Source organism: Strix aluco, chromosome 5 (assembly GCF_031877795.1).
Source record: "Strix aluco isolate bStrAlu1 chromosome 5, bStrAlu1.hap1, whole genome shotgun sequence".
NCBI lineage: Eukaryota > Metazoa > Chordata > Aves > Strigiformes > Strigidae > Strix > Strix aluco.
The window spans coordinates 60,750,558-60,886,800 of record NC_133935.1 but is presented as its reverse complement, the minus strand read 5'-3'; the positions used below and the strand labels follow the sequence as shown (position 1 = coordinate 60,886,800).

Sequence of the window (136,243 nt, the reverse complement as noted above, 5' to 3'; positions counted from 1 at the left end):
AGGTGATGGACCAAGGAAGGGAGGCAAGGGCTAAGGGAAAACCATGAAGGACAGCTGAAGTTACAAGGCTAAGGGAGGGGAGAAAGGACTACACCTGTAATTCAACATTGCTCTGTGCTCCTCAGGGAGCCTGTACTCAGGGAGGTAAATCACACACCCACAAAGGACTTTGTACCAAGAGGGCTGTATATCTGTACTGCCTTTATTGCAGCTCCCACCTGGGCATCAGGAGTGCTGTATCAGTAACTATTGATAATACAGAGATAAAATAGGATTAGGATTAACAAAGGGAGAGGACAGGCTGGGGATTAGGAAGGCCGGAGAATCAAAGTGTAAGAGTTCTGCACCCCATAATGAAACAACAAATGAAGAGGGCCTTTAAGATAACTGTGTGCCTTACAATAGCTCTGAGACTTCCACAACCTGAATCAGTCTTGCTCTCTGTTGGTGTACATAATTTGTTCACGTTTGCTCTATACCAGGATAGGTTGGGAAGAGAAGTGAGGACCAAGAGAAAGCAACAATGGTGTTAAGAGAAAGCAGATAAAACTGAGGAAAGCAAAGGAGCGGGAGCACTGCTCTCCCCAGCCATTAACTTGTTACAGGAATAGAGCAGCCACCTGATTTTCAAAAGTTCCATGAGAAAACACAAAAAATCCTTTCCTTCACTCTCACAGAGCCTGGTTCTTGCTTATATTTTTAGTTATTCCTTTCTGAAAAAAGAAAGTGTAGTCTTCTAGCTGGATTTATTTACTTTCATTTTAAAGGAGACATTGTTTGGCAATTTTATTTTTCAACAGGAAATGGCAAATGTGCTGATTTGTTTAATGAAGTTGAGATTCACTGGAGGAGTCCAAATTCCTTTTTCTTTTCTCTGTAGAACTGAATGTATTATGAAGATAAAATCTCAACAAAATTAAACCATGCAAGCAGATGTGACTGAAGGGCTGAGAATTTCTGTGCCCGCGTAGAGAAAAATGTGTCAGAGACAGTGGTACTTCCTGCTGCTTAACAGTGGTGTGGGTCCTTAATTTTTGACCTTGTGTCACATATTAGGAGAAATAGTAGAAAGAGGACTTAGGATTTGAAGTAACGTAATTTTATTTTTTATTGTTTGGCCCCCAAATGATGCACAAAATTAGTACTTGAGTACACTTGCTTCTGACTTCAGTAGAAGTCCTGAATGCTTGTGAAAATTAGGACAGTGTCCAAATGTTGATGTGGGAACATAAATTCAGTCATCTACTTTTGAAACAGTTGCCATGTTGTGTATTGATAAAATCACATTAATCTATTAAAAGAGTTTGGCCTTTTTTTTATTCTGCACTGTTTAATGGAAGACAGACACAGATGGTGGTCAGTAGTCAACTGTAGTCAACAGTAGTCAACACGTCAACTTGCAGTCATGTAAACCCTGTCCTGCAGAACTCACCTGTGGCTTTAGACCCCAAGATCTGCTTCCTTGAGAGATCTGTGTTTTCTTATCTCTGCACAGGGATGCAGTGAAACCACCTTAGATGTAAAAGAAACTGAGGCATTTATCTTACCATTCTCCTTTAACAAAAGTAGACCTATATATGACTGTAATAACTGCATTACTCTCAATTTTCTGGTGCTCTAGAAATGAGTAGGTCTCTGTCTGACTACTGGAGAGCAGGATTTCACTCACCTGGATTCTGAAGTTGATGATGATCATGGGCCTTTTGAGGTAAAATAAAATTATAGGGAATCAAGAGAGGAGGTTACAGACAAATGGGCAGTGTGTCTGTGGGAGGGAATGCCAAGTTTTACATGTCTATACATTGTCTCAGGATAGCATTTATCTTGTTTGACTTCAAAAAACCCCATTTTCTTATTTTGAGGCTTCAATTCTACACTTAATTTGGTTATATAATGGTACAGAGGTCTGTTGCAAAGAGAAAAATTAATATCAGAAGCATAACAAAGCGTAACGCAGGAATTATCCATTATATTTCATGGTTATTTTATATTCGGCTGTGATCAGCTTCATATTGATACCCCTTTATTCAATGCTTTACAAGGCAGAATTCCCACCCCCTCCCCCAAGCATTTCCACTATTGATTATCTCTATGAGATTGGGATTTTGATTAGATTAATAATTCTGTCTATTCCTGAGAAGTTTGTAAAAAGGGAAAAAAATATGGCTTTTTTGGTTGCAGTAAATTGGGATATAGGGATAGTTGGTCAAATTCTCCCTCAACTGGCATGAAAGACAACTGGCAAAAGTCTAATGCAAATCCAGAGGAATGCGTCCCACCATAATGCCTCCCCAAGAAGAGATCTTTTGGGTAAGAAGAACATCTCAGAAAAAAAGTAACACAGAGATTAAAGGTCAGATTATACTAGTTTCATTTCTCTGTGTTCAAGAAATACACAGAGGAGTAAAACATCCTTACTCTGAAAAAAAATGCTGCCATTTTCCTCTTTGTGGACCTTCAGCAAGCATTTTGTGTGAACTAATTGGGAATGGAAAGTATTAAAACCAGAACTGTATTTTGGTAGTAATTAATAACTCACTAAAGAATTTCAATATCTAGATGAACTGTTCTGAACCAAAGAAAATGCTTTTGATCCTGGAAAGGGAACAAAGATTTATTCCACATGTGCTTTAACCAGTTTTCTAATTTTTAGAGAATTGCATTTGCCATGTATCTGTGTCTGTTTTAACTCCTGATGCTGCTGTTATAATGATATCCCTGACTGATACAGATCATTAGTCTGACAGAAAGCCTCATCTGCTTTCTTTCCAGATGGTAAACTCAGGCTTTTGCAATCTGTGGAAAGTTAGTTCAAATACTGTGCTCCACTTCCTTCCTCACCAGAAGATTTTGAACTTCTGGTTTTAGTCTCTCATGTCAGATCAGAGTATACAGCAAAAAAAGGAGTCTCATCCCTGTTGTGATGAGTAGGGGGAGGTGATGAAGAGATACAAACAGAAGTGGGATATCCAGATACGTAAGGTAACACCATCAAGTGTAGTGGAGAGGGCTCTCTATTCTTACTATTCTTTTTCAAATTTTTGTGGCCCTCAAGTCAGAAGTCATTTTTAGGGAAAGAGTCGAAGGAGAGCATCAAGGAGCCTTTATAGATACTTCAAGTGCAACACAGGAGAAAACAAACTGTTTTCTTGAAAATTTAGTGGTGGCAGGATGTGAGACTTTGATAGCCTATGAAAGACCTAGAAGGAACGATAATGGGCAGGAGGTGGTGAAACACAGGCAGACCACTGTTTTCGTGTGCTGCTTGCTGACATGATGACATGAAAAGCTGTTTCTAAACCTAGTTGAGCTTATTTGCAGACCCGCTGTAACTGAATCCAGCTTCTTCATGTGATCTTTCACAGTGCTGGATGTTGTTTTCTGGCTGTTCCCTAGTGTAATGTGATGGTTGGACTTGTATGTGTTAATTTGTGTTAGTTTTTAGCTCTTCATTGCTACTTACTTATTTCTGGGTTTGGCCTTGCATTCCTTTTAGTCAGTCTTTTCTTTAAGTCACATCAAGTTGCTGGTGCCATCATTGCTCCCTGTCCTGTGTGCTGGAGCTTCTCCTGTGAGTCAGAGAAGAAAGAGAAGATCTAGGAAAGGAGTGGGAAAATGGGAGGGTGGGGAGGAGAGGGAAGCACATCTCATGTCATGTTTTTTTCTTACAGCATATTGCCCTTCATAGTTTCTGTGTGATACAGCTTGCCTCTCATCATGGGCTATATATCAGGGAAGGATTTTTCAAATGAGCTGTTAATAAACCCTCCATCTAGTCATTAAAGTCTGTTGCAGCCCTCTGAACTTGGCAAAGTTGGGATTTTGTTGTGTGTGCAGTGGAGAACCTGGTGGGGTCATCTGCTGGCCACCAGCCCTGTGAATGACGGAGGCTGGGAGGGATGGTGGCGAGGGTCCACTCCTGCTCATGGTGCAAGGTGGAGGGGACTAAAATGGGCCAGGTCTATGTGAGCCCAAAGGTTTTGGTTTATGTTTTAACATTTACTGGAGTTTCTGTTAGCCAAACAAAACAAAAGGGAAACAAAACAAATAGTGAAGTGGTTTCAGTGGGCATCAGGGGACTGGTTCCCCTGATGTCAGGGGAGGAGCTGATGAAGAAAGCAGAGAGGAATAACAGTCTTGACTAAATCTGAAAATGTGTGCTTGACATCTGTGTATGCTGCACACATCTGTGTGCCCAATGTCAACTGAGACGTGCCTGATACTATTTTGTATGGATTAAAGATTAGTGATACCAGGCTATGGGTGCAAAAAACCCCAGTGAAATATGAGTCCTTGGGGTAGAAAGGAATCTGAAGCAATTGGCATAGAGATTGTAATCTTTCTTTTCCTGCTGCAGGATATACTGCCTTTGTTTCAGGCTCCCTTTTGTAGTTTAAAGCAATCTCTGTTAAGACCTGACAATGAATGTACATTAATGTAGTGTAAAGGGCCAAGTATGATGCTAGATGCAGTGGGAGGACTCTACAGGGTTTTGGGAAAAGGAAGCCACGTCAGTATTCAGTGTTCCTGAAAGGCAACATTTAAAAATAGGGGACATTAAAGCAGCCAAAGAGAAGCATAAAATTGGGTGGCCACAAAATGGGAGAGCAATTCTGTGGAATCATGAGTTCTGTGAGGCCTCCTCATGTGGGTTAGATCCTGGCTCTTCTGGGGAAGAGGGTTTAGAAGCAAGCTCTACATGGTTTGTCAGTGACATCTAAACAAAAAGTTAATGGCTTACATTTTTCTGATAAAAATGATCAGTGTCCATTAGCAAGGAGTGTATTTAGCAGATCCTAAGGAGGTACTGTCCTTTTTTGCTTTCTATTTTTGCTCACTGGTGTGTATACATATACATCTGATAAAAAGCCATGAAAGAGATCCAGAGATTCTTATCTAATGTATTTTAGTGCATATTATAAAGATACCATCTAAAGACAATAGATGTTCCAGTGTAGCTGTTTTGAAATAGGTTAGAAAGCTGAGACTTACTGTCAGTGTAGAATTTTTATTTATTTCAATTAATTCACAGTTAGTAGTTAAATCCTACTAATCAAGTAGATTTATCGTTATAGTATTATTAATTATACAAATGTAAATATGATGTAAGACTTTCTTCATCTAGAAGTCACGTATTCCCTGATGATAAGACTTGGGACCTCAGGCTTATGGAATGTGATAGTTATTTATCAGTCCTTTTCGTTAGCAGTAAGAAATAGCTGAAATGAAGAATGATGCGATTATAGCTCTTTGAACACAGGGATGCACTAGATGGCACTGTTGGTTTTAGTTTTACTGCTGTCTTCCTCTTGTAGGAACTTGTCTTAATTAGCTTCCTTTTGAAAACAAACATGCTTTTTCAACAGAGGGTCAGTGTACATTGTTCTGGGCTGCTGCTTTTATGTTTATAGTCATGTAATCAATATGTTGGAAGGGTAATTAATTTTTAACTTCAAGCCAATTGTAGATCAAATGCCAGTAGAGTTACTGGGTGGAGACAGTTTAATTTCTTTTGAAGCAATGATACTGATTAGCTGTAAAAGGTTTGCACTGAGTTACTAGAGATCCAGAAGGCTTTCTGCTTTGAAATAATGGTGTTAACTTTAAAGTAACATTATTACTGTGATGCAGATTAATGCATTGTGGCATAATTCTGATGAAGTTCCTCTCATGTACTTGCTATATTTTGTCCTGTCAGTTCCTATTTCAAAGCAGTTTTATTTGCTTTGACTATTCCATTCCTATCAAAGGAACGGTACAAAGTCAACATTAAATTGATCAAACTGACTTTCTGCTTTTTATCCCTCTTCTCTCATTATCTGTCTTCAGGGACTCTAGAGGGCCCACAGCTAAGGATGAGATGTGACCCTCTGTACAGCAGCATATAGGATACTGTAAGAAGCTGGGAGATTTTGAAATTGCTCCAACTGATGCTTGTGGGGCACACTGGTGTCCTGGCCTCCCTTGCCTTTCTCCTTCTGTCTAGGGCAGCTCTGGCTGTCTCTCAAGTTCCTTACTTGGAGGTACTTGCAAGCTTAATACTTCCAGTGCTTTCAGTCCATCCCCTTGACGCTTCCTTGTCCTCTGAGCTGACCTTTCTTGATCATATTTTCTTCTGTTCTCCCTCTTTCATCTTCTTCCTTGTCTCTGTTCCTCAACATTCAAACAAATTAGACTCTCAACACTCAGGTCTCCATCCCTGTCTTACAACTTTTAACATCTTCTTCCTGTTACTTTTTTCGCAATCAATAAATGGGCCATTTTCATGGATAGGCTATTGATCACCCTCCAGGTGTCTGGATTCTTTCTGATCTAGCGTCTCTGCTTTCCATTACATTAAAATTTCACTACAGGCTCTGGTTATCCATTCTTGGGCAAGTCTCAGAGCCTTTCTGCTGTCCTCATCTTCCTTGATCTCTTGGCCGACTTTTGATACTTTGATCATTTAATTGGATTTCATGCCAAGTAAAACCCTGAGCACTGGTTTAATCTGAAATTAAACTTTTGTTTAGTCTAACATTAAAAAAATAAGGTCAATTTCAAAACAAAAATTATTTCCCTTTCTCTGAAAAAAGCCAGCATCTTGTATTTTTGGGATTAACCTATTAATTGAATTCAGTCTGGACTGAACAACAATTTCTGTCCTTTTGAGTCATACTTTTGAGTAAATCTTATCAGTTAACAGGACTGTGTTACTGAGCTGTGCTTCAAACATCTCTGATTTCTGCTGGAACCAAGAATAGCCCTCAGTATGGATGGGCGCAGCCATCAGCTATTGAGACTTGTCTGATTTTTAACCTTTTCAGGAAGACAAAACATCATAAGTAGGATAATGATCAGCAGAGGTTAGGGTCCATGCCATTACATTTTCTGTCAGAAATGAATGTTGTGACTAATAAAGGCAAGACTGCAGTTACTGCAGCAGACTGCTCTGTAGACTGTAGTCTACAGTTCTTTGTAAGATATTAGATTAAGATCATGAAATGTATTCTAGTTTTAAGACAAACTAGAGATGGATATTTGCAGCACAGAAGAAGATTGAAAACCCAGTTATCATAATCATGAGAACAGAAAGGAAAAATCCATGCTGTCTTTCTGTCTGTTGGTTCTGCAGGATGCATTTTTCCAGTGATCTTAGTCACAGAGCTTCAGAGTAGTACATTTATCAAAACCGACTGTTTTGGGAGGTGATGGAGTGGCAATGTATACCAATGTATTTACAGTAGAGGGAGCTGATGTTCAATGAGTGCGTGTGTGAGTTTTTACTGCCGTGCCAGTCTTTGTACAGTATGAATCATTACCAGTGTTCATGTAAGCAATGCTGAAGAAATATCTTCTCTCACCAGTTTGAGGGGATACGTCCGCATCCCTCACCCGCCAGCTGCAGTCATGATAGAACTCTGGCAGGCAGGGCAAGTGACCTCAGAGAGCACTTGTTAAAAAGACACACCTCCCGGGGTCCCTGGGTATTTTTCTGTGGGTCAGGTTTGACATGAGGGAGAGACTGGCAATGTTAGTATATGTTAATAATGTTAGTATAACACTACAGATACGGAGCCACGGCACACCTCCTCCCTTACCTACTGAAGTCTGATGTTTCCGTCTTTCCAAATATCATAACTTTCTATTACACTGCAAACAATGTCTCTTTTGTGCTCTTAGCTTTGCTCTGCTCCCTGGGTTTGGCCTGGTTTCTGCTTGACCCATCTCATGAATAAGTGCTCAAGAAATTCTTTGATTTACTGCACTCTTTTTAGAAGCCAGAGATCTCTAGTTCTCTGGCACTGCCTGGTTGGATTATGCAAGTTATTAAAAGTTAATTGATCCAAGTTAGTTAAAATACAGACAAAGTAAGTGTGAAACAACAGAATACATATGCATTTAAAAATATGAAGAGTAATCATTCTTTTAAGGGAATTTCATTGGGTAATGCAGGCTAAGGGATCAAAGGATTGGGATTCCAACTAATTTGAGTTCCTGCTCCTGGCTTTGCCATAGATCTTTGGGTGAAAGCCGTCCTCCTGGTAAGGCAGCTTTCCTGACTGCCATGGTTCAGCTAAGGTAATCACAAAAGAATTAGTTAGGGAAGGGACATTGTCTTGAGACAAATGTAGAATAGATACTTAAAAAAGAGAGGACTCTGAGAATTGCAAACCCATCTAACTTGTGTAACCAGAAAGATCTTCAAGCAAGTTATTAATTTGCCTTGTTAGCACCTAGAACCATAGTTCTTAATCTGCATCTGTTTGTGGACAAAACCTCTAAGCACATAATGTGCTGTAGTACCCTGCTTTTCCAGACAATTTGGATTATATCACTGGTGGCTTTCTTTAGCCATGAGCAACAGAGCTGCTGACCTAATCACTCTATAAAGTAGTATGTTTTGAGAGTACCGAGTTCATCCTTGGCACCACACTTAAGAAATGTGGATAGACTGGGAAGAACCAGCAAGAAGAAAATTAAGATGTTTAGAAAATAAAGGATATGACTAAGGGTTTAAAAAAACCCATTTTAGCTTAGAAAAGATGAGATTAAGATGGGACATCTTTGCTTAAAATTTTTCTATAAATCATGTGACAGTCATTTTTTTGGCTATGTAGCCAGTTCTGGGACAAAAAGAAGGGGTGTGGGTCTCATGCTACAGCAAGGAAGATTTATAAAAGAAATCCAGGAGAGCTTTAACACTATACAGATACAAAAAAATCCTTGTAGCTTGTACAGGTGTTGTGGGTTTTTTTTAAAAGAAAACATTAGACGGCTGTTTGCCAAGGTGACTTAGGTGTGTTCACTCTATCTTAGTGACATGGGATGGACCAAATGATCTCCTGACATTTCTTCCAGCCTTATATTTCTGTGAAAGTGCTTTAAAATTTATTGATGGAAAGCACTCTCTCCAAACTGGGTAGTACTCTCTGTTATACTTAGTGTAGTTACAAAGGAAGACTCTTCTCTCCAAAATTGTTTTTTTGGTCAGCTTTCCTCCTCAGGCCTTGCTGCTAGGCATTATCATAGCAGGCTGAAATGTCACTAGCTGTTTAAACAGGAGTGTTTGATTAGAAGCATCAAGAAAGGAAACATGGAGGCTTTTACGATGACATTTCTATTAGGGAATTTTCCCAGTGTTTCAGTATTTCCTAATTACGAGTATTTTTGGTATTAATTTCCTTAACAATTCCTCCTCAGAGTGATTGATTTTTGAGCTGTATGCTGTGGTCCCTGTTACTGGATATCCCTTCGTGTTGGACAATGTACTGATGTTATCTCAGCTGATCACAGAGGTAGGATGGATTTGGCTCTTTTTCAACAGCCTGTTATCAGTTTTCCCTTGACTTGAAGTATAAATTATTGTAGGCTGAGGAACATCTCTCATATCCTCTAAGTGTAGCTTGGCTCTGTGGGAAGATGTATTATATATGCAATCTGTATCTAAAGAAAACCCACTCCACAACATAAGATAGTTTTCACGTACATGAAAAATACAACACTGGCATTGCAAAACATAGATAAGCCTAAGCAGCAACGCTTCTCGTTCAGATCCTCTATATCTGGCTGACACAGCTTACCTCTGAGTTGTGCTTTACCACTAAATAGAAGTTGCCTTGCAACTGTACAAGTCTGTCACTTTATGCTTAGATATTTGGAACTTGCAATACATTTGGGAAGCGAAAAAACACTGGGAAGCATTTCAGATCTTGAAGGAGTTGAATGCTTCAAACAGATGGCTTCTTTCCAGAGAATGCTTTTCCAGCTTTCAGAAATGCTCCTCATAAAATTTGACCTAGCTGTTAGGGATAGTATATAACTAAGTAAGGGGGGATGGGAAGGAGTGATATTAAACTTCTAGAAAATAATGTTGGGTACCTTGAACAGTACAATCCTTTGATCTCACTGCAGCCTCTAATTTCCTGATTGTGGCTGAATGTATGAACGATGGACAAAGTTTCTGTATTCTCTTTCAGGTGGTAAAGGAAGTTTTTGGGTTGTTTTTAGTTTTCACTGAAATGAGGCCTTGGTAGTCTGAATTCAGGTTGAAAATGCCAGACTGTTGCTCCTGTATGTTATACTTTATGAATGAGTCTGTTTTATAATATCTGCTTGGCAGACTAGTGCATAAGTACAGTATGACAAATATGATCTAAACCAAGCATTTTATTAAGGAAGGACATTTGTTATTGGCTTTCAGTATGTGCTGTTAACCTTCATGGACACCAATTTCCCTGCAATGATGTTACTGTTTTAATACTATTTAAGGTTTTATGCAGTAAAATAAAGGACTACATAAATTTTAATGCAGTCATGGTAAGTACTATATGGATTTTGGAAGGTGGTATGTGGGAAAAGTGCTGTGTTGATAGTAATTTGCTCAGTGCAGCAATAAGGATTTGTTTATGCTGGTCATCACCATCCAGACATTACCTTCCTATTCAGGATTGTATGCAGAAAATAATATTGGGTAGATATTTGCACACAGATCCTCCAGATTGTGATGCTTTTTGGTAGTGTGAAGATACTAGAGATGAGAAAAAGGACGAAGTGTTTGGTAAATCAGTTCTGGTGGATGGAAGAACCCTCAAGTTCTCTAGTTTCTGCCAAATGATCCAAAATCAGTTTCCCTAGACTCCTCCCCAACCAGTTCAGCTTTGAGAAGAAACAAAACCTATTTCAAGATGCCCAGAATGTCTAATAGAAGAGAATTCCCTTTATTTATCCAAATAGGCAGATATATTTTGAAGGCATTCACTCTCCTAGACATATGACATAGACTTAAATGTATTTTAAAATAATTTACTTTGTATTTTTACGATGGTCTTAAGAAAACCCTGCTGCTATAAATTAATATCAAGATACCTAGCAAATATATTTTATCATTGTTGTTGCAGATGTACAAATATTTTTCCAGGATATTTTTGAGTAAACTTAATATTCACAAAAAGAAGTAGAAATAGTCCTGACATAGATGCCCTTTATTTACCTGCATTTCATATTGCAGCCGAGATTTATGCTTGTCAACAAGGTGAGTTTGTTTTTATCACTTCAATGACATGATTTAACATTCATGGGGACTGCATGGGCCTGTCAAACTCTTATCTTCTTCCCATCTGATTCAGAGCTGCTGTTCAAAAGTTCTGCCATAGCTGTAACAATTTGGTGCTCAGAGGTGTATGGAGACACAAGCAATGCTGGAGCTTTTTTACAATTATTGAACTGTTGACCTTTGAAGGAAAAACTTTGAATGCTGTTATGGCTCTTGTGGCCAGGTGGCAGGTGTATTACATAGGCATGGCAACCAATTTAATCTACAAACAAATTTCAGTAGACACATTTCCAGTAACTGAAAACAAATGAAGAAACTATTCAGGTAATTGCATTTCTCTACAAAATGAAAAATTTACATGGTGAGAGTGTTTTTGACTTCTGCAGATGGTTGTCTTTCCTGTAGCAGTAACCTCCTCTAAGGAAGGGCTTTTCTTAAGAAAACCATTAGCATACAATTGGAATTGGATGTGACTCACTCCTTGTTATGTCCCACTTGCTGACTAGGGTGTATGTGTTGTCACATCATCGCACGTGTTTGCCATGAATTCTGCACCATGAGCTCCAACAGGTTGCAGCTCCGCTGTCTTTCTTAAATTGCCTTTATTTTTTTCTGAGCTGCATAAAAGATGGAGGATATACTGCTGTTGTCTGAAGGCCTTTTTTCCTTCCTAATTAAAGCTCAAACTGTATTTTTAGCATTTGTGTTCAGTTTTGTCGCACTTGCAAAGCATGCCAGTGGCCCCAGTGAGCTGCAACCTCATGGCAGCAGAGGTGTCCATGTTTGGTCATGCACCCTAAAGTTTTTGGTAAGAATACTTTTCACATCCTAAAGGAGGATATTCAGCTGTCATTTGTACCAGAGGGCTCAATGTGCACTTGGTAATTAGAACTCTGGCAAGTATTAATACATAGCATTTGTAGAACTGCACAGGGCCTCAGAGGCCCAAACAAGGATGACTTCCCTGTTAAATTGTTGTAACGAACGTGAGATTTTTGGCAGATACTAATGAACCTCCTAACGGCACTAGTCTGTGGCAAAGTACTGACTACTGAAAGAGATAAGTGCATGGGAACCAGATTAAATGAATCCCCCTTCTTTGGTGTTCTACCTTGGATTGTGCAAACAAAATCCTATCAAGCTCAACCTACAATTTCTGGCTATATTCACTTAAATCTCTAACTACAACCGTGCTCCTTTGTTGAAGTTGAGAGCCTTGTAAGGCTGCAGACCCAGGTCAGTCTGCTGCCCTGAGGCTTTCTGTGCTAACTCCAGACTCGAGAAGGAAGGGATGAGGTGACAGCAGGGGAAAAAGAAATCTCAGTGTACCTCTCCTCCTCCCTCTAACTCCAAATCAGCTAACAACTGAAAAACTAAAAGCCCAGCATGGTCTACATTCAGACCCTCCCGTTTAAGCCTGATTTGGCTGGACTGCACCTGAATGCACTTCAACCAGGAGGGTCTCCCTGGGCTGACCCCGGCAGGGATTTACCATCGGCTGAGGGTCTCTCCCTAGGTGTGGTGTGTCCTGAGGAGCCTGCTGGCTCTGGAAAGGAAAGCACCAAAGTTAATAGTAACACCAGCTAGGGAAGCAGTGTTCCTTACAAAGCAAAAACCTTTTCTCTCTGTCCTCCAGGAGGTCATGGAGCAGCTACAAGTGCTTGACCTTAATCAGAAGAGTCTGACAGTATCCTCACTGGAAGTGATTACACCTTGAGTGTTAGCAGGTGGATGGGGATTTCAAAAGGCAAGCTCAGGTTTAATATCAGAGCACACAGTTCCAGGGTGAGAGATTGATCTCCTCTGGGTTGGTGTCAGCAAGTTGCTCTGAATTCTCCCTGCTGTGTGTGAGATCACAATTTCTTGTAAATGTTTTTACTAATCGGTCTGGCAAAATCCTCAGATTTCCTGTGTCTTTCTTCAATGCTCGGAATACTCAGTTCATGACCTATTTGTTAAAAATAATGGAAATCAGAATTTCTCAGGAATAGCTGTTTGGTTTAGTGAGTAAAAAAACCTGTTAGGATTTGTATTTTCTTTATGTGCTATGATGTTTTCCTGTGATATAGTGTTATGGTTGAATTCTAGAAATGAAATTTCTGAATGGGGAGTTTCATGCTTAGCTTTAAAATTATTTTGATGCCCTTTTGTGGTTGCTCACCTGTACTGCTTCTGCTACTGTAACAAAAACTCCTCTTCATTTATTTGCATAAGGCTTGTAGGTCCATTATTTATGATTGAAAATTAGCAATATGCAAAGCCTTAGCAACCCAATGGTACAGTGTATCATTTTCCTGGATTTTAGAAATCTTTAATATTGTTGGATGTGTTAAAAATCTTCCTTAATATAGGTAAGTTATTTAAAATTATTAATAGTGCATTAAAAAAAAGTTTGTGTGAAATCAATAGGAAAACTTCAGTGGGATGAGGATATCCCTCCCTATTTTTTTAATATCTTGGCTTTTGTGTAGTGTTTGTGTATCTGTTAGGCAATGTTTTGACCATGGGCCATGTCTGCTGTTAATATTCATGCAGGGGGAAGGCTGCCAGTTAAGTCAGCTGAAGATCGGCTGCAGTACCTGGTATAAAAAAGTTACTAAGATAAAACTGAGCATGGGAAGCTTGTGATTCTGTTGACCCTTTCAAAGATGCAATATATAGCATCCCTTAGAAATCATGAGAAGTAATCAGAGGAATGTGTTACAAATCTGGTATTTAAATTCAAATCATCATTTGGCTATGTGTTATGCTGGTTTAGATTGAAGACCCTGGTATTAATAGGGGACTGTGGTAAAACCTTGGAGACTTTTTACTGACTCTTCAGGAAAATCGGAAAATGTATTGGAAAATAAGTTAGATGTAAATAATTAGAATAAAAAAAGTCGGTCCTTATAGCGGGATTGAGCTTATGACACAACAGAAGAATGTTTTCATCCTTAGCTGCTATTTTCAATGCCTTTTTTCCCCAAAATACACTTTGAGTTGAAACTGAGCATATGTTTTGTTAAGAAGTAAATGTGTCTGGAGAAAATGTGTTTTGATGTTGGCTTGCTTGATATTTTGAAATTACAAGAACATATAAATGCTGGTTCTAGTGAGCTGAGACTTTGTGCCTTAAAACGTTTCTGAGTGAGTGAAGTATAAGATGTCCCCCTGAGGTAAGCTGCTGGAGAAACGAGCTTGCAGTGTCACCTGGCTTGAGTGGCACAGGACAGTGGATGTTGCAGTGTTCGTGGGGTACCACAGAAGTGAACTTGTGAATTCAGTGGGAGGCATGAAATGTAACTGGGAGGAAATGTGTGGGAGAAGAGTAAGGCTGCTTCCTGTTTCCCCAGAAGAACAAAGACCCCTGGGGACTGCAATACCTTCTTTCTTCATGTGACACAGATACAGAATCACAGAATCATCTAGGTTGGAAAAGACCTTGAAGATCATCTCCAGTCCAACCATAAAGCACCTTGCAGAGATGAGATGTGTGATGGATGACTATGAGGGACATAGGTTCAGCTGCTTGAAGTTTCTTGTGGATCACAACTGATGAGGGAGCTTGGATGCTAAACACAAGTGCTGGCACCCTTGTTGGGCCAAGCAGGTACTCTTTACAATGATGCCTCAACTCTGAGCTTCACATGTCACCCCCAGCTCTAAATGCATGAAGAGTTTTAAGGCCTTGCATGGGTTCAGCCCATGGGAAGAGACTTCCTATTCAAACAGACTATGCCGTACTTGTTCACAACAAATATTCTGCAACTTTCTCTGATCTGTTAATGGGTAGGAGGCTGATGAACTGTGTGTTTGATTTATTGGTACACTCTCCATATTTTTACATTTCTGAGTTGTTTCCTCTCTCTCACACAGTTCCACAGGTTGCTCTTCCCATGTTAGTCAGAAAAAGCACAGACTTTTACCAGTTTAACAGTTAAATGTTAGCAGAAGTTACAGCACTTGGAGTGTAAAGTATTACAATAATTTTAATAACATGTTTATTAGGTCATAACAACAACTATAAACATAAGTACCATTCAGCTCTTTGCAGATATATGAACTTACTAACACCAAATCTTTACCAGAATCACGTATTCTTACAGGTGTCCCAGACACAACATTAACTTTATTAAGCAAAAGTTCATAAATAGTAAAAATGTCCTCTGTTTCACATTGCAGCGTTCCTCAAGCATGTATGTACAAGTTTGAAGTATCTTCTCCAAATCTATGTGTCATAAACTTCCTTAGCTGTTTTAATAACCATAGAGATGATTTTTTTTTTTGCCTGCAGCAAAGCCTTTTGTCCTTGAGCAATCTACAATTAGTATTGCTCTCAACAGACATGAAAGTTTGTTTCTGAAATGAAAGTGGTGATGAAACACAATGCAATATTATCTTCTCATGGTTTGCCTACACACTCTGCCCTCATTATAAATCTTTCAGTTATAACACTGTCTTCCAAGAACAATATATCTCCCTTATATCAGTTCTTTATCTGTACTACCTTGTTGAAGATCTTAAAATGGTTGGCTTGCAGCAACAGAGATATTATACTTAGGGTGGAGTGTGTTTACAGTCAGTTCTCTTCCTTTTTAATATTTACACAGCATTTTTTTAAGGTTGCTACAATTTATGAATCATGTACGCTGACATACATCTTCTGAAATGTTCACAGTGCAGTTATTTTGTGGCCTAACCAAACTTTGTAAATGTCATTAAAAATAAACTTTTTTTTAAATATAAAAATAGAATACTTTATGTGTTTACACCAACAAACCCAGTTCTATCCTATACTAAACAAGCTATACAGTAGTATGCACAGAATTCCACAGGAACAGAAATTACATGTGATGTTTGCCCTAAAGCTATAGTACTCTTCCCTAATGAATGAGTTTTATCTTCTATCTCTTTTCAAAATTGTTTCTCTGGTCATAATTTAGAAATAAAAGTAGGTATTATAATTCACTGGGTTGTGTGATCCAAGAAGAGGCTGGGGGGACCTAAAGCTGTGTCTTCTTTTGATCGGTCTTCTCAGCTCTTCAGGGCTGACATGAAGAAGTTACCAACATTCCTGCTATGACAGTGCCTTTTTAGGTTGGGGCTGGCTGCAACGCCTCTGCTCTTTACTCACCTTTGGCAGCAGCTCCACCCAAGGGTAGGTGGCAGAGCTTCAGCTACTTGCTGTGTGTGACTCACCAGGCAGCGGCTCCATAAGGTTGCCAGCCTGCCTGTCTCCTCTTCCTCTCTAGAATAATGCTGCCCATATTACTACATCCCAGAGATTAGCCTGGCATTGAATATGAATGCCTTCAACTTTTTATTCTCAGAGAGTGGTTAATTCTTTATTGAAAGAATGGAGGCTTTGCACTTTTCAGCGAGAGATCTGCTGATATAGTCTGTTTGACTCAAAGAAGTGGTTGAATGTTGGAGTAAAGTTGACACTAGGAATGCTTTAAACTAAATGATTTTCCCTTCGTTTTATGTACCGTCTGACTACACCAGAGGACTGGCAAGGCTGACATACTTATTTTACTGCACACCGTTTTTTGATGTTGATTTCTGTTAAGACATTTACCATGAGGCTGGCTCTCTTGGCTGCCTATGTTCTAAGAAAGCTTGTTGATGTAGTGCAAAAATCCAAAGTTTGGACTGTGTGGGAGGAAAATACATTTTAAACTCTTGTAACTCTCATTGTCTTAGCCTTTTGTGTGAAAACCATTTCTGTACTGATCATTATCCTAAGGTACATGCAACAGTAATAGTCCTTACAGCCATGCTGATTGGTATTCTACTTTCTTCTTCATGGCATTAATGATGAATCTTTGTTCTTGGGTCTGAGCACACATTAATGAGACCTAGTGGGAACTAGCTCTGGATGGTAGCACACAACTTTTCCATTTGGTAAATTGATGCAGTTGTCCAAATACTTGAAAATTACTGTGATGGTTTATAGAATCCCATAGACTTAAACAGTATGATATCATGTCCTTGTACTAGTGCAACTTGGGCAACAACATAAACATGTGCAACAGTGTTCTCACAAAGACCGGGCAGTAAAAACTAGTGGACAAAATGTTTTGTTTTTTGTTCGTACAACTAAGAATGGATTTTCCTCTATCTCAGACATACCCGTCATGTGTCAACATCCATGTCTGTGTTGTCTTGTGATGATAGAAGAGAAGGATAGGGAGCAATGCACTTCACGTTGACATAAGTAGCATTGACATGAACATAGTGTTCCCCAATAAAAGTGGAGAAGATTGTTGATATTTTTGAAACAAGTTCAGAAAATGCTGGACGCATCTCAGGTTTTGGATGCCAGCACTTCAGCATGACTTCATACCTGTCATTCAAGTAAAAGAAGTGTTCAATTATGAAATCATGTAAAAAGGAAAAAAACCCCTCTTTCCTCCCACAGTCACACTTACTATAATATCAGAATCAGCAGCATTTGCAAAAGGCTTTGCAAACTATTTACTTACAGTGGGTCAGGGCAGTATTCAGGTTGTAGCAGCCTTCTTCCTTGTAACAAGTAAACAGTTATATCAAAAGAATTTACGTCAGGATAAGGTGGTGCCCCTCTTGTCATAAGTTCCCATAACAACACACCAAAGGACCACTAAGAAAACAAAGAAATAAATAATAAGTTATAAGGTTGGAGGGCTTTACATTCCAGTTTTAGAAGATGGTTTGACAGATTTAATCATTCAAATGCATGGATTTTCCCTTTGAAAAGTTATTTTACTGCATTCATCTTTCTTTTAAGTGGGCTAATAAATGCTGTAGGGACTTGAGGAGCCACTTAAATTGGAGCCAGCGAAACTCAGCTAAGTAAATGAAAGAAAATAAAAGCCTATAGGCCTGCTACTTAGCTCGTATAAATTGGCAGACCTATTTTGAGGTTAATGGAGCTCTGCCAATTTACATGAGCTGATGATCTGACTAACCCTGTGTAAATACATACTGAAGAGAATATACGTGGTGAAAATTCTATGCATCACAGGCTAATTTGAATCTGGATTGAAAGGAGAGCTAAAATACAAACTGATCCAGCCAACTAATGACTTCATCTTATAATTTTTTCTTCATAAACGGCCAGGTAATACTTGAGATTGCTGTAGGCAGTCAGTAAGTATTTATAAAGCAAATGAAGTCTTTTTGAGAACCATTACATTTTACAAGTCTCAAAGTTAACCTGTTTTGTCAAGCTTTCCAGAGCCCCTTCTATAGCAGGGTTCAGCTCCAACCTGGCTTCTTGGAATGTCCTTAAATTCCCCTGGAGTGGGATTAAACTCCTAATTCTTTCCTGATCAGTAACAGATAACTAGGTCAACAAATTGTTGCTTTGTGATTGGGACAAATACCCTTTCTGGATGTAGAAACAGTCTCCTATTCTTACGTGAACTAAAGTTAGATTCAAATGTAAGTTTTGGTTTGGAGTTAGTGCATTCATTAAATACTAGAGAGATGTCTCAGGTAATATAAGAGAAATTAATAGGTGCTACAAATATGTTTGTACATTACCACATCTGACTTTGTTGTGAACTTCTGGGTTTGTAAACTTTCTAAAGCCATCCATTTCACTGGGAGTTTAGCTCCTGTTTTATTGTGCACACTGTAGTATTCTTTATCATAGACATCTCTAGCAAGACCAAAATCAGCAACCTTGACAGTGAATTTTTCATCCAACCTAGAGAAATGACAAAAAGTATTATCTGCAACTGAGCACACAAGATTTACAGTGATGGTGCATTATAATGAGTGACTTGCATTTTTGAGACCGTGACTTTGGAAGGCAGTACTTTATCTTGGATCTGTTAACTAATGTAACAGTGAAACAAAAAGTGCAGCAAAGTATATTTGACACCCATTTAACACAGTGAATGAACTCAGGAAATTACTGATATTGGTTTGATAATATAATTGGAATTACAGTTCTTTTAAAACAATTGTATAAAAAAGATTTTTGCTAATAGCCTATACATTCTGATTGAGTGCTGCATCACTCCTTCCACAGCTATTTCTTCTTCTGTATTCTTAGAAACCTCTCATTTTTATTTCCAAGTCAAGGCATCACCTTTCCTACTCACTCTCAATTTTGATAAGGAAGGACCCATCATTATCTCAGTGACTGCCTGTATATAATAATGTAGTCCTGTAACTAAGGATATGTTTGGTGTCTGTACTGGGAAAGAATGGTGGCATAAGGAAAGTTCTGCTGGGGTTACAGCTCAGACATACCAGATCTTCCTAGCTTTACTCCTCCTAAGCTTGGTGTTTGTCCTGATAGGTGGTATCAGTGTCAGAAAACAGATAGAGCATGGGTGTTGGCATGCTTAAGCCTGTGCAGACCTAGCCACAGCAAACACCAGGTTTTGGGCTTCCTTACAGAATGACACAATCAGAATGGGTGAGATTGGCAGGGACCTCTGATGATCATCTAGTTTACCACCACCTCCCCAGCTCAAAGCAGGGTCAGCTACTGCAAGTTGCCCAGGACTGTGACCAGTTGGGTTTTGAATATCTGCAAGGATGGAGACTCCACAACCTCTCTGGTCAACCTGTGCCATTGTTCAGTCATCCTTACAATAAAAGCATTTCTTCCTGTGTTTAAATGTAATTTTCTCTATTTCAGTTTGTGCCCGCTGCCTCTTGGCCTGTCCCTGGGCACCACTAAGAAGAATCTGGCTTCATTTTCTTTACTCCACCATATCAGGTATTTATACACATGGGTAAGATTCCCCTGAGCCTTCTCCAGGCTAAACAATCCCATCTCTCTCAGCCTCTACACATGGCATTTCCATCTTGAATTTATGAGGTTTCTGTCTGGACAACTCTCTGGTCTGTTGAAGTCCATCTGAATGGCACACAACCATCTGCTGTATTTACTAATTTAATAACTAAACCAATACCAATGAAGGAAGTAGGAGGGAACTTTTATGGGTCAGCAGGGGACAGTTTATGACATAGCACCTTCCTGCACCTCTTCCAGGATAGTGGAATAGAGTCAAGAGTCCATGGGGACCATATTTGCATCCTGGCTTCCTTTCTGATGGACACTGCCATTGTGGCAGGGGCTGTGCTTCTGAGTGCTGGATTGCATGTGGCCACTGGGGAGCGTGGGTCTTCAACCCTACATCTTCCTCTCATGCGGCAGCGGCTCTCCAGGCTCTGAAGTGCTGAGCCATATAGAAGTACAAAAGCAGCCATTCAATTGGCAAAATGAGACATCCTGATAGTTGTTCCCTCCTCACCCAAGGAAGAGACAGTAGGCTGGAGGGAATGTCCTGTTACCACTATTTGGATTTTGATTAGATGAACCAGGACTTTTATCCAGCAACCCAATTCCTTTCTTCTTAGGAAACCTGAAAATCATGTTGCTTGTGGCTTTTTTCCTCCCTTAAAAAACAGCAGCTGTAAGAAAATGTTCTTTTTCAGAGGCTGTTCAGCTGAAAAAGTGTGCACCCTTTGAAAAAATAAGAAATCTGATGTCACAGGTGAATAACCTTTTTGCACCCAGAGTTCCAGATCATGATGTCCTAAAAATAAACTCTAACGTTTAATCCTGTACCTCATTAATTCACAACATAGGTGATGAATCAGCATAATAGAATCAGCAACTCCTGTATCAGTCTTTGTGTGAACTGAACTGTCTGGCTACCCAGACAACAGTAAGATTATTTGCATGCTCTGATTTTTTAATGCTAATTTGTGTGCACAGTTGAGCCAAAGTAAGCTCATACTCATGTAATAAAAGATTACTGTCAAGAGGTCTCACTGGTGTTTCTTTGTGTTCCTGTTTTTCTCACAAAGTTGCCCTGTGTTTCTCTCCCTCCTGCTAGGTGCGGCGGCAGAGATGTGCTGCTTCTGAAGAGGTTGGGTGGAAGCACAGCAAGTTGAGACAATAGCAGTTTAACTTCCCTTAGGAGATGCCTTTTAAGCTCTCTAACCAATTATTTTGAGAGGCTACACTTTCACCTCAGCTTTTCTTATTTCCCACACTCAAAAAAAGCTTATGTGTAAGAAGTGAGCCCTTAGCAAGCTGCGTAGCTCATCAGTATGCAAGACAAACATCAGTATAATTACAGAACAATGAAAAAAACACCCTATTCTGACTAAAAAAGCAGAATCCTGGAAACTTTATCTCATCTCACTGTTTTACACAGAAGAGTGTGATAACATGGCTGGATTAGATGTTTGTACTTACATACAGTTTCTTGCTGCCAAGTCTCTATGGACAAACTTTTTGCTTGCAAGGTATTTCATCCCTTTTGCGACCTGAAGGCCAAATCCAATTAAATCTTTTACTGTTGGGTTCTGTAAAATACAAACATTTGTGATACAGTGAATGCAGAAGCCCAAGGAGCAGGCTGTTTTTTGCTGTGACTCTCAGTTTTTGATACATCTATCTTGCCACCAGAATGATCAAGACAGGTTGGTGCTTGTAAAACTGTCATAAGTTTAGGTTAAGTTCTTACCTCCAGTGAGGAAACATGCTTTAAGAAATCAGAAAAGCTGACAGGCTCCAGAAGGGTGAAATCACAGAATCACAGAATCGTCTAGGTTGGAAAAGACCTTGAAGATCATCCAGCCCAACCATCAACCTAACATTGACAGTTCCCAACTACACCATATCCCTCAGCGCTATGTCAACCCGACTCTTAAACACCTCCAGGGACGGGGACTCCACCACCTCCCTGGGCAGCCCATTCCAACGCCTAACAACCCGTTCTGTAAAGAAATGCTTCCTAATATCCAGTCTAAACCTTCCCTGGTGCAACTTGAGCCCATTCCCTCTTGTCCTATCGCTTATTGGTTAAAGAGACTCATCCCCAGCTCTCTGCAACCTCCTTTCAGGTAGTTGTAGAGGGCGATGAGGTCTCCCCTCAGCCTCCTCTTCTCCAGACTAAACAACCCCAGTTCCCTCAGCCACTCCTTGTACGACATGTGCTCCAGACCCTTCACCAGCTTTGTTGCCCTTCTCTGGACACGCTCGAGTAATTCAATGTCCTTTTTGTAGTGAGGGGCCCAAAACTGAACACAGTAATCGAGGTGCGGCCTCACCAGTGCCGAGTACAGGGGTAAGATCACTTCCCTGTCCCTGCTATTTCTGATGCAAGCCAGGATACCATTGGCCTTCTTGGAGTTGCAGCATAAGCAGCATGACCTGGTCTGACACACAAAATTCACATTTGTGAACTCAGAGTAACAGCATGTAACTCAGTAGAAGGTGCTAACTATGAACATGGAGCTCATCAGCTGGAAATGACCAAGAAAGAAGAGAGTCCTATTTGGGGCAAAATAAATGCAAGCTATCATCACTATGATGCCATGGAAAAGGCAAAAGAGACCTTAGCAGTTACCAGAGGAATATTTTCCACAAAAATGGATAACTCTTTCTCCTGGTCTACAAGGTGAGACCTTACTGAAAATGTTAAATATCAAAATAAGTATAAACATACACCTGTAATTCTTTTATCCAACAGCATGACTTGTTATGTAATAGTAAGGTCCCACATTTTTGTGTTGTTGACATTGCTCCATATCATTTTCTTCTGTGGAATAATGCTGTTCAGCTGTGGTCATTATTCTATTTATTTCAGGAAGGACCATGATACTATTAACAAACAAGGGCCCTGGTGCTTGTAGAATGATAGAAACTCAAAAGGGAAGAGGTCTCTACCACAGAAAGCTTAACTCCCCCAACAATTTGTCAAGATGCATTTTTTTTTGAATTGTACTGGCTATTGTTGATTGCCATAAAGGCAGGGTCAAAATCCTACTGGGTCAGAAGTCGCTTTATATTGTCCTCACACTGTGAAATGAGTGAAATACTACAGTATTAAGTGGGCTTACACTACCCGAGGCAAGACATACTTGAGAGGAAGCAGTGAGGCACATTTGAGAAATCTACAGTCTTTCAATGGAAACAGGGAAAATCTCTGATACTAGAGTACTCATAGTTTGTATAACAATTGCTGGTTTTCTTTCTTAAGAAGAAAAAATATTGATAGTAATGGGACTGTAACACTAGCTGGACATGAAAATCCCCTACCTAGGAGTTGGAAGAGCAGATGGTGATGACTGGCACAGCTGTGCTGAAGTCAACAGAGATATGCCAGTTTAAACCAGCAGATGGTTGGGCCCCTTGACTTAGACCTCATAAACACATTTGTTTATAAAGAGGCTTATGAATGGGAAATGAGAAATACTTATTGCTGGTAATTTCTGGGAAACATTCTAGAGCGGAATTTGAGGGGGAAGGGAAGGAGTGGCAGTGCTGTGGTCAGGCTTGGTGCCAGCCTAAGCAAGTGCTAAAGGTTAAGGTGTAGTAACAGCAGCAACTTATAGATGTAATGTAATTATCAGAGCTTATAACCTGTGGTGCTGGAGCAGGGCGTGGCTAGACTTGCATTACTGTTTGGTAGACCTCACCAGGTACTTACATGAGTCTCATTTCTAATGAAGTTTCGAAGATCTCCATGTTTCATGTATGGAAGAACGACTAAGGGGGATCCTTCATTGGGCAAACAGATACCCAGGAGTGACAGAACATTGGGATGACTGAAATCCTTCATGATTATTCCTTCTTTCAGAAACTGAGCTACTTCTTCCAGGTCTGTAATCCCTGAGAAATCCAGTAATAAAGTGAGTTAATTAAAAGAAACCCTAACAAACTACAGTTAATTTCTGTACAGCATGTCATTGCACAACAAAGTGATAATAAGAAGCTACAAACATGCTCCCCACCTCCCACATTACAACTAGGTTACGTGCATTGGTTTTCTTACAATGACCAAATACATTTTGTTGGTGATTTTAATTCCATTTCTCCTTTTCTTATTATGAATTATTTAGAACTGAATAACAACATTTGAGTAAAGCCTTTAATAAATGTTGTTATAGTGTCTTCCTGTTTTTCCAGCAGCTTTGCCCGCTCTTTAGCAATTTAACTTTCAAACACAAATCTTCAGTAGTCAGTAGAAAAAAAATTACACTGCCTTTCCTTCATTTTCCTGTATCCTTTTCTTGGAAATATATGGGTATTTCATTTGGGGTACAAATATATACCAATGCCTTATGGTAATCTGAAGTCATTGGAATTGCTCCAGAGATAAATCTGATCCAGCTGCAACTAAGAATCTTTATTTGTGAAAGTACACTTCACTGTAATTAGTTCACCCTGGTTATCTTTAGAATGATGGTAATGTCTCACTATTAAACACGTAACTCACTATTCAGTGACTTCACAGCACAATGAATTTTCCTGCCATCGTTATCCAGCAATGTCCCATGGTACACACACCCAAAATGTCCTGTGTAAAAAATGAGTAAGATTAGCTTTAATATGGAAAATCAGCTTTCTGGTATTTTCTACTGGGTAGCAATTATGCTTTAAGAAAGTGATCACACTCTGTTACTGTCCAATTCCCCACATTTGTAATGTATACTTCATAACTAACACATAAAACTCCTATTACATAAAACCATCATTACATGAAATGAAAACTCTATTTACAGCATAACTGATATTTCTTGACCTAGATGGAGAGAATAAATAATGAGAAGGCTGGTGCCACAACTGCTTCATGTTCTTGTAATGACTATGCACACAAAAACCATGTCAGCCCACTCCCACCATACTCTCCTGTGAGATATATGTCAAAGGAGGGCAATGGAAGGCAGGAGGCAGCAGTTAGGAGCTGACATGACCACTGGATTGGTGGTTCCCAGTGGTCTGCAAGCCCATGCTAAGTGGTCCACTGGATTGTACAGCCTTGATGCATCTTCAGTGGAAAGCTGCATAAGGAGGGTCACTGTGGGCTTACAGTCTCTGAGGTCTTGCTATTCCATGGAAAATGGTGAGTGTTAAAAGTCATGTGTTGGCCATGAACAGTTTGGGAGTTACTCTACTGATGATGGACCACACCAGTAGGCGGCAGTCTATGGTCTCTGCTATGGCCTAGTTCCATGGGTGAAATGTCACTAGAAGATGATGAGCAAAATTTGCCTTCTTTCTCACAGTCTAAGTAGTGAAATAAACTGTGAGGGGCACAGAAACCCTTCCCGATCCTGTGCTTTCCTGCAAAGCAAATAGGATACTCTACAGAAACCTACTGTGGTGAAACCTACTGTGAGAAGTCAGGTTGACTGGTTTGGGAAACAGAACTTTGAGCTCCAGGCACATGCATTAATTTATCCAAATCAATGTAATGGTGGCCTTCCTTCACAGATGTACTATTTACTGGACACTTCTAAAATATTAATATTTGCAGTTAGGAAGCAAAGTAGTTTTTTATCAAGTGTGAGTTCTGCAGAGAACAAGACTATCTGAATAATTCTACTAGGTTCCAGTCATAAGCACTGTTCAGAGCCCAGCTGGCTTTGCTTTTGGCTCAGGGTAAAATTAATACAAAGTTTGTTTTATAAAAGCAACTAGAATCCCATCAGACCACAGATTGTTTGGAGCCTGGGCACAAATCCTAAAGCTTGGATCGGGTGTGTCTAAAATATTTTTGGGTTTGGCCCATTTCTAGTTATGGAGGAGAAAATTAAAAATGGTTAATTATATTGGTGACATTACAGTTATTTTTCAACATTTAAAAAATGGGAAATTACTTGGACTTTTCTGAAACAAGGAAGAAAAGAAAAAGGCCCACCCTTGCTTTGGGGATGATGAAGTGTAATACATGGAAGGGAAACACACTGACTGATTTGTGGCTATTTTCCTGCAGAAGAGGCATTAGGAATATAATTTATAGCCACATTTTTATCAGTATTCTGATAGTCAACAAGAGACCTCTCATGCATGATCTGTAGAAGTACTGAAAATCCAGTTTCTACTTGGGTTACTAATAGGTAACTCAGTACTACAGAGTTTCATAAAGGCCCCTAACAGAAATGCTGGCTTGGGCTATGAAAGGAGGAAACCTGCTTACAGAGATGTAAAGGAATGAGTGATGGGAGAAATTCAGAAAAATAGGGGACTTGCTATATCAGGTTCAAAAATAAAGTGAAGGGAATCAGGAGCTACGCATTACTGCAGCTGGGATGAGAGAGGAATGAGGGGGAACGGCGAGCCTTTGGCCGGAGGAAACAAAACCAGTGAATTCCTCAGAGCTGGGGGGAACTTGTGGAGGGAATAGGGGTGTGTGCATTTCACCTGGCCCATGGGGACTTTTCCTGAATGCACTAGTGACTGCAGGAGTTTTCTGCATCATGTAGCAAACCTGCCAGCTCTCACGGCTCTCATGCCAGCTCCAAGTTTAAGGTCGCTGGTGCCCCCACATCAGCATTCCCTGCCATTTCGGTGTGTGCCTTAGGCTTGTGCAATATTCTGTGGCAGCCTCACTCCTGCACTGCAGCCTCATGGATCAGAAGCCCTGGCTGAGCTTTTCTGTAGCCTGTAAAAGGGTGAGAGGGAGGCAGCTGAGGGGGAGCCAGCAAGTATCTGAGTTCAAAGGAGCCCCATTAATTGGAAGATTCTTTCCTCCCTCTGGTATCTTGTCCAACTGATCAAATGCACAACCCTTCATCTGACTTCAAAGATGAGCCCCTTGGTTCCCCCCTTTATTTGGTGCATGGGATGCAGTGCTGTAAGAGGTAAAAAGCTTAAAAAACCTCTGCGAAGACACCTTATTCAGAATGGTTTATAATGAATGGGTGTGCAAAACGAATAGCAGTTTGCAAGGTAAAAGTCGCAGTACCCACCTCTTCCTATTACTTCACTGAAGTGCACAATGAGGCTGTCAGCACCAATAACCACATGCTGCACTTCTTTGACCAGGTCAGGATTTAAGGCACTGATGTCAATGTGGACATTAGTCTGGAGAAGTGGGCTGGCTAAATCTGAGTCTCCGCTAGACAGAATTGGGGAGAGGTCAGAGTGAGGATACTGGGCAGGTCTGCACGATCCATTCTGAGACATGCTTGGAAACTGATCTGCAAGATGAACAGAAACTGTTATAATCCTTTCAGACTTCTCCTTCAAAAAATGAAGAGTTTTATTGCACTGGTAAGCAAGGTTTGAGTTTATCAGTTTGCAAGTGGCTTGACTTTGCAGAAGTTTTGGTCACAAAGGCAAAATGAAAATATGCATTGCTAATCTGCCAAAATCCAGGAAAACCGTGTCACTAGAAATTTATGCTTGTCTCATCTCTACTTTTATGAAAGTAAATGGCAAAACTTCCACTTTTCTGAGGGGATGGAATGAAGCCTTGTAACTTCTAGCCAAATATAGGTTATATTATTTCTAGTAATTGGGAGTAACAAGAGTAAAATAGAAAAATGACAGTGATATGACAGGATGAAGTAGTGAACAATTAAAAACATGAAACCTTTTATTATTGTCATGTTCTAATTTGGTAGAAAACTTTACATTTCATGAAGGTTTCCAAACTGCTGGTGACTAGCTATATTTATCCAATGGTAAATATTCAACCAGGGAAATGCCTAGAGGTGATTCATATCCTGTAACTGCTGAAGATAATACAGTTGGTGCTACTCATGAAAATAACATGAGCCAGCTGATTTAAAATAGAAGAAATTAAAATGCTTCAGTCAATCAAGGAGTATTTATTTGAGAAAATAAATGTCTCATGTCATGTCAACAGCATGTTGTTCAGGTATTTTAATTTGATTTTGTTTAAAAGATTTTTTTCTAGTGTTTTATGTAAGAGAATCAAAGAACTAAGTTTAATTTACACCAATTTCAGTCTGGAATGATTCTAGTGGAGTCAATGAGCAGAATTTAGCCCAGGGTCAAAACTTTAAAAAGGAAATAAATTTAACAACAGAAATTATCAGATATTTTATCACAAAGAGTAAAAGATGTTGTACAGACATGCTTTATATATGTATGTATAAAACTTGGGAAATTTTCATATAGTGCTGTTATCAGTCTAGGTGCTGAGAAGAACTCAGTGCTGCTCTATCTAGAAGCAAAAATACAAATCCTTACATTTACAAAACCATGTTTATGTCACCAAGGGCAAATATATATTTAAAAATCACAGTAAAATACTCTAGTCATGGCTGCAAAATATTTTTTACAGCTGCTACATGTAAATGTGCATGTTTTCTAATGTTCCTGTCATTTTATTCTTTGACAATAATTGACATAAACATTCCTACAGGAACATTAAGTGAACGCACCCCCTTCTTGGGTCTGCTTTGCTAGTGCACAGTGGCCTCAGGACCACTGCAGATTTACCTTCCACCATGGATTTTTGCATAGTTTTGTCTCGTGTACCACTTTCCCTTCTAACCAGTGGCACAGGCTTTCCTTTCTTTTTCCTTTGGGAATCTTTCAATCAAGAAACTTCCTGTGCGAGCTGGCGGCAGCAATTAAAGAATCATAAAGGAAGCTGGGAATGGGCCTGGCTCTCAAACAGCTCTGCGACTGGGATTACAAAGGTGGAATAAGGGTTTGAAGTGATTTCTACTGAGTTGTAAACAGCAGCACCTGAAATAGTACAAGACTATGTTTATAGCAAGACTAACAAATATCTGTGATATTTTAAATATCATAATATGGTACTCCTAATAGTTAAAGACTCTTTAATGGTAATCACAGAACATGGTCTCCACAAGTCTTAAAGGACATGTTCAGCCTAACTTATGACAAGCGCAGCTGAGTGCTCTTCTGGAGAATACACACTCTAAAATGGTGTTATAAGGCACAAAAAAATATTCAGCATAGGGTCTTTTTTCCCTCATGCCCACAGGCCTGAAAATGAACAGCATGTTTTCTGACACTGGCATCTCAGCACACATGGACCTGCACTCAGTTTGTCACCGCTTTTACATTCTTTTAGCTTAATTTCTAAACTCAACATCTCTGTGTCATACAATGTGCCATTTTATAGGAGGGGCATGAACAGACAAAAGAATATCCGTTTACAAAACTCCATGTCCCATGTTGGGCAGACTGAACTGTTTTGTAATGACAGTATGAAGTCACTGTGACACATTAAACCTATAGCCACTTGATGCTATCTTTAAAATCACTTTTTTCAAAGTGGCTTTGCGCATGGTGTGATGGACCTCATGATAACACAAAATCGTTATATCCACTAGCTCCTAATAAACTGTGGAGCATGCTTCCAGAGTTTTTACTAATAGTATTCTATATATTCCTCCAACCTGAGGAAAAGTAAAAATCCTTTGCACCTTAATCTTGGGAAGCACCTGAGCTCAGTTCAAATAGCAAGCCTGTGAACACATGAAAGTCCCAAACAATGCAGACACAGACAAACCAGATGAGAAATTGAAATTAAGATTTTGATCAAAATAGCTATCATCTGAAGACATGTGAAAAGATGTATAAAATATAATCTGTACAGATTCATAATAGAGGCCTACCTTCTAGAAAAGTTGATCTGTAATCTACGGATTCGCTTGAAACCATTTCTGTCGTTGGACTGACACTCCTTGCGCTTACCAGCCTGTCCAGGTGAGGAGTGTGCACTCTGCCATCATAACGCACTAGGTCAGTTCCCAGATCTGAAGTGGGAGGAGGAAGAAATATTAGAAAACCCTCATGCTCACTGTGTGCCAACATTCATTTAGGTATTTATTTAAGTTTAGATGTTCTGCTCTGCTGGGAAGAGGGTTGGGTTGTTGCTGAGGCAGACATGCACAGGAGCTGAACTTGAGCTATTTGTGCAGCACAAGATTTGCTGTAATTGTGTTAAAGCCCCACTCTTGGCCACACTGGAAGATCCAAGAGAGCTTTGAAGCCTCTGGGACCAGCTTCGTGATCTGACTGTGATACTGCGTCAGAACAAGACCTGGTTATACACTAGCTCCCCTCCTCCTGCCTTGTGTTGTGCAGCCGTTCCCACTGGAAGGAAACCCAGACATGGGGGCCAAAAGACCACTCTGACCAAGTTCCTGATTTGGGTGACCAGGAGAGCAGGACACTGCAGTGCTCTGTGCCTTGCACAACTTAGGCATAGCCTGGAGAACTACAGGGCAACTGGATGAAGCTGATGTACTTGTGATTCCATGCATGTCATTTACCCGTCCCCTCTTCCAATGCTGATTGGTGAAGAGAAATTACTAAGTTTTCTCAATAGCTCAGAGTTCCTCTGAAACCCTTCTCCTTTTGGCATAGTGTGGCCCTTCACCCAGCTCAGCAAGTGCCAGGGGCCAAAATGTAACTAAACATTGGACTTGATTGCAAAACCTCTGCTGACAGGTTACAACATGGCATTGCACAGCAGTTAAACAAAGCATAAATTGGTGTCAGTTTTTAAAATGCAAGATATAATAATGGGATTGCTTGATGGATTGACTATGATGGACCTTTAATTTGTTTCTTCTTCCTTCTCCAGAGGAAAAACATCAAAAAGATAAAAATTAAAACTGATGTTGAAACAACTCCAGCAATTAGTCCTGTGAAATTCTGATCTTGCCGGATCAGCACTTTTCCAATAACTGTTGACAAAACTTCTTGCTTCCACTGAAAAAAACAAAGAAAAAAATAGTGTGATGATTTCAAAAGACAAGTAAGAAGTAGATTATTAGTACTAAAGTATGAACTGATATGTCCCATATGTATTAAATTTTGATTTTGTGATGCTGTACTGCGATAAAACACTGGGAGTGGAGAAATTGTTATATTGGTGTATGCCAAAAGCAGATCTACATTTTTATGATTTATTACATGCCTTCAAGAGCTCTGGTAGTGACACGATTATGTATGTGCTACACCACACACATGACATACACTCACACAGGCATTCTGGATAACAGAGTCCCACTGCTACCAGATGTTAATTCAGAATGCTAAATTCATACTTTTACTCAAATGGTGCATGGAAATGTATAAGCCTATGGATATATGGGCTGAGATGTACGTTAAAAAAAATAGCCCAAATGTCTTTAATATGTGTCTTTCTGGCATAAATATGCTGTAACATCAAACTCTCTCTCTGTTGACAATGTGCCTGCATTTTAGTTCCCAAGGTCACGTGAGTCTGTCCCTTGCCAGTTTCTAACTTGTCAACAGTTTAAAGAAACAAAACAAAACAAAAAAACCAATCCCAAAAATCAACAACCAAACAAACATGAAGCAGATAACAGGGAAAAACTGTTTTAGGTCACACAGCACTAGCTCAGTCAGTAGGAATGCATTTGGCCATCTTTTCTCTTCCTCCTGTGGAATTCATTCCTCTGGGTACTGTAATGATGGATTTGTCCGTCAAAAGAGCAAATTTTCTTCTTCGCTGGGCAGACTGCAATTTCTGAGGCTCCTTGCCAGTAAACAAGTAGAAACCTTATTTAACCCCTTTATGTTGTGTTCTTTTCTACATATGAAATACATGTTACGTATATCTGTTTCTTAGAGGTTAAGGAAATATCACATAGTAGAACTGACTGAATGTAGTGCCAATCCCAGATGCATATGTAAAAAGACGAACAGGTACAGAATGCAACATGTGCACAAGTATTATATTAAACTAGGCATTTACAGGCCCAGGAAACCAAAAGGAGACCTGCATATAATTTTATAGTTTGCCTGATACATCCAAGACATTTAATTTGTACTTTTCAAAATAAATTAACATTGAAATAAATTAATATTTACTGTATTAATAAAGCAACTTAGTTATTACTATTTACTTAGATTGCAGTAGCACATAGGAATATCATTCATGGCCCAGGACCCTACTGAGATGAATGCCATAAAGACACAGAAAAAATAGATGGTCCCTGCTCCAAAAAGCTTACACAGACTTTGATCCTAATCACACTTACATGACTGGCAAAGTCTCCACTGTTTTCAGTGATTCAGAGTCCATGATCAGCAAATTTCATAGTTTAAAGGTAATCTCATTCCGCTGTGATTTTCCTTTTTTTATATTTAAAAAAACATACAAAGATACTGAAAGATTTATGTCTTACTCTATGAATCAGTAGGTCAAAACTCTCTACAATTTAAATTTGGAGTAGCAGTCTGAATGACTCTAGTGAGACCACCTTTAGAACAATAGTGGAACTCAAACATTTGTCCTAAGTGTCTGCATCTTACAAAAAGAACTCAACTGAAATTATAAAAAGCAGAGAAAAAATTATTCAGAAAGGATCTGATCCTCTTGACTGCAACAAATTTTTTGCTGAAAAAAGGGCTTGTGAGCTCCAAAGTAAACCTACTCCATTATAGCTTCCCATTCTTCCCCATATGTTTCCTCTTGTGTTTGGATTAATAATTGTAATTCTATTTCTGTGCTTAGTTTAGGTCCTACTTGGTGCCTAAGGCTCCAGAAAGTCTCTGAACAAACAGGTAATAACAACAGTGATGATAACATTCCTTTTAAAATAGTCTATATTATTTGAATTTCCATCCCAAACAAACAGGGATAGAGATATCTCTGTAAACACAGGCTTAGGCTTAAATTTAAAGATTATAGGTTCAGTAGTAACATTGGGAATGATAATAAAAATCGCATTAATATCTCATGAGTAGTGTAGCTGCCTCACCTCTATATTTAGCTCGCTGTTGGATTTCAGGAGATCGCTGGGAACTGTACACAGAATTGACTCTGACTGCAGGAGGAGGTTTTCACAGCTTTTATTTCCAACTTTTAGCACCTCTCCTTTAACAGCTTCTGAATCAATATAATTTCCCTTGGAAAAAAGAAATCAATTTCATATTACATAACCATCTCATAAAAGTTCAGGAGAAGTCCTTTTATTACCTTGGAAAATGTTTTTAATGGGAAAACAATTGTGAAAGAAAAGACTAATGCAAATTTACATTGCCCTGTCAATATGAATGTATCAGGTTTTTTCATATAGATGGGAGTTTGACAGACAGGCCAGAGGGGGATGATAAAGTTTGTGAATAAAATCTGCTGTCACTAACACTCATACAGCCCATACAGACTTCTAAAACTGTAAACGTCCGAGTGATAAATCCTGTTGGTCCTGTTTAGATTTTTGCATAATTTGCACCAGAAAGGATGCATTATGTGACCCTCTTGTTTACACAAAACTGGTAGTATATTATCCACAAACTAAAGGCATCTCAAACATTTTGTTTTGCAAGTGGTTATGGTAGCAGGAGTGAAGCTTTCAAAAAGAACTAATTAATTATAATCATAAAATGCACAAATCTGTTAAAATCACATTCCACAGACCAAAAAGGAACAAACCATGGTAAAGATGACAGCATGAAAAATGCACTCTCTACTCAGAAAACCTGCTTTCACATCCCAGACTTGGATGAAATATTATTCCTTCTGGTATTGTGATAGTAGTGTCCAAAGGCCAAGTTAGGATCTTTTGTGCTCAAGAGTGCATCAGTATTTAAGAAGCCACCCTACTCCATGTACAGCCTAGCTTAAGACGAAAGAACAGCCATACTAAGCAGGAGTAAAAGGGGAAAGGGGAGGATGGGGAATAACACTAATACAGGCAATTTATGTGGGCTGGATCTGGGAGTTTTTCACAAGAAGGGAGGAAGGTGGCATGGCTGACACTGCTATGAGGTCTCGTATACTGGAAAGAAAACAAGAATCCTGTTCTGATGGGAAAAAAAAAATCTTACTTCGGTATAGGCTTTGGGTCTGCTGCAGAATCAGACTGAGACCTGGGAAAACGTTAATAAAAATACAGGAGACCCAGTTTAATGTCCTATTTTGACTGGCAAAGACACACCCCAGGTGAGTAATTTTTAATTGCTGGCTAAAATAGCCCATTTTGCACTCTATCTTCCATCTACTTGGATCCATTCTGTTTGGTATTAATTAAGTAAATATTCAATTGGTCAGGGAGCATGTGATTGACTGCTTATTGCTTATTAGTATGAAGACTCGCTACAGATTGTGAGCCATTCATGTTCAAATTTTTCGTTTGAATGATGTACCTCAAAAGACTTTAATTTGAGTCTTCCATCTTCAGAATAAATATTATGCTGGAGAGGGTGGGTGAGAGGCCTCTTTTTCTTCTACACCAAGTCTTAGACTTTTTCTCCACTGAAACTGATGCTTACCCAAAGAAAAAAAATAATCATACTGACATTTCCTAAGGTGGTCCTTAGCTAGTTATAATGAAAATAGTATTTTTTACTTACTATCATTAACATTGCATTGCCATTAATATATTATAATTTCAAATATATTCAATATATCTCAATATGTGAAGAGTTTCAGAACTCTTTCAGCAAAAGTTTTGGTCTTCTAAAGTCCACAAAATTTGCCTATGATTTTAAAAAGAGGAGGAAACTTATCCCTCTGAGAACTGGGAAACAATATTTCCTATTTAAAATGCGTATTACTCCCTTCTTGCTGAGTAATGCCCTTGCATGCAAGCTGTAGAAGCTCATTGCTGGACTGAGTAGCTGTCACAAACCAACTACCAAGACCAACTACCTCAGAACTTTAGGGACAGGAATAATTCAGGTTAAAGTCTAGAAGCAGTAGAAGGACCAAGGCATGAAAATTTTGAGATTGGTGTCAGAAGAATATTTGAGGTTCCTAAGTAGAGTGGGTTGACTTGGGAAGAACGAGGAGTTACTGCAGCTGCAGAGCTTCTACTTCAGCTTGCTCAGAAATACCAGGGTTTCCATACTGTGGTCTCTTGGACCAGCTATTGAGAGAAACATAATTTTCTACGCAATGTGGAAGAAGATTGGAAATAGAGTGACCTATAAATAGAGAAGAAGAGTTCCTTAAGATTGTCTCATAAAGAATGTGTTGTACTGGCTTGGGAATAGAGTAGGCAATTTAGTAAGTCTTGTCCTACTCTGAGTTTTAGTACAGATGTGCCAAAAACCAGGCAAGATCTCAGATGTGATGTGTAACATGAAATGACAATTGTGTTATTTATTTCTCTAGTGGAAGACTTATTTTTATAAATACACTTTAATCACCTGGCGGCTCATTCCTAGGCCTCCTCTGGAAGCACACACAAGAGTCCCTGCACCAGCTTGGTGCACGAGCACAACCCCAGACTAGGCCAGGCCTCTGGGCAGACTAAGGTAAGAAGATGTTTCTTTCCTTATTTATTTGGATTTTTTTTCACAGCTAGGACACACTGGGCTGTCAGCAGGCCAGCTTGCAGGTCTGGGTCAGTGGCTCCTGTGGGAGGTAGCAAGTAGACTGTCCTCTTCAGCAGACTTGGGTCTTCAGTTGTCCCCAACAGTGAAACACCAGAATTTCTCCTGCCCTGAGAGCTTCCTGTGTTGGCAGGGGACAAGGAGCACTTCTGAAGTGGTATCTTCATGGTGTTGAAGCAGTGAAGTGCTTCAAGCCACTCTGTCATGACCGCTCTGACTGGGGCATGGTGGGCACTGAGAGACTTCAGAGAGACACATACCTGGCAGAGGAAGACATGATGTGGGACCTTGAGAGGCTCAGTAGTGTGGAAGACAAAAGGGCTGGCACTGAGGACAAGAAGGGCTGGCATTCATGGCACACAGTGCCTTGACTGTGTTTTAGATAGAAGACTTAATGTTTTCTTGTGTGTAACATTTTCTTACAAGAACATCTTATGGTCATCAGGGGAAACCAAACAGAACCTTTCAACTGGTACCCACTGTCGTTTGATGAAAGCCAAATATGTCACACTAGATTAGTTTGATTGAAAAATTTGTGTTAAAAGCTCCCTCCACCCCTCTGAAACTAATTAAGAAAAAGATAAAAGAACTTTGGTTTGGTAGAACAGACTGTTCACTGAAGCAAGCTGCCATTTAATTTCATGCTGAGCTTGCTTAATTACTGCACAAAATATGACCATGAGGCATGTAAACTTGTGTGTATGTATTTTTGAATGTGGGTACGGGGCGAGGGCAAAGTGTTGCAATATGGCTTGTAATGATCTTTTGGCTCCCGACTATAATTTCTGAAAGTCGCCTCACTGTTCTGATAGGAGCATTCCACTATAACTAATTCTATTTAGAGGAAGATGTTAAATTGGTGCTTGTTCATGCTTTGTTCTAGGAGACCAGCATTCACTAATGTTATTCTCCAGTTGGTTGCCAGGAAATAACCAGGCTTAGATAGACATCTGCCTTGGGTGCCATGACTACAGGTGACATCAATACTACAAAATTGTGACTGTGGTCAGTTGTCAGTGGGACAGTCCTCAGTCAGCCTTTCTCATCTGAATGGCTTCTTCCCAGCAATAAACAGCACCAGAGACTTCTCCTTCAGGGAGAATAAAAGGTTCAAGAGCAAAAGAAAGAGGAGAGTTAAAAAACAACTAATTTTAAACCTTCAGTCTCTGGGAAGATTATGGAGCAAGTCCTCATGGAAGCATTTCCAGGCAGAGGAAAGACAAGAACACGATTGGCAACAGCAAACACAATCTTTCCCAAAGGTGGATTTTGCTTGAGTAGCCTGATTACCTTCTACGTGGAGATGACTGTCTCTATTGATGGAGGGAGAGCACTGGACAATGTTTACCTTGATTTTAGCAAGGTTTGCCACACAATCTCTCCTAGCAATGAAAACAAACCGGGATGATATGGACTAGATGGATGGACTATAAGATGTGTGAAAAACTGACTGGCCATCAGCTCAAATCTTAGAAGTCTAACAAGTGGTATTTGTCAATGGCTGACACTGGGACCAATACTGCTTAAATATTTATTGACAACCTGGACAAAGGGACAGGATGCACTGTCCTTGTGCTTTCAGATGACATCAGATTTAGGAAAATCACTGATCACAAGGTGAAATGAGGCAGCATTGTAGTGATGAAGGCTGAGCATATACTTCAGTAGCAGCAAAACCAGTAGATTGAAGATGATTGCTCTCCTCTGCTCAGCACTTGTAAGGCCACACCTGGACAACTGTGTCAAGTTTTGAACCCCACAGAGAGATACTGACAAACTAGATGGAAGGGAGCTGAAGCACAGGATGCGCAATGCAAAGCTAGTGGAGCCGGGTTTTTTAAAGCTGTAAAATCTCCGTTCTTGGAGATATTCAAAACTCATCTAGACAAGGCTATAGGCAACCTGACCTATTTTTAACTTAGCCCTGTTTTGAGCAAGGGGATTAGACTATGAAGACCTCCAGAGGTTCCTTCCAATCTAAGTTATTCTGTGATTCTTCTCAAATCAGTCTTCTTTCCAATTGGTTGATATGAATGACCTGGAAAATACTGAAAAAAACTGCTGTCACTGCACAGAGGCACTGAGCCATGCAGCAGCTATATATTCCCAGCTCTCCATTGACACGCACACCAGAACTCTTTCTAGCATTTCTCCATAACTGAACGAGAGAATTGCTTTGCACTAAGGAGTGATTGTATGGCCAAGAGTTCCAAGTAGAAAAACAAAGCAAAAAAAAAAAAAAAAAAAATCAGACCAATTATTCTTCAGAATTTGCCCAAAACACTTTGTGGAGACTGATCAATATTCAGAGAGTTTGACTGGAACTGAGCATGGCTGACAGAAGCTCTGAAGTAACTCCCTCTGATTTTCTGCAGCTCAGAAGCTGACCCACTGGACTGTCTTGGAGTCAAAGACCTCAGGGCTTCAAAATTTCATGACTGTCATAGACGAAAAGAGTTTTGGCTTACAGAGCTACACAAAGAGATGATCCCAGCATTAAGACTGATTCTCTTCTGTAAAGCGTTTTTTACAGATTGTATTCTGTATAAATTACACGTACATAATAAATTTTCATAAACATTCATTGTAAATTAGAAATACCTGTATTTATATTGTTTCTATTTGATTAACTCAGAAAAGCACTAGATTTCAAGAAATCAGACTCTCTCAAAATGGGTTTAACTTTCTCTCCAGTACTAGTAGAGAGCAGACTGTGCCTGTGAGGGCCGTGAATTCCTAAGAGATGTTTCTCAGTGCCGTGTAGGCTATTCTCAATGCTCTTTTAAGAGGCACTCAGCATCAACTTTGCATTTTTCATGGATCAGTAAATACTTAAGCTACAGTGGTGACTGATCCTCATGAGCGACTTTGTGCACAGGCCAGTTTCCCTCAGCTCTAGAGAGCCAAAGCCGCTAGACCACTTCTAAAGGCAACTTCACATCTTTCATGAGGAAGAACACAAAACTATGTGACAGTAAGAGTTGGGACTTGCGTACAGGCCACACGCTTCAGGTTCTGGGCTGCTGGCCATGTTTAATCCTGAATTGGTGATGCAGCTCAGTGTAATCAGAAGCTGATGCAGTGTGGTCCTCCCATGAAGATGAGGAAAGCCCCTCTTTCACCCCACCTGATGCCAACAACCACCCTGGTATATATATTTGTTTTCAGCTCTGCATCTTTTAGGTTGTGACAGCTGGGGGCTCAGGTGAATGCAGTACCAAACTCACTGCTCTCTCTGCCCTTGTTTCCTTTGGGCTTCCTTTATCTCATCAAAATATCTGTTTCACACTATGCTGCTGATGTGTGTTTGTGAATAATTGAAAAACTTATCTCAACATTTCTTACCTTAATTTCCAGAATGTTTTGGTTGCCTCTTGAGATGAACACTGGCTTTTCAAAATGCTTAAATACAGGATTATTTACATAATCAAAATCAAAGTACAAAGAGCTGACACCATCAAAAATAAAGAACACTTTGGTTACAAAGGGTGGTTGGAGATTGAAGGCTTTCAGTGAAGGAGTTGTACAGCAAATTATCTCTGAGCTAGAGCGGTGGCTACACGCCTATAAGAAAGAAAGAAAGAGGTAATTACAGTAAGTACGTGCATAGGAAGTTACCGATTAACGTAACTGTTCTTTAACAATACACATATATTGAAAAAATAAACACCAGGGGTCTTGTTCTTCTTTAACCAAAGCAAAATTCTGATCAGTGCTACACAGCGTTTATTTAGAGCTGGGAGAAAAGTATAAAAACTTCATGTCAATGGTGTTTGCACTCTTGTTGAGGAAATGTTCAAGTAAACAAGCTTCCTGGCCTGATTGTTCACAGCACTTTTAAAGTAAATATTTTGCAGATAATTAATGGAAAATGATTTCCAAAGCCAAGGACCATCAGGAGGCTAGCCTGATGTACTGAGAAGCCATAATTCAGCTTACCCAGCCTATGTCAGAGTGACTGCCACATGGATTTTTCTTCCTTTTTCACTACCAAAGTAATAGCAAGGGACCAGAGGAGAGGTAAAAACAGGGCCAATGAATCTGACTGAAATAGAGGAAAACAGAAGTAAAGCACCATTTACCCACAGCGTAGCTAAGTTACCATGTTTCCAGAAGGTCACTATGGACTCTGAGAAAGTGCTTTAAGGCCAAAGCCACCATGGGATTCTGGGCCATGAAAGCTCAGCAAAGTGTATCTTCTTTCTAAAAATGTATGTGTAAGGTCCCAGACATGTGGCATTCGCTGCTTAGGTACATAGGTGTCATGCAAGTCCCTCCTGGGAGCACTGACTGAGGGGCGTGCTTCACACTGTATCTTGGAGCAGCAGGGATGAGATGTTTGCCCCCCACTGCAGTGCAGGAGCTTCCTGACAACAGGCATGAAGTCATGCTTGCCCCTCACTCTGCTGTTATTCCTCGTGAGGACCTGCTCTGGAGGTGCTTCCTGGGGGAAAGCTGCTGGTGCACCCCACACTCCAGAAGACCTGACAGAGCATGCTTTGTGCCATGGGGGTGTGATCCACGGTGAAATGTCTGGCCGGGGTGCTTCCCTCTATCTCATACCGCCTTGATGCAGGACTCGTGAGACAGACAAGACGGACCCAGGTCCTTCCTAAAAGGATTGCTGTGTTGCAAGCAAGGACAGGGGGTTTGCAGGCAGCCTGATCTGAAGCTGAGTTTAGGCAGTTTGCAGGGATAATATGAATCCTTGCAGATGGGATTCATCCAGCCTGCATCCAGACACGTGCGTTGCAGTTAGTTGTCTAAACTGCCTTTATAGTCAACAGAGGGGAACAGGCTTACCTAAAGTGGGATTCATCTGATCCATTTTAGACAATAGCTTTAATTAGATTAATGGTGCTCTAGAAGGGTCAACTTCTTTCTCTTGACTGTGAAGGTTTCTACATGACTAATTTGATTATAATGTCAACAGCACATCTACAAGCATCGATGAGAGGCAATGGTGGGTGCTGGGCAGCACCATGCAAACCGCAGAGTGGCTTGTTTGTGATTGTATAGTATACTCCCTTCTCTGTGCCTCCCTTTCATGCTGCCTACCATGGATATGGTTGAAAGACTGCTGGCACAAACAGAGTTGCTTTAGCTCCACAGAAGTATTTCTCTTCCAACTGTATAAACCTGTAAGTAGCTCCTCGTACAGTGACCTGACAGCAGAGATTACGCTGCTTTTTTTTAAAATATAAATAGAGTGGCTGACATGTGCCCTGGTAATAATGGGGCTTAGCTCCGAGTCATCATAAACCTTACATTTGTTCTACAAGAAATTTCCCTGGAAAACCAACAGTGCTGTTGAATACCTTTGCGCATCTAGAGAAGGCCCAAAACATTTTTTTTTCTGTTTTGTTTTTCAAAATAAATTGGTTCTCATTATAAAATGCTGCCTGAAGGAGCTGTGAAATTAGTTTATATTTGTCTCTGATATACTAAATTAATGTAATGCAATTTTGCTGTTTCAAATCAGTGACATAACTGTTCAAGCTATATCGGTTGTATACTCACATTAGCTTGAAAAGTGGGATTAAATTAGCTATCTACAAATCAACACTTTTTCTTATCACCACAGCAATTCATGTTTCTGTGCACAATATTGTGAAATCTTGAATCTGCCAAGGGAAACATTTTCAAGGCTCTGAAACTGAGCACTAGAGTTTTAGAGCTCTACAAGGGTTACATGTCTGTGAGCTGTGAGTTCGGCACTCAGTTAAATAACTTGGTGCAGCTCTCAGTGATGCTAATGGGACTTGCACCCATGTAACTAACAGCCTATTTAGATTCCTAGCACAAATTCAGAAATATTTGTGCATCCCCAATGACAGTAATCCGTGGGACACCACACAAGGCAGAATTTCGCTCCGTTTGCTTACAGTATTAGACTGTTCTTCCTCCTTTGAATACCTTGTTATACACCATTGACTATATCTCAGGCTTTGTTATGTCACATGGATCTAGAAATTCATTTGAATCAGTATAGTAATATTAAGGTGCATCATTAGAATAATGGATGATCAAGCCATACTTTTCCATGATATATGAATATTTGTAAAGATATCTATCATATTGTGTCAATTCTAAAAAGGGATTGCTAAAATATATATATAATTATAAAACCAAATATGTCCCAGGTAATCATTATATTTTTGATTAATGTAAATTCATGATACTTTTTATCTACTGTAGAGTAGTGATGTCCCTTAAATGAATAGCAGTGGTATTCATAACTTTGTTTGTGGCTATCTATTAGAATCAGATACTTTACTTTATCAGGCTGGTCTCTGAAGAGGAAGCTTTCAGAAAATGATAAAAATCTAATAATACTCTTTGGAGGGGATGCAATGTGACTGATTGGTAAGGTCAAGAAAAATCTTATTTGCAGTGCCCTTATTGGTACATGATTTGACATGACATTTTTACCTTGAAATTGGTTTTAGCAATTGAAGAATATGATGGTTTAGTTTTCAAGAAATATTGGATTGAAGATCTATAAGAAAAAAACCCTAATTCAATCTATTGCCTTCTCAGTTAAGATACTGCCTATCACCCAGCACCTTTAACTTTTATTTAATTAGGCTTTAAAGTACATTCACTTTAAAAGCTAAGCCTACATTCTTCTTGTGACTATAATCTACATCTGAAGACAATAAGGAAGAAAAGATGTAAAAATTATGGAGCATTTCACAAGCATAAGTAAATACTATACCCCAAAGGGAATAATAATCCATTGCACAATGCATATGACTCATCACTTAAAGGTATGTATTCTTGTTTCATTTGTAAAATATGACCCTTGAGGCAATTAATTCAAACCTGACCTACAGAATCTGAACTTCAGTGCCCAATTCAATTTTTTTTCATCTGATAGAACAATGGGAAAAGTATGAGGGAGGATCTCTGAGCGCCAGAGGTCTCCCAGAAGCTGACCCAGGTAAGACGGGCAGTTGGATATGTATTACAGGATCTGTAGCAGTCAGAAGGGAGAAAAGGGCCAATTTGTTCTTTTGTAAGTAAACTTTTGGAGTTCCAGTGAGGAATGAAAGGTGAATAAAGACAGACCAGGAGACTCTCCAGCCATCTTTATCAAAGGATGATTTCTCAATAGAAAGAGACGAGAATTCCGGTCCAACTTGAGGAAAGCCCATTCAGAAAGTTTTTCTGCGTAGGTGAGAAACTGAGCAGCGACACTCAAGCAGACTATCTTGAAGATTTTTCAGAGCACTCATTGGCTTTTTCTGCCATTTCAGGTAGTGCAGTGCCCTAATGGATCGGTAGCATTTTTATTCTGGTTGTCTTCTTGGATGAAGCCATGGGAGATGATACTTCCAGTCTATCAGATCATTGAACCAGAAGGTAGAGTAAAGCCTCTCTTGCTCCTGGGTCTAAGAGCCAGCCCTTCACACAACAAGACCAATACTGAATTCTTCTCTGGTGCTAGCACCACATTCCTGGCACCCCAGTGATTTCACAGCATGGGCTTTTCTCCAGCACCCGCTGCTGCACCCTTTCCTTGGCAGGAGATGTGCATGAAATGCAGATTCGGCACAGAAAGAAAGGCCAGTGGTTCCCCTTTATGAGGGAAACTCTATGCTGGGCTCCTGTGGCAGCTTTATGCCACAGAGTCAACACAGAGAGAAGGTCCAACCCTGAGTGTCTTTGGATAGGTAGTCAGGAACAGCTTCAATGATCATATGCTCACTATCCACAGTTTCCAGGGAATTTCTTCTATCATTTAATAAATCTAAGGTAGACACTTGCAGGTGAATTATAGGCATTTTGATGAGTATTATGAGTATGGATTGTTCACAGACTCATAAACACCGAAGGAAGTTTAGGGTATTTTAAAATTCTCCTGTAATACAGCAGGAAATGGCATCTAACAGGGAGCAATTAAGAAATGCTAATGATCATTCAAGACACTACTTACTGAAGAAATAATTAAAAGTCTGTGGAAAGAGATGATCTTGCATAGCTACAGGGTCAGTTCTTGAAGGCCACGCATTAAAAGGTGATTCTTCCTAATTTTACAACCTTTCATATCTTGGGACACTCATGGTTAGAAGAGATTAAGCAGTGGGAATATATATCCAAATTAGTTAATGGATGGAATATTAAAAATGCTACAGCAAAGGATCCCTGAATGACCCCTTGTTCACTATTGGGGAATCAATGTAAAGTACAGGCTTTCAAAGAGAAAATATTGGCCTCAAGTGCTTCAGGAGCAGAAGAATCATCTAGCACAATTTATAGCAGAGGTTAGAAGACACTTATATTGTAAACAGGCTCCTGATCAAATACCATTCCAAACTGTGCAAAGCTTTTTTACAGGCACAGCACAAAGTGAAAGGAAGGAATGAGCTGCTTCTCTCCTTGTGCACTTCACACAGGAACTGGATGTGTGAGCGGAAGTGAGAGGATTTGAGTATCCTTATCCATTATCTAGAGCTGTTGGGAATTTATGCAGCACTGCCTAAATTAATATTTTTTGTTCCTAATCAGAACAAATGGTCAAAAGAACTCCTGAAATAGAAATGAAAAAGAAACACATTGCAAGTATTGAAACATATGGTTCAATAACTCTAGAACATTTTTTTCACTTGTTGAAATACCAACTTTGAAGGCAAAATATATTATTTTGATAGTGTTAACATAGACTTTAATTATATAAGTTTAATATAAACACAACTAGTGTGAACACAGTGTTGAATAATTTTAAGGAAATTTAAATAAATATGAAATGAAAATGATAAAGTTGAAGCAAGGCATTTTTGCTTTATAGAAGAAAAGGTTTCAGAAATACTGGACTTCAAACATGAAAGCTGAAAAGCTCAAGTTATAGAATCATAGAATGATTTGGGTTGGAAGGGACCTTAAAGGTCATCTAGTTCCAACCACCCTGACATGGGCAGGGACATCTTCCACTAGACCAGGTTGCTCAAAATTCCATCCAACCTGGCCTTGAACACTTCCAGGGAGGGGGCATCCACAGCCTCTCTGGGCAACCTGTTCCAGTGTCTCAACACCCTCACAGTAAAGAATTTCTTCCTTATGTCTAATCTAAATCTACCCTCTTTCAGTTTAAAACCATTACCCCTTTTCCTATCACTACACTGCCACTTAAAAAGTCCCTCCCCATCTTTCCTGTAGGCCCCCTTTAAGTACTGGAAGGCCACTAAGAGGTCTCCCTGGAGCCTTCTCTTCTCTAGGCTGAACAACCCCGACTCTCTCAGCCTGTCCTCATAAGGAAGGTGCTCCAGCCCCCTGATCATCTTTGTGGTCCTCTTCTGGATCCGGTCTAGTAGGTCCATGTCCTTCTTATGCTGGGGGCCCCAGAAACTTAAATGTTTCTTCTATAGGGGGCTAGCACATTGCTCCCCAAAATTTTCAGTCTCAGTGAAACTGCATTTCTTATGGGAATTTGTTCCAGAAAAACTCTTTCACCAGTTGTACCACTCATCTCTTTCACCAGGATGGAAAGAAACAGGCAGAGAAGAGCAAATGCCCCAGGGTGTGTCAGCTGGCTCTGCTCCCTGAGGTTTTGGGATGCAAAGCATCCTCAACAGCTCCTGGTGCTTACAAAAGTGAGGCTCACTTACACTGTGACTCCAGCGGGGCTCTAGGCCACAATTAAGCCTGAAGGAGTGAATTAAGGGTCTGGGGACAGATAGTTAATAGAAGAAGGTGAGACATCTTTTAAATTGGGCACCACCAGTTTTAGGCAAATGGGAGAGGGTCTGGGAGGTGGCAGAAAGAATGAGCAAAGCTCTAGGAAACAATACTTATCTGGAGAATTTGGAGCAGTCTGATTTTTTTTTAACTGGAAAAGAGAAAGGCTGAATCATAATGTAATGCAAATATGTAAAATTAGCAAGAGAAACTGGTATCTGTTGTTTGCGTCCACTGAAGGTTAAACAAGAAGATAGCTAATTAGCAGCTAGAATTCAGGTTAATTATTAGAAAGAAGTCTTTCCAAACCACTAGGTAAGCAGGTAAAGCAGCTCTCTCCAAAGCTTGTTTAAGCAAGGTTGTGAAATTTCTTTCACAAGGAGCTTTAATAACAGCCTAGACAAATATCCGTCAGGCAGTGGCCTAGGTACATTTGCTCCTGCCACAGGAAAGCGGGCCAGGCTAGGTCTTTGTGGTCCTTCCCATCTGTACTTTCTTTTGATGTTTTGGGATGTGTTTCAGTGCTGCCTTTGTTTTTCCCAAGAGCCAGAGTTTCTGAATGCTGACAAAAGCAGCTTCTTGTAGGAGGCTGGTGAGAGAAAACTGAAAAGAAAAAGGGCTTAAATAATGATTTAAAAGAAAAAAGACTCATCTCTCCCAAGCTAAGTAAGCAAAAAGATACCTAACCTCAGCTATAGGACTTCTTGATCATTCTGGTTTGTACTGTTTGTCTGGGTTTGGTCTATTCAGGACCACAACCTGTTTTCTCCTTTATAAATGGAATAGCTGGTCATTGAAGTGCTCCTGATCCCTCCTGGAAACAGTCCTCAGCGCTGTTTATTTTTGTAATTACTGGATGAAAGTTTGTTTTTTTGGCATATCGCTCATGCATAGGGCCCAGAATCTCCAGCACAGGATGGGGCAGGCTGCAGCCATAGGCATCGTCTGCCAGCAATTTCCTCAGTTACACAGTGCTATCTTGTTTTGCCACTTATAAATCTTCCCCTTCTCCCTGAGAACTAATATCCTTCCTTGAGAAATAAGCTCGAGGTAAAGACTAGTGGCAGAACAAATGGCAAACAGAGCTGGTCTGCCACAGAGGCAGGGAAAGTCACTGAGTGCCAGAAGCCTTTAATTTCAATAAGAGCAAAATATATTGCTTGGGCAGCATCAAAGTATAAAACACTCTGGATTATAATCTGTTTGAGGTTATATTCCACCCTTTGTGCATGGAGAATAAATTTGTGTACAGCTGCTTTTACACTGGTACAGATTCTTAGAGATCAGCAGTGGTAGGGGACAGATATCCTTATAGAAAAGGAGGGTCAGACCTGCCTGTTTTCATGTGTTGGCAAATATCATGTTCGCTGCAACGTATAAAAAGAAAAAGAATAAAGGAGATAATTCTGACTGTCTATGTTCATGTCTTTTTTCAATGGCAGGTTAAAAGGCAGGATGGCAGCAAACCACTGCTCAAAGGAAAGGTTGCTCCCCAATATTCAGGGGAGAGAGTACACTCTACAGTGTTCATTGTCTGGCATTGCCAGTCACTTTTGGACAGTGGAATTGGTTCTTTAAAACTTCAGATCCTTTTAAATCTGTTCAAATTCTGAGGAAGTCCCAAATATTTGACAAGCAAGGTATACAGAATCAGGGCCTGAAGAGAAGCAATATTGCATATTCTCACAGGGGAACAGAGAAAGCAAGTGAATGATCTCTACTTCAAAAGAAAGACTGATCAAATCCACACAAAGCAAAGAGTTGATTTGGAGATCTTTTGTACTCACAAAATAATCATGCCCACAAATTTTGAGTTTAGTTGATTTCACGGAATCATTTTGCTTTCCAACTCATGGGTAAAGTGTCTTTTTGATAACATTGAACACCATGTTTCATTGCAGGGGCACTGATTTTCAGATTAAAATCTGAACCCATTAAATTACAAGCCATGATTACATCCAGCTGAAATTCAGGTCCCGACACTCATAATATACAAATTAGGATCATGAAGAATATTATGACCTTGAAGCTATAAAAGACTGCAAATTTGCAGACATACCATTTAAAATGCTTTGAGCAAACCTAGGTCTAATACTTAGAATTCAATACAGGAAATAGTGTATGATCATCATTAGAAATAAGCCGAGAATATGAGCAGTATCGTACCATGTCATAAAGAGTGTAGGTCAATGTAGCTTCAGTTAGACTAAACAGACCTTACAGGATAAGAAAATGTTGGAAGTGCAAGACAAACGTGTAGGCAAAAGCTTACAGGAAACTGTTCCAGTACAACTAACCAATAAATGTCATCTTTGCCTTTTATTTGTCATATCTGAACACATTATTTAGATTTAGACACTGTGCATTATCAACTCAAGTAACAAAAGGTGGCTCAGATCCCTACTGACCCTCTGTTCATGCAGAGGTACTCAAGCGCAAAAGCCCAAACCTCTCCTCAAACTTAGTTGCTAAACTTTGATACGTTAGGAAAGATTTGCCTCAATATGTAATTTGGCAATCAGAAATTCTTTACAATAATACTTACTTTTGATTTTACATATTTACTTTTCCTCTTTCTTTGATGCTTGTTCCATTTTCCTTTTATATCCACAGTCACCATTTGAATATATGTTTCCTACCTACCACAGTAGCACTCGAACTTGCTGTGTAAGCTGACATACCTGTATTGCATTGTTCTGTGTTTAGTCACTGAATTTGCATTCTTAAATTGCAATATAAAATTCTTGTTATCATATACTGTAAAAGTATTATTTCTTTGGAGGAGGTTCCTTGGAAATTATTGTTCTACCCCCAGCTTAATTTCAAAATCATTGAGTTTTGCCTATGCCGTGGAAAAAATTTGTGCAGAAAACACCAAAATGTTGGTGGAAGCCCCGAAGTTTCAAGGCAAATTCAAAGTATTTTGACTGAAAATTCTGTTCTATTCACCACATGAAGATGACAAGATAACAGATTGTCTTCTCAAAGACTGACTCACCACAGAGAAGTTCATTCCCAGTTTAGGTACAGTAATCACCATCTGAGGAAAGCACACCGAGTTCAAGTTGATTCCCTGAGCTGTGATTGTACTTCCACCACTAGGAAAAATTTAAAAAAAAAAAAAAAAAAAAGATGAGTAGGATAATGATACATCTGCTATGATAATCTTAATTACAAGTTATATTCTAGAGTAAATGACAACATAAAACCAGAATTAGGGATATATGGGGTGAATGCAAATACATAGGTCTAAGCACTGAGATTATTTTTCTGGGAAACAAATTTTACACTTGTTATAACAACTAATCAAATACAAGAAAAGAAAAATACTTTAAAAGAGTGGTATGCCACGATATAAAACAAATGCATACATTTTAAAGGAGGGTGTATACTTAGCATTTGCTAACTTATTGCTTTCAGTGGTGCTGAAAAAGGTGTCTTTTTTACTGCTGACATTTTTTTGGCAAATGCAGATGGCTTGGATTAGAGCTACCGAGACCATAAATATGCCACTTAAAAGCACACACATACTACCATACATATAAATTCATAATATTTATGTAGCGCTGGATTTAGGCTATTTTAAAATCCATTTGCTCTCCTGAGTACTGCTGACTTGTCACATTAAATGATTTTCCTCACTAATCAGTATAACGTCCAGATGCAGTATAGGAGACACACTTAGCTGTACAGTAGGTATCTCAGCAGGACATCACAGGTACGCGCAGCAGCAGCTAGGAGTTAAATCACATAAAGAAAAGAGGCACCCTTCCCCCTTCTCCTTCACCTCTGAAAGGAAATGATCTACCCTCTGCAACTACACCATAATAGAAGCAATTGGCATGGCGGATAGAGATAAAAATGCAATTTCTTTTGATAGATTGCTGCGCAGCATAGCCATTCTTCCTTCATTCATTACTTTTCTTTTTTCTGTAAGAAACTTTTACTCACCTAAGAAAAGATTTGGCCGGATGAATGTTTAAAACAACAGGGTCTTCTCTGTATGTGAAATGACTGCTTGCGTTTCGAACAGCTTCGTCGACTTCCACCCTCACATGATATTCCTGGGGAATTCGTTGTGCCGGAGTGTAGCACTCCACAGTGCTCATTGATACACTAGAAAGACAGAAAAAGGCTTGCTTGTCAGCATTATAAAATATGTACTCAGTTTAAAACACAGTCCTCTAGTGAGCCCCAACCGTGCTTGTGAAAAAATGTCATTGATTCCCACACTGGACGATCATATTGCAACAAACAAGCACGGCATGATGTAGAAACAGCAACACACTGCTTAGGCTCAAGATTCATCCTAATTTGGTTGAGTTGCACCGTGCCTGCTGGAAGGTGTTTCCTCAGTGATGGTGACAGTCATGGCAGCCCCTGTACCCTGCAAAGGCAACTTCCAGACTAGAAAATGACAGCACGCTCCAGCTTAAGGAGGATGACTTGTTCTGCTGTAACCAAGGGATAACATCTTTCTCTTTGCTATCCACAGGATTTACCTCGTGTTAAAAACCTCAGGAAAATGTGCTGGTAGGGGATGTACCAGCATGTCAGAGATGTCCTGGGGGCATCTGCTGGCTCCAGGTACTGCTGAGGGGCAGGCAGAGGGCAAGGAGAAGGGAGGAAGGGAGGAGAAGGTGAAAATTCAGGAAGAGCTGGCTGAATTCAGCACAGCAGCAGAGTATCTGGGATATTCACCTTTCCCTTGCTCTCTCATGCTTGGCCCTGGAAGTTCTTCTCCTCCACTGAGCTCAGTGGGTGAGCAGGCAGAGGAGGGGTGAAGGATCCTGAAGGTTGAAGCACATGAAGTGTTGCCACAGGGACCAGGGCACATCAGAGGCAAGGGTAACAACTGATTGGAGAAGCAAATGTAACTTTACCAGGTGGTTTCAGTAACTTGGGCCCAACCACATCCAGGAGCCCTTCAAGTGAGGCCATTCTCAAAGGATGTGAGAGATTGTCTCCAAAGAAGACAAAAGGGCCATTTGCTGCCACTTCTGAAGCTTTCCAGGAAGGTGGGGTTCACCATGTGCTGTAAGCTTTCCAGGAAGGTGGGGTTCACCATGTGCTGTAGGGGTTAGTGATTTGTTCATATGTATCTGGAAGCTTTTACCATCTTTTAAAGGAAAAAATAAACCCTTGATCTAGCTGTCCTCAGAATTGGGGAAAGCTGACAGTTTAGGTAGAGAAATACCTGCCCTGAGAAACTGGCTAAGACCTGTGTAGAAGTGTCCAGATAACTTGGCTGGTGAGAAAGAGTGGTGCTGGGGATGCTTACTGGATAAGCCCCAACTACAGTTCGATACCTAGAGATCCACTGACCAAAGCAGATGTCTGCCTCTGAGCTGTCTGTCATCTCACCACCACAGTAGATGTCTCAAATGAATCAGATAAATCATTCTCAAAAGGTTTATATATTTGTCCATTAGTTGACCAGCTGAGATGACATCATCAATCAATACTACCCTAAACTATTAAGTAGCCACTGAAAAAAAGTGCTGAAGATCTTGGTAGTGATTAAATATCAGACTTGAATACCTAAATTCCTTTCTTGATTTACCTTGGACTTAGCTGATTTAATCAAGAGCATAAAATAAATCATTTAGCAGCAAAGAATAAAATTTAGCTCTCCTGACTTTGAGTCTGACATTAACTAATAGGCTATTGCTTCCCTACGTTCTCTGCAAGTGTGATGCTTCACCACTACAACTTTCAATAATCATTAGGAGAGACTAAAAATTTAGAGAAATTACTGGACATCCTGTTCCTGGAACACAGTAGGCCAGATTCTGCCTTTGGCTGCAGAGGTGACAATTCTGGAGCCACCCTGCTGTACCTGAAAACAGGACGAAGCAGGATTTGCACCATAGTAGAATGGCTACTAAATTCTTAACACTTGTCTGTCCATAGCAGAGAATCTGTGCTTGGTATTTAACATTTATATTCAACTGGGATTGAAGGCACTTCCACAAAGAGCATGTCAAAAATTCTTGACTGAGCTCCTACTGGATCCATTAAAGAGCCACAAGAAATTCTGGCTTAATCCTCAAAGCAATTTTATATATACCAGGAAAAGTCCCAAACTGATGCTGCCTCTGGTTTGGAGGCTGTTCACTCATAGTAGCACAGAAATAACTGCTCCTCTGCACAGGATACACATTCCCACACTGGTCAGCCTTCCATCAAACAAACCAGTAGGAAATAGTCACCTGCACCCACTGGACACTCACTGGGAGCCGCAGCAAGAATAGCAGCTCTTGCCAATACAAGAGAGAGGGCTGAGTGTGTGGGAGTTGGGGTGACAAAAATGATGGGAAATTTTCTAGTCCATTAGAAGCTGCTTTGCTACTTCTCTATGTAACCTTTTAATGAGGTTAATGAAGGCATTACAGAGTAAACAAGTCTTCTAGGGAACCATAGTCCCTTCTAGGAACCCTTCAGACATCCTAAACTCAGTATGGAATCCAGAACTGAATGCTTATTGCAGTATCAATTCTCTAATATGTAATACGAGGAGAGGAGAGCAATGCACATTTGTGGGTTTTTTGACTTCAAGACATTTTAATCAAGCCATTTCAATATTAAATGCATCACTTTTTAGTAAGCGTATTACCTTTTCAAGGTGCATGGTTTCTCACCGATAAAAATCCTTCTGGATTTTCCACTGTTTAGGTATTTTCCAGCTACAGTTAGCAATGTTCCTCCAGATTTGGGGCCATACGTGGGAGAAATACTTGTTATTACAGGATTCTGAGGAGGTGGGGGGTAAAAATAAGAACAGTGGATTGTTAAACTATTTTCAAAATGTGAAGATGAAGAATCTTAAAACATTTATTAGCATTTCCATTAAGTAATGATAAAGGAAACAGGAATACAGAATTACCATAATGGATTGAACTCATGAGGAGTCTCATTCCAGTTAATATTGAAGCTAATTTTAGCAATAAAGTTTTAATCATAGTGCTTACCACATATGAAAATGTATTGAATAGTGTTTTGCCATGTCCAACAGAAACACTACTGGATATATTAAAACTTGCATTTTTTGCAGCAGGAACTGTGCATTCAAGCCTTTGGAAAATAAGGAAAAAGATAGGATTACTTTTTTTTCTGGCTTGATTTTTTGTATTAAAACAGACCACTTCAAACTCATAATAATGGAGGATCCATACTAAACAAAACATCGATCTATGTACATCAGGGACATTTCAGAAATAACAGTTAAAAGAACTGTGGTCATCTTCTTTAATACTAAATACAAACACTGTGGTGTTTATACTTGGCCAGAGAAAATTATTTTAGTATATCAAATACATTTCAGAAAAAAAGAAGCATGCTAGAGAAAACAAATGACTCCCATTCAATGGCTCAGTTGTTTTTTGGAATTTTGCTTTAGTGCCAAATTTTGGCAGACAACAGGATTAGAAAAAAATGCATCACATACACAATTTTGTTGTATAAACTTAAATATTACCAAAAATTAAACTTGAACTTTTGTGGCAGCACGTGTCAATGGATTACATTACATTTACACAGTCTCATATATGAGTTAGACTCCTTACATCATTTTGTTTACATTAAGACTGTTCAGAATAGTAGTTAGGAGAGTGCTCAATACTTCAGGAGGGTGACCTTTTTGCTGCTATATATGTGAATAGGGAAGCTGTGCCATGATTTGCACATTGCTTTGGTAGTAGATAGTCATATGCTTTGAACTAGGAGAGGATATTCATTGAACTTCCTATTTCTTCAAGATAACAAGCAAAATAACCTCTGTCTTAAAAACTTAAGCCATTATCCCACTGTCTCAAATACTTATTTCTGAGGAGGAGGAGGAGAGGTGCAGCTGAGGGTCATAAGCCTCTGGATGACAGAATACCTGCATCTTCTCACATTTCTCTTCAGCAACTTCACAGATCAGGAAGACGGAGGTGACACAACTGAGTCCAGCAGGATCCTGGCCAAAGGAACCTGCCCCCTTTTCAAACCTTTGAATAGTTTCACTCTTGCCAGCTCCCACAGATGTTGAACAGTATTTTGCAGACAAACCAGAAAAAGCTGCTGCAGGAGACATAGGCATTAACCAGATTTACTTCATCTCCATTTTGAGCACTTCTTTCTTGGGGCAGCTTATCAAACCAAGGGATTGTTTCATGTTTGAAATTTCAGAATCGGAGATGACACTTATAGACTGAATGTTTATATCATAAAAAAATCCATACCACATAAAGAACATCTGTATAAAGGGAAATTCATATTTGAGGTTTCTTACTTGTTTTTGTTGCTAGATTTTGCTTCCAGAGCACAAATTTGTCCTCCGATATGGACTACTGTATATTTTAATTCAAGTCTATTATTTTTGCTGAGTCCAAAGTCCCATCCACACAGTGTCAGTTTTGTCCCTCCTTCTAAGGGAGCGCTGCTCGGGAGAATCTGTTAAAAAAATATTGTGTTAGTTACATCAGGTTTTCTTGAACTTCAAATGGAGCTAAAGAATGTGCAAAGGAATAATTTTAGAAAAGCATTTCTTCTGGTAGACTATGTCCTGCCATTCATCTTAATTGTTCTTCACCTTTCATTTGTCACATTATGAGCTTTCTCTGACAGTAGCAATAAATAACAAAACCTATACTAGAAAGCTTTGAAGGATAGTGTTTAGGGGCACTGAACAAGCTGTGCATTGTAATAGCCTTTTAAATCCTGCCGTTCTTGTCTTCCACATCTTATTTCTGGTATGTTAAACATACAATGTCCTTATTTTGTTAGAAGCTGAATGCCGAACACAAAAGAGCCCCAAAATGACCATTTTTTGTCAGCTTGATGAAAGTGAGGTTCAGAATGAAGTAGCTTCAAAGACACCATAATCCGATATTGCGTTGGCTGTGATAAAGTTAACGTGACTTCTGCTATTCTGTCCTTAAATCTTTTACATTTGGTTGCCTCTAATTCTGAGTTAAAAATAAACTACCCCTCAGAAACACAGAGACAATCTACAAAGGAAATGCGCTTTTTTTTTTCTGTATATTGTAAATTGTCCTGTAAAATGTAACAATGGTGGGAAAAATGTAGGAACACTATAGAAGTCTTACAAAACTCAGTAGAAGTACTGGTCAGTACTGCCAGTAAAAAAAAAAGAAAAAGATATTGATTCAGTGTTTATGGGGACTTTTACCAATACTGCATAATTTTGCAAACATACCAGTACCACTGTACAAACAAGAGAGAATGAAAGACTGAATTTATACTTGTGGTCATAGTGCCTAAATGTCTTAGACTTAATGCTTTAGTGATAGTAATTTTTGTCCCTAAAATGCAATACAGCTGTGCCTTTCAAAGGACCCGACTTAATTTTCAAGCTGAAAGGAAAGTGTTTGAGAGATACTTGGCTATTATTTCATCTGGAAATCCAGTAAGACAGCACATTTCTTTTCAACTGTCTTGCAGCTATACTTCAAGACTCACAAATGAACTACTGTAGATAGAAAGGCAGCTGAAAAATACTTCAAAAGAATTATGCCATATATTCTATATGGGGAAATTTACTGCTCCCATTAAAAACCAGACAAAGAGTCTGATCTAAAATGCACTGAAGCCAGCAGGAATCTTTCCTGTTTTAATGAGCTTTGAATCAGCTCTCAATGAGCAAAGAAGAGGGAACCTATGCAGGAACAGTACCTTGCACAAATCCCATAAATAAGGAGTGATGCTCACACAGCCCCAACACAACACTGCAGCTAAGAGCGTGGAGCAGTACTGTACCCTGTGGAGTCTGCGCTATTCCCATGTTTAACTTTCCCTTATTTCTTTGCGTTTTTTCTTCAAAATCTGGATTGACTTCAGATCCTAGTGTTCCACTCTACTTAGTATCTCAGCATAGTACCTATTTTTGGAGTAACAAAACTCTAAGAGAAACTGAAATTGCTCTGTGGGGGTACAGGATGTCTCGATGTTTTGTACAATAATGGACTGACGTGTGGCATTTGAAGAGTCTGAAATCCATAAATTAGCAAAATAAGGGCATTAAAATCAGGCTTCACAGAGCCATACAGAATAAAAACCAAAGGCACTTAACTGGTTTTGATTGATCTTATCTGCCAAAAGAGACTTGTGACAGCAGCCCATGTGCCTTAATTGAGGGAGAGTAAAAGAATTTACTACATTCTGCCAGCAAATTTAGGAGGCAAGACCTCTAAACAGAGAGAAAAAATAAACCAAAACTTAAACTTTTGTATTTAAGATCTGCACAAATTCCCCCAGTGTTTTTATCGGTATCTTTATTTTTCTTCCATTTGTTCTGTATGACAAAACCTCTGAAAGTCAAATGTGGTTTCCCAGACTTGTTCATGGGAGAGTCGACAGGAATGAATAGTAAACCTCCTGGACTTTGAACTGAGATATACATAGGCATATTCTGTGTGCCTACATTGCGCAAGTAGTAACAGAAAGTAAGCAAAACCCAAATCAGTTACAAATGCTATGAAATTCAGGATTCAAAAGTTCTCTATAGCAAGGAAACTCCACTGATAACATGGAGCAAGTCCTGCTGCAAGGCCTGCCATTCTGCTTGTCCCTGATGCTCTCTGGACTTTTTTGGGTTAAGGGAGAGAAAGTTAAGTTTTTCTTTTTTGAAAAATTTAAAGCACTGTGTTTTCCTTTTGTTTATGTTGACAGCCATTATGCTAATATCCGCTCACATACTTTATAAATTGTTGGAAGAAAGTATCTATTTATTAAAGTTTCAACAGCCCATTCATTTTAATTAAGAGGCAAGAACATGTACAGGCCACATGTGAAATTTCCAGCAAAACCTCGATTCTAAACTGGCAGCAGAAAGCCCGATGTTCTTGATACATCTGAGACAAAAGCCAGCTAAAATGACTCACTTTAAAAACAACAAGAAACCATGTCAGGTTTTTAACCACAACAAAGAATCAAAAGGTAGACCAATTTATTTCTTCTTTTACACCATTCACCTTTCAGCGCGACCTAAACGCTGCACACAGACACCTGCAATTTGTTCCAGCAGCAAGTGATCTCCGAGGAGACTCCCTTGAGTCCCCCAACTTTCCTCTAGCACCACTTGTCCTGACAAAACACTCCTCGCTGTTGGCAGAGGTGGTGGATGGGAGTGGGGGTACAGTGCTGAGGTGTGGGGTGGAAGCCGGGCTGTGGTGGGAATGTGTCCCGGTGCCAGCCCCGCTGCGCTGTCTGTAGCAGGGCGGATGCCCAGGCAGAGTTGGAGCTCTGCGCTCCCCACAGGGCTGGGGTGCGGGGCTGCTCCCTGCCACCCACAGCTCCAAGGAAAAGTGCTTAAAGCAGGGCAGAGAGACAAAGGGACAACTCTGGGTTTCTTCTCTGCCATCCCTCCTGAGAGGAAAATCTCGTATTATATCTTCCATTGCGCACCACTCCTCTGCGTAATAACCTGGGAAAACTTTGCTGAAGACTTAGCTAGCTAACGTCCACTGGACCAGACCCTCGGAGAAGCTCTCTGTTCCCCTCAGGTTAAAGCAATCGTATGACATGTCTCAAGCAATCTGTCCCTTGGAAAGCTGCAAAATATTAGGAGGGAGTTTGGACTGAATTTCAGATACTATACAAAGCAGGTCATCCTCTTTTTGTTAGGAACAAAAAAAGCTTGTTTCTCATATTTTATGCATATGGGTTTAAAGACAGATCAGAAGATGATGAATAATCTGTTTTGTATTTTTTTCAGTAATCATGTTAAATGTCATGGTCCAGTAGAGCACAAAATCTGTCTTAACAGCTAGCAATCCAAAGGGATTTAAGTACTCAGCTGCATTTTTTTACCTTACAATCCTTCTAGAAGCAACTTCTACCAATGTGGGCATGCTGTAATTTGAGATTCACTTTAAGATCCATCAGTGCCACAGATCCATATTCATTACAGGGCTAGACTGGGCTTGTGCTGAGCAGGCAGGGCTGAGCCACGTGGGAAAGGGGAGCGCCCAGCCAGCCCCACGTCTGCTCCCACTGCCCCACGTCCGAGGCGTGCTCCCCTGGATGAGTCCTCCCAGCCACTTCATAGGGACTACAGAGGTGGCCTTGGGGACACACCTCTCGGTCTAAGCATCTCTGCATGGGTTCCAGGCGCTTGGTTCTTAAAACTGCTGAGTGCACACTATCATAATTGAAATTAAAGAGGGCTATATGAGCTCAGCACCTCTGAAAATCAGAAACTAAGCAGTTCAGAGCTTTAGAAATCTTTTTGAAGGCATGGCAACATACAGCCACTGCTGGAAAGTTTTGCCAAGAAAAAAAGCATTAAGGGATGCTACTTGTGCTTGAGCTCTAGGAAAGACAAAACAATCTCTGCAGAATAGGTGAGTAGCTTGGGCCGGCAGAGGTATATAAAAATGTATCATCAGGACTAATTCTCAGTGTAACCCCCTGAACTGGTGATTCATAGTCACATACAAACTAAGGCCAGAAAGGACTATTTGATCATCTAATACAGCCTTTTTGAAATAAATGTGTTCTTGTATAAAGGGAAAGTAAACTGTTAACATTCTGCATTAGCAATTTTTTTACACTTCTTTTGCCCAAAGGTAAATGGCAATAGAAGGCATGGCAAACACCTCCCTCCGCAGCCTTTCCATCCATTTTGGGTTTGATTCTTACAATGCTTCTTTGTTTGTTCATTGAATTTTGCCTGTGTTAGTCCTAAATCTTGTATCTGAGAGGTGAACATGGAAAAGAAAAAAACCCCCTGTAAACATGTGTTTCTAGATTTGTTTCTAGATTATTAGCAGTTTTGCCTGTCTACTCTTTAAAAAGTTGTTGTACATGAAATCATCTGCCTGGTTGAAAGAAATGCATTATTTATTTAAAAACCCCTTTTGTCTTCCTTTCTCTCTAAGAGTTTAGCATGTGAAATTTTCATCTCTGTTTATAAGCTGTATGCCCATAGGGGAAAATGTAGTTTAAATGCATTAACAAAAGTAACTGGGTATAAGTCCTACCAGAAAGTTTTATTCTTGTCCTTCCCTCAGTTTTCTAGTCTGTTAACTGCCCTATAAACCTCCACCTTCACAGTTATGTCACACTTCACACAGGATGATTTGGTTACACGTACAGCCAGCCAGTATGAATCCTGCGTTAACCATAGCTAAATTAAAACAGAAACGTGCCAGTGCGTCTCTCTGATTGTCCGTGTGGTTTCGTTCTTGCACACCCTTGACGGGCTCTGGCCGGCTGGCAGCAGCCTCTGGCTGTCCCCTGTCCCAGGGAGGGGTGCAGCTACAGGGTTGTCCCCCTCAGTGGTGAGTGGACCCATGGGAACAAGGAGCCAGGGAGGAACATTAGGAAAAATACATCTCCCCCAGGGTGGTGTTTTGGTTGACAGCTCTGTTGCAGTGCTTAGGTAGGGGAGAGAGGGAGTTTCCCCCACAGGGAAACACCAAACACTGGCCATTGCTCCAATGCTGGAGCCAGCATGGGGATGGATGAGGAGCCGTGGCTGGAGACCTCCTGTGCTGGGTCAGGCTGTGGCAGCTGTGGACTGGAAGTGTTTTTCTCCACCTCCTCCCTTTGAGAGGGGTCTGAGAGGAAGGGTGCTCCTTTTTGTGACTGGCCTTTCCTGTCAGACCCCTGCCAGGCTGGCTCAGTCCCATGCTGTTTCCCCACCACAAGTGCTTTGCAGAGCTGAGGCCCTCCCGAGTCAAGCCGGGATGATCAGACAGATCTGTCCACCACGAGCACCTAGCCCACAGCATTCAGGGAGAGCACGTGCATCCAGCCAGAGGCTTTATGGACACTGAGGCTGAGGGGAAGTGAAGGAGAGTCGATGCTTCATTTATCATAATTGCATAAAAATAAACAGAAAATGTCCGCAGGGTGCAGGGCATGTTCTTCCCTCAGAGATAAATATGAAACATCCACCGTTTTACCTCATAAACCCTAGGCAAGCAGGTCTCCTGGGTCCAGGTGCTGCCGGGGCACTCTGGAGACCTGAGGCACTGCTGGCCGCACCAGCCACACTGCATGAAGGGAGGTGCCAGCAGGCACTGGCTGCAGGACCTGAAGTGATGGCAGCCCGGCCCCTTCAGCGGGATCTTCGTTATCTGGCAAGGGAAAGACATGATGCACAGATCCTTTTAATACATACACGAAGTGGCAAGGAGAGTCGCTATTTATGCAATGCGCTGTGCTGTTATTCAGATTTCAGATGTGCAAGCTGCGGTTCGACTTCTCTTTAGCGCAGTAATTATAGGATCTTATAAGTAATTTAACTGACATGATTTTAAATTCGCTTGGGAGAAACCCTAAAGGCATCTTAATGTTATATACAGTTACTACCAGCATCTGGTGTTTACAGCAAGATAGCATTTTTTGCTGATGGAAAAAGAAAACAGCAGTGTGCTCATCCCAGTTCTGCACTAGTTCTTGGAAAAAACAGTGTATCTCAGTATGTCTTAGTTCATACGTTTGTAAAAATAGGCATGATGGCTATTTCAACTTTGGCAAGGCTGTATTAATATCTGTGACACACTTACAGCATGTGACTGCCCACGTACTTGTTTTTTAACACCTCCCATCAAAAAACCTATACTATAGCTAAAATATGAACTAAAATTTATATTATTTAAACTATCAGGATAGTTATGATAATAGACCCTCTAAATGTATAAGAATTTTTTTTAGTAAAAATATTAAAATTAGTATATAATTACATTACTATATAAGTTCATCATACTTCTTTACCCTTCAGTACTTTCCTTAAACTTATTTGGGACATTTCCTTGAAGATTATTCTTATAAATATCCCATACATTTCTAGCAAATGATTAATAACTATCTTTACCAATGGCTGATGTATTGCTGTAAATTCTCATAGAACTCAAGGGGTCAAATTATTGCTTACGATTATGGTTTAGGATTATCTGTAATATTATCTGCTGATGTCTTAAACCTATTCTACAATGCATATCTACTTAAGACAATAGCATATTTATGACAGCTCTTCATCTTTTATTAATCTTTTGTAGACTACATGCTAAAGTAAGTTTGAAACCTTACTATGAACACTGACTCCCAATTTTAAATACACCCACGTAACTCTTGTGTGCACACTTCTCCTTAAAAAGTTATAATGTTATGACACAAACCAACAAAAGCCAGGAAACTGAGCACCATTCTTTTCTTAAGCTATTGTGTGTTTTTCTGTGCAAGCACTTGAATTAAGGACAGGGTTTTAGCCTTAAAATCTGCATTTCCTGGCTTCTGTTGGTTTATATCACAGCTCTTACATTATTTAAACATTTCTCAATATTAGGCTCAGTTTGTTTAGTAGGGGGAAAAAAAATATCTTGGAGGAAACTTGCCCCTCCAATGTTCCCAAGGGAATGGCAAGGCTGTGAGGATGCAGAGCATAAAGCAGCAGTGTGAATAGTTGCTCTTACTGAAAGTTGCTGCTCTGAAGGCAGGCTTACACAGTGCACAGAAGGATTAGATTATGAACCACTCACCTTTTTTCCAGTCACTACCAGGGTATAGCCATCATCTGCTAATGAATTCTCCACAACAACCTGGGGAGAGATGGGGTGGGAGTCTAGCTGAAAGCTGACATGTGGAGCTGTGGGTTCTGAGCGGGAAACCACTATCTGAGAAAGAAAGAAATTGGGAAAATCAGCAGGCAGTGTGTGACACAAATGCATGCCGCTCAGCAGTCTCACGTTCCTACCACTTCTCTGCTTGCATTAATTACTTTGCATTACATTGCATAATATTTTGCATAATGTTCCATCATGATCTGATTAAAACGCTATAAAATATACTTTATTTAACACAGCAAAATCATGGCTGTTGGAGGATCCTCAAAATACATCGTATTTATTAAAATATGAAGGAGTCATTGAATGTTTTCTAGTCCTTTAATTTCAAGTATTTATAAATCAACCATAAAAAATGAAGATGTGTCATTTAGTCAGTCCTGTACACTTAAGAAAGGAGAATTTTATCTACAAGTCCAGGCCTTCAAAAGTCAAAGATATTTCCATTTATTTTCACTTTGGTCCTTCATTTTGAAAGGTAAACTTTACCCTGTGTCAACAGTATCTGGTCTTGATGTACGTGGGGCCATCAGTGTGCAAAGCAATGTCAGGCACAGGTCGTCACTGTGAGCAGTGCTACAGAACCACAAGCGCACGGAACTTGATTCCCAGAGCTGGCGAGGTGGCTATTGCTGCAGACAAGCTCCTTGCAAGATGTGGCTAGGCACCTTGAGGTCTGGCTCCTGCTGATTTCTGCAGGAGCTGGGTCTCCAGGACAGAGCACTCAAAGCACTTTTTAAATGACAGGGAGACCTGGAGGCTTCTTTGGAAGATGCTCCAAAACAGGAGCCTAATTTAGTTGTCCTGAAGCCCCTTTCAGGAGCAAGAGTTCTTTCTCTCTCTCTCTCTCTTTCTCTTGACTTTAGAAGATCTTAGGTAGATTAGTCACACCAGTATGAAATTCCCCCACTAGTCATGTCTCTGCATCTTAAGTTACCTAAATACTTCTGAGAATTTGGGCCTATTCCTGCAAACACACGCTTAACTTTACTACTGTAACTTTGTTGACTTTAATGGGATGAGTCATGGCTGTTAAGCAGAGGCATAAAGCATCTGCAGATTGGGGTGGATATTCGATAGCGAGATTTTATAGGCTCGGGCCTGCAATCCAGAGGGATGTGCGCCCAAATGCGATAGCATCAGGCAACAAAGGCAGAGGATTGTTTACATGAGGGAAGATCATGTTCATGTTTCAAAAGCTGCATCACGTGTAGTTTACTTAAGGAATTTAGATAATCAACATTTGCTGAGAAGTTGAGATTCAATGGAGTTCATTATTTAAAAAGATTGAAGCCATTCTGGAAATAACTTGTATGTCAAATGTTTAATTTTTCACTATAATGAAGCTTTTCTTCTGACTTTGAAGGCAGCATCAGAACAGCTAGGACATTGACTTACACGATTTCACTGGCTTTTCGCATTGCCAAGGTCTTTCAACAAGATGGCTGACTCCAAAACTAGTCTTAGAGATGCTGTAATTACAGCTGATGTTTTGTTGTAATTCAAGACTTAAATAAAATATATGAGCAGTTAATTCATGGCAATAAGTGCTTCATATCCCAGAGGTATTTACAGTTTGGGGTTACAAGAGGCTTTTTTTTCTTTAAAATGAAACTGGCTTTGTTAAAGACTTTGCTATGGGTTTGTTTCACAGTACAGAAAGTGCAGCTTTTAGAAATCAATAAGGTCTGATCATTTTTGGTGATGCAGAAGTATGGTCTCTGACTCAGAGTATTAGGGCATGAGCTCTGTTTTTATATTCAGGACAATGAAAAATAGAATGGACTGTAAAGCTGCATGAAAAAGCTTGATTAATGTTGGCATTATGGGGAGAGGTAGCACCACAGCTGCAAATACCTTTTTAGTTGATCATTAGCCATGTCTCATCTCGAATACCCACTGCTATAAAATGCTAAGAATTCTTTTCTATCATTAATCCAGGCTTCCTCTTATTGCCAAGCATTCTTTCTGATTGAGCCACAGTGTTAACCCTTTAAGCACATCTGTGTTGCAACCTCAGAGCAACACATGAAAATTTGGATCCCATCTCTACAATCTTGGAAAAATTATCCGGTACTTTAAACACTGACTGACCTTTATTTTACTGAGGCTGATAGTTAAATCACCTGCTCAAAGCCCAAGTGAATAGACTTTGACCTCATGACATACAGGGAGCTCAAATTACAGTTCCTAACTCATTTGGGACTATGGAATAAAAGTTTGGAGTTTGCTTAGAACTAACCTACCAGCCTACAGTGCTGCCGTAACAGATACTAGATGCAAAAATGCTCTTTTTGGGCTATATAACTGTGTGGTTTTTGCATGCAGCAGCCCAGTCCTTGAAATTCTATCTTACCTTTATCCAACATAATCCTGAAGGTAAAGGCAATTTGAAGACAGATTCTACAGCAGGAAGAAGAGGCTACTTAGGACTCCAGTGTCTTTCTCAGAAACCTCTGATTTTTATTGTTTGGGACTGGGCTGGTATGCGTACAGCGTGGCTTTGATCTACTGTGGACACACCACCTTACAGGGGCTACTTCTACCGTGCAAATGGTTCAGTACTACAGAAGGATTTCTCTTTACGAAGACTATAAAGTTCTGGTTTGGTTTGGGGTTTTTTTTGGGGGGAGTGGTGTTGGGGTTTTTTTATATTTTAATAATTAATTTAATAATCAAGCATTTCTCCAGAGCATGAGAAATGAAAGTATATCTATGTGCCTGCACTCAAGCAGTTAGGAGAAAGGGAAGGTCCTTCACAGATAAATGATTGACTAAAAGAGAACAAACAGACGTTAGCAGTAAATGCTCAGTCCTTGCAATAGTGAGAAGTCACCAGAGCTGTTCTGCAAGGTGTCTGTGCTGGGATCCATAGTGTTCAACATATCCACAAATGAGTTGGAAAAGTGGTTGAGCGGTCTGGTGACAAAGTTTTCTGATGATCTGAAGGTATTCAAGGTGATAAGGATGAGGACAGACTATGAAGGATGGCAGAAGGACTTTACAAGACAGCATGTCAAGGCAATAAAATGGCAGGTGAAATACAACAAAGAAGATTAATTTCAAGCAGTATATGATAGATAGTTCCATGAAAACATAATCTCACTGCTCAGCAACAGTCAAAAAAACCAAACAAAAACTTAGGAATTATCAGAAAAAGAGAACAAATCAGAAAACATCCTGATGTCATACAAATCATGGTTTGCCCAAACCTTGAATTTTCTGTGCAGTTCTGACTGCCTCATGACAAAAAGTATGTTAAAATGGGAAAAGGTTAAGAGAAGGGTAACAAAGATGATTGAAAGCCCGTAATGAACAATGACTGAGTAGGGTAGGTGTGGAAACGCTATGAAAAAGGTATACAGAATCATGAGTGGGTACAGACTGACCATTTACTCTCTTCTAATAAAAGCACTAAACACCATCAAAAGACAAAAGTGAGAGTCAGGCTCAAAGCAAACAAAAGAGTAAGACTTCCTAGCAATATGTGATGACCTGTGGGATTCCTTGCTGAAGGATGTGAATGCAAGAGGAATACACGTTCAAAGGGAAACTCCACACGTACATGGAAAGAGCTGAACAGACAAAACCCAATAGCTAGGAAATCCCCAGAATGGCAAATAGTTAGAGGCTTGAAGCAAAAGGTATTATGTATGTTGCCTAGGTCCCTAGGTATCCACTTGTCACCACTGTGGCAGACTGAACTAGATGGACCCTTCGTTTAGACCCATGTGGCTCTTCTGATGTTCCTACAAATAACCCTTTCAAGAATCACATTCATTATTAGTAACTACAATCCCAGAAATCCTTTTCAAAGCAAACACAGTATTTGTGTCCCTCTAAGAGAAAAACAAACAAGTATGTGGTCTTTCAGCATATCTCAAAGTACTTCCATGAAGGTAACAGCCAACAGTTAATTAACGAATGAATATACTAATTAATATATCCTTTATACTGGAAGTCAGTGATCACTTATGTCCATGAACATTAAAATAATTCATTTAAATATTCTTTCATTGCCATCAGCTAGTATTAATATTAAGTAAGAAGACTTGACTCTACGTTTGCTTATGCATAATATGCCAAATTAAGACTGTAATAACTTGAGTGAGTTGAAAAACAGCATGCAACAGTTTCTTTTAAAAATCATTCCGATGCTCAGTTCTGCTAGTCAGCAGGATTGAATTACAAATGTTACTGTCTACATGTTGAAATATCTTCTGCAAAAATGAGAGGCCTTCTAAAAGCAATCCTAAGTATCATATTGTTATTTTTTCCCTAGATGTCTGGCAGGTGTAGGCCATTACCCAGCAGAGACAGGCTCAGGGTTAACTTTATTGTGTAACGCCTCAAATGCCCTGGGATATGCAGCATAGCCTTGCAAAGGGCACATATGTAGCTCTCTAAATGCTGTATATCATTCTAATCCATGGAGAGTATAATGGATCTCCTCTGAAGAGTGTAAGCTTTTCTACTCAAACTGAATATTAAAACACGTGTGCTCTCAAAACAGTTATTTGGCACCAGGTGTTGATTTTAATTTGACTATATGGATTTTGCATTATGCACTATGTGATACTTTTTTCTTGGAGCATCAAGATACCTTCTTTACCACAGAAAGAACTGCTATTATAAAACTGTTAAAAGCTGAGCTATAGATATGAAAATGTTACTTATCAAGAGCATGCCACAGTTTTCTGTTGGGTTAAAAATGATAAAGTGGGAAGGACTGCAACTATTCACATTCCTACAAATGCACATCTGCATAGTTTGCATTTAGCCTTAAATAGGTCAGACTGCCAGCACTGAAAAGCCAGGTGAATTGCTGGACCAGAGGCAGGACAGAAGCGGGCACTGAGGACAACCTTTGCAATGACTCCATGGACATCCTATCCCTCTTTCGTCCTGGCTCTGTAAGGTTTAAGGTTTATGCTCAAGTATTTCTTGACCTCCTCGTACTTGCTTCCAATGTGGCTTGCCACTTGCACTGATGGGTTTTGCTACAACTACCTTTGTCTAGTGGGACAGGAACTAGATCAAATGAAGTTTGATCAATTCAAAGATGGGATTGGCTTCCAGTATACTATGGTATAAACTGGATTTGAATGACCATGCTGAAAGATGCAAAGCTCTGTATTTCTTTGCATCAACTCATTTTGCTGATAGGCACCATAGTTTTGAGCCTCAATTCTTGGAGTGGCGAGGCCTTGCCACTTTGCTGTTTGCAAGAGAAGAGAAATGCTGAAGGCTTGGCTCTCTTCTTGCTGAATTCTGGGACAAATTTTTCCAAGCCTTGACTGCAGTTACAAATAAAAAGCAGATGTGATTATTTTTGTCTATACTAATTTCTGTAGCATGCATTATGTTCCCTGGCATGTAATCTATGAAAGCAGCTGTGACACATGCTAATTTCTCTCTTTCCAGGGAAATGAGATGTGTGCTAAAGTTTGGTGTTGGTGTTGGTGTTTGTTTTTAATCATGAGTATTCCTGTGAAATGAGTGTGACTATCAAGTGTTCTGTCTACTTGGATGTGAAAGCCAACAGGCTCATGCTCAGAGTGTGAAAACTTCCCAAACCATTGATCTATGAGAGCTCCATCCCTATTCCTCATCAGACAGAATCAGGGGCACCAAATTAAATGATAAGGCAGCAGGTTAAGGAAACCCCAAAGAAAGCTCTTCATCATTCAAAGCAGAATGAAATTATGGAAGTCATTGTCTCATACCACGCAGGACAAAACAACAAATAATTTCGAAAAACAATAAGCAAAATTGATGGAAAAGAAGTCCATAAAGGACTACTAAATGCCAGATATGGCTGCAATTTCTAGCTCAGGGAATCTCTGGGCCACTGAGTGACAGAAGGAGGAGGGTACCGGGAGAGGTATCACTGTGTGTTTTTACTTGCCTCATACTTCTACTTTATCTGTCTTAGCCCCTGCCAGAGATAGGAACTCTGCTCCTTGAACCTTTATTCTAATCCCACACATCCTTTCTTAGCTGAAAATCTGGTTAAAAATACTGGGATGTAATGGGTCCCTAGAAGAAGTTTTATTACTATTCTGTATTGTTTCATGTCTAACAAGTGCAGAGAGGCCCTGAAGAGGGTGAATGGCCTGTTGTGTGACATGCTCTACTCCAATGAGGCCTATCTGTGCCATCATGCTTTGGTTCTCGTGCCCTAAGCCATTTTCAGTCCAGAATCTGTTCAGACATGACAGTGCGTGACCATGTTTTGCTAATGCTTGGCTTCTCAGCTAGAGCTGGCTCATGTCCAGCTAGATTGGACAGGACTGCAGCCAGCATGTGGCTGACTGCATCTCAGGGTGTATGTATACCCATGGGAAGACCCTTTCCTTACCTCCAGAAGCAAGAGGATGGCTGTCCTACTGCCCCGTGAAGATGAGAGGGCACATGGGGGAGTTCCTCACTCCACACACAGCCCAGTGCTGCCCCACTGCGCACTGAATTTCAGAAGGATGAGATGGCCCTGCTGCCAAAATTGCATCTAAAGAGAGTGGTTGCTCACAGTAGTTGTAAAACGTACAGTGAAAACTTCTCTATCCCTTTCTTCCTCAAGAAGGTCACCAACACCAGTGTGTTTGCTTGGGCTTTACCTCGGTGAGGCCAGCTTCAAGTGTAGGGAGCACATGCAGTATTCTGCTTCAAAACATAGCGTTATGCCAAAAAACAGCCTCTGCATACATCAAGGGCATTGGTCTCTCGTTCATTGTTAAGGCCAGACCAAATGTAAGCTTTTCCATCTTGTAAAGCTTTCCCATATCCCACTCTTCCCAGAGTTATTGGAAAGATTTCCCCTGCCTGAAGAACTTTGCTCTTTTCTTCACCACTCAAAAGTCACTCCCTGAAATAATATTAAGGTCTGGGCAGAAAAAAAAAAAAAATCACTTTGGAACTGAGCAAAAGTAGAAGATATTTTATCTCAATATATCATGGTTTGGTTTTTTTTGACAAACTATAATTTCCCAAAATACTGGCTGCTAATGAAAGTGTCTTTTCCAGTTGTGAGCCATATTCTCAGTGTAGCTTCTTTGGCTTGAGCAGAGTAAGGATGCTTTACACCAGCTGAAAATCTGATTCCTCAACTATAGCAGTGTGACTGGGTGCTGTTTTCTAATTAAATAACCACTGTGAAATACCTGATTCACTTTGCACCCAACAGCTGTACTTTCAGCCTATGTTCCCAGTCACACTCTGAAAACAAGCACAATAAGAAAGGCCGAAACAGCTGCAACTTCTCAACAGAAAAAAAAAAAAAAAAAGAAGAGGTAAAAAAAAGCTTCTTGTCAGGCTCCAGCTTAGGAAGGAAGTAAAACCATTTTTCTTTTCCGTCTCATGCATGTCAGCTGTCTTAGAAAAATTATTACTGCTCTGTTTTGTAACAGAAACTTCACAATATTTGGTAAAATACAAACCCCAATCTCTTCGTGGCCAAATACAGATTTAACATTTCTGATGCAGCCAAAACATACTTAGTATGTGAATGGGCTTCAATTACTCTCCAGGAGAGCTTTGGAATTCACCTCCTGGCCCCAATTTATCCTCCTTAAAAGAACTCATGAATCTTCTGTATTTGGACCATCCAGATCGATTTTATTTTAGTTTTAGATTTTGGCTGAAAGAAATAAACATCTAGTGAAGGAGGCTGTATTTCCTTTCAGTATTAGTGTTTTCCAGAGCTGTTTAAGTGAATAACTCTATTTAATTGAACTAAAAGCACAAACAGAGAACAACAGGTGACTAGTCCTTGGTTGGATAAAACATACCTGCTTTTGCATTCTGAATATTATTGGCTCCTCAGATGACTTTTTTTAAAATAAGCAAAATACAAGCTATATTTTGAGTTGGGTCATTAGCACAGTTTTGATGGGTAATGCCATAAGCTTCAGTGAAATCACTTGTAAAGATAGGAACTATTCATTGCAATATGTCTCTAAATACAACAAACCCCAGAATCAGGTAGCCATCATCTACAGAAAGAAGAACTTTGCTCTCAGAAACTACATGTTAAACCTCCAGTTGACTTTTGCAGCAACGCTGTGCTATAGTTGTGTGATAAAGAGAGAAAAAGGGATGGACATGGAAATAGAGTCAGAGATGAGGGGGCAGTAGGAATGCAGAAAGTGATGAGTAGAAGAAATGCAAAAAGAGGTGGAAAGATGGCAAGAAAAGGAAAAGAGAAAAGAAAAGAAAAGAAAAGAAAAGAAAAGAAAAGAAAAGAAAAGAAAAGAAAAGAAAAGAAAAGAAAAGAAAAGAAAAGAAAAGAAAAGAAAAGAAAAGAAAAGAAAAGAAAAGAGAAAAGAAAAGAAAAGAAAAGAAAAGAAAAGAAAAGAAAAGAAAAGAAAAGAAAAGAAAAGAAAAGAAAAGAAAAGAAAAGAAAAGAAAAGAAAAGAAAAGAAAAGAAAAGAAAAGAAAAAAAAGAATCAAGTGGTTGGCTGCTGATTAAGTATAAACAAGTATAATGGAAGACTATGAGAAACATTTTCAAACAAATTTCTCTCAGGTTGAGTATCAGTCACTTGCTGCTGCAACTACTGGCTTCCACAGCACAGGCTGTAGTTTCAGTTCAATTTAGGTGACATGATCACTTTATTTTAAACACCTTTCCCCGCCCCCCCCCCCAAAATGCTTCATAACAATTACAGGAAACACTAAATTAATACAGCAAATATGTGAATTAAATGTTCGTTACTTTCACCAAGCTGTTTCATATTTGGGTACTTCAGGGTGTGGTTGCCAAAGACAGAGGTACTGTACTACTACTTCTTTTAATCTCACAGATGACTGCTAGTGCTGAAATTTATGTCACAAACTAAATTGTCTAAATATGGTAAGGTTTGGTATTTCAAAGAGGATACAAGATGAACTGGATTCACTGGAAGGGCTGAGCTGATTTTCTAATTTTAGAAACGTACATATGAATATTTTTTTCTTTTGCTTTTAAATAGTTGGCATGAAAATACGTTCACAAGATATTAATACAATATAACCAGTTTTAAAACAGGTTCCCTGATAGGTAGAATTTTGCAACTGGTTTTCTCTGAAAGCATACCTATCTCTGAAGGGATACAGTCAGCTCTGAATAGCTACAAGTTACAAGGGGATTGCACAGGAAAATTCAGTATTTGCACGTACAAAGAGCTAAAAATTTGAGTGCAAATGCCGGTGCAAAAGTAAGGTGCAAAATAAGTGAAAAACTGAGGATTCTTTGCAATATGCCAGTAGACTTGTGAATGAAACAAAAGAGAACATCATTACATTTCTTTGCTAAAACATGTGGGGAAGTGTTTGGGGATATCTTTTTGATAAATTAAGTCATTGTTAGATTATCCTGATTTTTTTTTAACCTATTTTACTTCAGTAATGGTCATTTAATAGCTCAATTTTTAATGATCTCCATCTCATTGCAGTTAATAGCTATATTTCCATAGAAACACAGCAGATCTGCTTTAGTTGGGCATTTGCTAATGAACATGTTTGAAAGCACTTCCCAGATAACTATTAGTGAAAAAAAAAAAGAAAAAAAAGGTTTAATGTAAGTGAACATTAAATTCTGAAAAAAAGCTGTGTCTACAGACCTAGTATTCGTTCCAAGATCATTTAAAGGCAAAAGAAACACTAACCTTTTTATTTGGAGGTAGTGACATTAAAGGTGGTCAGTATGCTTATTCTCCTGCTGGTTGCACCAAACTCTCAGAGAGAGCTCCTACTTATTACAGCATGAGGCCAATGCTGACTTCCCCTTGTAGCTCAAGCCAATCTAATTCAATGATGAGAACATTTCTGCTAATGGCAATGTGCAGTTTACACAATAGCCTTTCTTTTGATCTATAACTGAACCTGAAATGGGAAATGTATCCTGGAAATATTTTAATTGTTCCTTGAGCTGGGCAAATGTCTGAATGGAGTGTGTGGTGCAGGACTTGAATGAATAATTTAAAGAATGTTACAAATAAAAATAATGCTGCCTTGCACTTTTCACCAAACCTTCCTAAAAGCTTTGTGACAGCCCAGAAGAAATGCTGCAAGACAGTAGTTGTTATTAACTGTAGTTTGTAAATAGGGAAATGGCTTCAGAAAGGTTAAATAAATTGCTCATGTTCACTGTGTGAATCAGTATCTACGTTTAAGAACAGAGTGTAGGTTGGTCCTGTGCTCAGTGTGTAGCTCTTAGCATTTGTCTTTCCTGTGCTGAAGACAGACTGCATCTTAAAGTTACCAAGGTCATCATGGGAAGTTCAGTAAAAATGGCAGGGTTGTCACTGAACATTTTGTTAAATACCTGTCTTTTCGGGGGAAAGAGAAACATGATTTTCGTCAGTTTTTCATTTGTTCTTTGTGGTAAATCATTTCGACCTCCTCCCCTGTAGGAGCACTACGGATTTTGCATTATGGGGCAGGTTCTGCGTCCAGTCTGTGCAGAAGACAGAAGTGGAAGTGTAGTATTACCTTTGTCCAGAAAGGGTGCATATACTGGGGACAATATGTAACTGTACTTACTGCATGTGGTAAGGACAGAGAACAAAGGGAAGGGAGAGAAGAAAGGGAAGGCTTGTTTCTATGAAGCTACATGTGCCCAAGTATTTTCTAATGGAAGGTTATGGGAAATGGGAAAACTTTAAGGACACAGCAAATGACAGCCTTCTCATCAGGTTTCAGTTAATGATGATTGGGGGACAACACTACTAACTTTGGTGACTCTCTGTAGCCTACAGAGCAAGAAGGGCCAAAGACTGCAAATACTTCAGGAAGCCCACCAGAAGACAAATAACACTGGCAGAGTAAAAGGACACAGGTCCTTGGATGCAAGAGGGATCTAGGCTGAGATGCACATCCAGGCTGGACTCTGTGGCAGCTGGAGAAGCCAAGCTCTCCAAGCTGGTCACTGTAAGATGACAGGGCTTGAAATAAGATGGGTGAACAGAGGGAGCCCTTGGTGCTTCAAAATATTTTGTCTTCTGATGTTTGATTTTGATTGCCAAGTTTTTAAAACACTGTTGGCTCTATGGGTTAGATTAATTTTGTTAGTCACCTACAAAGAAGTCGTGTAGTATAATCTACCTGTCTAGATTAGTTATGTACTCAGTGGAGGGAGACAGACTTCTTAGGAGGGTGATTTACCATTTATTATGGAAAACCTGTTTAAGAACCGGAAGAATTGCTGTCCAAAAGAACAGAGTGAGACGGGAATGAGCAAGAGCCTGAAAATCTAAAATGCACTTAGAGAAACTTGTAAGTAGGTGGAGGAGGAGCTAATCTCAATTCTACAGCTGTGAGTCATAGGCTATGGGTACATAAGCAAGTAATTTGGTGCCAGAAGAGTGGATCAGTATATAGAAACAACTAATGCTGGAGCTCCTACTTCTACATTATAAGCTGTCTTGGCATTTTACACTGAACTAGGTTTAATCTGATCCTCTAGACCAAACGACCATATGAAGTGTGTATCTGAAGCTATTTGAAGAATCAGTCACTGTTTTGGACCCTTCTGCCCCAACTGGGGTTAGAGCATATTTGATGTGTATCCAAGACAGAGCTTTCAGTTTAGTTTCCTCTGAAAGAAATCTAGTTTGTATGGACCAAAAATGCTCTGTGAACTGAGCCAGCTGGACTAAGTGGAGATCATGGTAGAATTTGCTCCAAAACCATTGCTCCAAACCACAAAGCCCGTGTAAACACTTAATAGGCCGAATGCTCTATTAGGCTCTTTGTTTATATTCCAGAAGCTGTATTTTACTCAGCAATTTCAATTTTCTAATGCCCTGTTAAACTGGGCATTCAACTGCTCCTCACTTTTCACCATCCTGCTAAACTCCAGTATGTTTTTTTATTGTGAAGTTGTCATAGTAATACTTACCTGCATGAAGCGGCCCTCCGAAGTTCCCAGATTAGCAATGGTAAGGTTCTCTTTGGTGAAGACAGATATTGAAGTTAACAGGACACTGTTGAACTGGCCCATGAACAAGTCAACCCTCTGCAAAGGAGTGGTAACTTCTAAGCGATATTCATCATCTTGTGCTCTGCAGTATGAAGCATTTCTTGAAAAAGCCTGTTTGAAAATGAAGTACAGATGAGTACTGTCTTTATGAGTAGGAATAGATCTTTGTCAGAGTGAAGTCATTTAGCACAAATGCATTTGACCAAAAGTATTTTAAAATGTTTCAAACTTAATTGCTTCATCAGTTATGATGTTCCACGAGGAAGGCAACGACTCTTAATGTTATGGGAATGTTTCTTTTAACTTTATTTTATCCTGTCTGTTGGAAATAAGACATAGGGTCTTTATCTAACCACACGATATGTGTATAAGCACATATATCAACATAACCTTTCTCTTAGTGACTTCTGTATTGCTGCTTCTCCAAGGGTCTCAGAGTTCTTTGAGTGCAGAGCCTGCCTAGTGACAGACCTGCTTCTAAAACAGAGATTCCTAGAAAATGATTCTCTAAAAACACTGTGCTTCTTTTAACCCTTTTTTTTTTTGCATTAAAATAACAATTTCCAGTATTCTTCTCCTTCTATTCTCTTTTCACCACTTTCTTCAGTGATAAGACAGAAAAGGGGAGAAAAAGATGGAGAATGAGAAAAGGGAGATAAGCCAGGATAAATATGTTTCTGATTGTAGATTTAAACGAAACTATGGGGAATTCAGCCTTTTACAATTACTTAGGCTACTGTATTGATCATCTCTGGCTCATGCACTATTTTGTCCAATGTTTATATGTTATGAGTGCACTATAATAGTTGCTGCCTTTGCAGGATTTTTTCTTCCAGTTTGGGAATAGAGATTACATGTTTTTCATTTTCATTGGAAAAATTCTTGAACAATACACTTTACCTTATCTCTCGAGAAGAATATAACCTGCTGTCCTGACAATCCAATAGTAATCTATTAACTGATAATTCCATTACTATTGAAACTACATCATCTGTTTTGGTGAGATTGTACAGATAACAACTGGGAACCCCCTGAAGGATCTCTAACCATTTTAAATTTGGAAGTCATCTAGCATGTTTCCACTGTCACGTACTTTATGAATAAACATGTAGGGAGACTATAAAGGATCTTATGGTGGTTCCATAAGATCCTCTGTTGACATCAACAGAGAGCTTCATTCTTCCTAATTTTTTTATTGGTTTGCTGTTGTTACAAACATGTTTTAAAAAATTCTTTTAAAAAGCTTGAATTAAACTGTTTAAAGACAGTCTTTCCACTAAATTCAATAGATCTGGATCATACCCTTAAAGAACATGTAAGAGTAAAATTTTATTTTCTTGTTTTCTAGATTCAGATGTTTCTCTCTCAAATTACTATGAGAAAGCAAGCAATGAACCAAGAATTTCTTGCTGGCTTAACTCTGGTGAAATCTGGAAAAAAACCCAAGGCACTGAAAATGCTATTAACAAAATGTTCAACCTAATAGCTCAGTCCTTTGATGTTGAATTGTAACATTTCTGAACTGTGTACAGCAACAGCACTGTTGGGTGAAGCTTTCTCTGATCCCTAGGAGTTCCAATCAGCACTGGTGCCAGCTTTTCTCCAGGTGCCCTGTAAATTTAGTGTATCACTTCGGTAAAAACCTGTGTAAGACCAAACAAGAGCAACTGAAATCTCCTGCAGTGCCTTAACGATACAGAAAGAGGGCTTCTAGATTAGATCCGATATAGCAGTGACATAACAGTTTGGTTATCCACATGCTAAAGGGTTTGCTGTACTAGTTTTGGTATTAACTGTTAATGCATGGTGTGTTTTGCTCAGCAGGAACTGAACTAATACTTCGCACTAGGAACACTGAATACACTTTAAATATTTTTTAACCCAGTATGTGACTGGGTTAAATCATCAAGGGACAAATTTAGCTTTTCTTTGTTTTGGCCACCAAACAAGCTAAAAGCTTTATTCTTTTGCACTCATATCCTACCCAGTCTAAAAGTATTTCTGAAACATCTGTGCAAAGATTACTCATACAACGAGTATGAATAGTTCAAGTGCAGAAAGATGTACAGTTTTCATGCTTTTTGAAATAAGGCAGATTTCTGAATTTATCCTCCCCCAACTTGGGATCTCTGCTCTTTGCTGTAACTCCTTTTTTTCCATAAGCAAATGACTTTGGGGAGAAATGTTTCTGTGCTAACCTTAAAAAAGTATCTCCTCCTGTGTAGTCATCTCAACACAATTTGTACATCCCAACACGCCTCATGAAACCCTGTTCAAGCTCTTTTTAACAAGTGGCTAGATTTTCCTGCTTGCCCCAACACCTTTCCTAGCTTCCCTGAAGTCAGTTCAGCCACAAAGTCAGTTCAGCCTTCCTTAGAGATGTCGTCATTTTGGGTATCTGCCCAAGAACCTGCAGATTGTTCCACATATGGCTCTCTTACAAAACCTGGTGCTTCATAGATTAACCATAATGTAAGGTTAGCTGTTTAAGAAATAGGAAGGCTTTGATCTTTGAGTAGAAATGCAGAGATTAAAAGGCTACTTAGAAAACTAAAGGAAGATTGATAACATGGAAAACTTCAGCAAAGAAGCTGCTTTAAATTAACTCTTTGAAGCCTGAATCTCTCCCTCCCTCCCTCCCTCCCTCTCTGTCAATATACATGTAAGTATCCATTTGGCTGTCAATGTGGAAAAATAACTGATGTCAGATGATGCACTCTGGATATTATGCCAAGTTGCAGTGACAAATCACACAACTATTGAAATGGGCAATTAGAGCGGGTAACTGCTTGGGTCCCACTATATTGCTTCTCTTGTGGGAGGAGAGGTGCCAATTGCATGTGTGATTCATAGGGAGGGCTTTGTGAAGCTGGTGTAGGTGTGCCACTGGAATGCAATGAGGTGTGGGCAAGCCCTGCCTTTCAGCCATGTCCAGAAGGGTAGAAGATAATCAATGCTATCTTATTTGTTCACAGGGGAAGTTGTGGTGTTTCAGAATTTACTCTGATTCAGTTCACAGAAGACAAATGTGCGAAAAAAGTCTCTAGACATGTTGAGCTGGGCTATCAGCAGTTGTTGCTGTTTGGCAGTTAACTGATGATTTACATATCATAGTCAGTGGGCATAAAAAGAATATTTCAGACAGAGTTGCACATCAGAAGCCAAAAGTGCAAAGCAGGGAGGAAATCTTAAAGCCACTAATGAAAATCTCAAAAAAATACCCAGTTAGGTCAGCATCAGAACCGATCATAGAGTCTAGTCTTTAGTCTGAATACTAGACTTAGGGGAAAAAAAAAATGTAAATTTTAACCAAAGACTTTTTGTGAGCTTTTCTGTTATTTGCGGCGACTGCAATTTGGAGGAACACTCCTCCAGGCTCGTCCTTCTAGAGCTGGCCAAAACCTGTTCTTAGTTAAGTGCAGTGCTCAATTAGAAAGTGCTATTATGTATAATGTCTCGATGTTATGTTTAATGTCTTGAATAAACTAGAAATTAATGACTTAATCACTGTAGAACATCTCATACTGTATTGTGAGTGATTTGGAGGACATCATTAAAATTAAATTTTAATTTGACAAATTGGAGAAATGGTCTGACAGTAACTAGGTAAAATTTCCTAGTGTCAACTGTAAAATACTACAGATATGAAGAAGAACTCAAGTGAAAATAGGAATAAGCAGCAGTCTTATTTTATGCTGCTTTGTTTATATGACTTTTAACTTGTTGGTTGCCTGGAATCAAATTCCTAAGCATCAACTTTTGTTTTCTGCTATGGATCCCGGGAGTCTCCCTGAAGAGAAGTGGGCACCCATGAGTGCTGACATTTCTCCTTTGAGCATTTCCATGGCATAACATGGAGCAGGGGGAAACGAGCTACTGCTAAATGAGCTGAATCCTGATATCTGCAAATGGAAAAAATCCTTTTTCAAAGAGACTGCTATAGAGTGAATGAATAGATGACTCTACGTAACAAATTGATTCCCAGGACAATTAAAAACAGAGAGGGTGTATGAGTTGCTTATCTCTTCTCTTGTGGAGGTCAGTGAATTAAGATGAATAATTAAACTACAGTTTTCAGGACTGTGTCCTGTTAGAATCAAGCATACAACAGTGAAGAATTTACACATGTACAGCAGACTGAACAGAGAGAGTAACTGTGAGGAACACAGAAGAAACTTATCAGATTTTCCTCTCTAAAGTTTCTTGTGTGTTTTTCACCAACACAGTTTTGCTGTTCTGTAATGCATTTGAATTTTCTGGGTAGTTTGCAGTACTTCAGGTGAAATATAAGAAGTGAAATTCTGGCCCCAATAACTCAGTGAAGCCAGGGTGTTGCCTTAAGAGGATGAGTGATTTGATCATCATGTTGGAGGTCTGTTAGAGGGCTGGAGTTAGAACCTGTATTGTCTGTTTCCCAGTCCCATCTAAATAAAAGTGAGGGACATTATAAATTTGGCCTATCATTGTTATCTTTGAAAGGAATTACCCCGTAAATTTCATAAACCTCATAAATCCTCCCAGCTGTCACACACCAGTCTTTTTAATTCTGGACTCAGTTAGAGATGACTACTAAGATCCTTGTATTTATAGCTCTTTGACAAAATGGGGAGAGGAGAAAAATAACCAGGACAAACTTTCTGGCTTCTGGCACATTTACAGACTCTGTTCACTTCATGCCTTCTTCTGCCAGTTCCCTTGGCAAAGGGACTACCTCCCTCCTCCTTTCCCACGTGGTTTCATGCCATAGCTGGTGAATAAAGTGTAATGGAGAAGAGGAGAACTATATAAATAGCTTTCTACTATGCTATCACAAAGGAATATTTTTTCCTCTGCAATTTGCAAGACAGAAGGTTTGTGAAATGGACAAAATTTTACTACGAGCAATTCTAAAAGGTCACAGTCATATTAATTGTTCTCACTATACACAACCGTCACAGGGTGTCTGAATTCTTTACAGTTATGAGCATATTCAACAATGATACACAGAAAAAATATGGACACATTTATTTTTTGAAAGTAATTGACCAGAAAAGAATCTCTTGTGAACAGACTCCAGTGCTGTACAACAAGCAGAAGAGAAGCCAGCCAGAATTGAGGAACATGAGAAACAGCTTTTGCCAACATGATCAACTGCAAGTCCACAGCGAGACTCCTCACCTGCTGGGTCAGTGTAACTGCAGTGTGAGTTCCCAAAACTTGCTTCTGCATTTTGAAGAGAAGTAACTGTAGGTAACTAAATAGTGTTGGCCATACATCAGTACTAATCATATGTACTGTTCAATAGCAGGCCAAATGAACATGAATACTGTTCCTTATTGGCATCAAGATTACATTACATTCATATTCTCCCATGTCACTTTCTTTATCAAATATTATCAATTAAGAGATTGGGTCTTTTGTATTGAACTATTGCACATATTCGTATTGATAGGGTCAGTAAGTCCTTGGAAAGAGGTATCCCAAAGGGACGAGTCAGCAGGGACTGCACGGAAGCCAGACTAGAGCAGTCTGCAGGGGATACACAGTGTGTACCCCACCTGCTGCTCTCACAGCACAGAAAGACAGCTAATTTCCATATTAATGTGGCGGTGATAGGTACTAGGTATGCTGAATTTCTCTTTCTTCTTCAAGCCCTATTTTGTCAAACAACTAACTTGATCTTCCCAAGAACTCCATGTTCTTGGGAAGTGGAACATAAATCACTCAGAAGTCGTATCACAAGAGAAAAGTATTTGAAAACACAGTATTAAAAATGCTATGTGCTTTGTAAAACAGATTTCCACACAGTAGCACCAGCCACCATTCATTACCAAGCACTTCTTGTATTCCTAAGGAAAGGAAAAATGAGTAATAAATGGAACAGCTCAGTTTTGCTAGTGGACATAAATTTATGTGCTAAACAATTCCCATAGAAGCAGATCCATTGTGCTTCTGATTTCTTCTTGACCAGTGAAAGACAACTCAAGGGTGTAGGTGCTGTGAACTCAGTCTGGCATTCACAGAGAAGTGAACACATCTGGGGCAGGGGACCAGGTTCTCCTGTTTCTAAGAACTGCTGAAGCACTGAAGCTTTATTTCAAAAGGTAAAAGATTTTTCCTCTTTTTGTTTTAAACAAGTAATTGTTTCCCTCTTCTTCCTTCCTCCTCTTCCCAATATTCCTCATGTATTTGAAAGAAATTCAGAATTTTTTTATAAAATACAGGAGAAATATGTTCCCTTTCTGAGAATACACTTTTCAAATCTCAATTGCAAAGTAGGAAACTTGAAGAAAAAGCAAGCAACTGGAAACACTCCTTTAAGATGGAAGCAATCAAGCAATCCTAACTACACAGTGGCCACTACTATGTGTTGCTACTGCCTTGAGATTGTCTGAGTTACACAGGAAACTAACCCTTCAAAATACCACTTGTTGCAAAATAAGGAACAATTTAGAGGGCATTACTGAAGGATTAATTATCTTTAAGCTAAACTTTCAACTTCAAGGACTTGATGAGATCTCACTGAAGTCAATGGAAAGATTACACATTATTTTTATGACCCCTAAAGAAAGAGAAATTTTTTAAAGAACTCCATTGATGTAAAATTTTACATAGTATCATCCCACTATTAATACTTGTTGTTTTGATCTACTTCACTGCTAAAATGAGAGGGGGGAAGTACTGATGTTCCACTTAAGGTAATAGGTAAAAAGACGTTCATGTTAAATGTAATTAGTTAATACAAATTAAGATGACTACATGTTCTATTGTCAAGATCATTCAAAGAGTTATTTGCTTTTGTCATTGAACAGTGCTGCATTAGTTCTCATAATTTGGTTAGTGCATTAGCAGTAAGTAAATCCTATTGATTCTGCAGATAAAATGGACCTAAGTAATCTTTGTATTTTGCTGATTTCCCTTAACATTTAACTCAGTATACAGATTATCAAAGGAGAGGTGTTGACTAATTACACATTTTGAAGAAATAAAATAATGCATCAGAGATGTGTGGATAAATGCAGTTCTGCTGTACATTTGTAGTGTACATCAGGTGCATTTTTCATGTAAGTTATTTACATGGAAGATGTGATGAAATAGAAAAGCTGTGAATTCCAAGTAGACCAGTTAGCCTAAAGTAATGCTGAGCGTGGGGACTCTTATTCCAAGATAACATTACACAACAACTGCATGTCTAGCCAAAACAGTGGTGCAAGAGATGTGTGGGATAGAAAGGAGTCCAGAAAGTAGAAGAAAATCATGCAATTTGCCCTAATTTCCACAGGCTGTGTATAAAAACATCTGCCTTAAGAAAATGAAGCTCTCATTATCACTTCCCCCAGATCATTCCTCCTCTAACATCTCATTGTTTTCACCCACTCCATAGACAGTGCAAGTAATATTTCTTTGTGACATACAATTGCTTTCTGAACCATTTATGCCATGGATCTTCTTTCATAACTTTTTTTTTTTTTTTTAATTTACTGTGGGATTTGACTCTGGTTTTACCTGTATGTTTGGAAATGAGGAGTAATTCCACTATGATGTGAAAGCTGTCTGAGATCAGAAACCCACATGCCACTTAGAAAGTTCAAGTAACACAACACTCTGCTGGATAATAACTACCTACTGTTGCTTTAGTGAGCAATAATGACAGCAATATGTGGTCCTGAGTCAGAACGAGTAAGTAGAGAAACTGCTGAGGTAAGGTTGGTGCTGAGTGAGCTGAAAGGCAGATGTCTGCTTTGTCAGGATTTATGTGTCTCTCCATCATTTGGCAGCAGAACCTGAGGAAAATTCATTGCTTACTTAGATGTCTCAACTACCTACCAAAGCCAGGTGGGATGAACCCAGGACTTAGATCTGAATGCAGTGCACTGCAGAATCAGCTTCTCTTTCTCTGGAACATGGCATTGTTTATAAAGAAATCCAAGCAGATCTTTCAGGAGGGGCTGACACGGTCCCATTGCAGAATAGCCATCAGCAGACCAGACAGGACCTTAATCTGGGGCAGAGGAGCCTTAGAATTTGGTCTTGAACCCAGGAAAAGAGGCTTAGATCCAAATATTACACATCTCTAGTGAGTGTCCTTAATGTTACATACCTGCTAGTCTACATTCTGGACATCTCTCCCTATGGGACTGTAAAGATTTTCAGATTTGCAAGGTTACATAGGATAAGAAAATTATTCTTTGTCCAGTTCTAGTCTTTAGAGTTATTTAAGGGCCTTCAGAAACTCTGAGACATAAAAATCACATGACCAGATATCCATGTTAAAAAAAAAAAATAAAATACTTTCTGCCTGAAATGATTTCTGTGCAATTCCGGGGAAAATGAGCAGAGTGACTCTTCTACACTAATAACCAATAGGGAACCCTGTCTTCAGTGGAAGAATTTGATTAAAAAGTCTGGAAATGGAACATTATTAGTAACTCTGGCAGTGCCCTTTGCAGAAAATGGTATTTTAACGGATACCATTTTTTCACAGAGAAATGCAGCTTTCATCGAGAAGATGATAAAACACCAAGCAGCAGCACTGGGAGGCAAACAGAGACAGGCCCCTAACAGGACATCAGAAGGAAAACTGTAGTTCTTGCAGCACTCGGGGACTAACAGGTCGGCCCTCAAACTCCATAGCTCCTGGGGTTCTGAAGAGTCTGCAAAGATATCTACCACTCAGAGTGGTGTGGTACTTTCCAAAGAAACTCCCTGACCTTTTTCCTTACCTTGCCTTTTTCTTGGGAATTCCTTGTGACGGTGTCCATGTGGCCAGTCCCAGGGACAGAACAGCCCTTACCTCTATAGCTATGTGTCTGCTGAATCTGGCTCAGCCTGAGATAGCCATACCCATACCCATACCTATGCTCATACCATACCCCCTACACACTCACACCTGTATCTCTACGTGTACCCATACCCATGCCTTCCTCATATGCAGCTTAACTGGAGTTCATACTCTTCCTGCAATCCCTTACACCACGCTACTTGTTCTAGTCAGGTCTTGCATGGCCAGGTGGGTAGATGGCCACGTACCTAATGGTGGAGGGGAGCTGGATGGTGAGCACACCCTGCCTTGCAGTCCACCATACAGGGCACAATGGTGACCCTCAAGGTACCACCTGGGTTTTCAGCAGACAGGCAGTGAGCACAGAACAGGAACGTGGATGCAGCCTGTCACCTTACTACTATGGTTTAAGCCTGTTTTAAAGGGTGTCAGTGCACACTGCCCATCAGCCAGTCCCTCTTCATTTATTCTTCTGAGACATCAGAACCCCACAGAGAAGCTTGCAAAAAATCTGTATGTATGGGAGCAGGCTTTGTGCCCAGACAGAGTGCTATATGCCATTTGATTGAGCATTTTCAGAGGAATAAATGACTGAACCAATCCAATGGATTCTGGTGCCTGACTTTTAGGGAAAATATTCAGGCACATTCTACTCACAATATAAAAAACATTTCCTCCATGCTGTGAGATTATCTAAATAAGCCACATCAACCCTTCCTAATCAAAGAGATGTGGTGTTATTTTTAAACCTGCCAAAAAATTTTAAGCCAAATGGTGTGGGATATTACAGTTACAGGGCCTCAAAAGAGTTATTTGTCTCTGTTTATTTTATTAAATATTCCTAGACATACCCTTAGGATGACAGATCAATAACTGCCTTTGCGGTTTCCTGATAGAAGACAGCAATTATTTTCTTCCATTACAATATAAGCATAACCCAATTTTACTCATCTATCATGTTTGTAATGGTAATAAAGAAGCATCACCATGTGTTTATTTTACTGTCACTTTATCTTTTGTTTTGGTGATCTTGGTTTTCATTTCACATTCTTCCAACTGTTTGTGCCTTTCATTTGACAGTTGTGACCAGTTTGTCTTGCCTTAGGACACTTGTTGGGAACACGGTGGCCTGTCTGTGGTTTCTCTTTTCCTGTAAGGTGAATGGAGTACTTGAACTTACCTATAGAAGAAACAAAGCCACAGGACCTTTACAGAGCTGAATTTGGATTTCATTTTTAGAGATGCTTTACCATGAAAGTCAATAGTGATTGAAGTTAGGTATCAAGGGACACTTGGGCTCACAATTGTTTAGCACATAAGAGATGCAGAAAGGCTAAACAAAGCTCATAAGATCATGATCTAACTAATGACAATTGAAATGTACAGTTGAAATTGCAAGGCTAAACTCAACCCATCTTCCCCACCTGAGGAATCACATTTAATCCATGATAGCGGTACACACAACCGGACTATGTTTGCAAATGAAGTAAGTAACTAGCATTTGTCTCCTCATCTGAGTACACCTCTGCTTTGAGGAGTACCACACCAGGGCTAGTAGTGACTAACTGTGACCAAATAAACTCTGCTAAAAGCCTACATCCAGTTTTCTCTTCATTGTGGGTGAGGAGATTCCTGAACAGTGATTCAAAACCCTCCACAGCAGCTACCTCTCAGATATCTTTGTCCTGACTCGGGCAATAAAACCCCTTTACTATGACTCCAAATTTTTCTTCTAATTCAAAGCCAGTTCTGTTTCCTGCTTGCTGTCATTGAAGTGACAGCCAGCTCTTCACTGAAGGAAATTATTAGGAAGTGCTAACTGGTCACAGCTCCACTGAGGTACATCTGATATTAATCAGATGCACCATCAGATTCACTTTTCCTAACCCTGACTTCAGTGAGCCCAGGATTTGGCTTAATATGTGTTTCACTTAAACACAACTGGAAATGTTTTATTTTGATTTTATAAAGTTTTCCATGAGCACTGGAATAAGTGATGCACAGTTGTGTCTGGATTTATACCTTGTGGCTTGTTGACTTTCCTGTCCAACTAAGCTCTGACGGAGACTTTTCCCATGTGTGAGCAATACCTGCTTTGGTCCCTATGAGTCCTTCTGATGTTTATAAAGGGGCTCCTTAAACTTCATCAGTTTCCGTAGCCTGAGCATATATTGGATCTGCCTCTGGATTCACACTTGGATTCACATCTTTAAGATTTCTTATTGTTGAGATTGTCAGGAAAACTAACAGAAAGACAGGCATACAATAGCATGACCACATAAACTTCATTCCTTTAGGAAACAAGGCTAAAAACTAACAAATTTTGTCAACCACATCAAGATCAGTTGAAGTATTTTTTAAAAAAATGCTTAAAATCTGAGAAGACTAAGCTGAGGAAGTGTTTTGGATACTTTATTCTGGATTATTCTGGTTTAATTTTACCTTTAGCAGTCTCAGACTAAACAGTCCTGAGGGACAGCCACTTAAAAAGATGGACTACCCAAAGTCCAACAAAATTATGTACAATTGTCTTGTGGGACTTTTTTTGATAACATGAAATGGCCTTCATCAATCTGACTCTAACTGTAAATTATCAGATAGCGCTCCCTTGCAAACATTGCTAAAGGCTCATTTTTCTTTTTACTGTTGAAGTTAGTGGTATACCATATTTACTGCTGTACTGTTTTCACTGTCCTATGACTTAATCTCAGTGGTCAGTGCCTTTCACTTGCATCAGTGGTCTGCGGTTTCATTCTCTCAACATCAAAGAGAAAGATCATCTTGGCTACATTACAAAAAGCAAGTTTTGAATTTTGCCAAAATAAACTGTGACAAAAGCTCACAGTTTATAAAAGCTTTCTTTTAAGTTGAAGGTGACTGACAAAAGGGGAAAAATGGGTTATGCCCTCATGTACGTTTTTATAATGTACAAAAAAGGGCCTAAGAAGAGTTGAGGGGTTTGGAACTCTTTTTTTAATTATTATTTTACCTTCAGCAAAATCAAGGAAGACCAGATTTCACATTCCTGACACAAGCATGAGAAACAATGTACTTTCCTCCTTCTGCCTGCTCCTTCTCCTCCTTCACCTTCCAACCTTGCAGGTCTATTTCACACACCTGAGAAAAACAGGTGTATAAAGGATGTTTGGCAAATTCTTGACAATCTTTTTGGCCAACTGAAACCTGAAAAAACTCACAGGACTCTTTTTATTGGAGCCTTAATGAGTCCTCTGGAATAAAGCAAAGGAAATGGAATGGTGAAGTTTCAGTCTTGATATTTCCATGTTAAGCAAACAATCAGGACAAAAACTTCTGGCCGCCTTCATGCCATTTAAAGAAACCACAAGAATCATAGTAACATTTTTCCCTTTATCAATTTAATGTAGCAGAAATCAGAGTTCTGATGACATTTCTTGAAAATGGGCAACTGTAATAAACCGTCTGCAGTATAAGACATTCAGTTCTGATATGCAAAGCAGCAGCAGACTCTGGAAAAGCTTTTGAAGCAGGAAAGTAGTTCCCAGCATGTGAAAAGTGGCAAATTATTCTGTCAATATTTTAATGGTATACTTTGCTATGAAAAGATCACCTTATGAAAGGGGTGTATAGGCAAGTACAGAATGAGATAAGTTAAAGGCCACAAGCTTTAAAGACAGTCACTCACAAATAAAATACCCTAGGAATAAGGAAAAAAAATACTTTCAGAGAAGAACAATGTTCATTGTTAAAAATGAACTGAAAAATGAAAAAAAAAAAGAATATAAGACCTGAAATGAAAAATTAGGACAGCAATAACACTGAAGAAAGATAAGAAGTTACTGTGCTGAATGTTTGCTAACTTGCTTTTAGTTCCTGAAAATTGCCTTTCCCCCCAAAAAAAAGGGAATAAAATGCTACATCTGTTGTGGTTGCTGTATCAGCATCCGCTGGCAATGCCTATATCTGTGTTGAACACCTTGAGCCTGTGATAAGCAGTCGTCCCTGGAATGCTGAGGCTGTTGTGATGATGCTCAGACTGGGTCAGACCCCACCTCTGAGCACATTCCTGCTACTAGGGAGAAGCCACAGCAGCTCTGTGACAGATGCTCCTCCCCAGGCCACTCCACCTCACTCCTGGCAGTGACAAGCAGCCCTTCTCTTTCATGTAAGAGGCTCCCACCTCCAACTGGGGCGTGTGCCAGTACCCCATCCTGATGCCCTGTGCTGGGCAGACGTGCTGAGGAGGACTGCGGTGGTATTGGGGTGACAAAGGCCTGCGGTTCCCACCTCACTCCGAGCCATCCCAACAATGGGACATGATAGATCCCATCCATCTCCAAATGCAGGTTGAGCGGTTGCTCCGTCCTGACACAGGCCTTGTCTTGGCTTGTAAGGCTAAGCAGAGCCCTGTCATAATGGCTCTGGCCCTCCCCTCTGGTAAAGGACAGCATGCCTTTTCTTGTATTTGAGAAAAGAAGGATCCCCAGAGTGGACATTTAAGGCCTTGCTACATAAGTGGGTACAATTCAAAGCTCTGATGTTTCATTTTTCAAAATAAATGTTAAAAGTACCTGATTCCCAGATTCTTTATTTCATTTACAGGAGCTGACACCGGCACAGATACTGTACAGAAGGGAAGAAATAAATTCTGTGCTTCCTTCACTCACAGTATTTCAGACGGTTGGAGAGCAGCAACCACCTGAACACACAGTGTACAGAAAGGCAACCCTCTGACCTGAGACTACTGGTATCCTCATTCAGATACACTTTTCATAGACACTTCTTTCATTAGGAAAACTGATTTCAGTGGGACTGTTTCTGTATCAAGCATGAGTAACCATATTACAATCTGACTCTTGACAGCAGTTCCAAACTAGCTCTTTCATTTTTTCTAAGGAGGGCAGTGATTCAGCATTAACATAGTTTAAAATACGAGTGATATTTCCAGGGACTCCTCAGTGCACATGGATACGAATGTTAATGAGTACTTTTTTTAAGTATTAAAAGAAATAACTGCCTAAATGTTCCATTTATCGGCATCACAGTCTCTCAAGAAAAACAATTACTTACAAATTTAAAAAAAAAGGATTTTTTTCCCCCTTGTTCCATTAATACTTTTTTAGCACCATAAGGACCTCAGTGATTTTCATACTCAGTTTCCAGGAACTAATCCTTACAGAGATGAATCATCAGCAATACTAAGTAATCTGAAATGATCAGGGAATTACATTTTGTAACTGAAACTGAGGGGATGACTACCTGTCAATGGAGTAGGCAAAGAGAGAACGAGAGTCCCAAAATGTAACAAATTAATTGTCGCTTACCCTGTTCAAGCAGTATTTGCTCTCTTTGCCGTAAAAGTGCTGGAGACATTTCATGTTCTGCTTGTCAACAATCTTGTTGAAGAACTCGTTGATGGTTCGCACGGAGACAGCGCAAACAGCAGATCTGTTGGTTGGTTCAGAAGAGTCTGGTTTGCTTTGTGCAAAAACACCATAGAGAATATCGTCGTTCAAACCAAGGCCCATTTCATGGGCTAGAGCTGCACCTGGCTTGCTTACGTAGGCAGCTTGCAAAATGTTGAATACCTCCTTTCGGATGGACCTCTTTCTCCGCTTTTCGGTAAAAATACACTCAAGAGGCATTTCCATGTAAGAACGCATCTCTGAGTCTAAAGTGCAGAAGCGGATAATTCTAGTGTGAAAAGCTTGTGAGTAGAGAGATTCTCTCTGAACAGTCAGAAAAAAGACAAAGTGATCATTTTCAAAGGCATGGACATATCTAATGGGATATGAGTCGCGGAACTGAGGGAGGATATCTATATAAGACTGATCTGTGAGAAATTCAAAACCATCCTGTGTTTCTTTTAACCTTCTAACTGATATTGAATGCAGCACATGGGGAGGTTGAAATGTAGATGTCACAGTATTTCCAACAAAGAAATTGACAAACCTGTCCTTTTCGGTCACCAAAACTTTGGTTCCTAAAGTGCTTACAACACAGTCAGGACAATTATCTGCTTCTCCGTCCACCTGGGGTGAATACATGCAGTGCACCTCGCTTTCGATGTCAGCAGGGTTGTCGGGGTGAATGATGTGACGGTGGCAGATGCCTCCAGACACACTACCACAGCTGATGAGCTGATCATCATAATAAGTTTCTAAGAGCAGTGCCATGTTGACATTATCCTTCCATACACTGTTAGATAAATTGGCTTTATCTTTGCAGTCTTCGCATGGTGCACAGTCAGGGTTCTCCAAAATGGGCCCAGTCTTGTACATAGAAATGTTCTGGAGAGTTTGATTTAGTACATAAATCTTGTTGACTGCTCCAATATAAACATGATGTTTATATAAAACTACATTCTGAATTGGTGTTTCTGCAATGAAGTTAGGAAGATCATACTTTACACCCAAATTCATCTCTGATTTTTTAGCTGCTTCTTTGCATTGTCCATGGCTTCTCTGTAGCAAGGCAAACAGGAATACGATAAACCCAGAAGGATATGCAGTAAAAGGCTTCATTGTCAGAGATTTAATCTGTCAAAATATATTTAAAGGAGAGAGTGATTATATTTCATGTTCTAAAACATCAGTTTATCAGTCAACAGAAATTTGTTTCTAGGCTGCATGTATCAGCTGAACTATTTCAGTTTAAGAAGTGTCATAATCTTACTTAGTGTCATTAATAGTCTTGCGCTAGAAACTGCTATGATTACTGTTCTTTGTGGGTACCCATTTCACAGCTTTTAGAACAATTCACAGAAGGATTTTCTTATAATGAATTTTGCAAGATCCCTTGGTGCGTTGTACAGCAGTAAAAGAGAGATGACTATTTCCACATTGGCATTAAACCAGCTGACTGATACAGTTTAGAACAAGGTGGTGCACAGGTAGCTGAAAGCAAATCTGCTCAGGACACTCACAACACAACTGCACACAAAGCAGTTGTTGCACTTCAGTGTGTGGATATAAAATATTTGGCAAGTTCCTCAAGGGGCTGAGCTGGTTCTTAGTGCAGCTGCTCAAAAATGAGAAATAGAAAAGGCGTGAAATAATGTGAAGATTTGAGCTGGAAGTGGGCTTGTCTTTTCCTCTGCTGACTTTTGTTATTCACCAGGGAGGAGACTTTTCCCCACCAGACCGAAGGAAGAAACCCCTCTCTCCCTCCCTCCAGCTCCCCAAATCACTGTCTTTCACAAGGGCATGGTTTGGAAAAAAGAATGGGTTTTTTTTCGGTCAGCTCTACTTCTTGGAATACTCATTTTCCCCAGCGTTGACAAGGTTTTGTAATATATTGTTAGAATATTTTATGCATCATGTGGTGCCTGGCATGTGCAAGCTTTATTTTAGGCCTTGTACCACAGCGGTAAGTCAGTCTGGTGAACCTTTACAAGATACAGGCATATCACTGTATTGTAAACAAAGGGGTATCAAGTGACCTACAGCCATTAACTGATGAAATCAAACAACCTAGCACTTTTCTTTTTGTTTTTTACTTCTCCACACAATTGTTTGATGTGGCTTGAAAAACCAAAGGCAGATGACTAGTGTGATATTTCACCCCCTCAAAAGATCAGTTAAATGAACTGTGGTTATGAGCGTTTCAGTGCAGTGTCCACACTATGCCCTGTCACACCAGACATTTTCTGTTAAATGTCATGACACAGTTAAGCCAAATTTAGCTTCTTCATGGATAAAACAATTATGCATTCTAAGAGCAACATGATCACATACTTTGGGAAAATACTTATAGTTGGCTGTAGTTAAGCAATTTTTGGTAATCAAGAAATGCTTATGACCACTGAAAGCATTTAAAATAGACAACCTTGAAAATTACAAACTAATGATAGGAATCTGTAACGACTTTTTATTTCATTAAGACTTTAAGCAAAATGAAAAGATGACTATAGATCAGAGCTGTTTCAGCCATGTATAAATTTAGAGTTTTCACTAGATTGGTTAAAACAATCCATCAATAATTCTCCTGCATTCCTTGTGACATTTTATTTCAGCGTCCACTGAACTCTTTCTGTGGTTTACCTCATTAATTACACAAAATAACAGGTTTTGAAAATAAAGAATTGTTGTTCCTTCCTGTTATCTGATAAGAATCATGATCGAGAGCTGGGGATAAAAATCAGAAACACAGGCTATTTGCAAGTATTATCTGGTAAGAACAAGTCACACTTCTGGTATTGAGAAATGAAGGTCTTCCTTCAAATCAACAACATTTTCTGATATTAATTAATGATAACAGAATCCTGGAAACAAATCAAACATGGATTTAAGTTTAAAAGAAAAAAGAGCAGGGATATTGCTATAATTAGAAAATAGTCCCAGTACACAGAGCGCTGACTTCTATATTGTATAGGGCAGGAAACAGTTTTCTCATCCTCTGAAACTTCTTGCTATTACAAAATTTTTCGTGCTCTGTGCTGGGATGAAACCAAGAACTTTCAAAGTTTGTGTGAAACACACAGAAGTCCCACACAATGCAAGAACAACCGTGTTCATGTCCTTGTCTCGCCAGCGCTGAGCGGAGGTCCCTGCAATGAGAGGAGTGGGAGCCTGGTCTGACCATCTGCCTCCTTTCAGCCAGCACTTCCACCTGAGAAACTGCTAAAACTGATACATTCCTGCAGATCACTTCTGACGAGTCAACATGTTCTAACAAATATTAGATTAAGCAGAAAATTCCAAAAGTGCTCTACTTCTGACACAACAGGGAGGCCGGTATATTGTTTACTGCAACAAGTTTAAACCCACACAACAGAGGTGGCACTGCTGTGGAGAGAGAAAACAATAAGTAGGACAATAGTTAGGTGAGGATGAGGATGAGGCTGACTGACCACCAACTTAGGAAAAAAGATGCAAGGTTACTTGACAGGTACCTACTTTGTTGTAGTATATTCTGTGCTATGTTCTTGTTTTAACATGGTTCCCAAACAGATTTCCCACCCAGTATGCCCCCAGTCTTCAGTTAACAACCCTCCCCGTTCTTCCAGTGTCCAAAAAAGAGGACAACAGCAACTAGCTGTCCAACAGCAAATACCTGTGTACACTGCAGAGGGATTTAGACATAAATGCTGTCTGACTTACTCTTTCCCTCAAACCACATCTTGGGATGTGAGGCCAGTATCCTCGGATAGGCTACTCTAGCTACACTTTGTGAAAGAGTGTTGGTTTGAATCTGTGCTCTGGAGACAGAAAATGCCTCCTTAGACTCCTTTAGCAAGTGAGATCAGAATCAAAAAGCTTAACAGCAAGAGCAAGGGTGGGATTCAGTGTAATGTGAAGGTTGCTAGGAATAATAGGTACTGTATTTCACCACTACAGGAAGGAAAATATGAGCAATAAATGAAAACCAAATCATCTTTGTCGTCATATTTGAGCTCCATCATTGTGTCTTCCTTTGTATGCTTTTGAGGTGTTTCAAGCATCCTCTCAGACAGATATCTGCTGATTCCCACCTATGGGAAGCTCAAGCTCAGATTTATAGGCAGCTCTAGGGAAGACGGTTCCCCACAACGCATGTCTTCAGCACATCGTGAATCTTTCCTCAAGGTGCCTGAAATCAGAAGGCATGTGCTCTACTGTGAGACATTTATAGCTTAGGGAGGACATAGGAGTTATGTGAAGAGTACAATGTGCAACTCCTTTTTTTAGGTATTTGTCTTTCCACAGTCCTCACATCATATAAACTCTGCTGTTCCTCAGCGAGACTCCTGTGACATTCAGTGCTTCTTTTTATCTGCATTTGACCCAGGGTCTTTCTATATTCCAGTGCTGCAACCTGCAGCACAGAGATGGTTTTTTTGTAACCTCCAGATCAGGTCATTGCAAATACACATCACTTGAATACATCCTGAAGAAGCAGGGAAGCTTTGGAGAGTTAAAAATTCAGTCCTACCTCTCTTCAAAGGTCCAGTAGTCCCAGTTCTCCTTAGCACATACTCAAATGTAATTTCAGTTGAACTTAAGCACTTAGAGAGTTTTGCTGAATTAGAACCAAAATACTTAGGCTATAGATACACTTTTTTGAGTACAGGTCAAAGAACTAGCTGCTGTCTATCACTTCCAGAAGGCAAACAAGTAATCCCTTTGTTTCTCTACTTGGTTTGAATGATGGATGCTGTTCACTCTTTTGTGACCTTTCCGTGACTTGTGTGTCAGTGTGTCTTTCATGTGTCTACAGAAGACTTGTAAGCTTTGGCCTGTTATAGCTATCAGCAAGCAATAGCTGTGGATGGATTATTCCTTTTGTAAGAGATATTTTCAAAGCCTGTGTCATGATGTGCTCATTTTTCCATCCCTCAGCAGACAGTAGTTTGTGTAACTGATGAGAAAATGGATTTTGGTCAACTGTTGCAAGTGGCTAGTAATGATGTGTCATATTAGTATGCTTGGCAACCTCAAAGGCTATGGCTGATGCTTCTCACCACACTTGGTCTTGAGTGTTTGTATACCACTAACGGCTTCCCAATGGCAATCTTTTTCCTACAAGTTTCATTCTCCCTAATTACGGCCTGGGTGATAATTCGTAAATATTGAACATCATGTCTCTCCTTCACACTGTTTGCCACCATACTGACAAGTCAGGCCTGGCCTTATTGTGGAATAATGTTCAAGCTGTCATATGCAAAGAAGCCAGAAAACACAGTCGGGCTTGTTTCCTAGCCCTCATTTCAACAACTTGGGTCCCATTTAACTCTGATCACAAAGCACTCCATGGATCTGCACAAGCTAAGACAACACATTGTCATGAAAGTGTTTTGCGGGTTGTTTGGTGCATCTCATTTTTACTTGCTTTATTTCGGAAAAGGAAATGGCAGGGTCCTGATTATCCCACATAGAGCATGTTTGTAAAAGAACACATCTAGTCCTCAGAAAGGCTGTTCTAGGTTAGGTAACAGCAGAGCCACGTTAATTTATATTTCAAAAACACTATTGTCAGCAAATGGTAGCCTTTTCCCCTCTTTAAGGAATTATTTGATAGTATAGTTTTATATTTTTTCCAGTGGGACAGTACATCTTGTTACTTTGGGCTCTGACAGACTTGTGGTGGCAAATTTATACAGGATAACCCTAGTGATTACGGCTCCTGAGAGTTCAGTTCACCTTGCTATCCTGGGCCAAAAGCCATGCCAACTCAGGACCTGATTCCCTGTGAATCAGAGGCCCTGCCATGGAGACAGCAGCATCATTTAACAGGACAGGGCAAATGAGAGGGGGAGATGATAACAGCTCCATCCATCCAACTTTAATCTGTTGTTGCAAATCTGTCGCAGCACTGGCATCAGCTTCAACAGACTAAGCCCGCAGTGGATGTGTCTTCATCAGACTTTTCAATTAACCGATTGCATCTGTAGACAAGACTGGTAAAACACTTACTGAAGTTAATCTATTTTCTATGATATCCACAGATTAAGAATGTTCTTAAGTCAGAATTGCTAACCTGAATTAGCTACCTTGAGTTAAAATAACAGAACAAGGAAATCTGAGAGTCAGCAACAAACACACAAATGATCCCTGAGCTGAATTCAAATGGCTAATCTGAGTTAAAATCCATGTTCTCTTGTCTTCAGCACTATTTCTACTCTAGTTAGGTTACTCATCCTGACTAGGGTGGGAACATAATTTTCTTGTAGCATGGCATGTACACTAACATGATGCATTTTCCCAGTGCATAGAGTCACAGGAGTTAGTAGCGGTGATTTAGGTCATAAATTAATTCATAACAGAGCTGGGAGGTTTCTATGGTACTCCAAGAGGTGTGCGGGCATGCAGACGGCTGATGGTGAGAACTGGTGCAGAGAGCACAGCCTAGGCAACTGCTGGAAGATCCACCATTAAACTAAATCCTCCAAATATCGAGTGGAGTCATGTTGTCAGAAGGAACTGCTTTCATTAACATGTTCAACTGATCTGTACGCCTTTTCTTACAATATTCAAACACAAAACCAGAATCTAAGTTCTCCCTGTATAAAATATACTCTTTAATATACATGATCCATTACTGGGTCCAATATACCGTGGTAATTCACAGCAGCTAGCAATGGAAGCATTTTCGTTGTCTGCCAGGTTTATTTTTAACAGGCATTAAACCACAAGAACATTAATCTATCTTTTGCAGTGGAGAAAATGCTATTCTTATACTCATTTAGCATTACTTTTTTTGTAGGTGTCCTGCAGTGCAATAAAGAGTAGAGTGTTTTCTTCGAAACTTGCTTCAGATCTTAACATCCTAAAGCCAACTCATGTCTTGGGTCTGTAGCACAACTGGATTTATTTCATAATTTTTTGTTCTGATGGGTTACAGTGGCACTACAGGTTCTTTCGTAACGAACCTCAGCAAACACTGATATATTACAAATGAGTGGAGCAGATCAAGAGCTATACATTGCTCAAAAAGACTAATTTAAAAGGTGGTATACAGCGCTTGTTGGGATTCAGGGAAATTTCTTATGTGAGGAAGTGCTACTCATTCTAAGGGGTGAGGAACCAATTCCACAAAGAACAGGAACTAAAAAAGAAGTTCAAAATATACAAAGAATAATTGAAAAACAGGGAGGAAATACCCACAATAAGGTAGGTCCTTCGTTGTTTGTTCATGCTTATATTTCCAGATGGATTTGGATCTTTAAATACAGCAGGATGGCTTTCCGTATCTGGATGCGTAAGGATGGGAGTTTTTTTTAAAAATTATTATATTGTTTAGCGATGGCAGGAAAACAGAAAGTAAACTTTGAACAACACAACACTATTGATCCACTCCATTCCTCTGAAATGCAAGCCAGCAATTGTGGAGCTTCAGTAAGAAAATACCTGTGATGCTATTGTGACTCTTTACCACTACACTGGTAGTAAAATAAATCCAGTTCTAGCACAGACTTAAGCTTGGTATCTGCAGCAAATAATTCAGCCTGACAACTGACACATGAACATCTTATTCAGTCCAAGTAGAAAAGGAGCTGTGGGATAGAATGACATGTTATGCTTGTTATTGTATTGTAATGTTGGTCTTCTGTTTCAGGTGAGTCAATATGGAGATATTTGGGTTTCACTTCCAATTTTTCACGTGTTTGGACAGACTAATTAATCTCTTAATGTATTTTTACTGCATATGCAAAGCAAAGACCTTTGCTGACTCTACCCAGTTGAGATAAATGCAGATACGTGCCCTGCTTCACCGAGGAAGTCACACAAGCTCAGCTAAAGACGCATGTCCTTTTTGGTGTGATAAAACCACCTTACAGTAGGAAAAAGTGGTTTTCTTGTATTTCTGAGTCGATCCTGTTGATCAACTTTTTGCATGAGTCTGAGCAGTCTGTGGTTGTCTGTACTGAATGGGGACAGTGTAATTTCCTTGGAATGTAGTTCCTCCTTTTGTAAAGAGCCAAGTTGGCAAACCTGGCTGCAAACAGTTTTAGCTCAATTCCCTTAACTACTCTCAGTACTTACTTAGATTTTCTACTTTATGCTTTATGGTTATAACATCTATCTACCCGAATTCTTGTATTGAAATGCAGAGCAGATTTTGGAAGCCTTTTCTGTCTTGTAAAGCTAACAGCCTTCCATACTGTGGTAATTAAAGGAATGGCATGGGTCATAAAATGAAAAAGATTAAAAGGCAGATAGCCATGAGTAACCAAGACAGCATACAGATTTGATCTAAATGTTCTAACAGCAATTATGAATGATCTTGATGCAGGGCACTTCCTGCAGTTTAATTGTCATTTGGTGCTAATGGTTCTTAGGAGTCCCTGAGACAGTAACTATTCATAGCCAAACATTAATCTCTTTAAAAAAAAAAAAGCTCTGTACATCAATGGATGATGATGATAAAGTATATTATGAGAACTGTACCAAAGAATCTATATGCACACCAAATTATCGTGTTTCCTTTTGATGTCATAGTAAATATAATATGTATAATAACAACACCAACTAAAACCCAACAAGTCCCCGAATTTCTCCAAGGTGTGGTACAAATACCTAGCATACCAAGCAAAAGAAATTGTGCTGGCTCTGTTCTTTTCTCTGAAAGAGCTGGCAGGACAGTGTCAGGCAGTGGCTTTTCTGCTCTGCGGGCACTCATAAAACATGCCACTGGGGTGCCATGACTTCACCCTTCTCAGTCAATGTGTCTCCAAGAGCTACAGGGCAAATTAGTGACAAAACCTAGGGTCAAGGATTTCCAATAGGTTGCTGACACCTTGCTTGATACATAGCTTGTCAAGCTGAGATGTCACAGTGAAGCTTTGTGCAGGGTCCCAGTGAAATCAGCACATCTGTAAGAGTGAGCTGGGCACCTAGATTCAAAAAGTTCGCCCAAGGGCTTGAATGAGACCGTCACCTCTGCTTTACTCAGCTGCTGGAGGTGGCTTATCCAGATAAAGGAGAAACTGGGAAAAAGCTCTGCTTGTGGACCTGTGCCAGCACTGCACAGAGGCCTTTAGGTTGCTTCCAAGCCTCCTCCTTGCATACAGGAACTTTTGTAAGGCTGCTGTACCAGTCTGGCCCAGCACAGCCCATTGGGCTGATACTGTGATTTTTTCACATGTATTATATTTAGTGCTGGAAAGAAGACTGCACTCCTTCCATGCCCAAGCTGGCTCCACAAGCAGCATAACCACGATCATGTAATGTTTTGTTTGAGGTAACTAGCCCCACCAAACACAAACTGCCACTATGCAAAACTAACTTGGTGGTCTTTGCCCCAAGTGAAAACGTGGTGCAAACCCTCAGAACAGTTACAAATAAAACTGAATTGGCCATGCTTGTAAATGGGCTAGTGAAAGTAATGAAGTCTATATTTATGCCTTAGCTTAGCAGAACACATCCTTTATCTGATACCAAAGTTAATAACCTGATGGTCTACTCAGCCTCATAGCAGCTTTTTGATAATCAAACAGGAGCAATGTCAAGGATAGCGTTCATTTCCCATCTGTGTTTGGTTAGGAGGTTATGACCTCTTCTTTTTAATGCTGACCTCACTTTTGTCACTGCAAGTTTATGTTATTGCAACGCACTTTAACTGATGCCCTACTTTCACTCAGTTTAGACACTGAGTTAATGATGGCTCATTGGCATGACTGCTGCCTTGCTGTGAACCTGTGATTCATGATCTGCTTCCAAGGACTTTACGGTATTGGTGTTCATAAATCCCGAAATGGCCTGGGACCAGCCTGTCTGACATCCTGGCTCTCACCAGAGGCAACAGTGTCACAGCTGCAATCAGTAGAGTGGCTGATCTGGAGCAGCCTCAGCTCCTGGTTTTTGGCAGATGTCCCTCAGTGAGGGTTCGTCAGCCACAGCTTTTATTCTGAAATATTGTGCTTGACCTTCAGAAGATGCTGAAAAGCTCAATAGTTTGTAGGTGTTCAGGGATGGCTAAACAATCTGAGTTTTTTATGCTAATGGGATCTTTTTTTTTTTTTTTGAACAGATTTTTCAGCTGCTTCATTTATTTTCTTTCAGCCTGTCTCCTCCCCTCATTTTGGGGAAACCTGGGGAGCTTAAACATGCAACCGCTGCTCTCAGAGGCTTTCGTTTATACAGGGCCTGGTATGAGGTTTTGGACTTCTTCAGACCTTGGAGTGTCTCCTTTGGAAATCTGTATCCAGATTCAAGGAGTTTGTGACATAAGCAAAGAGGCTGTTTCCAGACTTCAGAGAGTATTTACCCTTCTCATAGGGGTGACGTGAGGATAAAATAGCTCATTCTTACAAAACACCTCCAAAATATGAAGGGCTTAGTGCCTGTGTTTACAACAGGCACAGCATAGCAAGGCTGAGCTACAGGCTGGTGCCTGCCATAAAGGGGATGATTGAAAACCATGGTCTTCATCACTGCATAACAGGTTAGCCAAAGGTCTAAATCTGGGACTAGGGCTTGGCTCTGCCCCTCTCTGTCACCTGCCCTCCCCTGGGTGCAGGCAGGCCCTGCCTGCACTCTCCTGCTTTTCTGCCGTGAGAGATGCAGCATCCCACCCTGATAGCTGTTCCTCACTCTTCTCCTGTCCCAGTGGGGGAGATGCAGACAGAGGAAGGTGTGGATGTGATCCTCCTAGACAAAGCGGTCCTCATGCTTCAGAGCTGAGCAGGCCGGGAGGAAGAAAGGGGATTGAGTGTGGGACTGGAGGCTGCCTGTCAGCAGCAGGACCTGTCTTTGGTGCCTGGCTCCATCCTGTCTGGGGACTGCAAACACACTTAGCTGGGAGCTGTAACCCAGCCAGGATCCAGGGCCTCTTACTGTTCCATGTGATTTCTTCTCCTGTGGAGCTGAAGCTCAGGTGAGATCCAGGGAATATTCAGCACAAAGTGCAGACACTGGTTAATCTAAGCACCTAAGAGCTTTGTGGCCATAGAGTGTTAGCTTTCTGGATCCCCTTCTTGGACTTATGCCCTGAACTCACTCTAAACCCCATTTTAGATGGCAAAGTAGCCTCTCTGGATCTTACCCATCATTTTAAGCTTGGTCTGCTTATCCAAAAGGAAAATAAAATGGCAGTGGTAAAATAGGAAATGTCAGTTAATGTATGTTTTTAATTTAGGACTTTATATTACAACAATTGCTCCTGAGCATGAGGTTTTGTTAAGTAGTTGAAACCACTAAATTCAATACTTCGAGCACCGAACAAAAGTCACTGTCATTTAACAAAAACGTTTTCTTTTACATCCCTGCTCCTACTTAAAATATTTAAATTATATTGTATTACTTATTAGCACCAGGTATGTCATGTTTAGATAGAAAACTAGACTACTCGTGTGATTAATAATTACTCACTTGAGCAATTTAAATTTGAAGATACAGCTGTTGGGGGTGAATGATGGGACAGATCTAAACTCTTATGCACCTGGGCCTTCACATGAGAGCCTGGTTTTGGATCTAAGATTTGTCAGGATAAGTTACATTCCTTTACTGTGAAGCCACCACCTTTTCCAAGACTTGACTCCACCATCTTTACTCAAACAATATTCTCATTGATTCCTGTGGTAGCTGAGCTGACTAAGGACTAGAAAACAGGGTGCTTAAGACAGCCTGAAAGGCAGAAGATCTGTTGACATGACAGATTCTCAATATTACCTCATTTAAAATGAGCAATAGATGATACAGGGTAAATACTGAGATGCAGAAGGCATAACTTAACAGGGATGATAGGTGCAGAAGAGTAAATCTTTAAAAATCTTATATATTGTTAATGAAGATAATCATTACTCTTTAAAGAAAAACTAAATTACATTGCATTTCCAAGTAACTAGCTAATGGACACGGGCATTATCTTTTCATATGTCTTTGAAATCCCTAAAAACCATGCCTAGTCACGTATTTGACTGATGGGCTTTTACTCCCTATTAATAGCATATGATGGAGGTCTCGGTAAATAACCTACCTTCAGATTTGCCTCTTCCAGAATGGAAAGGGGTACTTTCTTATCCTCTAGCCACCTTTTATTGCTCCTTGCTGCTTCTTGAAAGGCTTTTTGTACTGTGAAAACAATTCACTGGTTGTTACCTTATTTCTGTGCCCTGCAGGGATTTTGGGTGCATAGTCTCCTCTCAGATAATCAGGAAGCCCTCCGGCTGCAGTCAGGGGAACTTTGGAAGCCAAGCGTGCTTATCTGCAGGCAGAGGTTGGCCGAGCTTGTGTTTAGTTTATGAGAGAAGTGTGGTATTATTTGCATAAAAGGAGTTCTTTCAAAGCATGTTATATGAAAACCTCTCAATTTGAAAACAAACAAACAAACAAAAACATGCAGCAATTTTCAGGAAGCAGCAAAGATGTCTCTGAGCTCTGCCCCAGCTCATTTTATCATGGTAGCTTACATCTGAAGAAGAATAAACACATACTTATTTTTGTAAACGTGTTTTCAGAATGAAAGAAAACTCCAGAGAACTGGCAAACAGTCCTTCTAACTGATAATGACCATGAACAGTGTTTTCTCTTTTTAGTCCTGAAGGAAAAATATGGGATTCAGTTCTGCAATTAGAAGGTCATTAATAATTTTTGTTATTTCATGTACTCTGAGTTGACTTTACCTGTCTCCTGTCTGGCTGTCATTTCTTCCAACTTCTATTAGCATGCTCTGCATTCAGAGCTCATCCCCTCATGTAGTCTGCCATAGTTATCCAGGAAAAAAAGATAAATGTTGTTGGTCAGGTGTTTCTGAACATAACCAGGAGAGGGAGGGAATCACCCCTTTCTCGCAAATGGACATGCCTAATTCATCTCTGTTGTATATGTAAGATTAGGATAATAAAGACAGAAATCTAATGGAATTTGATACAAAGAATAGTAACTGAATTCTATGGGATTTAATGGAAGATAAAATGTAATGGGGTTTTAACATCTTGAAGTTCTGACGCATGAATAGAACTAATTTAAATTTCATAGGATGGTTCAAAAACTTATAGCAAGGTTCCCATGCTGGGTGGATTCAGTAGGATTTTCCCGTTGTGTAGATCTGACTGAAGAGACAAGGTGGACACCTGGCAAGCTCTGGAGAATGTCACAGGAGAAGACATCCCCAGACAAGCAGCTATTTAATCCTCTGAAAAGACAAAAGGACACAGTGAAATGTTGCCACCGTGCCATGTTCTCTGTAAGGCCAGTGTTTGTAATATGAAGAAAAACAGACATTTGGGAATTTCAGATTCTGACTACAATATACTTAATAAACACTAAATACTAGGAAATGAGGAAAACAAAGCAAAGCACAGAAGTAAAACCATAGCACAAGTGTGGGTCCTCTACACCTGTTCTCAGCACTTGCATAGTTTTCACTGAAGGTGATGGAATGTACTTGTACCCTTAACTAAAGGCACTGACATCCTGGCTGAGGGAACACCCCCATTTACTATTTGGAAGCACTGCAAACACAAACAAGGATAAAACTCATTATCATGCAGCACTCTGTCCTTGGACACGTACAGAAAGGCAACAGCAAAGTCGATGCCAAAGCTTTCCTTCATCAGAAGGGTTAAACAACAGTTAAGATAAAGTTTTCAATCACCTACTGAGGGCTAAATTGCATCTTCAAACACACACATTTTCCACTGATTTGAATGGATGGTAAACACATTTTTTCAGGGTGAAATTTGGATTGTATTCTCTGATGCAGAAGTGGTTAATCACATAGGGAGCTCCAACGCTGGCTCACTGCTTCACTGGAGTCCAATACTGTTTGCATTTTACCTACTCTTTAAAGCATTATTAATATTGCGATTGTATTTTTTTTTTCCCCACTGTAGCTTTGGGCATTTGTAAAAATGATATCAAATACCGAGTTTTAACAAGAAACATTTTTCTCCAGGAAAAATACTGGCCTCAAATCCAAAGAGTGAAAGCAATAAACCTAAAGCATTTAAGCAAAGGTTTTGCAGGACAGTGATACATAACATTTAAAATTAGTACCTACTTTCTAGAAAATAACTGCAGTAATTTATTTAACATTTTCAATGACATTAGAAAAGAGGAATTAATCAACTTTTGACATGAATTCAACTACCGACACCTTTCATTGTCTTCTGCAAAGCTGCCTCTCTGCTTTATCCTGCTTTCTCAGACCTAACTAACAGAACCTGGTATTTTTGGATGAGAAGACACTTGTCATGAAGACACATGAAAATGGTATAATAATACCCATAACAGATATGAGGATATATAATAACAGATAAAAGCATATATAATTCCCATAACAGAAATCCTAATACAATTTTGACTGTATAACAGTCTTAAAGATAGAAATCCAAGCCTCAGTTACCTCAGCAATATATCTGAAGACAGATGAAGCTTGTGCAGTTAACTGCTTGTGCAGGTATTTCAGTTTTACAGAGCAAAACATGCTCTTTTTTAGTCATGAATTTGGGACAACCCACAGATCTGGGAATTTTCTCAAAGGCTGGGGTTACTTGGAAACCTGCTACCTTTATCCTCATAGGACCATCCATGGTGGAGGTGTGAGCAGGGGGACAAGCAAAACCCAACGTCTTAATAAATATCTCGAATGGTCCTGAAATTTTTGTAATTTAGTTTGAGCCAACCAATCCAAAAAGCAATTCTTATTCATGATAAAGCTAAAGACAAAACAATAAAATAACATGTATGTCTCTAGGCATTCACATGGCACAATACACCTCTAGCAAGCTTGAATCCATACTAGCTAGAAAGTTTCAATATGGAAAAACCAAAGTAAATGAAAGGTGAGATTCAGCATCCAGCTCAAACAAACTAAAAAGTAAACAAAGAAACAGAAAGATTACCTCCTAAAATAAGGGGAAAATAAATAAGTTTGGAATTCTAACTGTAGCTGGTAATTGTTTTCATCTGCTCATTAGACATGCTCAGAAAGGATTCTTGTTTCCACAAAATTTAGACAAAAATAAATAGTTCCTGCAGGAATTATCAATTTGCACAAATATTAATGAGAAAAATTTCACATGGAAAAAGATACCTCAATCTTCTATTAAAGGTGAAGGAGAGGAAATCCATTTTGCAAATACTGTTCAAACACACACAAAGGCAGTGCTAAACTCAGTGTCCATGAAGAGTCAGTGGTAAAACTCTCAGGGACAACCATGAGGCCACAGTCTTGCTCATGGTTTCTACCAGGCAAGTAGCACAACCACAAAAGGAGGTATAAAAGGCAAGTTGCTTAAGACCCGCATGTGTTGTCGGTCCAAGCCACTGTGGTGGGTGATAGAGGGACTGGAATTCAGCTGAGGGCAATGTTCTGCCAGATGTGGGCAGGGGCAGGAGCCGGTACAGCTGGGGCTGGGCACGGACATCCCGCACCAGGGCCATGTGGCTCTCAGCCCTAACAAACACTCGGCGTAATCAGTCCATTAGTCCAGGTTTCTCCCAGTCCCAGACAGTTGTTTAAAACGACCATCATTTGAAGCAAACCAGAAACCTTAATGCTGTATTTAATAAATAACTATAACTTTACTGCCTAAATTCAGGGTGGTCCAGCCTCGTTACTGTTAGAGGCAAAACGCCTTTTTGAGTTTCGTAACACCAACCCTCCCCTGTGAAGGGGGTTCAGCTATGGCACGTAGGGTGCAGAGGCACGCTACAAGCTCACAAACCTAGGCACCCCAGATACCAAGACGCAGGAGTATTACATATGCTTAATTTTTTGGTCACCTGCCCATGTCTACACAGCTGAAAGCCCTTCAGGTACTGCATGCAATCCTCCTGCAGTTGGGCTTTTGCCCGGAGGCCACCTGTTGGGCTACTCTTTGCTCTATAAAGAGAATCAGAAGATTGCACGGGACTCTCTTCAGTCACAACCAAAGCTATGATTCTAGCCATTTTATAGAATAAATCATACATTTGGCAAATTTCATATTTTTGTGCTGAAAGAACATCTGCCTGAAGCCAAAAACTTCCTGTGTGGGAAGTGAACAACTTATATTGTATAAAATTGTCAATAAAAGTTAATTACTGCCTAAATCTAGCTGTCTTTATAACTGTGCCACCTCAATTAACTGAGTCTGCTTGTAGAAGTGTAACTGAGAGGCCCCTATGCTTCATCATCAACTCGAGATCCATGCTATTTTGAAAATAAAAGACCTGTATCCTGTCCAAAAAATAAACTCTGGAGGTGACTTGCCATGATGCCATTTTGGATTACAAAAAAAACCCCTCAGCCAACACACAGGGGAAGGCTTAATTCCAGCAAACACACACATAAACAGGAAATCTCTCTCCAGTCAGAAGGTATTTTTCCTTCGTACAATGGGGTTCAAAGATGTGTCATCATATAGTTTAAAACAATTGCTAAGGAACCTTACCACTTCCAACAGTTTAGGAATAGAGTCAGCTTCCACAGTTGAGAGCCTGTCTGAACTTGCATGGGAAGCTCATGAACACTAACAAATATATGCTGGCTTAGGCCAGCGCAGAGTTTTTAATCAATAAGCATGTCAAGCTGGGGGACAGGGAGGGGAGGGAATCAATTTTCAGAAGGCAAATGGTAACAACTGTATATTTAATCAAATTGCAGCTGCAATCCCTTACTACTCTCAATATTTTTGAAAGAAAGTAGCTCCACGGCAAAGAATGAATTTCAATAAATGTCACATATTTAGTTATATTGCTGATTTTTTAAATTTATCAAGCTAGGTCACTGATCCTTCACAGAAATTATACCCGTACATGTCAAAAAGATTCTGATACAGTTTAGCTGGATAAACGTCAAAATGAAGGAGCTACGGTAGAGGAAAGCAACCTAAACAGAAATTGTTATTTCTCTGTGACTACAGGAAAAAAAGATATGCCAATGTGACCCTTCAAAGAGAGGTTAAAGCTGCCATGTACACAACAAAATGGATAGTTATCAAATACCATGGCGATGGCCACGGTGTGAACACTTGAGCAAAATGAAAATCTTCTGAAAGCATTCGGCAATTTTCCTTTTGCATGCATTTACAAAACCAAATTTATCATGAATTCAAATGAGATCCCTTCTGATGCCTTCCATACAAAAGGACAATTTCATGTTCTTTTTCTTGGGACAAGCAGAAGAGGCTATCATAGAGCTGTAGGATACACAAAAAAAGCACTTTGTTTAAGTATTTTGAGCTTATTAAAGTCCTAAGCATTACAGAAACTCTTCTGTTATTGACACCTGCTTGAAAAATGAAATGCTCTGAGGCATTCGCCTCCCTGGAGGCTGGCGTGCTGAGGAGAGAGGTGGAGGAGAGGGGTTTCAGGGCATCCACTACCTCCCTGTTTGCACTTCATGCACCCTGCGTCTGGGTTATGCACACAGCATCTCCTTAAAATGAGTGTTATAAACCCCTCAAATTCCTTATCTCCACTTCCATTTTTCATTCTGGTATTTGGTGTACTCAATTGCAAGTAATTCAAGGAAGGTCTATCTCAGCCAGGGGGACTCAGTCACCATCCAGCCACATCAAGTGACTGAAAAAGATCACAACACAACTAAAAAGTCTCAGAACAGATAAAAAAAATGGCAATCTACTTGGGAACACTGTTTCATTCAAAGGAGTTACACCCTAGACCAATTTGGTCTGATAACTTTACCTCTCCTTTATTTTTCTAATGTTTAAAACTGGAGGAAAAAAATACTTTATCTTCTTGTACAACATCATAGTTTTCCTGAAGGCAAATAGCTTGGCAATTTGCTAGATTTGTTAATGCTAGAGGAAACAAGTTAGCACACATACCATGTGTTTGAATGCCTTTGGAAATTAGATTGAAACACTGATTTGATTTCCTAAAAGGTATCTTAAACAAGGCAAGGTTAGAGATTTGGAGAGTAATGAGAATTTGTGTGACTTCAAACAGCTCTACATAAAACAGACCTGATATTCTGGGGGGAAAAAGGTCACCTAATTATTCGTTTCCTGAAGGCCCTGTCTATAGTACATTTCCCCTGGGTAAGGAAACTGATTTAAAAATGGCTTCTGCTAACGTGCTTGCCTCAGTCACTGTGTATGAGATTCAGATTTGTTAAAACCATTGCCAAGAAAAACACAACATTTTTACAAGGAGAGAACAACAGAAACCTTCCTGGCTTGGCTGTGGCAAAGAGGTGCCATCCGCGGAGTCCTCTGCGGAGCCATGGTCCTGCCTCCTCAGTGATGGCATGCTGCTCAGGACCACGTGGCATGACCGTCGGTGGTGAGTTCCATGGGTTTAATTACCAGCTACAACCTCTGCGTGGGAGGCAAAAATCACAGGCTGTGGCCACAGCGGACAAGATGCACAGGTTGATGGCTTGGCTGAGGGTAACAGCCTAATGAAACATAAAATTGTGCCACTGGCTCAAAGGCCAGCCAGCAAGGCAGCAATAGGGAGGTGGGAAGCCTGGACACAAGGGTTTCACAGGAACCAGCCACGAAGGCGTGGTTGCCACCCAAAATCTTAGGAAGGTTTGTTTGAACTATCACATACTGCAACACATTCCTTCTCTTTTGCACCACAGAGATGCTGTAACTCCCTTCTGGGTTTCATGTTCCTGTAGTTTCAGAGAACACTATTCAGCTACTCTATCGCCTTCTTGTTCAAGAAATGATGTGTGTTTCAGGTGTGCTGAGAGAGCCCAAGCAGGATTTCCCTTACACTAGATATTCCACAGACACACACAGAGATGCAGAACCTCTCCTTGCTTCCTGCCTGAAGTGAATAAAGTCTAGACACATCACCACCGCAAAGCAATCGTGGTAGAAAGCAGATCATCCAGAGGTCTGGGACTCCCACTGCTGCAGCTCTGGCTCTCTGGCTACCCCAGTGCAGCGTGTTGCCGGCATCAGGTTCCCTTTGTGGCTGTGAAGGCCAGGCTGCTGCTCTTGCACTGCAGCCAGCTGTGCCAGTTACTCTCTGGAGTCCTGGAAGCCGGACTTGGAAGGCAGCAGGCTTTGAATTTCTCCTCTGAGTTGAAAAATACAGAGCAGTCACTTGCAGATCATAGAAGAATGAGAGTAGGTGGGTTGGCCCCTTCAATTGCATTGGACCAGCAGGAGGAGGTTACAGGGTCATCAGCTAAGGTACCAGAAAACTCTAAGTGCAGGAGAATCAGGATGGGAAAGGCAGTCCTGGGAGGACAACGTTTGCCACTCAGTTTTGCATTCATGAGCTGTTCAATTGAACCTCTGCTGAGTTTTGGCTTTCTGGCTGGCTTGCCCTGACTCAGTATGCTCCCGTCCATCTATAGACTGCACTGTTATCTCCCCTGAGCAAATGACACCTCCACGAACCACTCTTCAGCCACAACATGTGCAATATAGTTTACCAGTAAAGAACTGCTATGCAGTGGTTATCCTCTGAAGAATTAAAAAAAAAGGAAGAAAAAGCCCTGTAACATAATAAAGACAATTCATTCCCTCCCCCCCCCCAAAAGCAAAGCTGCTGACTCTCTTTTCTGCAAATAGAGATGAATGTTTTACAAAATATTCATTTTTCCAAATGATTCAGTTTGTGTTAGAAGACAGTCAGAAAAAGAATCGTACAGTGCTGCAGAAGGATTAGAGCACACAAAGAACAAGCGATACAGTCATTCTCTAACTTACTTTGTTTTCAACATGCAGCTCCTGCCAAAGGCTAGCTTTTGCTCTTGCAGTGTATGATCTGTAAACATTTAACCAGCTCTTAGAGAAACATGTGAGACACTTTATCTTGCCTGATTATAAATCCAAACCTCTCAGATCTCAAAAAAAAAAAAAAAAAAGAGACACCATCCTCTTTTTGCTGGTGGACAATGCAAAAAGCACCTGTAGGATGAAAGCAAATGAACCACCACACATGGCATAGGTTCTTTGGGAAAAGCATGCATTGCAGCTTGAATAACCTCCTACAGGTTACAAACGCACAGTTTGTTAAACATCACTGTTACTCGATTATTAGTCCCTATTTTAAGATGTATGTGCGAAACTTCCAATTTCTAAGGAGTACACCTAGTATTTATAAAGCCAAAGACCACCTTATTTAATGCTGACATGGAAACAGTGGTAGAAGGACATTATATGGTGCGAATTATTTACCATTTGAAGCAAATCCTGCATTTTAAAAATGGAAGAACAAAAAAAAAAAAAAAAAAAGCCCAAACCGCGATATGAGGGCAAGGAACACTGTGAACGCCGCACAACCCTCAAGTACAAATTCCCAACTTGGGGAATCGCCCGGGCTCACCCCAAGACCTCAGCCTCACGGAAGGCGGCCGGGCTGGCCACCACAAACCCACACCTCGGAGCCACCGTTTCCGAGTTGGAACTTCCCCGCGGGGTTTGCGGACAGCCCCGCCGCACCCGGGCGCTGCCGCCGGCGCCGCTGCGCGCTCCTGCCGCGCCCGCGGAGCGGGGAGGGGAGGGGCGGGGGGGGGCGGGCAGCGCGCTCGGCCCCCGCGGCCGCCGCAAGCCGCCCACCGCGGAGCGCAGCCCGGGGAGCGCTGCCCGCCCTGCCCTGCCCTGCCCGCGGCAGCGACTTCGCGGGCGTCCCCCAGCCCGGGCGCCCTGCGGAGCCCGGCCGGGCTAGGGCGAGCCGGTGCCGGCGGCCCCGCTCCGCGGCTCGGCTGTCCCCGCGGCGCCCGCCCGGCGCGGAGGCTGCCTGCCCCGGAGAGGGCAGCGGCGGCCCCGGACGCCGCGTTCCCGCGAAGTTCCCGGGCGGGGCACGGCGCAGCGCCCGGGCCGCTCCCCGTCCTTCCCCCGCTCCCGGCTCATTCCGCTCCCCGCGTCCCCCGGCTCGCCCCGCTCTTCCCCGCGGTCCTTACCGGAGCGGAGCGGGCTGCGCGCCGGCACGGCCGCCGGAGGGGCGAGCGCTGCACCCCGGCGGGCTGGCTCCCGCGGTCCTCGCCCCGGCCCGGGCGGGGCGGGGCGGAGCGGGGCGCAGCCCAGCGCACCTCCGCGGCCCCGCGCCGCTCTGCCCGCTCCCTGTCGCCCCGCCGCCCCGCGGGAGCGCCGGCCCCGGCCCCGGCCCCGCGCTGCCGTCCCTACCTGGGGGCGGCGGGGGCTGCGCGCCCCGGCGGGCAGGGGCCTCCCGCCCGGCACCTGGGCTGCGGGGCGGCTCTGCGCGCCCTCCCCTCCGGCGCCTCCGCCGCGCTGGTGGCGGCTCCCAGCGGTAAATCAGCCGGTCCCCGCGGCTCCCTCCGCCCCTCCGCCGCGGTCCTGACCTGCCTGTGACTCACCACATCGCAGGAGCCCGGGTGCGCGGCGGGGGGAAGGAGGGAGGGGGCGCCTCCTTCCCTCCCTCCTTCCCTCCCTCTCCCCTCCCTCCGTCCCTCCTTCCCCCCCCATCCCTCCCGGCCAGGCTCCCCAAGCCTGGGGGCAGGAGGGATGGCTGCCGCTCCCCAGACGGGCGAAGCCTCGAGGGGACCGGCCGCGGCCGCCCTTGGTGGCCCCCATCCGGCACCCGACCGTTTTCGGGCCGAGCGGGTACCGGCGGCGCAGGCACAGCCTCCCTCTGCGCTCTCGGCCGCTGGGCGCTGCCAGGTGTCCGCGCCTGAGTGATGCTAAAGCCTTACCCTGAGAGGGCAGGACTTGGGCACCTCCAGGCTCGTCCCCGGACCCCCTCAGGCTCTGTAGTAGCGAACAAATTCAGCCCATATTGCCCCTGTCACAGTGTCAGTGCTGGCTGTGCTCTGAACGTCTGTCCACGTGTAATTCAGAGTAAATAACCTTAATTCATACAGACCACCAAATAGCTATCTCCCCCCATATGTGCTTCCTACAGGGAACTAAACGGCACGGGTTAGGGTCTCTCCCTCACCAGGTTTGCAAAGCAGGCAGTGTCTTCCTCTTTCAGAGGTTCTGAAAAACCAAGCAATGCCATGTACACTTGTGGAGCTGCTGAGAGACTGCAAGTCTCAACGCCAGGGCCTGCACCAGAAGACCCATCTTTTTTGTGGTAATGAGTTTCAGCAGCTACTGATTTAAACCAGATTTTAAGTGAAAGGCTCCGATTTTCAATAGAAGTTATTGGAGACATCTATTTTCTCTTTGCATGCTTCCTTTTTTGGCCCCAACTCTGCTCCCCTTAATCATACCATTTAAACCGATGAATGTTTTGCATGAGTAAAGAACGAGGAACTGCAAGAAACGTTGCCCGGTTTCATGATTAACTATGGGAGAAATGTCAGATCTTACATCAAAACATTCTGAAAGGAAAATTAAATAAAGTATTGTATGTATTTGGTTTAGGCCTGGGATGTCACCGTGATGTGTATGTAGACAAAGCTGGACATCAGAACAAAACGCTTTTTAAAAGCAGTTAGCCAGCCTTCCACTGATCTGCATCAGCAGCACTTTCACAATTTGTTTATCTGTCTCCTCTTTCCTATGGGCTTTTTGGCACTGGTGATAAAGACATCTAACCTAGCTATAAACCAATTCTCTGCAAAAACAAATGTGTGATCGAGGCAGCATGTAACCTTTTATGTATTTACCTTGTGAAATTCTTACTCTGCAGTATCTTTTACTGACAATAGATAGCCTGTTTCAACAAGAAAAGTGTAGGAAGAATACAGGTAAGATTATACGTACTGCCTCTCATTTCATGCACATTAGCGACTCACTAAAAACTACACCAAATGAAAATAAAACCAGTCCCTTCTGCTCCCTGGAAGATAAAATTGTTAAAAACTAACCAGCGATACAGATGTTCTGACTGATCCTATCTCATTTCTTTGAAGTCCCTGGAAATCTGTCCATTTACTTCAATGACCTTTAGTTCAATTAATACTCAGCAGTAGTTAGAAGAGGAAGACTGAGAAGCAGCACTCACAGTGTCAGCACCTAGAGGGAAAAGCGTGGTTACAGTTGGATCATGCTACTCACTGGGCTTCAGTTAGTGATCAGTTAATCAGTGTGCATCCATACAGTTACACCAAATTTGAAAGAATCTTCCTTATTAGTTTCAAAATAAAGTGATAAAGAAAAAGATTTCAGCCCAGTGTTCATCCTCTTAAGGATATCCCCACATGTTATCTGTTCTTAGTCCGCTCCTCAGCTCCCCATGCACCTGCCCGGGCTGAACAGCCAGCGCCCGGGCTGTTATCAGTGGGACAGCCTGTGCTATTCTAAAGCTAACAAATGGATTGTCACTAACATAAAAAGGAGAAACAGATGTTTCCTTTCCATTTTGACCATGGTGATGCCATGTTATTTTAGGTTAGCTGTATGAGACAACTACACTGCAGCAGGGCTTTGATAATCCTTGGATACTCCCTTCACTGTGCTTGCAATGATGTGTATGCACCATGAACAGCTTCTCAGAGGAGGCTTGAAGCAGCTTTAAGGTGCAGGAACTGGTGAAAAAGAAACTACACCATTCTTATTTATCATCCTGTTTTTCTTATAACTTTTCTTCCCTTCTCTCTCCTGTCCAAAAGGAGCGGGTCCTCTGCACTCTGTTAAGGCGTCTGGCATAAGTATGACGATGTGGCACATTTTAGAAAGTTGACGGCACTGGAAAAAACAATTCAAAACTGTAAAGGAAAGTCTGTCAGGGTGATCTATTTGGCAAGAGAACTGGAACGCACCAGGGAGAGTATTGGCACGTGCTTCCCAGTCCTGACGTGTTTCAAGATAGGGAGCTGATGAGCAAACCCTATCACTTGTCTAAGGATGCAAACATACAGTTAGAAAAATGAATTGCAATGCTATGTTTAAGTTGAACTTTCAAATGTAAAGATGAGGAATGAAAACACAGGATGATTTATATTTCTATGCATTGGCAGTAGTGCACCCACAACACACTAAGGAGCCCAGTTTGGTCTTACAGGTTTTGATTGTGACTTGTGTTCAGACCCTAAGAAATTATTGATCATAGCTACAGGTAGCAAGGTGGAGTCCAAAGACCAGATTCACCTAGGTACCCAACTGCTATTTAATTTCAATAAGGATAAGATATTTAAATATCTCTGTGAATCTGGATCTAACCACCTTTTAAACCTGCGTAATTAAAAATTGGTCTACTATGCATTTCTGTAGGACCACACTACGCTATATGGCACCACAGCTATACGGTACCTGGTACCATCAGTGGATTTGCTCTGCTGCAGTCCTTCACACCTTTGGGAGCGGATATAAGATGCAAATGTCATTGTGAAACTCCAGAGACTTCTGACTTAGCAGGGCTTACTCATGAATAAATGATTTCACAAGGAGCGAGACAGTGAAAAGGAATTAATTTAATGGTTAAGAACATGGGAGACAAAGATCTCTAAACCTGAGTTTAGCAGTGGCAGGTATCAGGTACTCTCCTGTCACAGTACCCTGCAACGTGGACTTGCAGTAGCTCAGTCTGAGCCTCCCTAGAGGGTGATATACAAAAAGAAGAGCCTTAGATGACTCCACCCAACCCAACTACCTTACAGACCAGTGATCCAGAGGTAAAATATCAGTGCAACAGCCTGCTGGGGTAATGTGTAACTACTTCCTGCAGACCCTTGTTTACTGGAAGGCAGCCTGACTGCAAATGCCAGTGGCACATTGGGGAAGGGGTTTGTCCCTGTGACTGTTTTGTCCCTTGAAGTCACTCCATCTTTCGCTTCTGTCTTCCTTGGGTGCAAAAAGCACACTGTGAGCAGGGACAGACGGTGTTGGTGGGGGGATTGGGCTCTGGAGAAAGCATGCTTGGGACAGTTCTGCCTCTCTGGAAACCAGGCAAATATCACAATTGCTACTTAGATCTATAGGCTCTGAAGATTTGATCATCACTGTGCTTTATGGCTATTTATTAATTATCTAGGAATTTATTAACTAAGCCTGTAGATTTTGCAAGCTAAATAAGTACTTTCTATTTGTTTGTAAGAGAGTCAACAATGGCACAAGAAGAAATTTCAGCCTGTGGCTGAAGGTTGCAAAAGTCCCTTGCAAAGCCAGAAATAGAAGTCCCCAGTTAGAAATCCTGATCTCTAAACACTGAGCTACCCTGGGCGGTTCTCCATTTGTATGGAAACAGAGATCATAACCAAAGCTGTTTCCACTCACTGCCCTGTAGATCACAGGTGATGTCTTTTCTCTATTGACTGAGGAAAGGGAAGCCCTTTGTTTAACTGGATGGGTTTTTTCTCCTTATTTGTCTTTCTGGTTGTAAGTGAACACAACTGAGTGATTCCAAAATCCAAATGGAGTAAGCATCAACTGGATTGCTTGAGAATGGAGGAAAACATGGATAGGATTAGTGCATCTGAAGTCTGGATTGCCATGGATTTGTGTCCCTGTTGTGCCAGCCCCAGCTCCTCTGTGACCATGCAGGAAGCTGGTACGTGAAGTTCAGGAATCACTCAAAAGAACAAAGATTAGTTTACAGACAGATCAGCTCTTCAAATCCATCTGCTATGCAGTAACATGAGTGCTAGTGCCTGCAAAAGAAGGAGGTCAGAGACCGAGGAGAAGGGCGGGCTCACAGCAGCCAGGATTTATGTTAGTTTAAACTGAGGAGACACCTCACCCTCCAGAAAACAGCAGGGGAACTGGGAGGAGATGGTGTGGATTGCAGCGCTGCTCCCCACCTTAGCCTTGCCTCCCTTCCTAATGGTGTTGAAATATGTTAAATCCCTGAATGAGTATCTCTGAATGTACAAAACCAAGAAATCATTTCAGGGATGAAAAGCTGAATGGTCGTTATGATTTTATGCTCACATTCCTGAAATGGATACAAGCACAGTAGCCCTTGGTGCATGCACTGAGCTCACACAACAGCAACGGCTTTCCAGCACATGCTCTAGAGAACTTCCCTAGCCTGGCTCATTGTGAGCTGCTTCAGGCAAAGCACAGTGGCAAAACCCATACCCAATATCATATACAGGCCACTTTGGCACTATAGATTTTTTTGTATAACTGGAAACAAACCTGATGATATTCAAAAGTCAGATACTTACAAAGTAAGGAATTTGTTGTGTGTTATATTCCTATGTTCACTGGTATTGCACAGTTAGTTGTCTTTAAATGGTCTGGTAAGTGCAACTGTTTCTTGACATTCTTTTCAGTACATCTTAAATGCATTTCCCCCATTCCCCCTTATTTTGACTGCAAATATGTTGTATTTTTCTTGTAGTAAAATCACTCTCACTGTGCTATTTCCAGGATTAGTTTTGGACTAACTGCTAGATAGTTTCCAGAAGTCTCTTTTCAGTCCGATTCCTGTGACTCAGGTGCAGCCTTTTGTTTCCTTCAGTTTGCTGTTTGTGTTTACAAAGGTCATGGCAGACAGATCATTGGAAATACAAAATCTGCCTATTTAAAAGCACAGGGACAAATCCTGCCTCCAGCTATGTGTGCACCTGGTGAGCAGGGGAAGGGTGTGACTGTATTAATACACATGTGAGCACGCGTGAACAAACAGAGTCCTGCTCTTGGCCTCCTTTTGAAGGATATAAGCTTCACTAGAGATAATCAGATGCCTAAAGTTAAGCACATACCTAAGTTTGGTGGTGCCAAGTGCCACGAGCATTTGCAGCCCAGTTTCTGCAGTTGTGGTCATCATTGTAGGTCATGGCACAGCTCCGCAGTGTGCCATTTGCCCAAATATTACCGTTGGTGAGCTCCTGCAGGTTGAAAGAGAACAGTCACCTTCAGATTTCTCCTTTGACTGAAAGCATCTCAGAATGCTACTGCCTAAGGTAATGCTCCTGTAAATGCTGTCTCAGAGGAGTGAAACAGAAATTTGAGGAAAAAAGCCCCTTTATTTTCTGCTTACTTCTTGCATTTATAGCACTTTAGCTGTTATCAGATTAACTCAAAGATTCCCTCAATATTTTTTTCAATATGTGAGAGAGAGAAAAACACTTTAAAACCAGAATTATCATTGTAAAACTTCCATAAAATGCCAGGGAATACAGGAAAAAAATAGATCCTATATCGACCTATATTTCCTTGGCATAATGTTGACCAGGCGTCAAATGGAAAGAAAGGAGAGGCATTACAGAATGTATTTGGTAATGAAATTGATTGCATACACAAGTGTTTGCAGACTTGGGAGCTTGCATCTTAGCTCTCTGTAACTACCAAAGTGGAGGTCTTTGGGAAAACCTCGGACTGACGTAGTTTATAGTGAGAATTTGCCTGGCATGTTTAGTTTTGAAGAGCTGTGTCTAGGTTTCATCATCTTTTCACCACCTCCAGGGGCTTATACACAGAATTGGTTGTTGATTTGGAAAACCTGGTTCTTTATGCACATATGAATATATCAGATTTGTCTTCTACATGGCCATGAAAAAGAACACAGTTCTAAAAGCTTGTAATGGCTTTTTACTTAATGTCATTAAATATGAGCTATTTCCCAGATGTGGTTTAGAATGTGTTACATTTTATGTACAATACCTATTCTGATACATTTTTAAAGATCAAGAAATATATTCTGTGATTGAGTCAGTTATAAGTCAAGCCTGGATTTGGTTCATTATCATTAAAGAATCTGCATTTTTAAGTTAACTTTAGAATAATATTGTTGATTCTGTAATGATGTAAGTATATGGTATTTGCCAAAAGCTGTATTTCATAAGGCTGGTTTAGGATTCAGCCCAACTCATAAGAATCTTGATAGGAGATTATTCCTTTCAATAACTTTCATAATTTAATTAGACACATGTGCTGATTATGTTTCTAATTCTATGGAGAATGAAGTCAACGTTAAAATCCCATTATTTTAAATTAGGCAGGAGCACACCCATAATGTGTAGCCAGGAAATATTTGTGCCCTTAACAATACATCTATACTGCTAGCAATATGTTTCTTGACAAAAAAAAAAAAGTAAAAATCAGAGTGTCCTTGTACTATTATTAAAATTTTACCGTTTCTATTCCTTTGGGAGCTAGTAGCACTGCTGCGTAACATGCAGAGAGAAGGCATGTTTAACATACCAGCAAGGACTCAGGTGAGTTTAAAGTTTAACTTTGAGTTTGGGAACATTTTCAAATCAAATGAAACAAGGAGTTTCTAGGTAATACTGAGCCAAACCAAAAGCGATTACTTCAGCATTGTAATTTTATGTTTCACTTTCCTCTATCTGCTGAGAATTTTTTAACAAAGGCAAAATTCAAAGTTAAAATGTGGGTTTTGTAAGAACACCTTCCTGATTTTGGTCACTTTCATAGATGTAATTTTATCTCTAAGACGGAACAAAAGCATCCCACTAAGAACTGGGCAGCAGGAAAAGAGGGGACCAGTAGGACAAAACCCACCCAGCTCAGGAGATTTAGCCATATAATGAGCACATCAGACATGAGGAGCTGGAAGGTGATGCTTTCTTCCAAATTAAATTGTGGTACTCGCCCTGCCTACCTGCCCAGCCCACTTGTGGAGGGCCAGGGAAGGATCAGGTGTCATGTGCTGCTCTTCACCCGGCTCAGTGGTAGCTGTGTGTCTGTGCCAGACCCTCATAGATATGGTGACTGTGTCTGCCCTCGGTTTGGCAGGGGTGTTTTTAATAGCATGCTCATTATACAGAAATATTTTCATTTGACAGACAATTTAAATGATCCTATAAAAGCTGCAATTACCATCAGGACAAATCCAGCTCTGATTGACTCCCACATTAACTCCCAAAGTTTGACTCCCAACTAAGAGACAAGAAAGAATTTATCCTTTCTTCCTTCTTTCTTACGTACACTCTTTCCCCTTATAGTTGTCTCCCATGCTAACATACTGAAGAACACCTCAAACTCCTGCTGCCTTAATCCTCTCCAAAAAACACTGCTGAGAAGTGCTATTAGTTTCATTTTACTGATGAGGGACTGAGGAATAGAGAAAACCACTGTCTTGTCCAACGTAAGACAGGAAGAAAACCTCAGGAGAAGCAGAGGGAGGAAAGTAGGTCTAATATAGAATTATCTTTCTGAAGGTCCAAAAATCCTAAAGGAAACTCTTTTTTTTTGACGTCTAAATGGGTCAGGGAGGTAAGCCTCATGTGAAAATAAAATTAAAGTGACAGCTTTGAAATTGGGACCTTGAGTTATGAAGCTAATTTTGAAAATATTCCTCTTGCCAGTGTTGTGTTGTTAATCTATACATTAGTAACTTATTTGCTTAGCCAGCTGCTTGAGTAACTGCTTGTTTGTGAAATCCAGGGATTTTTGTCTGCAACCATTTCTTGAGAAACAGGGAAGAAATAAGAGTTATTTGGATCATCTGCCTTGAGCATCCTGGTCACCAGATGAAGGAGGTCACCTCAGTCACCTTGGTCAAGTCAGTTTGTGAGGTCAGCTGGCCACTTTGAAGCATCCAGGTCACTTCAGTCTGTCCTCTCAGACCCCTCAGAAATAAAGGATCAGTTCTATCAGTTCTGCAAAACTGATTCAGAAGTTACACCGAAGACAATGCAGGAAGATTGGCCATTCATTGGGGGGTTTCAATTTCCTCTGAAAGTGCAAGCCTAGACAGAACTTTGACATCTTAAAGTAGTTTTTAATGCTTTTTTCAGAGCTAAAATGTATTGCAAACATTTTGCTGGTATGTTAGTGCTCTTTAATGACAACAATGATGTAATAACTGTTAACATTATCTTAGAAGGTTATGATATGTCTCATTGCACACATCCTATTGGCATTAATCAGGGAAGAGGCCTAATCTCAATCCAAACATGTCAGGGGAGTGGCTGGGGTGGAGGTGTGGTTGGATATAAAAAGGAAATGCTGCTTCTTTCTAGGAAGGAAAGGAAGGTGTCCAGCCCCATCACAAGAAGTGGCCTGTGTGTTAGGGGTGGGTTTGCCTCTGCTTCCAGCCTCTTCCCTCACCTGAGCAAGACCCAACTCATTTCATGTGCCTTCTGAATTGCCCAAGGTAGGGATCTTGTCAGTCTGGTCTCCTTTCATATTAAACAGCAGCACAGAGAAAAAAATCTGAGAATGTAATTCAGTGCATCTAAAATGTGAATCGCTTTATTTTTCTTCGTATACTACATTTAAGATGCAGGACATCTAATGCTTCCTATCTGGGTCTCAGTTATAAACAGGTAGTCAGACAAGAAGACCCCAGCTAGGGAAGCACCTAGGCAAATGCAAAAGATGGAAGTTTCAAAACCAATTGATTTAGATCAAGTCTCAGTGGAAATATTCCTGCTATGTTTTCTTATGTCCAGTGTTGTCCAAGAGATCTTGAAGCAGGTAATTTTTATTTCAAGGGAGAAAGCAGACAAAATCCACAGATAAAAACATAAAACCCTAACACTTACACAGCTCCTAAATTTCTCAGCTCAAGACTGCTGATGTTTTTTCTCAATATGAAAGGTAACATTAGACCTCACTGTAGAGTTCTTTCTCTTTTTTTTTTTTAAGATTAAAGATGCAGCAAAGTATACAGGGATAATTTCACTAGGTGTGATAATTAACAGTTTCGTTAAGGTTTCATTAAAGGTATGGCTAATGAGATACCCTTGGACTACTGATCTACTTCTGCCACAGTAGTTTTGGAGATAGTTCTTAAACGAACACCAAGAGACGGCAGAGATATTGGCTCATGGATCACCTTGTTTCTCTTCTGCTGTTCATATCATGGCAGCTCCAATAGTCTGATCAACATTTACTTTATGTGGAGCAGGTTGCCATTTTTAAATTTGAAAGTTGCCAGTAAGGGATTTCCTAATCAAACCTTGATTTCTTTCTCACCAGCTTGAGTGTAAACCTCACATGCCCCTTTCCTGGATGGGAAGCAGCCTCTGTGCCTTTTGCAGGGATTCAGAGCTGGTTCTGCCTGTCCTGATACCCCTGCACAGTCTTAGAGCTGAGCGACACTGCTCTGAATACCTACAGATGGGTTGAAAGGCCACAGAGATCTCGCTCAGACAGAACGTGTGATTTAGAGACAGGCCAGGTGTGCGCATCTGGAGGTAGGTCTGAGGTGGTGGTGTGCCTCAGGCTTGCAGCAGGACACAGGTGACAAAGCTTGGAGGAAGGGTGAAGGCTGTGTCTTAACCAGGTTTGACCTAAGTTGCTGGAGATAGGAGATATTCACAGAGAAGCTGAAAGGCTGACTTGGATAGAAGGGTGAAGTGTGTCTTGTGGACGCTGAGACTCACTTTAGATGTCTGCATGTTTCCTGAACTGGCTGATGGTATCAATTACACCTCCACACAGTGTGGCCTGAGCACCCAGCTCACCTGTGGACACTTGCAAGTAGGCACCTCCAGGTGGGTGCCTTCATCAGCAAGCTTAGTCTGGAATGGCAAAAGAACTGGAACCATGGCTGAGATGATACGTGTGGGCAAGATTACCCCAGGAGAGAGACCAGGGAAGGGGATTAATAGGCAGAGTCATCTGGAGAGCTGGAGAAGTAGAGAAGATCACACCGAGGAGTGGTCAGGAGAGAAGGAAGAGGCACAATCTCTTACATAAGTTTTCAAAAAGAGGACTCTAGCTGCCATGGAGCCTAACTGATTGATTCAGAAGGAGGTGACAGATTGAGCTAGCCAGCTGTGCAGCTCTTGATCTGAGAGGTGGCTAGGAAATCCCAGCGCCAGCTCTGCTGAGAACAACTCCATTTGTGTGTTCATGGCCCCAAATCCCTGGTGTTTATTGAAGTGCCTGCTAGAATGAGGGAGGAAACCTCACATTGGATGTAGAAAAGATTGGAATCAGTATACTGTGTTTAAATAAGATTACATTAATTAATCATCCTCCTGGGAATCCAACAGATCCTAACAGGATGCGATCTATCTAATCACATTAATCTTCTCAATGTGATGGCATCTCTGTGTGGGCTACCCGGCTCCATCTTGGCACAGAGCCAGCAGCGAGGGTGATGGCCACAACTCCAGCTCTTGAGACAGAGCAAAACAGCCCGCGAGCAGCCTTACAGTGAGTGCGAAAACAACAGCAGTCAGGGAATTCAAATGAAACCACTTGTTAAATTCTGCATGACCTTTTCCTTCATTTGCAATAGGGATCTTGTGTTTCCTGGGGAAGACTAGAACAGGACAAGGGTTTCTCTCCCTTTAGATATTTTTATTAGTTCTGCATTCTTTGTGTTTTTTAAAATATAATGCAGATATATTTTCATGAACACAGGGACATATTTTGTATTCCACTTCATAAATAATGAGCTCTTTATTAAAGAGATCTGATATAAGCAAACATAGGCCTAACATTCAGTATTTTTGCTAAATAACAAAGTCAAGGCTTTCTAAATAAAACTGAAATAGGGAGAAATTGCCATTAATTTTTATTTTACTTTTGCTACTTAAAATGAAATTAGGTTTTGAAGGCTGGCTGATTTCAGAATGTGATGTTCTGATTTCAGTGCGGGATATGATCACATCTGAATTTAAACATCGTTCACAGGCTTCTGTAGGGACCCCAGCACTGAACATCCAGAAATATGTCAGGTGCCTGATGGGAAGTCATCTTCCCATCTTTACACAAGAGTTTCTGCCTTTTCTTAAGAAAATAATTTTTCATTGTCAGGTTTTGGAAATGAAGGAGATGTCTCAAGTACTTCCCCAAATTTTTCAAAACTGAGGTGATAAATATCACAGTCACATGTAGATATTTTAAAAGAAAATTGTTTCAGGGTGTGATAGTAAGAAAACTATGACACTGCCACCTCGTGGATTCTGAGATAATATCTAGATCATATTTTACCATAATTATTTACATAGTGGCATAAATGTGTGTTGTACTTGATGGCCAAATAATAGCTCATTTCTTACCCACAGAATTTTGAAGTAACCATATTTTTGTAAATATTTAAGCTTCTAATGATATAGATGAGCATCTTACTTATGTAAACAACTCTGTAAGTTAAGATCCTAACACTTCCTTTCTTTTTGAAAGTTAGGAGTTGTATTCTCATATAAGCAATAGTAGTCTAAACTTGCCAATTAGTTCCTCTATAGCATCCACAACAGCTAATGCTGCATCAAAATGTAGTGATTCTTGCAAATTGTGCCTGGGATTTAATTCTAAAATTGTTGAAGGCTGCTAATATGAGGAATAAAAGACTTTTTCATGTGTAGTTGTTCATTGTAATATAATCTGAATTTCATAATTCACCTCTGAGAAGGTCTGGGGTATGTCCATCTGAGGAATCCTTTCACCTGTGGTCTTCTGGTATATGAATAACGTGGACTGAGAAGTGGTCTATTCTATTGGACCCAATGAATCAGGAAAAAGTGAAAAAAGCAACAGAATCTCTTTTTTGCCTGAAGGATCTGAACCATTCCTTCAGCACATCATCAGTGACTGCCTAATGAGTCAAGGCATGAGAAAAAAAAAGTACATATTATACCAAGTTCAGTGCTGTCCTTCCTTTTTGAGTTTACCAAGAACAGCACCAGGATGCCCAAATCCCGTACGTGTGGGAGCCAGTATTTGAAGCAGAGCTTCTTGTAAAACACTGCTGCAGCTTGATGTGCAGTATGAATCCATTCTGAGACCAAACTATTGGCAGCTGTAATAAACTGGTGATATCAATATTTGTATCAAGACAGCTCTTCCCTTTAGGGGAATGAAAAATAGCACTTCTGCATATTTAAAATCAGCTATGAAGACATTTGTGAAAGAAGAGCTGTTGTGCTGTACAAAACCAAAAGAGAAGCTAGGGACCCCCTTAAACAAATCCCTTAAACAAACAATGTGTGAAGACTGCTTTAGTAGAAAAATGGGAAAACAGACACCATCACTGAAATAAACTCCATTATGGTTCATATTTAAGGCTAGACAGTGATTCATACTGTTTCACTAGACTCAGCATGCTGAAAAAGGCACTTGAAATAATTAACACTTAGAATTAAACTACTTAGATTTCACATCATCAAACATTTAACTTTCTGTAATTCCCTCTGCAGCTGTGATTTATTTGCATTTATTATTTTCTCTATTTACCAGTTCTCAGTTGCTTTTTAAGTTGCTCATACTTCCTTCTTCTGTAAGCCTGAACACTGGCTTATTGTTTTGGTTTTAGCTCTTGCATCTTACTCATACTCACACTTCTGCTGGCTAGTTAAAAAAATGCATTGCATCAAATATGGTCCTCAAATTGCTGAAAGGAGTTTTCTGTTTATTTATTTTAATCGTTGCTTTTGCCTTACTTGTTATTCATAACATGCTTACTCATTACTGCAGTTTGATTGTTAAATATTGGCAAGAATATCACTAAATATATTTTTCCTATTTCTTACAAAAAATATTCATTTTGTTTTGATAAGGTTTAAGAAAGAACACATGTGAAGAGGAAGTCTCATTATATCCAAAAGCTTGTATCAAGAAATATAGATCAGAGTCCTCAATATGACAAAGTTAGTGAATTTGTGGAGACAAAGGCCTGATAGATAACTTGAGAAGAATGGACCTGGGAAATATTAGAAAATTCACCAGCTTTGACAAAATACACTTTGAAGGTATGGTTATACTGAGAAACTTCAGAAAGTATTTGTAGTCATAGCAATGAAGGAGAGATCCAGGGAGAAACACTGACTACATAAGTATATAAAAATTGCTAGACTGGATCAGGACAAAAGTCAAAAACCCCATCCAACTTCTGACAGTCACCCACAGCATATGTTTGGGAAAGAAGCACAAGAACAAGGCAAACATACAGGGATGTTTTCTCCAGTTTTCCTGCCCAGTTTCCAACAGTCTGTGACTGGAGGACTTCCTGAGCCAGCTGCTGATTCCTTAGGCTTTTGTTTCATTGCTCGTGATGGACATTTCTTCCATCTTTTTCCTATCATGTTTTGTACTTGTATATACTTCTGGCATTCAGTGTCCTCTGCCAGTGAGTTTCACCATTTAACTAGGATCTGTGTGGAAAAAAAGCATCCTACACTTCTTCCTGTTTTAACCCCTCTGCCTTGTCACTTCGATCTCTTCTCCTGTATTTTTAGAAATACTGAATATATTTTTCTTACATTTAGAAATACTGAATATATTTTTCTTATATTTTTTTTTTCTCTGTAATACTTTCATTTCTTTGCACCTCTTACATTTTCCCCTCATTGTCATTTTTCCAAGATGGAAAATCCTTATCAATTTAGCCTCTTTTTTGAACATCATCCTTGTCATTGTATTCAAAACCTTTTTTAGTTCCACTATGTTTTAATGTCAGTCCCAGAAGCCCATGAAAACAAATCTTTCCCAAACCAATAAACTTTCCTTAATGATAATATAACATTTCAGATTTTGAGAATATACAGGTTTCTTTTGGAGTATGTTTTCATTCAAGTTGGCCCAAGAGTTCATCACTCAGGTCTCAGAAGCCAAATTAATACAAGCTGTGTGTGAACTGCACACCCACATGTACACAATTGTTTCTTCATTATTTTTACAATTTATTTCATGTATCTGGCTGTGTAATTCCTAGCCCTCATGCTTTCTCAGTCAATTTGGGGAGTCTGTTTATCCCTCAAGGGAAATTATGGGAAAGTACTAGCAGACTATCAGCTTTCGACTGAGTTAGTCAGCATCCTTGCTGCAAAATACCAGGTTGAAAAAATATGGGTCTAACTGTAGTCTGCAGTGGGATAATTTGCTTGGTCTCAAGGTACTTGCAAAGGAAGGTAAGACTTTTTGTTTGTGTGTGTAGGTGGACTTTGGGGTTAAAATTTGAATAAGAGCTTTGGTTTATACTGCTGTCTCCACAGGCTGTTCCGGTGAAGATTTTTACTAACCTTATGAAAATGCTGCTATTATGACCCTTCCTGTGCTTGGTATGTGTTGAAATAGTTCTAGTGAGAAGATTGCCCAGTGCACACTTGGGTAAAACCTGGAGTAAAGGCAAAAGGTGGTGGTCAACACCTCTGAACAGAGCAGGGGGCTCGGAAGAACCCAAATGCTTGGATCTGCCTCCTGTTGATACCCACCAGAGCTGTTAAGCTGACATAGGCCTCTGGATTTTGTTGATGAGCTGCTTTTCACAGGGCTCGTCACCTCAGAATTCAAAACATAAACCTCAAGCTCCTGTAATTGCTGAAAATGAGATTTACCTCACCTAATTTTGAGAGTGCGAAAGACTGGTATGTAATGTAAACTAGCCAAATCCTATCTGTAGTCAATGAAGAGATATGGATCCATCTGGAGAGCAAGCATTCTGCCTACTTCAGACTTCACTTCTAGCATACCCTCAGCAGCCCAGACATAACTGTAGAGCTGACTTCTCAGAAAGTTTACACTGGTGCTAGATGAATCCCTTCCTGAGAGCCACCATGGACTGATATCCAAATGGAAAACACCTTTACTTGTAAAGGGAACAAACCTACTCCAGCAAATGAGAAGCCTAAGGGGAAACCTGACACATAACCTAGCTGGTTTCATTATTCTCCTCAAGGCAGCTGGAGTCAGCTCGTAACTGCACTCCTCACTCGAAGTGCAAGGTCTAGGAGTGGAAGGATGGTCATTACTCAAAGTATTAAAAAAGGTACAACCCAGAAAGATGTAAATTTAAAAGGTAAGTCAGCAATGATTCTCAGAGAGCAGATATCAAACATTGTACATAGCTCTACTGTCTTGAAACTTCAGCTTTCCCTTGGCATTTTGCAGAACTGTTACGTATTTACTTCGCGGCAGCTCTGTGGCTGGAGGTGTGGATGTGTGCTCTGGCGTAGCTGAGTTCAGAGGCAGGTTGAAGTGAGGTGCCACTAACAGCATCCTCAGAAGGCTCCAACTCTTTGTCTTTATCACCTTCCCCAGGGGCATGGCTTACCTGTCAAGGAGCAGGTTTGGTCCAGGGCACTTCGAGGCTGCACGGCTGTGCTACCAGGTGAGGCTTCACGATAAAGGAAATTGTCCATGTGGGGCTAACTTCTTCTTAGGGCAGTAGCTCTGGTCTCAAGGCTGACTCCCAGCACTGCAAATTAGAAAAGCACTGGTTAATGAAACGCTTCACATAAACTGAAGAAGCTACCATAATACTTCAGGGAGTGGAATGATACTATAAAATTCTGTTTGGAGGCGAGACGACACCATAAATTCCAGGAAGAACCTTACAGGGCAAAAATAAAGAAAGAAACTAAGAAAAGAAATAAAACACTGCAGGCAAAAGTGAAAGCCAAACCAAACTGTAATAAACCACAAGAATATTTTGAATCTTACAACTGTAATTAACTATTTGAAGGGGCACAATGTTTTTTGTAAAATCAGTGAGGGTTTATGTGATTCGACAACCATAAAACTAGTTTGTTGCAGAGTTTGGTAACAAATTTTTCCTGATAGAGAACTGGGCTTTAAACAGTATTCTGGAGAAATCTGGGAGCTGCAAATCATTTTGGAAGGGTGTTAGGCTTCATCATCTTGCTTCATGGATGTCAGCTTCATGGTTTTTGCTATATGTTGCAATATTTCATTTTAGAAGGGAAAGTTTGTAAATTTGAGTTAACAAAATCTTTTTTAAAAGTGAATTTTGAAGAATGATTTAGCAATTTTTTGTGACTTACCTTTTCATATAGAAATAATTGTTTTCTGGAGGAAAATATACTGTCTCCCAAGTAAACTTCCCTGATTTCCTAAAAAGAGTATTGTTTTCTGGAAGGATGATGCAAATATTGTAATGATGGAAACCTTGATCTTATGGCTGCTCATTTTTTAATTAGCTTCAATATTAGTTGATTTTTTAATACTTGAAATAAACACAGTTTAAGAACAGGAGTGATTACTGTCATCTCGAGTCTGATCTTGCCATTTTGATGTTCTGTTTTAGAAAGAAGTTTCAGGTAATAATTATGCATTTATAACTGACACCTTCCATGATACATTCTAACTTGTGCTCCAGAAAACACAGGAAAACACATGCAGAATAAAATTATGCAGTATGAGTTGTAACTGGTCTGTAATCTGCAATGCCAAGGGACAGAATGACCTGCAGGTCTTCTTCTTCAAGGCACCTGCATGAAGGGCCACCATTATACTCACCACTGAATCCAATCTTTTCTGTATCACAGGAAAGACATCCCAGTTTAAAAAGAACCTCTTTTTGTCTGAGTTCCTCTGAAACAGCATGAAGAGACCTGTACACAGGTAGTCCATAAATAGGTTCACAGAGGGTGTTGTAAGACACAGCTCGGGACTAGAGGGATTGTCATCAGCACATTTACGTGCCAGGGTCTCTTTATTTGAAATTACCTTTATGCTTAGTATAAACATATAAACATGTATATATTTATACACCTCTTTTTTTTCCTGATGAAGGGAAGGGTATTCTGTAGATGGCTGCTTAAGTAATCTGTCTTTGTTTGAATGTAAAGACTAGAGAACCTCTTATCTTACATAGGTACATAATCTGACCCTGACATTATTATTTGTTGGATTTCTGTGTAGCTAAAGTTCTGATTATGTTTCACTTGTAAGGATGCAATTAAGTTCATGGATAAGACTTTGCTGCTAGCTATCCTGTCTTGCTTTTCACAGAAGCATTGCTCTTGTTACTTTGAGAAATATGGGAGATGAACACATATTATTTCAGGCAGTCATAGCGTAAGAAGTTTAGAGATTTGAGTTATTTATAGTCTTGAAACAGGGAGCGGTTGTTTAAAATTTTACTCCCTGAAGCAATGTCACTGCAAGTCTGAATTTTTCTTTCTTTCTGAAGAACATAATTACATTCTCCCTAACACTGTTGCACCAATGAACTGTGGTGCTCTGACAGAGGAGCTATTTCTCAGAGCAAAAAGATGGCCCCTCTGGAACTGCTCAAGGGAGATGTGAGAAGGTACAAGGTGTGACAGTGTTTCTGTGGTCTGAACATGTTCACTTGAAACTGGGCTAAGACTCTTGAAAAGGTTTCAGAGGACAGAAGTTGATGGATGTTTATACCCAGGACTGAACGTCTTCTTCACGTTTTACACAACAAAATGATCAGTGTTCTTGGCAATAAGGAACTGCCCTTCTGGTAATGAGCTTTAATATGAACTGTAAAATTGCCAGGATCCGTAAGTATTTTGACCTGTTACAGTCCATGCCTCCTTAGCTCTGTTGTTGTCAGTACTCAGTGTAACTAAGGTAAAACGAGCTTGGAAAGATCTCTCAGGACTGGAAACATAGTGAGCAATAGTGGAGATGTATCCTGTGATTACAGCATCCCTGTGACATTCAGAATTCAAATCTTCTCCTTTCTCAGGCTGTTTTTTTAGCTTGCTCATATGCATATTCAAGGATTTTTAGGAAGACAGCACAGTTTGGTTTTGTACTGTGACAGTAAAAATATAATTCCTGTGTCATATCCATCATAACATGATCCTCTGTTCTTGCTGGTATAGCTCTGCTTTGGATAATTGTCAAGAGAAAGGGTAAAACAATAATCTATTGTATCATCAGAAGGAGACAGACTGTAGATAATCCTCCAGAAACTCCTGGTGCAGAAGCTGGCAGAGATCTAGCCAGCACCGTATGACCACTTTCCAGATTGTCCCATCCCTGGCTGCCAGGTTTCTTGCCTGCTCCTTTGAACTTCTGCAATACACCCAAGGCTGAGTTACAAGCCACGTACATGCACTACTTCCCTACTTTCTGTGAGTAGGGAATGAAGGGTGGAGATGGTGGGGCCATTGCACCTACTCTTCAGAAGTGGCCAGCACACCTGTTTAGGGGTGTTGCACACCACTGGTGCATCTCCATGCGTAGGGGAGGCAGAAGTGAGTTGACTACCTTCTTTGAGATGGTTTGACTTCTCTGCTATAACTTCTACCTACAATGTACATGAATGGCAGTATTTTTTTTAATTTCTTTTTTTGTTAGAATATGCATTATGTCCAAGAGGTATTAGCTTGATTTCAAACAGAAATTAAAATGCAAATTGTACTGCTATAAGATCTTACTGTTTATGTGATAAAAACACCCCAAATTGCTGAAATGAAATCAAGTGGAAGAGTGCAGATGTTCAGTGGAAGATGTGCAGTATGTAGGAAAACTATAGAGTACTTGGAGTTTACTTCGGAAGCTGAGAGTTGGCTTGAAGGTGGATAAAACAATACCATGACATATTCCTGTTGATTCCAGTCAATACAATTTCTTCTACCTATCCATAGTCTATTTTTAAACGTACCTTTATTTTTACTGAACTACCAGCTTTATTCAAATATAAATCTATTGACTTTAGAAGAATTCTGATATTTATCTCATTTCCTTGGTGTATTTTCCAGTCTTGTGCATGACTTTTCTCTCCTGAAAAAAACAAGGAAGAAAAACCCACCAAGGTTTATTATATGCAAACTGAAGCTCAGCATCTGCAAATTGTTGGAGGCTGCGGGGGTATTACTGGGTGCTGACCCTCTTTCAACACCCTTCCGTAGGCCTCTGAGGTTACCTTGTTGTCAGACAGAGTACTGGGCTGGGTCGACCTATCTGTCTGACACAGTACAGCCGTTATTATATTCTTCTGATTGCCACTCTACTGTCAAATTATTTGGATCCTCTCTTAGGGATACTAATTAAGTTGCTTTTTAGAGGTTGAAAATACTAACATGAATAACAAAACCCAGCATAATTAATAATTATGTTTTTTTTCACTAGTAAAAGACCAGTGACCAAAATAGAAAAAAACCCACCAAATTCCCTTCCTGCTTACTCTGCAATGATATATGGCTAAACACAAGAAAGAGAAATGGTCAGTCTTTTTACATGTGACAAGAAAGTTCCTACTGGATTTATCACAGCAATACTCCTTTGACGAGCCGGAAATCACAGAGGCATTCTAGGGAAGAATTTTTGTTTCTAGAGAGAATGGTTAAGGTCACTGAGAAAACAAAGAAGAAAGCTTATATTCATGCTGCTGCTACTAGAGCCTCGGATTAACATTTGGGGCTTTAATTTGAGCAGTGTCAAATACCATGTTGCTTAGAAGCAGAGGTACAAATATTTGCACTTAGAATTAAGGTTTTTATTCTTTTACAAAAGTGTATGCGCTTGTATGTTTTTTAATATAGAATCACATGTGAGATAAACCTGACACCCTAGGATGCTAAAAGATAAGAAGGTACCATGTCCAGGGTACTACCCTGTGGGCTGGAAGCCTGGAAACCTTGGCTAAGTTAGGAGTTGGGATCCCCCCATCTTGTTTCTCATAACCAATCTGGAGAACTTTCCTTCTCTTTTTGTTTGGTAGCTTGGCAGTCTGGGATCTCACCTGAGGGGAGGGGGATCAGCACTCAAATCCTTACACTGCCTGGTGGGATGGGATTCCAGATCTCCCATTTCCAAGGTGTTTTGGGCCGTTGTCTCTCTTTTGCTTTTGCTTCTGTTTGGCACTACATAAGTATTTAGTACCGTAAGAGCAGCAATTAGAGATTTCACATGGGCTGTAGGAGAGGCAGTCTCTGCCTCCTCTGAATATTTTATGCATGTGATCAGAAGCATCCTCAGATGGGAAGAACTGAGAGCACCTTTATTTAGATGACCCAGCAGTCCAGTTGATAGAGGCTGCCACTGCTGGGGAGAATACTAGATCTGGCTGCATATGGCTTTCTTACAGTTTTACTTCTGTTGACAGGAAAGTACCTCTGCCATTCCAAATAGGTGCAAATAGGTACTTAATCAGAACATCAATTAGGATACCAGCATCTTCATCACAGTGTGGTTTCTATGGGATTAAATGTATTCCTAGGTATCAAGTCAGTTCTCAAAGGATGGGCAAAGACCACAATATTGTGGTGCTAGGTATGGAACAGTGCTACTAGGATTTAAGTGAAAGATGTGTGCTCAAACAGTTCAGTGTCGCCAAAATGTAGGTGGCTGCAGAAATGTAGAAAGGCGGGAGGTTTTTTTGTGTGTATCTCTCATGTTAAATGGACGTTTGAAGGATGTTCATTTGGACCTTGCTTCATGAGTCAGGAAACAGTTCCTGCTGAGAAGATACTAATCGGAGACAAAGAGCTTTCCCACACAGCACAAATCACATTGAGCGCCCAGTTGCTTGGACAGTGTGCATGCCTGTTTCACATAATGCAAAATCTCCTCAGAGTTGTACCCATTCAGTTGTGGGCACGAAATGATAAAGAATAGATATCTGACAGCCTACTTGGCCTTTAGCTATTCTTCTAAGCCTACAAAGCATACTTGGCCAGCACAGTGGGAGAGCAGCTACACCCAAGTAAACAGTCTGATTCAGAGCTTCTTTCCTTTGCCTAAATGAAATGTGCACAGGAGGGACTCAGCAACCCCCACTTTGGAGAGCACAGGATTCACAAACAGCAGCTTACTGCAGAAATACACTGTGCTGGTGAGGAAGGCTTTTTTTTTTTTTCTTTTTTCATCCAAGATATAATGATCTTTCCCAAAGCATGATGTTTGTTCACCCTTTCCGGGCTGGCAGTGCTGGCATTCCTGGTTTCCAAAGCTGTTCCAGGGAACTACTCTCTCATTGCCCCAATGGCTGTGGCCTATCCCAAACTCCACGGATTATCCAGGGTACACAGCACAACAAGGTCTCCCAGGGAACACAGCACAACATCCTGCAAACTGCCCTCATCTCCACTGGCCCGGTCTGAGGTTAGTTCTGCAGAACAATAGGCTGAGCCGTATTTCACTGTCAGCACGGTGACAAATGGTGGCCCGCTGAGACTCTGAGATGTATGTAACTTGGCTGGCAATCAATGGCAAAGGTCATGAGTTGTCGTCTTACATCTTAAAGCTCAATGAGACGGTTTTGTGCCGTATTAGTCTCTGTGTATTAGGTTTCAGCAAAGAGGGGGCAGGGGAGGAGGAAAGAGATTTTTATCTGAAGTTAGGTGATGTTAAATGTTCTGAATAATTAGATAAGATTGTGTGTGTCAAACTCTGTAAAGAACAGATCATGTTTTCTGAAAAAGTGTCTCTGATTCCCTCTGCCTCCCTGCCCTCCAGTACATACATGCATGCACGCATACATACACACTTTTAAAGTGGTTTCAGGGCTCGTTAAATAAGCTGAGCTGATAGCTCTAGAAAATGAGATTCTTTCCCAAGGGGGCAATGAATCCATGCTCTGCACATTTTTGGAAGTCTCAAAAAGTAGCCAAAGTAGGTGAAAATTCACTTTCCATGGCTGATCCTTTTATTCTCAGCATGGAGCTTTTAAAGCATGACTAAGCACCCATTGCCTGGGTAGCGTCCCAGAGCTTACACCACAAAGACTGCCACTTCAGCTCAGTTTACTTTCAAAACTCCTATTGAATTTCCAAAGAGGTGTGTGAAGCTTACCAGGAACGAGCATGTAAGGATACCCACAATGTACTCCTGGCCCCATCTGAATGGAGCCTTGACCAGATCTGAGCCATGTTGGAAAAACCTGATGCAAGGATGTGATTATGTTTGGGTGTCCCCATGGGCTACAGCTTCTTCCAAGACTGGAGAAGCCAAGAGGAGGACTGATCTTACCCCTTCTGCTTCAAGCCAAGTCCACCTTCACCCCAGGACTTAGCTCTGTCCTAAAGGACAGATGATATCTTTCTGAGCAAAGTGGCATTTTGAACATTTCTTTTATTCATATTATCCTCTCACATCCCTGGCTGCTGTCACATCAGTATTATTAAATTGGGATCTATGGTAGTTTATCAGGCAGAATGCCTGAAAGCTCTGGGAAGTAAACATATGATAGAAGTAGAAACACCAGGGAAATCACAAGAAAATCAGTAAGATAATATTTTAAAGACAGTGCCACCACTCCAGAGGTCTACCATCCTGGGATGACCACAGGTTAGATTTTTTGGTTCATTACAACCCAGTAGATCTGATGTCAGTAGAAGCTAGCAAGTGTATCTAGGGTTAAGACTTGCTGTCACTCTTTCCAGACAGATACCTTCTACAAACTACAACAAGTTTGGTTTCTGCAGCCCAGTCCCTGCAGAGGGAAACAGGGGAAACATCAGTCCCCATCTGTGGATTGCGGAGGAACTGTCATGTGGAATGATAACCTGAGCACCTTTCTTCCATGGTATGGGCAATAGGTCCAAGCAGGGATGCTGTATACCCCTTTCCCACGGATACATTGGCTGATGCTACCTACATGTGATGGGGTTACAGAGTCTCTTGTGTGGTCTTACTGCAGTTTACTCCTCACGTATCTTCTTGGCTGTACTTTTCCTTGCTCTGGGGCCTGATTACTATGGAGGAAGGTGGGATGTGGGACTTTGGCTCGGTTGTGTGCTGTGGTGGGGCTGTGGCAGGAGCCCCAGGCGCTGGGTGAACGAGTGCTCCCCATGGTTGGTGGTCCCTTGTGACCAACCTGGGGCACCCATGGGGCAGCCAGATGGACTATGGCTGGTTGTGGTACATTACGAGAGCTGAGACCACCATACTCTACCAAAAACTGATGAAGAGGGGAAAACATGCATGAAAATGCCCTTCCACATTTGTTTTTCCAGTGCAAATACTTTATGATGACTGTTAGGCATGACATTGTTATTCATTCCTTCAAGCTCATACTTGTCTGTGAATCACCAAACTATGAGATGGAGAGCCATATTTGCTGAACAAATCCTGTGCCCAATGGATGTGAATGGGTATGCAAGGCCCCAGGTCAGGGCAGAACTCTGCAGTGTGCATGGAAAAGAGTATGAGATCTTCAGTAAGCCAAGGCTCACTTACAGCTCTCCTCTGTAAGCAATTCTTGTAAGAGATGCTGAACAGGAATAATGTCAACCCCTGCTCTTTCCTGACGGGAATTTTACACTTTGTATTGATGCACCCTTGAGGAATTAAATACCATTTGAAAATATCTATACATACATGCTTAGCACTGTTAGGGGAGCAGAGGGAGGACGTGGAAGCCAGTGGGCGCTCTCCCTTCCCCCAGACGCTGTGCAATGAGGTGATGTGAGCGAACAAAGCTGGTGCTTACAGGCTTACCCAAGGATAGTTTAAAATAAAGAGAAATATAATACTTTTGAAACCAGGGCCATAATTACTATTTATTTCAACAGCAATTTGCCTTATTATGGTGCACAGCATTTGTTGCCTAGGCAACAGGTTTCTGTAGAGGCCTGGCTCAAATGAAAGTAAATCAAGCAAGATCTAAAGTCAATATCAATATTATATTTTAAAACCGAAAGAGTAGAGAGTCAGCAATTTCACTTAAGTGTTGTATTTTTTATTGTTGTCACAGGCAGATACAAGCAGCACAGTTTGCATCCAAGGTAATACTTTTCTCTACTGTGCCTGACTGATCTTCATATACATTTGCAAATAAAGTGAATTTTACAGACTCCTGCTCTTTCCTGAGGAAAAAACTGTGGACATGGATGAGTAACATGCAATACACTGCTGCAGCCGTGTGTAGAGGAAGCACCGCCGATGTGTCTAACCTGCTATTTTAGTTTCAAGCCCTTGCTCAAACCCAACCTCCACATTATTTACGAGCAGGTATGTGCTTTGCTGTGGGTTCAGATGGATATTCAACATACACTTGGGGAGGAAAGCTTGGGTCTGGTCGCTGCCTTGGTACCTGCACCCTCTTGGGTGACTTGAAGAGATGAGCATGAGGGTGGTCGGGCTCCCTGGAGCAATCTACAGCCAGAGCTTATTCATGGGTTGCCCTAAGCAGGGGTGCTTTGAGTGAAACTAATAGGCAGGGATATGTATGGAAAGCATCCATCCATGGGTGGAGAGCATGACATGAGGCTCAATGTGCTCATCCTTGTCTGCAAGCCTGTCTTAGTCTCACAGCTTAAGCAGAGACCAAACACTAGTTTATGAATTCAAAAACAGTGTGCAGTTTGATGTTTTTCTCATCTATCAGCAAATAATTAGATTAAAGGACTGAACATTTACAAGTGGGATTTAGGGAATAGTGTGCAGATATACTTTCAAATGTAGCTTTTTTGTAAGAGAGGGTTGTATTTTAGGACTTTCTCTTACCTGAAGGAACACTGGAAATGTAAATCAGTGAAGATATAAAGTTTTTAGGAAAGGAGCCTGACTCCAACAGATCTTTTAATGTCCAAGGCAGAATGAATATAGAAAGAGAGCTAAGCACTATCTACTGTAAATATATTAATATCTTTATAAATTCTGCTTGAAAAATGCTAGGCAGCAAACCTAGACAGTTTGGAAATGAACCACTGATCATGCTAATCTTTTTTTTTTGCACGTCTTCTAATTTGATTTTTGGTTTTTTGTTTTTTGTAAGTACAGAACTTCTGTAAAAAATCTGGCTTGAAAGTTTGAATGGGCCTAGAAAAAGTAATAGGAAGTTTGTAGTGAATGGCTGTGTAGGAAAGCACAAATATTCCCCTCTTTTAGACAGCTCTGCAACTATAATCCTTTAATGGGGGATTTTCCCTGCAGATTTTTGACCTATTATATAGATTTGACCAGCTATTATAGGCTTTCCTCTTTGGATTGGCCTTCTACACTTGGCAGGCCACCATCTTTGTTATCTAACCCTTCCTTAATGTACCTCAGCCAGTCTTTCTCCACCCCAGGGCTGCTGAAACATTAGGACTGTTGTAGCAATTACAGACAGACTTTGTGGCTGCTTCATGGCTGCCTGTCCATCCCAGTTGCCTGTCCTTTGCACCCCTCTGCTGAAGGCAGCGGTTGGGCAGGGTGCCAGACTGTGGGACTGGAGCTTGCTGTTGAGACAGTCACCTGCCTTCGGGTGATGTGCTTCAGGGCTGTGCTGTTTCCTTTTATCCTGCCTCTCACGTAGTCTCTGAGAGTGCTGAAAAATCATTAAGAGAAAAGAAAGGTCCTGACTGTTAGAGCTGTTGGGCAGCAAATATTTTGCTGGAAAAACTTCATTAAGATTCTACAATATGACCCTAAGGTAGTGCCCACTTTCCAAGAGCCTTTACAAGTTCACAGCTCCCAATATATCCCACAGTGGTAAACAACATGAGCTGCCTGATGTTGAGGGAACAAGACCTTTTTAGTAATCTTAAAGTACTTCGACTTGCTGTGCCGCACTCAGTTGGGTTTTCAAACATGCACTTGGGGAAGTTGCTTCAGTTTGTGCTGAAAATGTTGGATGTTTTTCTTGCTAATATGCATCTTGTCTATTGGTTCAGTATTTCTAATAATACCAGCAATCAAATGTAAGAAAGACTGTTCCATCTTAATACAGATGGAGAAAGATGTACACATGTTGAATCATTCACTTGTTGGCAAAAGAAAGGAGTTTTACTTAGCTTTGGCAAAAATAGGCATTTATTAGTTGCTAAGTTTCCTCTGAATCTTTCCTGATTAGCTCCTTCACAGGGTCCTAGGGAGGTAAACATTTTGGAGGTAACAGGTTTTGGACGAGGTGTTATCATTGACATCCGTGACTTAATGATTAGCAAAGGTCCCCTGGTTCTTTTTTTCCGAGAATATCCTGGCCATGCCCCAATTTCAATAACATGCAAATTCCCCACTTCGGTTTTAATAAGCCATTGAACTGTGTATGCCACTGGACTGTTGTTTTTGGAGCTGCTCAGAAATTATTTTTCTTAATGAAAATTATGCTTTATGATGAAAAATGAAGCTCATGTTTTCAATTGAAAATGGTTTTGTTTTGATACCTCAAGCATCTCATGGGAGCAGTAGTCTGCATGCTTCATACTCCAAAGCCTTCAGCTGTGTGGGCTTCTTAAACAAACTGCTCCTCCCTTGACCTGCTGTATGAGTTCCTGGCTGTAGGACTCGTTATATGATATCTAGTCCAGCTAGAAAACCTGGGCAACAGAGGGGACTGGAGACAGCTACAGCTTTCATGAACCACCACAGGGACAATCCTGAAATGTTCTGGGTTTTTAAGAAAAAAAAAAGATTATTTAGATTTCTGGTAATCTGCTTTAAGGAAAAAAAAAAACCCAAACTAATGTAGACTTCTGGTAATCTGCTGTGGTGGGTTGACCCTGGCTAGATGCCAGGTGCCCACCAAGCTGCTCTGTTACTCCCCCTCCCTAGCTGGACAGGGGAGAGAAAATATAACAAAAAGCTTATGGGTCAATATAAGGACAGGGAGAGATCACTCACCAATTACCGTCAGAGGCAAAACAGACTCGACTTGGGGAAAAATTAATTTAATTTATCACTAATAAAATCAGAATAGGATAATGAGAAAATAAACCAAATCTTAAAAAACACCTTACCCCCCACCCCTCCCTTCTCAGGCTGAACTTCACTCCTGATTTCTCTACCTCCTCCCCCCCACGCAGTGCAGAGTGGTTGGGGAATGGGGGTTGTGGTCAATTCATCACACGTTGTCTCTGCCTCTCCTTCCTCCTCTTTCCCTGCTCCAGTGTGGGGTCCCTCCCAGGGGACAGTCCTCCACAAACTTCCTCCAGCATGAGTCCTTCCCATGGGCTGCAGTTCTTCTTCATGAACTGCTCCAGTGTGGGTCCCTCCCACGGGGTGCAGTCCTTCAGGCACAGACTGCCCCAGCGTGGGTCTCCCACGGGGTCACAAGTCCTGTCAGCAAACCTGCTCCAGCGTGGGCTCCTCTTTCCAGGGGGCCACAGGTCCTGCCAGGAGCCTGCTCCAGCACGGGCTTCCCAGGGGGTCACAGCCTCCTTCAGGCATCCCCCTGCTCTGGGGTGGGGTCCTCCATGGGCTGCAGGCAGAGATCTGCTCCACCATGGGCCTCCATGGGCTGCGGGGCACAGCTGCCTCACCATGGGCTGCACCACGGGCTGCAGGGGAATCTCTGCACCTTCTCCTCCTTCTTCACTGACCTTGGTGTCTGCAGTTGTTTCTTTCACATAGTCTCACTTCTCACTCCTGGCTGTTGTAGTGTAGCAGGTTTTTTTTTTTCCTTCTTAAATATGTTATCTCAGAAGCACTACCACCATCGCTGATGGTCTTGGTCTTGGTCACAGGTGGGTCCATCTTGGGGCTGGCTGGCATTGGCTCCATCGGACATAGGGGAAGCTTCTAGCAGCTTCTCACAGAAGCCACCTCTGTAGCCCCCCCCCTACCAAAACCTTGCCACACAAACCTAATACATCTGCTTTTTGCAAAACATGAAATTTTGTCCAGTAAATGGCTAGTTCTCACCAAGAAGTTAATTTAGTTAGAAACTTGTCAGAAAACAGTATGATAAAAAGAGTTTGCATATCATTAACTGGTTACCTTTTTTAAGGAATAATGCTAATTCTGTCAGACAGCTGATCTGTGCCACACCAGAGGAAGGTTTATAGGATGTATACTTGATGAAATTATAGATGGCTGCACTTGAGATATACTTACACAAAGCACTGAACACAATGGAAACTGGGAAATGTGACCTGACCAGATGCAACTGGGTAATCAAACTGCTGCATAAAGAATCTGTAGCATAAGCACTTTACCACCTGAAAATACTGAGCATTTTACATTAGCCACAACTGCTTTCAAACAATTTCAGGCTGATTTTCAAAGTATTTGGATCAGAAGGTCTCATATGGAAGGTTTTTTAACTTGCTTGGGTACTAGTATGTTAATGCTTGGCATGACTGCCTCTTGAATGTCATCTGTTTTCCTGTCTCTGTTCTCATTCTTACTATATGGTCTTAGATTTTTTCTAAAATAAGTAGATTGTCTCTTTAAATCAGAACCTAGCATGTTGTTTTGGCTGCCCTGTGGCAGCAGCAGCAGGTCCTGACATAATGTTCTCAGACACCTTCCTCTCCCCATTTCAGCTGGCTCTTCAGGTCCCTCATGTTTGCACAAGTGGGGCTTTCTCATGCTTTTGTGCACTTTGCCACAGGTTTGTGAATTGCTTGAGTTAATCTCTGAGGATTTTTCTCCTCTTTTTATTGCAATGGGCTACCTCAGACAGGTTTTACAATGCTAAAAAGAACAAATTGGGGAGTAGTTTCCTTCTGTCCAAACTGTATTTAAAATCCATTGGTTTATGGCATGCTCAGTGCCAACTTTGCTTTC

The 136,243-nt window shown here is 40.6% G+C and overlaps 1 protein-coding gene across 1 annotated transcript; it reads right to left on the bottom strand.

Moving 5' to 3' along the window:
* Positions 1–14,988: 14,988 nt before the first annotated feature.
* Positions 14,989–87,569, bottom strand: MET (MET proto-oncogene, receptor tyrosine kinase). The gene is made up of 20 exons (XM_074827546.1): positions 86,361–87,569; positions 72,216–72,407; positions 60,254–60,388; positions 58,676–58,849; positions 53,038–53,198; positions 51,734–51,836; positions 51,379–51,515; positions 48,714–48,878; positions 47,761–47,860; positions 38,430–38,648; positions 32,507–32,653; positions 30,329–30,485; positions 29,384–29,524; positions 26,732–26,962; positions 24,256–24,336; positions 23,467–23,648; positions 21,228–21,337; positions 18,545–18,710; positions 17,503–17,639; positions 14,989–17,363 (listed from the first exon to the last, which is right to left on the bottom strand). Exons 1-20 carry the CDS (start codon positions 87,558–87,560, stop codon positions 17,153–17,155), a joined length of 4,149 nt encoding a protein of 1,382 aa, XP_074683647.1. The 5' UTR covers positions 87,561–87,569; the 3' UTR covers positions 14,989–17,152.
* Positions 87,570–136,243: the final 48,674 nt, after the last annotated feature.

Bases quoted from the DNA above. Each gene is read 5' to 3' on its own strand.
- MET (XM_074827546.1), bottom strand. From the start codon at position 87,560: ATGAAGCCTTTTACTGCATATCCTTCTGGGTTTATCGTATTCCTGTTT. The intron at 51,837-53,037 runs GTAAGAAACCTC...TATTTTCCAAAG, and splicing joins AAATCTAGCAACAAAAACAA to GCTTGAATGCACAGTTCCTG. The intron at 21,338-23,466 runs GTAAGTACCTGG...TGTATTTTACAG, and splicing joins TCATTAGAAATGAGACTCAT to AACCCAACAGTAAAAGATTT.